Source organism: Phocoena sinus, chromosome 3, assembly GCF_008692025.1.
Source record: "Phocoena sinus isolate mPhoSin1 chromosome 3, mPhoSin1.pri, whole genome shotgun sequence".
NCBI lineage: Eukaryota > Metazoa > Chordata > Mammalia > Artiodactyla > Phocoenidae > Phocoena > Phocoena sinus.
Window position 1 is genome coordinate 72,022,494 of NC_045765.1, and position 144,179 is coordinate 72,166,672.

The 144,179-nt window shown below is 37.0% G+C and overlaps 1 protein-coding gene across 1 annotated transcript; it reads right to left on the bottom strand.

The window, feature by feature from the left end:
• Positions 1–56,619: 56,619 nt before the first annotated feature.
• FTMT (ferritin mitochondrial) lies at positions 56,620–57,463 on the bottom strand. Its single transcript, XM_032627526.1, has one exon. It carries the CDS (start codon positions 57,398–57,400, stop codon positions 56,672–56,674), a length of 729 nt encoding a protein of 242 aa, XP_032483417.1. The 5' UTR covers positions 57,401–57,463; the 3' UTR covers positions 56,620–56,671.
• Positions 57,464–144,179: the final 86,716 nt, after the last annotated feature.

The following is a 144,179-nucleotide window of genomic DNA, read 5'->3' on the forward strand; positions in this document are numbered from 1 at the left end:
GAAACATCTCGAATAAACAACCTAACCTTGCACCTCAAGCAATTAGAGAAAGAAGAACAAAAAAACCCCAAAGCTAGCAGAAGGAAAGAAATCATAAAAATCAGATCAGAAATAAATGAAAAAGAAATGAAGGAAACAATAGCAAAGATCAATAAAACTAAAAGCTGGTTCTTTGAGAAGATAAACAAAATAGATAAACCACTAGCCAGACTCATCAAGAAAAAAAGGGAGAAGACTCAAATCAATAGAATTAGAAATGAAAAAGGAGAAGTAACAACTGACACTGCAGAAATAAAAAAAATCATGAGAGATTATTACAAGCAACTCTATGCCAATAAAATGGACAATCTGGAAGAAATGGACAAATTCTTAGAAATGCACAACCTGCCAAGACTGAATCAGGAAGAAATAGAAAATATGAACAGACCAATCACAAGCACTGAAATTGAAACTGTGATTAAAAACCTTCCAACAAACAAAAGCCCAGGACCAGATGGCTTCACAGGTGAATTCTATCAAACGTTTAGAGAAGAGCTAACACCTATCCTTCTCAAACTCTTCCAAAATATAGCAGAGGGAGGAACACTCCCAAATTCCTTCTACGAAGCCACCATCACCTTGATACCAAAACCAGACAAGGATGTCACAAAGAAAGAAAACTACAGGCCAATATCACTGATGAACATAGATGCAAAAATCCTCAACAAAATACTAGCAAACAGAATCCAACAGCACATTAAAAGGATCATACACCATGATCAAGTGGGGTTTATTCCAGGAATGCAAGGATTCTTCAATATACGCAAATCTATCAATGTGATAAACCATATTAACAAATTGAAGGAGAAAAACCATATGATCATCTCAATAGATGCAGAGAAAGCTTTCGACAAAATTCAACACCCATTTATGATAAAAACCCTCCAGAAAGTAGGCATAGAGGGAACTTTCCTAAACATAATAAAAGCCATATATGACAAGCCCACAGCAAACATCATCCTCAATGGTGAAAAACTGAAAGCATTTCCACTAAGATCAGGAACAAGACAAGGTTGCCCACTCTCACCACTCTTATTCAACATAGTTTTGGAAGTTTTAGCCACAGCAATCAGAGAAGAAAAGGAAATAAAAGGAATCCAAATCGGAAAAGAAGAAGTAAAGCTGTCACTGTTTGCAGATGACATGATACTATACATAGAGAATCCTAAAGATGCTACCAGAAAACTACTAGAGCTAATCAATGAATTTGGTAAAGTAGCAGGATACAAAATTAATGCACAGAAATCTCTGGCATTCCTATATACTAATGATGAAAAATCTGAAAGTGAAATCAAGAAAACACTCCCATTTACCATTGCAACAAAAAGAATAAAATATCTAGGAATAAACCTACCTAAGGATACGAAAGACCTGTATGCAGAAAATTATAAGACACTGATGAAAGAAATTAACGATGATACAAATAGATGGAGAGATATACCATGTTCTTGGATGGGAAGAATCAACATTGTGAAAATGACTCTACTACCCAAAGCAATCTACAGATTCAATGCAATCCCTATCAAACTACCACTGGCATTTTTCACAGAACTAGAACAAAAAATTTCGCAGTTTGTATGGAAACACAAAAGACCCCGAATAGCCAAAGCAATCTTGAGAACGAAAAAAGGAGCTGGAGGAATAAGGCTCCCTGACTTCAGACTATATTACAAAGCAACAGTAATCAAGACAGTATGGTACTGGCACAAAAACAGAAAGATAGATCAGTGGAACAGGATAGAAAGCCCAGAGATAAACCCACGCACATATGGACACCTTATCTTTGATAAAGGAGGCAGGAATGTACAGTGGAGAAAGGACAGCCTCTTCAATAAATGGTGCTGGGAAAACTGGACAGGTACATGTAAAAGTATGAGATTAGATCACTCCCTAACACCATACACAAAAATAAGCTCAAAATGGATTAAAGACCTAAATGTAAGGCCAGAAACTATCAAACTCTTAGAAGAAAACATAGGAAGAACACTCTATGACATAAATCACAGCAAGATCCTTTCTGACCCACCTCCTAGAGTAATGGAAATAAAAACAAAAATAAACAAATGGGACCTAATGAAACTTCAAAGCTTTTGCACAGCAAAGGAAACCATAACCAAGACCAAAAGACAACCCTCAGAATGGGAGAAAACATTTGCAAATGAAGCAACTGACAAAGGATTAATCTCCAAAATTTACAAGCAGCTCATGCAGCTCAATAACAAAAAAACAAACAACCCCATCCAAAAATGGGCAGAAGACCTAAATAGACATTTCTCCAAAGAAGATATACAGAATGCCAACAAACACATGAAAGAATGCTCAACATCATTAATCATTAGAGAAATGCAAATCAAAACTACAATGAGATATCATCTCACACCAGTCAGAATGGCCATCATCAAAAAATCTAGAAACAATAAATGCTGGAGAGGGTGTGGAGAAAAGGGGACACTCTTGCACTGCTGGTGGGAATGTGAATTGGTTCAGCCACTGTGGAGAACAGTATGGAGGTTCCTTAAAAAACTACAGATAGAATTACCATATGACCCAGCAATCCCACTACTTGGCATATACCCTGAGAAAACCAAAATTCAAAAAGAGTCATGTACCAAAATGTTCATTGCAGCTCTATTTACAATAGCCAGGACATGGAAACAACCTAAGCGCCCATCATCGGATGAATGGATAAAGAAGATGTGGCACATATACACAATGGAATATTACTCAGCCTTAAAAAGAAATGAAATTGAGCTATTTGTAATGAGATGGATAGACCTAGAGTCTGTCATACAGAGTGAAGTAAGTCAGAAAGAAAAAGACAAATACCATATGCTAACACATATATATGGAATTTAAGGGAAAAAAATGTCATGAAGAACCTAGGGGTAAGATAGGAATAAAGACGCAGACCTACTGGAGAACGGACTTGAGGGTATGGGGAGGGGGAGGGGTGAGTTTTGATAGGGCGAGAGAGAGTCATGGACATATACACACTAACAAACGTAGTAAGGTAGATAGCTGGGGGGAAGCAGCCGCAAGGCACAGGGATATTAGCTCGGTGCTTTGTGACAGCCTGGAAGGGTGGGATGGGGAGAGCAGGAGGGAGGGAGACGCAAGAGGGAAGACATATGGGAACATATGTATATGTATAGCTGATTCACTTTGTTATAAAGCAGAAACTAACACACCATTGTAAAGCAATTATACCCCAATAAAGATGTTTAAAAAAAAAAAAAAAAAAGACAACCCTCAGAATGGGAGAAAACATTTGCAAATGAAGCAACTGACAAAGGATTAATCTCCAAAATTTACAAGCAGCTCATGCAGCTCAATAACAAAAAAACAAACAACCCCATCCAAAAAAAAAAAAAAAAAAAAATTCACATTCAAACTTTTCTGAATGTGTTCAAAGCATTGTTTTAGAGTTGGATCATTCTAATCAGGATTCAAACCAGGTAGGCAGGAATAAAGAGGTAGACATAGAGAATGGACTTGACATGGGGTGGGAGGGCGAAGCTGGGGCGAAGTGAGAGTAGCACTGACATATGTACACTACTGAATGTAAAATAGTTGGCTGGTGGGAAGCAGCAGCATAGCACAGGGAGATCAGCTCTGTGCTTTGAGATAACCTAGAGGGGTTGGGATAGGATGGGAGGGAGGCTCAAAAGGGAGGGGACATGGGCACATGTGTATGCATACGGCTGATTCTCTTTGTTGTGCAACAGAAACTAACACAGTACTGTGAAGCAATTGTACTCCAATAAAGATCTATTTAAAAAAAAAAAAAAAAAAAAAAAAAAAAAAAAAAAAAAGTCTTAATCTAAGCAATTGTGTGAGTAATATAAATAGATTGATATTGTATGAGTTATCCAGGTGTTGATTCCAGCTTTTTATAAAAGTACTTCTCAAAGTATGACCCCCAAATCAACAGCAACTTGAAGGACTTACTAAAAGCAAATTCCTGGGCTTCCCTGGTGGCACAGTGGTTGAGAGTCCGCCTGCCGATGCAGGGGACATGGGTTCGTGCCACGGTCGGGGAGGATCCCACATGCCGCGGAGCAGCTGGGCCCGTGAGCCATGGTCGCTGAGCCTGCGCGTTCGGAGCTTGTGCTCCGCAACGGGAGAGGCCACAGCAGTGAGAGGCCCGCGTACCGCAAAAAAAAAAAAAAAAAAAAAAAGCAAATTCCTGAATCCAACCCCACATCTACTGAATCAGAATCTCTCAGGGTAAAACCCAGAAAACTGTCCTGTAACCAGCTCTCTAGGAGAGTTTTAGCTATTTGAGATTAATCTCTTTAAGATTAAATTTTTTAGATTAACACTCTGCTGCTAATACACCAGACTGGCTTTACCTAATGTTCAAAGCTGCATAAAGATACACTCAACATGCTTTTTGTACAGAGAAAGGAGAGTATCTTACCTGAGATGTAAGATAGTTGTCTCTAAAGATAGACGAGTATTTCAACACCTGTGCAGATATCTGTACAACTGAGCTTATCAGAGTAAGACCTTTTCAGGCATTTCATTGATCCAATTTAAAATGGAAATTGTTTATCTAACCCCAAACTGTTTTGGTTGACTAAAGCCTCATTCTGTACCTTTTTTTTCAGATAAAGGAGAAAATGAATTAGGTAGTTGTACTAAAACTCAGTCATAATGAATCAAAGCTGGATGTGATATATGTCCAGATGTTCAAAAGGAAACAATTATCATTTGTCATTTCTCAGTCTCTATTAAAACAATGCCAGTTTAGAGTGGGGGAATATGATCGCACAAAACATATCTCTTTCTAATAACTAATCAAGGTTTCTTTTCACATATTGGTGCTTAATGAGTTGTCTACCAGTGCTTCAATATTTTTACATTCAAACAATATACCTGATGACAGGAAAGCACAACCATTCTCTCTGTTTTTCCTTTGAAATTTAAAAAAGAAACAAGAAAACAGTTTTCAAAGTAAATATTAGAATTTCTGATGGTAGTTTCCAGTGATGACAAACTAACAGCTATTAACCTGGGTGCTGGGTGCTGTGTGATATCAACAAGCTGCTCTGTAGACCACATACCTGGGTTCCCTCTCCGCTGTCTCATGTCCTGTGCTAGAATACCATTCTCCAGGACAAACTAATGTAATAAATTCATTCTATCTATAAATACTGTTAACTTGTTTATTCTATAACCACCTGGGTTGAACTGTCCTTGAAGCACTGGATGGTATGAAGCTGAGAAAGTCTTCTCTTCTGCATTGAGCTTAGCTTATACATGAGGATAAGAAGGTAGCTAGGAGGTGTGGTTAGGTGAACATGAATGCCTTGACCAGCAATTTACAGAATGTGCTAAAGTAATTTTCTGCATTTGGTTTAGCAACCCCTTCATTTGGTCTCTGGATTGGAAAAAAAAGTAAAAATAATTTAATAAAAGTAATTTAATTCAAGCACACAAGGAAGAAACTTCTAAACTGTAGATTTAAAACCCACCACATGCACAGACACAAACACATACACCTATGTCTACCTATATATTTACTTAAATTAGAGCCCTCGGTTCCTTTTGTAAAATATATTTTTTTATAAAAATTAAAATCTCATCTCTTAAAAAATGTGGCCATTCATATTACAAATTGACATTGAATATCTTTACTTGTATAACTGCTATGGAGAACTGTAGGAAGTCTTTGCCCTCGGAGGTTGTATGAAAAATTTATGCTTTAATCACTTTTGATTTCATAAAAAGTAATAAAGTTATATTTTGAAGTTTTAGGTATCTCATTGAGATTATTGACTAAATGATATATTACTGTTATGACAAATTTCAGATGATCCTCTTTAAGAAGAAAAGACAGTAAAACAACAAAAAATACTTAAAGTTTTTTCGTTAAAATAATATTTGAATTAAAAATATATTCCTGTGGATTTCTTTTTATTATTTTTTTCATGTACATTAATTTTTATATTAGAACATTATCCAAAACAGAAAAATATTTTTCCTGTTAAAATATATGTGAATTTATAATAAATGGCTGCCTTGAATACAAGATCTATTTTAACTGCTCATAATTGTTCAAAACCCCAGTGAAAAACAGTTATGTTGTAAACCATTTAGATATACTAAAACACCAAAGTGAGCATTATAAAATATTCACAGCAGAAATCTTTAACACCTTGTCTAAGATATGCTTAAATTTGCCAATGCAGTATTCAAAGAAAACAGATCGGTTACCTTACAACTGAAATTAGTATTCAGTTTGATTTTGTTTAGTAGCTTCCCATTAAAATATATATCTTGATATTATTTAAGTGAATATATTAGATATTTAATGATGAAATAAATATATTATATACCTAATAAATCAATGGAATTATTTAATAGAAAGGAATAAATATTATTCCCCCCTCTATTTTCATCTTCCCATAAGCCCATTATATAGTCAATATTTTCTCCAAATATATGAATGGAAAGAATCTTGCAGAATATCATAAAAATTTAATCATATCCATGGCAGGAACATTTACAGACAATTGCTATATGCTGTAATCACTTCTTTCAGTCCTGTTGCTTGAGGTATGTATGAGGTAACATTATTAATGTCCTTTGTCTTTTGGGAATTATGTGTAATTATTCTGTGCCTCATCGATCTATGACTGTGCTCAGCACTTTAATGAGAATTGCTCTTGCCTTGTCTGCACAATGCACTAAAAGAGAGTCAAATCCCCTTTCTGAACTTTAGGGACCCATTCCTTGCCATGTATTATTCATTTTAAGTAAGTTAATGTCATTGGGAGACAGAGTTTCTGCCTTGTATGATAAAAGATTTTAAGTGAGGTGCAGTTAATTACTTACTGCCCATGACCTGGTGTGCTTTGCCATATGGCCTTTTTTGGCATATGAGTGACAAGAAGTCATCAGGGCAAAGTCATAAGCAGAATTTTTATATTAAATCTTTGATGTATCAGTGCCCAGGGCAACAGCTAATTCCAGTTTTCTAGTTACAGAACCTGAGCGAATTTAGCATCTAGTGCTTCTTAACATGCTTATTTTAGTTCAACTTCTGTCTCTTAAATCAAACACAGAATTATCTCCCAAGTCCTTCAGTTGCGTGTGTTAGTGACCTTGAAAGGAAAGTTTTATTAGCAGAACTCCAGTCTCCTCCTGGGAAACATACCAAAAACTTTTAAACCACAGCTGTGGGTATAGTTTTGGAGTGAAGAAAATCCAAAATGTGCATAGTGGAAAGAAAATTATAACATTTCTTTTAGTTGTCTCAGAATATAGAAAAGAAGATAAAATGCTCTTTTACCTTTTATAATTAGGAAAGTGTGCTTTAAAATATTCCTTGATTGACAAATACTTGTTCTGGTACAAGTTTTGTCAATCAATATATATAATAATTATTGGAACTAAAGAATAGAGTGTGAGCAGTTCAGCTCTAGAATGTCTACATCAGAGAATCTTGGGGCCAGCAATCTTGCTGGGTGGGTGTGTTATGACTTGGCATCATATTGCACTTGCATAGTAGACCACCATTTTTACTTCATTGGTTGGTTCATTTAGGGGTAGTCTTGAGTCCTATTGCAAATTTGGTTTAAAGCTTCTCCTATACTAGGCCTTGGCACTGCTATGTCATATTGAAATATTAGATTTAGAAAGGGCTTCAAAATTATTTTAGAGTAACTCATTTTATAGTTGAGAAAATTGAGGGCTAGAAGTTGGAGTGATTCAGTCAAGATTACAGTTTAATTCTTTATGCTTTAATGACATTAAAAACTCCCTTTATTCTAAAATAAATTAACATGCATGCGTGATTCACTATTCCTAAATAAGTATAAAAAAGCACAATCAAACCACAATTTTTATTTTTTCTTATCAGACTATTGGCAATGCTTTCTCTACGCCTGGTATAAGAATGTAATTACCAAGGAAGCAACATAATGTGTTTTTTAAAGCAGAAATTTTATATAATTTAAGCACAAATGTGAGATAAATTTTAGTTTCATAATTTACATATTATATATTAGTGAAGTTGGTTTGCCATACAAAAGGGAATTTGTGCTTGGAAAAGACTTTCACTAGTATTACACTTGACTTATATGTTTATGATACTTAATGATAGCATTCTTTTAGTTAAATGAAAAAAGTACTTAACAGGGAACTCCACTCAATGCTCTGTGGTGACCTAAATGGGAAGGAAATCCAAAAAAGAGGGGATATGTGTATACGTATAGCTGACTCACTTTGCTGTACAGTAGAAACTAACACAACATTTTAAAGCAACTATACTCCAATAAAATTTTTTTAAAAAGGTACTTAACCATAATCTTATTTGCCTTATGCTGGAGTCATAATTTTATTAAAGAAAATGATACTTTGCATGTTGTCATTTTAGAAAGAGATGTTTGGTAAAAGGTAAGAAAAAAAGAAAGAAATTTAGTTAATTGCTAATTAAATAAAACTTGCCAGGAAATCAAGGCCAAGTCCAATTTAGTAGTGATTAAATAGCAATTATAATTTTAGAACTATTAAGACAACAGTGTGAACTGCTGTGGTTTCTATTCAGTCCCAAAGAGGCAGATGCACACTGTGTCGACAGAGGCAGTCACTTCACTGACTAATGCTCTGGAGTGGGAATCAGGAGAGCTGAATCTATGTTCAGCTTTATCAGTAACTTTGCAGAGCTCCTATTTTGCATCACAAACTTTTAATCTATGGCTGGTATTGCTATTCTTTCCTTTTTCTTAAAGAGAGATTTTGATGATCAAAGAATTCTTTAAGAGGGTGTTTGGTAAATTAGACAATGCTTTGCATGTTTTCAGTGCATTTCACTACTGAGAATATAGTCAAGGACTGAAAAATGTCTGTCATTAATAGATATTATGACACTACAGTAGTTGGCACAGTAGAGTAACTGTTACATGGATTAAAACTGTTGTTTTTTCAAGGACTAAAGACTTAATCCAATATCTCTAACAGAAGCTCTTCCTTCTTTTTCTCTTACTCCTTTACATGTTTTCCCTGTGCAAACCTTTCCTTCCTTATGCTCAACTGTCACTCAAAGCTCGATATCTCAAAAGTCTCTCTTCAGGTTAATCACTTTGCTAAGCTTCAAGCTCTATTTCTACATGCCAGTTGGATCTTTCCAAATGTATGTCTCATATGCACTTCAGACCCACCAAATCTCCAAACTGACTTTCTCGTTATCTTTCTCATTAAACACCCTTCTTTCATCCAGAAGCTCATTACTCATGCTAGGAAATTTAGAACTGTTTTGTATAAAGTTCCTAGCTCAGTGTTTTATACATAATATGCCTTAAATGGCTAGCAATGATAGCCGTGTAAGTACACTTACCATCTTTCAATGAATTTGGCTGCTACAATTATCTCATCTTTACCTTGAGTAGCCTTTATAATGCTGCCCAAGTTCTTTCTATATAATATGTCTATCCAAGTCTCTCTCAAACTTAAAAAAACCTCCAAGAGCTCAAACTGTCTGAAGTTTGGTGGCATTTGAGGTCCTTACTCATCTGAATCCCAACCTCTAAGTTTCTGGGTTCATTCTGCACCATGACAGGTCTACTCCCCACTCTTGGAGTACACCAGGCACCTTCATGTACCATGATCTTGTTTGTTCTGCTTTTCCCTTCCTGAATTGCCCTTTCTCCATTTTATTTAATAGCATAACTTCAGACCTAACCATTATATCTGCTTCAAAGTTTTTCCTGACTCCCACCCCTTGCTATACAGAGAGGTGATTACTTCCTGTTCTGGATATCCTTTATCATTTGTTAAGACAGCTAATTCTAATTGTTAACTTTTCTTGATTTTATCATGATTTTGATACTCCCACAAGTGTTTAACATGTATAAATTTATGTACACTTTATGGGAAGACACTATGATTATCCAAATTTTACAGATGAGAAACACAGGCAAGAGTGGTTAAGAAACTCTGCCTAAGTTCAGACAGCTAGTCACTGGTAGAGTCAGGCTTTGAAGCAGGATGTCTGGCTCCTGTGTCTATACATTTATCCACTTTTTATGCCTCCCAATAGTATTTAACACTAGATGGACTGTCATGTGCCCCAGTCATATCCTTGACATTAATGGAAGACCCCAGCCCTGTGTAATACATGCATTAGTTTGGCAGTAACAAGTACAATTAGGGGCAGTTAGGATGTGAGCCCTTAGGACTATGCAAGTGGTAGCTGATTGCAAATGATTTTCACTGTTAAAATTCTTTTGAAAGTATACTTATCCATAATACTGAATAATCAACTTATATTACTAAGGGAGTGATTATCCATTCTTGTGACTTGCTTCTTTGTCATTTACTGACTTCTCCTCTGGCTCATCATCCCACTTTTTTGCTATTTCTCTGCTCGTTAGTATGACCCATAGAAGAAGAAAAAGAAGATGAATTCTAGCCATTCATCCTTTTTGGCTACTAGAATAAGGGAAGGCTAAACCATTGGACAACATAATGCTTAGGGTTATAAGGTAAAATTTTGTGCATAAATACTTATTTTCCATTATTATCAATAACCAAAATTCATTTAAAATTTAAGAGCCATGTGTTGAATATTTACTATGTGCTGGGCTTTGTGGACTACATTAATTGCTAGTTTAAGAGCCAGGAAGGGTAAGAGTTTTCTTATATTTTCAACTTTTAATATAGAACCAATCTGAGAAATCTCACTAAATAACTTTTGGCAATCTGTATAAATTAACTTAGCAGTGTTCATAAATACACCTGTACAAAAATTCTGACTTTAGGAAACTTCATTCACTTCTCATTGGATGAATATATCCGAACTCCTTGTTTTGACATTTACAGCTTCCTCCTATCTTATATCTACATTGTGCTTCGATTGCAGGTCCCAAAATATTCCCCAAGAGAATTCTTCTCGCTACACTAAGGGGGTTCCCAAACACACCATATACCCATACTCCAGGAACCTTCATCATGTCTGGTGAACCTCCATCCCTCGTCTGTATTGTGAGTTTTCCTCTGCCTTTGAAACCCAACCAAACAGTAAGATCTCAAGGAAAACATCTCTGGGGAATTGCCTTGTTACTGGCTTGTCTCCCTACCATGAACTCCTGCAACACTTGTTATATCTATTGCTGACACTTATCCCTGATACATTCTATTTTATGTCCATTTCCGCCCATCCTGTCTCACTTGTTAGTTTTATTTATATAATAACAGTAAGATAAACTGTCATCTATTGGGCACTTTTTCAAAGTCAGACACTAGCACTTTAATTTTTAACAAACTTTATTTCATTTACTATTCACAAAAGTAGGAGGTAAGCATTACAAAAAACTAACAGAGTCTCTGAGAGTTTAAGACCCATGCCCTAAATTTCACAATGAGTGGTGGAACCACTGCTTTTTTTTCATGATTCCCTCTAAGACCAGAAATTTGTTTCATGTCTCATGTCTTTCTCAGAGAGTTATTGTGAAGCAGCAATAAGATAAACCTCATGCACAAAGGGGATGCTAATCATCTGTGGATAATCATACTACCTCTTAAAGTACAAATAAAAATTGCATGAGATCAGAAATAAATGAAAAAGAAATGAAGGAAATGGCAGCAAAGATCAATAAAACTAAAAGCTGATTCTTTTTTTTTTTTTTTAAAGCTGATTCTTTTAGAAGATAAACAAAATTGATAAACCATTAGCTAGACTCATTAAGAAAAAAAGGGAGAACTTTCAAATCAACAGAATTAGAAATAAAAAAGGAGAAGTAACTGACACTGCAGAAATACAAAGGATTCAGAGATTACTATGAGCAACTATATGCCAATAAAATGGACAACGTGGAAGAAATGGACAAATTCTTAGAAAAGTACAACCTTCCGAGACTGAACCAGGAAGAAATAGAAAACGAAACACAGACCAATCACAAGCACTTAAATTGAAACTGATTTAAGGTTTTTTAATTAAAAACCTTCCAACAAACAGAAGCTCAGGACCAGATGGCTTCACAGGGGAATTCCATCAAACATTTAGAGAAGAGCTAACATCTATCCTTCTCAAACTCTTCCAAAATATAGCAGAGGGAGGAACACTCCCAAACTCATTCTATGAGGCCACCATCACCCTGATACCAAAACCAGGCAAGGATGTCACAAAGAAAGAAAACTACAGGCCAATATCAATGATGAACATAGATGCAAAAATCCTCAACAAAATACTAGCAAACAGAATCCAACAGCATATTAAAAGGATCATACACCATGATCAAGTGGGGTTTATCCAAAGAATGCAAGGATTCTTCAATATACACAAATCAATCAATGCGATACACTATTTTAACAAATCGAAGGTTAAAAAGCATATGATCATCTCAATAGATGCAGAAAAAGCTTTCAACAAAATTCAACATCAATTTATGATGAAAAGTCTCCAGGGGCTTCGCTGGTGGCCCAGTGGTTGAGAGTCTGCCTGCTGATGCAGTAACACGGGTTCGCGCCCCGGTCCAGGAAGATCCCACATGCCGCGGAGCGGCTAGGCCTGTGAGCCATGGCTGCTGGGCCTGTGTGTCTGGAGCCTGTGCTCCATAACAGGAGAGGCCACAACAGTGAGAGGCCCGCGTACCACAAAAAAAAAAAAAAAAAAAAAGTCTCCAGAAAGTAGGCATAGAGGGAACCTACCTCAAAATAATAAAGGCCATATATGACAAACCCACAGCCAACATCATTCTCAATGGTGAAAAACTGAAACCATTTCCTCTAAGATCAAGAAAAAGACAAGGTTGCCCACTCTCACCACTATTATTCAATATAGTTTTGGAAGTTTTAGCCGCAGCAATCAGACAAGAAAAAGAAATAAAAGGAATCCAAATCAGAAAAGAAGAAGTAAAACTGTCACTGTTTGCAGATGACAAGATACTATACATAGAGAATCCTAAAGATGCTACCAGAAAACTACTAGGGCTAATCAATGAATTTGGTAAAGTAGCAGGATACAAAATTAGTTCACAGAAATCTCTTGCATTCCTATACACCAACGATGAAAAATCTGAAAGAGAAATTAAGGAAACACTCCCATTTACCATTGCAACAAAAAGAATGTAATACCTAGGGATAAACCTACCTAAGGAGACAAAAGACCTGTATGCAGAAAATTATAAGACACTGATGAAAGAAATTAGAGATGATAGAAACAGATGGAGAGATATACCATGTTCTTGGATTAGAAGAATCAACATTGTGAAAATGACTGTACTATCCAAAGAAATCTATAGATTCAATGCCATCCCTATCAAATTACCAATGGCATTTTTCACAGAACTACAATGAAAAATTTCACAATTTGTATGGAAACACAAAAGAACCCAAATAGCCAAAGCAATCTTGAGAAACAAAACAGAGCTGCAGGAATCAAGCTCTGTAACTTCAGACTATACTACAAAGCTACAGTAATCAAGACAGAATGGTACTGGCACAAAAACAGAAATATAGATCAATGGAACAGGATAGAAAGGCCAGACATCAACCCATGCACATAGGTCACCTTATCTTTGATAAAGGAGGCAAGAATATACAATGGAGAAAAGACAGCCTCTTCAATAAGTGGTGCTGGGAAAACTGGACAGCTACATGTAAAAGAATGAAATTAAAACACTCCCTAACACCCTATACAAAAATAAACTAAAATGAATAAAAGACCTAAATATAAGGCCAGGAACTATAAAACTCTTAGACGAAAACATAGGCAGAACACTCTATGACATAAATCACAGCAAGATCCGTTTTGACCCACCTGCTAGAGAAATAGAAATGAGAACAAAAATAAACAAATGGGACCTAATGAAACTTAAAAGCTTTTGCACAGCGAAGGAATCCATAAACAAGATGAAAAGATAACGTTCAGAATGGGAGAAAATATTTGCAACTGAAGCAACTGACAGAAGATTAATCTCCAAAATATGCAAGCAGAACATGCAGCTCAATATCAAAAAAACAAACAACCCAATCCAAAAATGGGCAGAAGACCTAAATAGACATTTCTCCAAAGAAGATATACAGATTGCCAACAAATACATGAAAGTATGCTCAACATCACTAATCATTAGAGAAATGTAAATCAGAACTAGAGTGAGGTGTCACCTCACACCAGTCAGAATGGCTGTCATCTACAAATAAATGCTGGAGAGGGTGTGGAGAAAAGAACACCCTCTTGCACTGTTGGTGGGAATGAAAGTTGATACAGCCACTATGGAGAACAGTATGGAGGTTTCTTAAAAAACTAAAAATGGAACTACCATATGACACAGCAATCCCACTACTGGGTACATACCCTGAGGAAACCATAATTCAAAAAGAGACATGTACCACAATGTTCATTGCAGCACTATTTACAATAGCCAGGACATGGAAGTAATATTTACAATGGCCAGGACATGGAAGTAATATTCCATTGTATATATGTGCCACATCTACTTTATCCATTTATCTGTTGTTGGACACTTAGTGTCCAACAACAGATAAATGGATAAAGTAGATGTGGCACATATATACAATGGAATATTACTCAGCCATAAAAAGAAATGAAATTGAGTTATTTGTAGTGACGTGGATGGATCTAGAGTCTGTCATACAGAGTGAAGTAAGTCAGAAAGCGAATAACAAATACTGTATTCTAATACATATATATGGATTCTACAAAAAAAAAAAAAAAAGGTTTTGATGAACCTAGTGGCCGGGCAGGAGTAAAGACGCAGACGTAGAGAATGGACTTGAGGACACGGGGTGGGGGGAAGGGGAAGCTGGTACGAAGTGAGAGAGTAGCATTGACATATATATATACTACCAACTGTAAAATAGATAGCTAGTGGGAAGCAGCCGCATAGCACAGGGAGATCAGCTGAGTGCTTTGTGACCACCTAGAGGGGTGGGATAGGGAGGGTGGGAGGGAGATGCAAGAGGGAGGAGATATGAGGATGTATGTTTATATATAGCCTATTCACTTTGTTATAAAGCAGAAACTAACACACCATTGTAAAGCAATTATACTCCAATAAAGATGTTAAAAAATAAATAAAAAGATTCCACAAAAAAACCCCAAGAAAAATACAAATTAACTCTGTGAGTACACTTCTGAGGAATTGTTTTTGAATAGTAATTATCTTAAGCTATATTTTATTTAAAGGAATTAAATTAGATAAATTTCAGATTGGTTTCAGGTCGTTCAGTGAGCTGAGGTCCACGTCATGTACTTATATCATAATTTATTCTTTTTCAAAACCATCGTCCTCACCTCCTTCAGGACACTCCTCCATATTCAGGAAAGATTTTGGCAGTCAAGACAAGATTTTCCTTTTCATTCTGTCCTCTGCCTTTGCTTGGGTCATTTGATATGTTTCACCTTCTCAAAACCATAGCCTTATGGTCATTTGACTTTAGTTTAAAAATCTTAGAAATCTGATCAAGTTCATCAATTCCCACTCAACATTTGAAACTTTTCATCACCTACAACTGCTTAACTTGAAAGATCTCATGTCTTTGATCTCAAACTTTCATTCTTTTATTTCTGCCACAGAACTTGTTCTTTTCCTTGGCCATCAGTTGCTTCACTGCCTTACTAATCTAGTCCTCCAGGCATTTCTAGATTTCACCTGTGTCTATTCAACATAGACTCTTCTAGCAACTGGATCATATTCTCTCACTCTTATAAACTTTTGGTGTTCCTGGTCTGTCAATATCCATACATATTATTTGTTTGTACCTGCATTCTAGACTTATTTTGTGGCCAAAAGTCACAAGATTTGATAAATTATCTCTAGCACAAACCCCATAATTTCCAAGTAAAAGTATTATAAAAGGAATAGAGACTTGAAAATGGATTTTTTTTTTGGAGAAGTGTGAGTTGTTCAGCTTGACAAGGTTGGTGGAGAATGAAAGAGAATATAACTGGAATGGTGAATTAGACCTAGGTCATAGAAGGGTCTGAAGTATCATGCTAAGGAGTTGAAATTCATCCCATAAGTAGTAGGGAGTAGTTGAAAAAAATCTAAGTGGATTAATAGTATTCCTAGAGCTGCATTTTTAGAAATAAGATGGTGGCAATAGTGTGGGTGATTACTGGCCTGTGAAGAATAATTGAAATCCATCAGACTAGTTTGGAGGCTATTGAGATTGTGCAATCATGAAGCTTTATGGCCTGAACTGGGCAGCTGGAATAGGAATGAAGAACTGTTTCTCCTTCACTGTGTTCTTCAGCAAATTAATATCTTGCATAATATTCATAATGGTATATAGCTCTATATGAGGGCTTCAGAAAAATCTCTGGGCTCTTTAACAATATGACTTGTCAGTTCATTTTTTTCATAGGAAACAAATGAATTTACCATACTATCTTTCCTGGGTAAAACCTGCTATGTATCTTTCCAGAGATGGAATTATTATACATACTGCAACAAGAGGATTTAACAAGCAATGTTTGTAAAATTTTTTGAGAAGTATTTTATTGTGCAGAAGTTATGCCAGCTTGCTATTTAATTTCTATTATAGAAGAGACATGGTCTTTCCTCTCAGTGTTCTAAATGAGGTAAGACCATTGAACCTACCTGAAACGATTTAAGAGGGCTATAATTGAATTGTCACCAAGATCATGCAATCTCTGTCAGGGTGTTAATAAAAATGTTTGGAAATACTTTCTACTTTTAAAGCAGCCACTGAACTTGAACATAGAGCCCGGCTAGGGGTTGTTGGCAGACCTCTCTGTGTTGCTCTTATGACCCCAGTGAGCTAGGCAAGTTAAGAGTCCTAGATAACTCTGGTTGAAAACTCACAACTTTAGAAGAAAGATGGCAGCATAAAGAATAGACAGAATGTTCCTTGGCATTGCCTTGGATAGGAAATAAATGTATAGTATAAGTTTTTTTGTGTCTCCTCTCTATCTTTTGTTACCCTGAACTTTCCAACTTACTGTAAAAGAAAAAAAATATTCTAAGGTCTGGGCTGGAAAGAAGGGAAATTTCTAATTTTGTCAGTACTGTCAGGTGCTACTTTTGTCATTGCTTATAGTCAAATGTTTTTTCCCTGATTTAAGATGATTTATTGTCTGCACTGGTAGAATAGAAGTGGCTAGAATATTTCAAATGGCAGCCTATTTTGAAAAAGAATAACAATAGATCAAAATTGTATTCTGACTACTCGGACTCAAGTTCCTTGCTACATGACCTTAGTTTTATATTTTTCCATACTTTTGAGGATTTTAGGAGGGTGCATAAGTAAATTTTTGTGTCCGTTATCCGTTATGGAGCAGAAAATCAATCATTAATCTTTAACAAAGTCCATGAAGCAGACATTTACTAAAATCAGCCTGCTCTAATTTGATGAAATTGATGCTTTATATAAAACTTTATTTATCTCTTATTGTACAATAGTTATCTTTTTCTCCCTTCTATTATGGTTTGTGTATACTTGCTATATTCTTCCCAGCCTTCTGCCATGCTAGTTGTTGGAAGGCATGGATTGAATCTCTCAAATTTGAATCCATGCAGCCTCTACACAGTATCACCACCTTTTTGTCATTTAATAGGATCAAAATAGTGTGAAATCTATCTCAATAGTGCAACTGTTATCCCAGGTAAAAAAGCATTTTTATTAATATGTTAAGTCACTTGGACTTATGTCAACACAGTCATGTAAATATTTACAGGGCATCTTTTAAATTTCATTTTATTCAACAACACTGCCTTGAGCACTTATATTTCAATTTTTTTGTTAGGAATTTGAAATACAAAGAGAAAGAAAATGAAGTCCTGGTTGTCTAGGAAAGGTAATACTTAATTAGAAATTGGAAATCCATTTAGTTTTTCTCAAGAAGAATCTTTGAGTTCTTCCTTGACTAGCTTCCTATCGCATGACATTAGGTACTTACTCTGTAGTGGACTTCAGGATGATAGAAATACAATAATTAATTCTTGCATAGTGGACTGGGAAAATAAGTTAGTCTCTCTGGGTAGGGACGTGTTATGAGTTCTGATAGTTTTCAGTATTTCAGAGCTTTTATTCCTTATCTCACACACACATACACACATAAATCCATACAAAAATGGCTTTATATATATGTATATATATATACACATTTATATATATGTATGCTTATACGTATATGCTTATATGTATCTATGTATATGTGTATATATGTAATATGTATATATGTATGTATATGTGTGTATATGTATGCTTTTGACCAAAGCTATTTCCGTTCTAGCATTATCATTGGAGTGGGAAGGAATATGAAAAGAAGAATGTATATTCTTCCTCCCAACAACAAATTCAACTAAAGGATGTATAAAATCCTAGGTACTACACAAGTCAAAATAAGATCTACTGGAAATAAAGGAAACATCCGTTCAAGTTTTTTTTTTTTTTTGTGGTACGCGGGCCACTGTTGTGGTCTCTCCCATTGCGAAGCATAGGCTCCGGACGCGCAGGCCCAGCGGGCATGGCTCACGGGCCCAGCCGCTCCACGGCATGGGGGATCTTCCTGGACCGGGGCACAAACCCGCGTCCCCTGCATCAGCAGGCGGACTCTCAACCACTGTGCCACCAGGGAAGCCCCCGTTGAAGTTTTTTATGATTTCAATTAATGAATGGGAATGAATATTTGTGGTTGAATTGTCCTCAAAGAAACATGAACTATAGTCATAGCTTAGCTCATTTTGGGTTTGGATGCTTCACATTTTTTATTTCAACAATTTTCTATGGGTCTCATGCATTTCTAAATGTCTTATGAAACAAGTCACTGTCTGCCTTATCTTAGACTATCTGTTTAAGGATGTTTGTATAGCAAACATCCTTGGAAAAGGAGAACAATGTCTTGCTCCAGAGCAAAGGGCAGTTTGGTTTACTGTTCACTATAATAAAGATAACATCTGCTTCTGGGGCAAAGTTCAAGCAGGTTTCCTGCCCATTACAAGATATTTGGGTTTCCTAATTCCAGAGTTCCTTTCCTGTAATGTACCCTGCTCTGTGTACAGGTATACGCAGCCCTCTTTGCAGTGACTCATGGAAATTTGGGCTCAGAGAACTGGAGCAAAAATAATGATATTCTAGCAGTAGCTAGTACTATGAGTAACAAACTGTGCTTTGTTTCTGACTCAGGAGCATAGTGTCTTGAAACTCTGCCCGTGAAACTATGGCAGGCTAACTTGTAAGCTTGCAAGTAGGGTAAAAATCTCAAACCCTTCACAGTTCTTAACAGATACAAGAGGTTGATTTCCTATTATATTTAGAATCAAATGACACTAAAAAGTGGACCATCCTTAACTATTTATCAGTGATGATACCAAAATGTTTCTTTTTTTCCAAAAGTCATACAGCCTTGTTACTGTTATTATTATAAATATAACAAAAGCAAGGATAATGACTTGAAAGCTGTAGGTAGAAATATTCCACCAAGAAATATTATAATAGGATAATTGCATGTTTTGTTGTTGTTGCTGTTTTTCTTTTAGTTAAAGTTTTAGGCTCTTAGCCTTCTACACAGAGATCTACTTTATTATTTTCACCTCTCCACAATGTTATTCCTTTTGAGATTCTTAGCACACAAAGCCTAGCATTACAGGAGGTAGGTAGAACTATAAATACAGACTATTTGCAGACCAAGCCTCATTCACAAACCTGTGGGGAATCAAGCAAATAGCTAGAGTGTACTAAATGCAAGGCTTAAAATTTCAGTCCTCTGTTTTGTCTTTTCCGTACTGGGGTGGATTTCCATCACCTATTTCACTGGCATCCTTACTGAAGTGAAACTTTGCCAAGTATTTCATTGTACATTAGGTGAGGATTAAAAGAAAAATACTGTACATTTTAAGTGTAGTGTGTGTGTTTGTGTGTGTGTGTGTGTGTGTGTGTGTGTGTGTTATGAACCCATAGAGGAAGCTTGCAATGATTTCCCCAGGTCTATTATCAACATCTCTCTTCATAAAGAGAGTTCTTGACAGATAAATGCGTGAAAAATACAATTATTTTGCTCTTTGTTTTCTCTGCATTGTCATTGACTATGGGCTGTTCACTGACACATTTTTAAAGTAAGCCTGTGAATCAGATAGTGGGCTAAAGCAATTTTTTGGTGTGTAATTTGGTTCTGTGCCAATATCAATTTTTCTTTAGACCAGTAACTTTTTGAGGGCAGAGCCTCTGCCTTATTTATCTTTGAATTTCTACCCTTGACTCCATTGGCTCTGGATCATAGCATGTGCTCAGTGAGTGTTTGTTTAAATTAATGGAAAAAATGTATTAAAAAATAATAAATTGGCATATTTTCAGCTGTATTATTGCCAAGAGAGAATTAAGAAAATGGTTTACTTCTGGCAGAATAATGCCTCTCATTTCAAATATCCAGTAATGTTTTGAAAATGTGGCTTCAATAATCTTCATCTGTTGTTTTTTATAATCGTTTAATTTTTCCTTATTATGTGTCAAATAATTATAGCAAAAACTAACTGAGAACTTACCAAGTGCCAAGTATTGCTCTAAGCTCTCTCCATATTACCTCATTTACTCATCAAAAAGCTAATAGAACTATTATTTTTATCTCTATTGTGCAAATGAGGAAACGGGTTATAGGGAGGATAGATAATTTGCCCAAGGGAACACAACTAGTTTTCAAGACAATATGGAGTCAAAGGAAAACTTGATTCTAGGTTGGTGTCTTAATCAATACTGCCTCTTAGAGAAAGGTGGATGTACAAGTGCATACATTAAAGATGATCCACATTTGCAGGAACTAGCTGGAAGAGGTTAAAAAGAAACTGAAATGTAAACTATTTTGAAACTTAATTTTCTGTTGTAGCAAACTAGAATTTGGCTTTAAAATCATTCTTGTTTCTTCACTCTTGGCAAATTTTACTTTCCAGAGAATCTGGCTGGAGCCAATTAAACCTGTATACTGGTAGGGAGAAAAAGCACACATTGTACTTAACCCGAGATGGAACTTTATAAAGATCATGCCAGGGCTTCACTGGTGACACAGTGGTTAAGAATCCACCTGCCAATGCAGGGGACATGGGTTCGAGTCCTGGTCCAGGAAGATCCCACATGCTGTGGAGCAACTAAGCCTGTGCACCACAACTGCGCTCTAGAGCCCGTGAGCCACAACTATTAAGCCCACGTGCCACAGCTACTGAAATCCGTGTGCCTAGAGCCCATGCTCTGCAACAAGAGAAGCCACCGCAATGAGAAGCCCACGCACCGCAATGAAGAGTAGCCCCCACTTGCCACAACTAGAGAAAGCCCAAGCACAGCAACGAAGACCCAATGCAGCCAAAAATAAATAAATAAAATAAATTTTAAAAAAATCATGCCACATAACAGGTGTACAATAAATGCTTTTATGGTAGACCGAGGATGGTATTTGATTCTAAATTGCTATGTCATTTTAAGCTAATTAGTTTAAACTGATGCCAGTTTACAGACTATCTCATTCTCATGACTGCTTTGTGGGAGCATATATCCAGATCTTAGGTTAGAATACAACATTGATTCTACAGTAAATTTTATGTGTCTTTTGTATGGTATCATAGTCAATAAGGTAACCGGCAAATATTTTCTGATGGTGATTCAATTTACTGACATTTTAGAGTAATTCTATATGTGTATAAATATACAGGCTAAAATACAAATAGGTCAAGAATCGTAAGTCCTAGAGCTTGGTGGGAATTTTATAATATTATGTAAGGAAATTATTTTGGGTCATCCAGAGGACAACTTATAACCTGAAACAAGATGTGACAGTTGGCAGTTCGCTTTTACCTTGGGTGGGTTTTTCAACATTGCTCATCTATTTTATACATAGTAGTTTGTGCCTCTTAATCCCATACCCCTATCTTGCCCTTCCTCCCTTCTCTCTCCCCACTGGTAACCACTATATTGTTTTCTATCTGTATGTTTCTGTTTTGCTATATACTTTATTTTTTAGATTCCACATATCACTGATTTATGTTGTCTTTGTCTGATTTATTTCACTGAGCATAATATCCTCTAGGTCCATCCACATTGTGGCAACTGGCAGAATTTCATTCATTTTTAAGGCTGAATAATATTCCATTGTGTGTATGTATATATATACACCACATCTTCTTTATCCATTTGTCTGTTGATGGACACATGGATTGCGTCCATATCTTGGCTATGGTAAATAGTGTTGCTATTGAACATTGTGGTACATATATCTTTTTGAATGAGTGTTTCTGGTTTTTTCTGGATTTATACCCAGAAGTGGAATTGTTGCATCATATGGTAGTTCTATTTTTAGTTTTTTGAGGAAACTCCATACTGTTTTCCATAGTGGCTGCAACAATTTATATTACCACCAACAGTGTGAAAGTGTTCCTTTTTCTCTACATCCTTGCCAACAGTTGTTACTGTAGACCTTTTTTTTTTTTTTTTTTTTAGGTTAGAAGTGGATTTATTTAGATACACATTCTATAGACAGAATACAGTCTGTCTCAAAAGGCAAGAATGAATGCCCTGGGAGAAACACACTCCACAGACAGAGTGTGGGCCATCTCAGAAGGAGACTGTCCCCAAAATATGGAGTAGTTAGTTTTTATAGGCTGGGTAATTTCATAGGCTAAGAAGGGGGAGGATTATTCCAACTATTTTGGGGAAGGGGAGGAGATTTCCAGGAATTGGGCCACTGCCCACTTTTTGACCTTTTATGTTTAGCCTCAGACTGTATCATGGCACCTGTGGGTATATCATTTAGATGCTAATGTATTACAGTGAGTGTATAATGAGGTTCCCTAGAAGTCTAATCTTTCAACATCTTGGATCTCGTTGGTTCTAACCAGTTTATGTCATATCCTCAAGGGCTATATCATTCTTTTAGAGGTTGTGCCCTGCCCCTTTCCCTCCTATTTCATTCCCCACTTAGAGATTTTACTCCCATATTCTTATGGGAAACAGAGGGGTGACTTTTTGACAATAGCATTCTGGCATATGTGAGGTGATATCTCACTGTGGTTTTGATTTGCATCTCTCTGATGATTAACAATGAACAATGTTGAGCATCTTTTCATGTGCCTGTTAGCCAACTGTATGTCTTCTTTGGAAAAATGTCTATTCAGGCCTCCCTGCATGTTTTCAGGGAGAATATTTTCTCCCATTCAGTAGGTTGTCTTTTCCTTTTGTTGATGGTTTCCTTTGATGTGCAAAAGCTTTTAAGTTTAATTAGGTCCTGTTTGTTTATATTTGCTTTCATTTATTTTGCCTTAAGAGACAGATCCAAAAAAATTGCTATTATTTTTGTCAGAGAGTGTTCTGCCTATATTCTCTCCTCAGAGTTTTATGGTTTCAGGTCTTACATTTAGGTCTTTAAACCATTTTGAGTTTATTTTTGTATGTGATGTGAGGAAAAGTTCTAGTATCATTTTTTTATGTGTAGCTTTCCAGTTTTCCCAGCACCACTTATTGAAGACACCATCTTTTCTCCATTGCATATTCTTACCTCTTTGTCATAGATTAATTGACCATAGGTGCATGGATTTATTTCTGGGCTCTCTATTTTGTTCCATTGATCTATGTATCTTTTTTGTGCCAGTACCATGCTGTTTTGATGAGTAAAGCTTTGTAATATAGTCTGAAGTCTGAGAGGGTGATTTCTCCAGTTTTGTTCTTTTCCCACAAGATAGCTTTGGAAATCAGTCTTTTGTGGTTCCATATGAATTTTAGGATTATTTGTTCTAGTTCTGTGAAAAATGTCATGGGTATTTTGGTTGGAATTGCATTAAATCTGTAGATTGCTCTGGGTAGTATGGTCAACTTAATAACTTTAGTTCTTTCAATCCAAGAGCATGGGTTATCTTTCCATTTATTTGAATCATCTTCAATTCCCTTCATCAATGTTTTATAGTTTTCAGAATATAGGTCTTTCACCTTCTTGGTTAAGTTTATTCCTAGGTATTTTATTACTTTTTATGTGATTTTAAACAGGAATTTTTAAACTTTCTTTTTCTGATAGTTCATTATTAATGTATAGAAAAACAACAGATTTCTGTATATTAATCTTATATCCTGCAACTTTGCTGAATTCATTTATTATTTCTAATAGTTTTTGGGTGAGGACTTTAGGGTTTTCTATGTAAAGTATTATGCCATCTGCAATGAGTGACAAGGTAAGTCTTACTTACCTCTTTCCTTAAAATTTGGATTCCTTTTATTTCTTTTTATTGTCTGATTGCTGTGGCTAGAACTTCCAATACTAGGCTAAATAGAAGAGGCAAGAGTGGACATCTTTGTCTTGTTCCTGATTTTAGAGGAAAGGCTTTCAGCTTTTTACCATGGAGAATTATGTTGGCTGTGGGTTTGTCATAAATGGCTTTTATTATGTTGAGATATTTCCCTCTATACCCACTATGATGACAGTTTATATTGTGAATTGATGTTGAATTTTGTCAAATTCTTTGTCTGCCTGTATTGAGATGATCATGTGATTTTTTATCCTTCCTTTTGCTAATGTTATGTATTACATTGATTGATTTGTAAATATTGAACCATCCTTGCATTCCTGGAATAAATCCAACTTCACTATGGTGTATGATTCTTTTTATATATGGTTGGATTCAATTTTCTAATATTTTGTTGAGAATTTTTGCATCTCTATGCAGCAAAGATATTGGCCTGTAATTTTCTTCTGTTGCAGTCTTTTTCTGATTTTGATATGAGGGTAATGCTGGTAATCTATCCTTGTAGAATGGATTTGGGAGTGTTCTGTCCCCTTCAATTTTTTAGAATAGGTATTAGCTCTTCTTTATATGTTTGGTAGAATTCCCCTGTGAAACCATCTGGTCCTGGACTATTATTAGCTGGGAGTTTTCTAAATTACTAATTCAATTTCACTGCTAACAATTGTGTACATCCTCCAGGAGTGGAGTCTCTGTCTCCCCCAGTCCTGTGGCGCTCCTACGATCAAGACCCACTTGCCTTCAAAGCCAAGTATTCTGGGGGCTCCTGCACCTGATGCCAGACCTCCAAGCTAGGGAGCTTGATGTGGGGCTCAGAACTCTCACTCTCATGCATGGGAGAACTTCTGCAATATAATTATTCTCCATTTTGTGAGTCACCCACAAAATGGGGGTATGGGGGTATGGGATTTGATTATGTCACAAGTGCAACCCTCCTACTGTCTTGTTGTGATTTCTTCTTTGTCTTTGGATGTAGAATATCTTTTTTGATAGGTTCCAGTATTTTTTATTGTTGGTTGTTCAGCAGTTAGTTGTGATTTTGGTGTTCTTGTGGGAGAAGGTGAACTCAGGGTCTTTTACTCCACCATCTTGTCTTCTCTCCCCATCATATTTCTGGAAGAAAGAGGAGCTGATTTGTTAGGATCCTTTGCTCTAGCTCTGAGGAATTTAAGGCTCAGTTGAAGGGGCCTGAATCATGGGAGGTGGGGCTCACAATGGTTTTAATAGAGAAAAATCTTAGAACACTTGAGTCATCAGATATCACAGGATAGTATAAGCATTCTGAAATAAGGTGACAAACGTGTACTGAAGCAGTTAAGTATTATATTTACATTTCATTGCAGTATAATAACTTCATGTTTCACAACTAAATTAATGTTGTTAATATGAATTTTATTGCTTTCATAAGTTTGTTTGTATACATTGTTAACTCATTTTGGTTATAGAATTAAAGCTCTAAGCATAAGGAATTTATGCTTAGTTTTGTGTTTATACATATTTAACCACCATCATAATAAAAATAATTTGTCAATACCAGAAAGCCTCAAAGATAATTTTTTTCCACTGAAAGGGATTAGTGCTCTTCTGAAGTCTGAGAAACACTGGATTTGAGGTATCAGAGGTTGAATGGAGGGAGAAGCAGCAGACCAATGGAAGGAGGTCAGTGTTGATAAATTTGGGGAAAACTCCAGACTTAGATGCTGAACTTATGCCACATCATTTTAACTTGTGCCAAGTACATAAGAAATAAAAATCAATGTTCCTTTTTATAACTAGCTCACAAAATTACAGAGACTGCTAACTGAGTTATTCTATGTTTTCCCTTTTGACAATATTAAAAAGTTTATAAACACACTCTTGCCTTGTGTAAACTGCAATGTGGAAAGAATGATTATTCAAGGAAGATAGCTTCAATTTTGATCACAATTGAAGACATCAGAATCAGAGATAAAATTGGGTATGTTTTCAGGTGACTTTGACAATTTATTGTGTCACACTTTACAAACAAATCACCCCTTGTGATTTAAGAGGTAGTATAATGGCCTCACAGGCTGAAGAACATGCTCCCTTTATCTGATATGCTCCCATTCTTTTCGGGTTTTGTTACGTTACTTCTCTGTTGTACTGATTTGCTTGAAGAATCGTTGAGACTTCACTGCTCTATATACCAAAGGAGCTGGAAAACCTTCCACTTCCAGCCATAATCCTTTGCCTCTTTTTTCTTTTATTATCTTCCCTTGGAGAGTGTTTTGGACTGGTGGTCAGTGAAGTGCAAGCGTAAAATTGATCATAAACTGGTCATGGTTTCAATGGTTGATGTGGAAGAGCCCAGTCCTTCCTACCGAACCCATCTCTCTCCATTGCCTGAGAGGGGAGATCCCTGGAATGACTGATTCCTCCAGCTCCAGAAGAGTTCTAGATTACACTCTTCCCTGGGCTGCAGGACAAAAGAATGTGGAAGAGTAATTAGGTATCAGATAGCATTTCTTAGCTTCCTGGGAGGAAGAGACTTCCTTTTAACCTGTGTACCATGGAGATGATGGGCCCCTCTCCAGCAACAGCCTGGACATCTACATTGCCATAAAGACAGCCAAGCCAGAATTTCTTAGGTTTAATCTAAGCTCTAATGAAGCAACACTGGTTTTGAAGACTGAAGAGAAAAAACCCTGAAAGAAAGAGAAGGGGATTTCTGAGGAGAGAGTTTTGGAGAGTGTTTGCAGTACATTGGGAAGTTTTTTGTCCTTTCTCCCTTTAGGAGGCAGTAAGATGATCACTTGTTTCATGTGTCTTCATGGAATTTGGGGCCATCTGAAGATTTATGTTGTATTGCATCTCTAAAAAGACCCAATAAAAATACAAGCAATAAATCAGACAAAAATTTTACTACATCATTAGGATGGCCCTCAGCTAATTAGGCTCACTCCTTCAAAAAAGTTAGATGACTCAGTTTACATTTTAGATACAACTTTTTGGAAAGAAACATTCTTTGGTACTTTGACATAATTATCACAAAGTCTTAATGAAAAGAAAACAGTTTATGAAGGAAGTTCTATCTGTCACTGTATAAGCTCTAATGTATTCATGCTTTGAGGTCCTGATGTTTGAAAAAGGAAATTCTCCAAATTGCTGTGATTTTGGAATCAAGTCTCTCACTCTTATAAATAAACTAGCAGCATTATTTGATAGAAAAATTTGAATCACTGTTTTATAATGTCAAACTCCAGTAAGACAAGTGAAAATATAGGCCTAGTTTCTTGTAGGCACAGTTGTCTTGTAAATGCCAACATATTTGATGGGTGTAACTTGTACTGAGTTTGTTAAAGCTATAGAAAGACTCCCTGAGAAACAGGAATTGAGACCTTAACCTTCTGAAAGTTCATAAGTTCATTGAAAATTTTTTGGACTCCTGATTATCTTTGTAAAAGAAACAGGGTCTGATTTCTTCCAAAGGCCAGTCTTCCAGGAGATGCACGAGTGTGCTTTGTATATTGACATGTTTCTCAGAACTTTAAATTGTTAACACCAGGTTTATCTGAAATTTTATGAAACAAATTATCTCTTGACTATTTTATTTGTTGTCTCTTGAACTTTATATGTATTATAAGGGAACAGGCTGTCCTAGTTACATTATGGGTAAATCTGGTTCTATAGGGATAAGAAATAAAGTTAAATGATGCAAAATTCACTCCCCTTAAAGATGCAAAAATCTCTCCTTTTAAACATATTTTTATATTATGTTTTAAATAGAAGTAACTTCTAAATAGAATGCTTTCAGGTATGTGCATTACAAGCTACCTATTATTCTGTATCCTTGAGGAAGAATTCTTTTCTAAGAAGATAATGCTGATGACTGTGGACATTAAAAACTGACATTTCAGGTATCAGAGAAGAAAAAATACTTTCAAGTCTTTGATCTGGAATAAAGAGCCATCTGAACAAAGCAGAGAATGATCCTTCATCAACCACAGAGAATCTAGACAACCCGAGGACCTTTTTTTTCTATTGTAACTGATGTTCTTGTTATGCATGTTTTCCAAATACAGACTAAAATACCATGTTGTTCTATTTCATCTCTGCACCAGAGAGGAGTACCTAAGGAATACGGAAATATATTTTCACAGCTAAGTTTTGAGACATCTACTTCCTTTCTCCTCTAATCTTCTCCATTTCCTTACCTTTCTCCTCAATTTGGGGAGATTTCTCCATCAGTTATAGAATTAACTTTGTGTGTAAAGGAGGGCAAATTGTGTCTCAGTTGCTAATGAAGTTTAATTTCCACTGAAGCAGTTTTCATAAGTACTTGAAACATTAAAGAGAGATCTCAATAATCCTGTCAGAGAGGGAGCTATAACTTTCATGAACTTGGCATTCATTCATTCAACAACTACTTCCTGTATGCCTGAGATGTACAGGGAACAGTGTACAGGTCCATATATTAATTAGAAATTGTCCCTGCCTTCTTGTAGGAGGAATAAATACTTAACTGAAATTAGAATTATGTAAAAGTATCATAAACCCATTTGAAGAGCCAAGAATACTTCCTAGAAAATAAATGGCATTTGAGCTGGATCTAAAACATAAAAAACAGTCTTACCATGGAAAACAGAAGAAAGGACAACCAAAGAAGAGAGAAGAATGTATTCAAATGCAGAATACATTTGAATGTATTCAAATTCAAATTAGTATTGGGAAATATCAAGAAGGGTGGTAGATTATATATTTAAACTTTTTTTTTCAGCTCAAGACAAATCTTATCACTGACGTTTTCCACTCTTAACCAACCATCTGTATCCTGTTATGGGCAGCTTCTCCCAGCCCTACCTAGTCACCCCAGCTGAAAGACCTGGTGCAGCTTTGCCCAGCCCTTGGTACATTCCTGACTAGAGTTGAAAGTTTTATTGACTTCTTTCGTCCCAACAACAGGGGAAGTCTGGAACCAATCCTGTTATCCTGAATCCAGGCTCAGCTGTACTAGGGTGAGCTCTTACAGTTAAGGGGGCCCTGAGCTACATACCACCTCTACCCACTTCTTTGGTCCCTTGTGCTGAACTTCTGCCCATGAGATCACTAATATACTGCCAGTCTCTTCCTCTAGCTAGGGGTCCTTCTCCCAACGTCCTTGTTCCTGGATGCCCTACTATTTTGAAGGGATTGATTGGTCCATACTGACAGTACGATTGCTTATGTAAAGTATAGTTCCTGCTATTTGTTCTCCTCCTAATGTGCATTTTTCCCTGCAGTGAATCTCCTTTGATGTCAAACCTTGACATAACCAAGACTGACGAAGCCTCATCACTTTGATACTGCTCTTGGAACACTGACTTTGTCCATCAGCATCTTTTCTCTCTACTTCGAGGTCAGTTCTGGACTCAGGCCTACTTCTCAGTGAAACACTTAGGCTATTTGGATAATAGTAACAGAAACTTATTTGAACTAATCTAAGAGTGAGACTGAGAAACATTTATTAGAAGAATATGGGAGTTTCTCACACATAGACAAAAAAGCTACAGGATTAAGTCTTTGGAAAGGTAATACTGAGACTAGAGGCAGCAGGAAATGATGGGCTATTTGTTCAGGATTCCATCACCATGGGGATGAAATCAGCTGCACATCTTTTCTCTTGTAATCCCGAGCTCAATTGCAGGGAGTTAAATTCCTTAGAGTAATTATGTATGTTTGAATGGTCTAGATTAATCTATATTTTCCCCTCCCCTTTGGGCCCCTTAATTGACATCCTACCAAGACCACAGTCAGTGGGAACAGAGTAAGCCTCTAAACAAAATGATGGTGCTGCGTACAAATGGAGTTGTAATGGAGATTGGGCGAATAATACCAATACTGTCAACTGTACTCAAGCCTTTCTTTTCGTATCTGGTCTAAGTTGTTTCCTCCTCACTGGGTGATACTATTTGGGTCCAGATGCATCAAGAATAAGCCCTTCCAATTTATGACAATATTGGAATCTCTAACATTACTTTTTTCTTTCTAAGGCCACTTGGAGGATTCTTTTAAAGTTTGGTCAGACTTGGGTTGCTTGCCTAATGAATCAGAATCCAAAATTCTCTAGTCAAGGGATCACGTTTACTTCTGTTAGATTTGAGAGGAATAAGAAGTTGTGATATCATATCTATCTGTAATTACAAAACTGCAACCAGGTTTTAAAACTCTTAGTTTCTGAAGTACAGTATCAAGATTTCCTAAGCCTCTAAATTTAGACTGGGTTAAAATTAATTACGACTAATTCTGATAATATCTACTGAAGCCTGAAATTGAAGAAAGTAATTTTAATACAAATTGCATTTGTGCTTGATGTAGTTTAATATATTTTGCAACTATTAACTATGTATTTAATAAGATTTGATGTTTCTTATTACTGACTTGAAAATCCAATACATATTTTCAAAAATTCTTTTTCTTAAACAATAATACTGTAACATTTTAAATATATGAAGTCCTTGTTAAAAAAAGTTATTTCTCATACTTGTCCTAAAGCAGTTCTCACTCTTCTCAATTTGATCAGCCATGAATTTATTTATTCTTTTATTTCATTCAAACAAAAGCTGAGTGGTTAACATATTAGGGCATGATGATATTTAAAGACATTTTCAGTTAAAATAGTCAGTGACTCTGTGACTCTTCAGTATGTTGCTGAGCTTTTTTTTTTTACTTTACATCTTTATTGGAGTATTGAGTATTGCCCCTCAACCACTTTCTATGTGTCAATGTGTGTATCCTGGCACCAGGAGAAGGAGTATCAGGTGGGTGAACAACTCAGCATAACCCATAACCAGGACTGGAGAAAAAGCAAATTAGGCTTGCTTTTTTTCTCTAACAATAGTCTTGTAATATTATCTCAGCTGTTGGATTGTGGTGTACATGAGAAATGGCAGAATTGTCAGATTATAAGAACCTCAATTAAAAAATAAACAGCAACAAGAAGACATTTTTAATTTATTTCTTTTATTGTAACAACTATTGATAGCAATAATCATCTGGTACTCTTTTTTTAATCCCATTTATTAATTTATTTATTTTAACATCTTTATTGGAGTATAATTGCTTTACAATGGTGTGTTAGTTTCTGCTTTATAACAAAGTGAATCAGCTATACATATACATATATCCCCATATCTCCTCCCTCTTGCATCTCCCTCCCACCCTCCCAATTCCACCCCTCTAGGTGGTCACAAAGCACTGAGCTGATCTCCCTGTGCTATGCAGCTGCTTCCCACTAGCTATCTATTTTTTTTTTTTTTTAAACATCTTTATTGGGGTATAATTGCTTTACAATGGTGTGTTAGTTTCTGCTTTATAACAAAGTGAATCAGCTATACATATACATATGTTCCCATATGTCTTCCCTCTTGCGTCTCCCTCCCTCCAACTCTCCCCATCCCACACTTCCAGGCTGTCACAAAGCACCGAGCTAATATCCCTGTGCCTTGCGGCTGCTTCCCCCCAGCTATCTACCTTACTACGTTTGTTAGTGTGTATATGTCCATGACTCTCTCTCGCCCTATCAAAACTCACCCCTCCCCCTCCCCATACCCTCAAGTCCGTTCTCCAGTAGGTCTGCGTCTTTATTCCTATCTTACCCCTAGGTTCTTCATGACATTTTTTTCCCTTAAATTCCATATATATGTGTTAGCATATGGTATTTGTCTTTTTCTTTCTGACTTACTTCACTCTGTATGACAGACTCTAGGTCTATCCATCTCATTACAAATAGCTCAATTTCATTTCTTTTTAAGGCTGAGTAATATTCCATTGTGTATATGTGCCACATCTTCTTTATCCATTCATCCGATGATGGGCGCTTAGGTTGTTTCCATGTCCTGGCTATTGTAAATAGAGCTGCAATGAACATTTTGGTACATGACTCTTTTTGAATTTTGGTTTTCTCAGGGTATATGCCAAGTAGTGGGATTGCTGGGTCATATGGTAATTCTATTTGTAGTTTTTTAAGGAACCTCCATACTGTTCTCCACAGTGGCTGAACCAATTCACATTCCCACCAGCAGTGCAAGAGTGTCCCCTTTTCTCCACACCCTCTCCAGCATTTATTGTTTCTAGATTTTTTGATGATGGCCATTCTGACTGGTGTGAGATGATATCTCATTGTAGTTTTGATTTGCATTTCTCTAATGATTAATGATGTTGAGCATTCTTTCATGTGTTTGTTGGCATTCTGTATATCTTCTTTGGAGAAATGTCTATTTAGGTCTTCTGCCCATTTTTGGATGGGGTTGTTTGTTTTTTTGTTATTGAGCTGCATGAGCTGCTTGTAAATTTTGGAGATTAATCCTTTGTCAGTTGCTTCATTTGCAAATGTTTTCTCCCATTCTGAGGGTTGTCTTTTGGTCTTGGTTATGGTTTCCTTTGCTGTGCAAAAGCTTTGAAGTTTCATTAGGTCCCATTTGTTTATTTTTGTTTTTATTTCCATTACTCTAGGAGGTGGGTCAGAAAGGATCTTGCTGTGATTTATGTCATAGAGTGTTCTTCCTATATTTTCTTCTAAGAGTTTGATAGTTTCTGGCCTTACATTTAGGTCTTTAATCCATTTTGAGCTTATTTTTGTGTATGGTGTTAGGGAGTGATCTAATCTCATACTTTTACATGTACCTGTCCAGTTTTCCCAGCACCATTTATTGAAGAGGCTGTCCTTTCTCCACTGTACATTCCTGCCTCCTTTATCAAAGATAAGGTGTCCATATGTGCGTGGGTTTATCTCTGGGCTTTCTATCCTGTTCCACTGATCTATCTTTCTGTTTTTGTGCCAGTACCATACTGTCTTGATTACTGTTGCTTTGTAATATAGTCTAAAGTCAGGGAGCCTTATTCCTCCAGCTCCTTTTTTCGTTCTCAAGATTGCTTTGGCTATTCGGGGTCTTTTGTGTTTCCATACAAATTGCGAAATTTTTTGTTCTAGTTCTGTGAAAAATGCCAGTGGTAGTTTGATAGGGATTGCATTGAATCTGTAGATTGCTTTGGGTAGTAGAGTCATTTTCACAATGTTGATTCTTCCCATCCAAGAACATGGTATATCTCTCCATCTATTTGTATCATCTTTAATTTCTTTCATCAGTGTCTTATAATTTTCTGCATACAGGTCTTTCGTATCCTTAGGTAGGTTTATTCCTAGATATTTTATTCTTTTTGTTGCAATGGTAAATGGGAGTGTTTTCTTGATTTCACTTTCAGATTTTTCATCATTAGTATATAGGAATGCCAGAGATTTCTGTGCATTAATTTTGTATCCTGCTACTTTACCAAATTCATTGATTAGCTCTAGTAGTTTTCTGGTAGCATCTTTAGGATTCTCTATGTATAGTATCATGTCATCTGCAAACAGTGACAGCTTTACTTCTTCTTTTCCCATTTGGATTCCTTTTATTTCCTTTTCTTCTCTGATTGCTGTGGCTAAAACTTCCAAAACTATGTTGAATAAGAGTGGTGAGAGTGGGCAACCTTGTCTTGTTCCTGATCTTAGTGGAAATGCTTTCAGTTTTTCACCATTGAGGATGATGTTTGCTGTGGGCTTGTCATATATGGCTTTTATTATGTTGAGGAAAGTTCCCTCTATGCCTACTTTCTGGAGGGTTTTTATCATAAATGGGTGTTGAATTTTGTCGAAAGCTTTCTCTGCATCTATTGAGATGATCATATGGTTTTTCTCCTTCAATTTGTTAATATGGTTTATCACATTGATAGATTTGCGTATATTGAAGAATCCTTGCATTCCTGGAATAAACCCCACTTGATCATGGTGTATGATCCTTTTAATGTGCTGTTGGATTCTGTTTGCTAGTATTTTGTTGAGGATTTTTGCATCTATGTTCATCAGTGATATTGGCCTGTAGTTTTCTTTCTTTGTGACATCCTTGTCTGGTTTTGGTATCAAGGTGATGGTGGCTTCGTAGAAGGAATTTGGGAGTGTTCCTCCCTCTGCTATATTTTGGAAGAGTTTGAGAAGGATAGGTGTTAGCTCTTCTCTAAACGTTTGATAGAATTCACCTGTGAAGCCATCTGGTCCTGGGCTTTTGTTTGTTGGAAGGTTTTTAATCACAGTTTCAATTTCAGTGCTTGTGATTGGTCTGTTCATATTTTCTATTTCTTCCTGATTCAGTCTTGGCAGGTTGTGCATTTCTAAGAATTTGTCCATTTCTTCCAGATTGTCCATTTTATTGGCATAGAGTTGCTTGTAGTAATCTCTCATGATTTTTTTTATTTCTGCAGTGTCAGTTGTTACTTCTCCTTTTTCATTTCTAATTCTATTGATTTGAGTCTTCTCCCTTTTTTCTTGATGAGTCTGGCTAGTGGTTTATCTATTTTGTTTATCTTCTCAAAGAACCAGCTTTTAGTTTTATTGATCTTTGCTATTGTTTCCTTCATTTCTTTTTCATTTATTTCTGATCTGATTTTTATGATTTCTTTCCTTCTGCTAGCTTTGGGGTTTTTTTGTTCTTCTTTCTCTAATTGCTTGAGGTGCAAGGTTAGGTTGTTTATTCGAGATGTTTCCTGCTTCTTAAGGTGGGCTTGTATTGCTATAAACTTCCCCCTTAGAACTGCTTTTGCTGCATCCCATAGGTTTTGGGTCGTTGTGTCTCCATTGTCATTTGTTTCTAGGTATTTTTTTATTTCCTCTTTGATTTCTTCAGTGATCACTTCATTATTAAGTAGTGTATTGTTTAGCCTCCATGTGTTTGTATTTTTTACAGATCTTTTCCTGTAATTGATATCTAGTCTCATGGCGTTGTGGTCGGAAAAGATACTTGATACAATTTCAGTTTTCTTAAATTTACCAAGGCTTGATTTGTGACCCAAGATATGATCTATCCTGGAGAATGTTCCATGAGCACTTGAGAAAAATGTGTATTCTGTTGTTTTTGGATGGAGTGTCCTATAAATATCAATTAAGTCCATCTTGTTTAATGTATCATTTAAAGCTTGTGTTTCCTTATTTATTTTCATTTTGGATGATCTGTCCATGGGTGAAAGTGGGGTGTTAAAGTCCCCTACTATGAATGTGTTACTGTTGATCTCCCCTTTTATGGTTGTTAGTATTTGCCTTATGTATTGAGGTGCTCCTATGTTGGGTGCATAAATATTTACAATTGTTATATCTTCTTCTTGGATCAATCCCTTGATCATTATGTAGTGTCCTTCTTTGTCCCTTTTAATAGTCCTTATTTTAAAGTCTATTTTGTCTGATATGAGAATTGCTACTCCAGCTTTCTTTTGGTTTCCATTTGCATGGAATATCTTTTTCCATCCCCTTACTTTCAGTCTGTATGTGTCTCTAGTTCTGAAGTGGGTCTCTTGTAGACAGCATATATAAGGGTCTTGTTTTTGTATCCATTCAGCCAATCTGTGTCTTTTGGTGGGAGCATTTAGTCCATTTACATTTAAGGTAATTATCGATATGTATGTTCCTATTTCCATTTTATATATTGTTTTGGGTTCGCTACTATAGGTCATTTCCTTCTCTTGTGTTTCGTGTCTAGAGAAGTTCCTTTAGCATTTGTTGTAAAGCTGGTTTGGTGGTGCTGAACTCTCTCAGCTTTTGCTTGTCTGTAAAGGTTTTAATTTCTCCATCAAATGTGAATGAGATCCTTGCTGGGTAGAGTAGTCTTGGTTGCAGGCTATTCTCCTTCATCACTTTCAGTATGTCCTGCCAATCCCTTCTGGCTTGTAGGGTTTCTGCTGAGAGATCAGCTGTTAACCTTATGGGGATTCCCTTGTGTGTTATTTGTTGTTTTTCCCTTGCTGCTTTTAATATGCTTTCTTTGTATTTAATTTTTGACAGTTTGATTAATATGTGTCTTGGTGTGTTTCTCCTTGTATTTATCCTGTATGGGACCCTCTGTGCTTCCTGGACTTGATTAACTATTTCCTTTCCCATATTAGGGAAGTTTTCAACTATAATCTCTTCAAATATTTTCTCAGTCCCTTTCTTTCTTTCTTCTTCTTCTGGAACCCCTATAATTCGAATGTTGGTGCGTTTCATGTTGTCCCAGAGGTCTCTGAGACTGTCCTCAGTTCTTTTCATTCTTTTTTCTTTATTCTGCTCTGCAGTAGTTATTTCCACTACTTTATCTTCCAGGTCACTTATCCGTTCTTCTGCCTCAGTTATTCTGCTATTGATCCTATCTAGAGTGATTTTAATTTCATTTATTGCATTGTTCATCGTTGCTTGTTTCATCTTTAGTTCTTGTAGGTCCTTGTTAACTGTTTCTTGCATTTTGTCCATTCTACTTCCAAGATTTCGGATCATCCTTACTATCATTATTCTGAATTCTTTTTCAGGTAGATTGCCTATTTCCTCTTCATTTGTTAGGTCTGGTGGGTTTTTATCTTGCTCCTTCATCTGCTGTGTGTTTTTCTGTCTTCTCATTTTGCTTATCTTACTGTGTTTGGGGTCTCCTTTTTGCAGGCTGCACTTTCGTAGTTCCCGTTGTTTTTGATGTCTGTCTCCAGTGGCTAAGGTTGTTTCAGTGGGTTGTGTAGGCTTCCTGGTGGAGGGGACTAGTGCCTGTGTTGTGCTGGATGAGGCTGGATCTTGTCTCTCTAGTGGGCAGGTTCACGTCTGGTGGTGTGTTTTGGGGTGTCTGTGGCCTTATTATGATTTTAGGCAGCCTCTCTGCTAATGGGTGGGGTTGTGTTCCTGTTTTGCTAGTTGTTTGGCATAGGTTGTCCAGCACTGTGGCTTGCTGGTCGTTGAGTGAAGCTGGGTGCTGGTGTTAAGATGGAGGTCTCTGGGATATTTCCACCGTTTAATATTATGTGGAGCTGGGAGGTCTCTTGTTGACCAGTGTCCTGAAGTTGGCTCTCCTACCTCAGAGGCAGAGCCCTGACTCCTGGCTGGAGCACCAAGAGCCTTTCATCCACACAGCTCAGAATAAAAGGGAGAAAAAGTAGGGAGAATTAGTAGAAGTATGAGTAAAGAAAGAAGGAAAGGAGGAAAGGAAGGAAGGAAGAAAGAAGCAAAGAAGGAAAGAAAGGAGGGAGGGAGGGAGGGAGGGAGGAAGGAAGGAAGGAGGGAAAGAAGGAAAAAAGACAGAAAGAAAGATGATACAGTAAAAATAAAATAAAGTATAATATAGTTATTGAATTAAAAAATATTTAGAAAAAAAAAAAAAGGGACGGATAGAACCTTAGGACAAATGTTGGAAGCAAAGCTATACAGAGAAAATCTTACACAGAAGCATACACATACACCTTCACAAAAAGAGGTAAAGGGGGAAAAATCATAAATCCTGCTCCCTGAGACCACCTCCTCAATTTGGGGTGATTCGTTGTCTAAAGGAGGGAAGGAAGGAAGGAAAGAAAGAAAGAACGAAGGTAAAGTATAATAAAGTTATTACAATTAAACTTAATTATTAAGAAAAAGAATTTTTAAAAAAAAGTCATGGACGGATAGAGCCCTAGGACAAATGGTGGAAGCAAGAGTATACTGACAAGATCTCACACAGAAGCATACACGTACACATTCACAAAAAAAGGAAAAGGGAAAAAAATCATAGATCTCGCTCCTAAATTCCACCTCTTCAATTTGGGATCATTCCTTGTCTATTCAGGTATTCCACAGATGCAGGGTATATCAAGTTGATTGTGGAGCTTTAATCCGCTGCTTCTGTGGCTGCTGGGAGAGATTTCCCTTTCTCTTCTTTGTTCTCACAGCTCACAGGAGCTCAGCTTTGGATTTGGCCCTGCCTCTGCGTGTAGGTCGCTGGAGGGCGTCTGTTTTTTCGCTCAGACAGGACGGGGTTAAAGGAGCCGCTGATTCGGGGCCTCCGGCTCACCCAGGCCGGGGGTTGGGGGATGGGGGAAGGAGGGGCACTGCGTGCGGGGCCGGCCTGCGGCGGCAGAGGCAGCGTGACGTTGCGGCAGAGGCCGGCGTGACGTTGCACCAGCCTGAGGCCCGCCGTGCGTTGTCCCGGGGAAGTTGTCCCTGGATCCCGGGAACCTGGCAGTGGCGGGCTGCACAGGCTCCGCGGAAGAGGGGTGTGGAGAGTGACCTGTGCTCGCACACAGGCCCCTTGGTGGCGGCAGCAGCAGCCTTAGCGTCTCCCGCCCGGCTCTTGGGTCCGCGGTTTTAGCCGCGGCTCGCGCCCGTCTCTGGGGTTTGCGCTTTCAGCCGCGGCTCGCGCCCGTCTCGGGGGCTCGCGCCCTCAGCCGCGGCTCGCGCCCGTCTCTGGGGTTCGCGCTTTTAGCCGCGGCTCGCGCCCGTCTCTGGAGTTCCTTTAAGCAGCGCTCTTAAACCCCTCTCCTCGCGCAGCAGGAAACAAAGAGGGAAGAAAAAGTCTCTTGCCTCTTCGGCCGGTGCAGGCTTTTCCCTGAACTCCCTCCCGGCTAGTCGTGGTGCACTAACCCCTTCAGGCTATGTTCAAGCCGCCAACCCCAGTCCTCTCCCTGAGCTCCGTCCAAAACCAAAACCCGAGCCTCAGCTCGCAGCCCCGCCCGCCCCGGCGGGTGAGCAGACAAGCCACTCGGGCTGGTGAGTGCCGGTCAGCACCGATCGTCTGTGCAGGAATCTCCCCGCTTTGCCCTCCGCACCCGTCGCTGTGCACTACTCCGCGGTCCCGAAACTCCCCCCTCTGCCTCCCGCAGTCTCCGCCCGCGGAGGGGCTTCCTAGTGTGTGGAAACTTTTCCTCCTTCACAGCTCCCTCCCACTGGTGCAGGTGCCGTCCTTATTCTTTTGTCTCTGTTTTTTCTTTTGCCCTACCCAGTTACGTGGGGAGTTACTTGCCTTTTGGGAGGTCTGAGGTCTTCTGCCAGCCTTCAGTAGGAGTTCTGTAGGAGTTGTTCCACGTGTGGATGTATTTCTGGTGTATCCGTGGGGAGGAAGGGGATCTCCGCGTCTTACTCTTCCGCCATCTTCAAGGTCCCCCTCGATAAATCTTAGCTATCTATTTTACGTTTGGTAGTATATATATGTCAATGTTACTCTCTCACTTCATCCCAGCTTACCCTTCCCCATCACCATGTCCTCAAGTCCATTCTCTACGTCTGTGTCTTTATTCCTGTCCTGCCCCTAAGTTCATCAGAACCTTTTTTTTTTTTTTTTAGATTCCATATATATGTGTTAGTGTATGGTACTTGTTTTTCTCTTTCTGACTTACGTCACTCTGTATGACAGACTCTAGGTCCATCCACCTCACTACAAATAACTCAATTTTGTTTCTTTTTATGGCTGAGTAATATTCCATTGTATATATGTGCCACATCTTCTTTATCCATTCATTGGTCAGTGGACACTTAGGTTGCTTCCACGACCTGGCTATTGTAAATAGTGTTGCAATGAACATTGTGATACATGTCTCTTTTTGAATTATGGTTTTCTCAGGGTATATGCCCAGTAGTGGGATCACTGGGTCATACGGTAGTTCTATTTTTAGCTTTTTAAGGAACCTCCAAACTGTTCTCCATAGTGGCTGTATCAATTTACATTCCCATCATCTGGTACTCTTGACTAGAACTTAGCTTTCTGTGTAACACATTTCAGAAATATTTCATGAAAATGAGAATAGATATTATATTGTCTTGGGTTAAAGACAGTGTAGATGTTTTAAGGAGGCAGAAGGTGAAAGACGATCCTGATATTAAATATAATAAGTTTTATGACTGTACTTCTTAGAAAGCAATGGAGCATTCTTAATCTGGGCTCAGCTCCATTGCTTTCAATGAAGAATTCTTACTATAAATGCACTGGATCAATCTGGATTCAGTTGCAAGCAAGAATGTAATATGCAAAATGTTTCTCTCAAATCTTTGCTGCCAGTGAATCAGCTCATAATAGAATGCACTATTGATTTCAATTAAAAAGTTGTTAAGTGCATAGTGTGAGTATATAAAAGCATAATTAAAAAGTAGTTTAACCAAGCAGCAAAAATGCTAATATTTGAAATTATTGAAATATGTATATTAGGAATTACCTTAAAATATGACTTACTGAAAAACATGATTCTTTTGCTATGAGGCATAGTATAGAGATACGTTAACACAGGAAGAAGGAAATCTAAAATTGTCGTGAAAGCAGTAGGTTCACGGGAAGTCCTTATGAAATCCACAAATCTATATTAAATATCTGTTATAACTCAACATTGTGCTAACATGCTAGGATAATGATTTTCAAAGGGTAGGGGTGGGGACATAACAGAATTTCTCATTGATTTTTCAAACACACCTATTTTGGAAAAGAATTTGGAACTATATTCCTGTATATTACCTTCAGTATTTTTGAGTGTGAATAATGTGATCCAGCTGTGACTGAGAAAAATATGAAATGAAATATAATCCAAATGAGTTCAAATATTATGCATGTAGCAAATCCTTCAGTCTGAATATGAAAAAATATGTTTATACTTCTATGAACATGAAAAAATCAGGTTTTCCCCCTCCAAGGTAAATGCTAAATTTATATTTAAGGACTATGGATTTGATGGAATCCTAGGTTTTTAGTTTGCTTGGAGTGTCTTGATTTGGTCCCAACTTATAAACGAGGAATCAAATCTAGTATAAGATGGCTTAGTACAGTCATTACTAACTATGATGGATAAGGAAGAATTAAGGGAAATGTTGAGAATTGAGCTGACCCTTAAAGGGAGTTCAGAAATTGATTTAGAAAAGAAAAAAAAGGTGATGGGCATGTTGACTTATTTCCTGAGACTTCTTTCTGTCCATTTATGAAATGCTTTTGTTTTAGTTAACTGCATTTTTAGTTCAATAAATCTATAGTCACATATGTGGCTGCAAACAGTGCATTATCAAATTTCCAAAATAACCAATTGGCTTTTTTGCTTTTTAAAGGATTGTATAGTAAGAGAGAGACTAAGAGTTATCTTTATGTTGCTCTGTTTCCTTCACCAAGATATCTAATCACTTCTGTGACTAAGCTATTTGAACAGTCAGCAGTTTGCTGAACCTTGACCCTATATAAACTGAAGCAGTTTCAAATCCATTACAGGGAAGGTAAGTCACCTTTGTAAGTCAAAGATTCTCATAAATTATTTTCATTATAGACTAATGGTCTGTGGAGATTCAAATCTTTCCAAGAGTTGAATGTACTGTTTTCTGTATACTGTGGTGCAGTAGGGAAATTACAAATTATTTTAAAGCTTCAGCCCTTTAGAGAAAATCAATTCAGACTCCATCAAAGTACCATTTAAGTCTTCTTCTGACTGGATATTTTGTGGGCATTAGTGAAGAACAGCATTATTTCTTCTACAACTATTGTGAATGATGGATATTTCATGCTCTGGTTTATTTTCAAGTTGGGAAGGAGGTCAAATTAAATAATATCCATTTATAATAATTATGAAAAACTATTATTTTTTGCCATATCCTACTTGACACACTGCAATCACTGTGATAAATGTATTACACACTTTAAAGTAGCACTCTTCAGAGCCCTTTCAGGAAACTTAGAAAACCAAGGGAGAGAAAGCTCAATAACTTACCCAAAGTAATCCATCTGGTAAGTGAAGAAGTCAGATTTCAAACCCAGACCTGAATTTTTAATCCTTTCTCCATTAAATGGGTGTAATTCCTTTCCCTAAGTCACATGGCTTGTGTTTTGGCCAAGATGGTTTATTGCAAGTAATAGACCCCGCTCAAAAAATCTTACGAAAAGAAAAAAAGAAAATGTGTTGGGAGGTTATAGGGATGATCAGCAAAATTTTAAAAAGTGCCGAAGAAACCAGTTGTTTCAGAGTTCAGGAACTGGAACCAGAAATAAAATCAGATCCATTTCTCTTTTCATTTCCTATATTATGGTAGACTCAGAAATCTGATACATACTGTTTTATATCTTTGCAAATATTGTTTGGTTAAGCTGCCATTATTCCTTTTGACAGCTTTGATAACTAAGACATAATAAGTGAATTGATTTGTCCAAGGTGGGTGGCTGATTAGTTCCAGAGGTAGTGCCCAGCCCTCCAGACACTGTACTGTGCTCTGCTAATTTATTTCTCTTTTATAAAGCCCTAATGTATCAGTATTCCTGTAAGTATTAAAGACTTTTTAATTTTAGAGAGACTAATGGAAATATTAATACATTTTAAAGAGAAAACCAATTTGATATTTTAGATTCTCATATAGCTCATACGTCCTTATCTATATTGACCATATGAAACCCAGGGCAATTAATCTATAACTTAAAAAAAAGTGTTTGGCACTAAATTATAGTATTAAATGAAAAGTTACCTTCACTAATATGGATTTCATTAATTATCTGGAAAATTTTTTCATTAAAATGCATTTCAAACAGATAGCTATTCTGAAATATAATATTTAGTTTGCAGCTGATGCATAGTGGGAAAAAAGCTCTTTTGATAAAAATTATTCAGTATTCTTTTCTTAACCTTCACCTTATGTAGACATGCTAATAAAATAAAGGTGAAACTATGGATTAGTTTCTATGATACTTAGAACACTTTTTACCTTTTGCTTTGTAAGTGATTTCACATAGACAGGTCTCCAAATTAGATGCCTTATCCACAAGGTGGTGTCCTAACATTAGCAACCAGTAGGTTGAGCTTACAAATAGTATTGACTTTACTTGACAAAAATGTTTTTCAAGTTGAAAGTGCCAAGTACCCATGCATAAAAATAATTACTCCTCAGCCTGTGGTTTTGTGCAAAATGTACTTGGGAAAATGTATTGTTCAACTCAATTTGATTAACTCTTGTCATAGATTTGTATTTATTTACATTAATGCTACACTGGAATATTCAGTTCATTAACTTCTAATTTAGCTAAAACAAAGAGGAAAACTGTTTTCCTTGCAAATCTTGACAAATTTTCAAGTGGCACAATAGTTGAGGTTTGGTAATGTACATTTTATTTTGTCATGAGAAATACACTTAAGAACTTAATATTTTTATCATGTTTTTTTAAATTTCCATAATGGTTTGCTTTTGAAATCATGGATGGTCACATTTAGTTAATCTTGCACTTGAGTGCATTTAAAATTTGAATATAGTAAGTTGTATGTTGTTTTCTGCTTTTAAAAACCAATATTTATTTCCAGGATCCTGAGAAATCCCTGGTTCTAATAATTTGTACTGGTTATCACTCACTTTTGAACACATATAGACGCTTTCTAATACCAATTCTTGGGGGAAAAGAGGTTGAATACCTACTGCTTTTAAGAGCAATCGAATTAAAAAAAAAAGAAATTGTCTCAGATAAAATTAAACAGACTGATAGCCTATAATTTCGTTATTTATTTATTTTTGGCTGCATTGGGTCTTCATTGCTGCACATGGGCTTTCTCTAGTTGCAGCAAGCAGGGGGCTACCCTTGGTTGCAGCATGTGGGCGTCTCTTTGCGGTGGCTTCTCTTGTTGTGGAGCGCAGGTTCTAGGCACGCGGGCTTCAGTAGTTGTGCCTCGCAGGCTCTAGAGTGCAGGCTCAGTAGTTGTGGGCTTAGTTGCTCCACGGCATGTGGGATCTTCCCGGACCAGGGATCGAACTCGCGTCCCCTGCACTGGCAGACGGATTTTTAACTATTGTGTAACCAGGGAAGTCCCTCTAACTTTGTTTTAACACTAAATTAAAAGAAAGCTAGACTTGCCCTAAATTGAAAGCAGTACTTTTGCTTTTAAAAAGATATTTTCATATGGGAAAAGAATCTAAAAAAGAGTGGATATATGTATATATATAACTGATTCACTTTGCTGTACAGCAGAAACTAACACAACATTGTAAATCAACTATACTCCAATAAAAATCAAAAATATAAAAAGATATTTTCCATGTTCTGTTAGTTGTTAAAAAGTTGTCAAAGTGTGTTTTGGGGACCTTTCTGTATCTTCACCCTGAAAAAGGAAGTTCATACAAAATAACTTGGCTTTGTTAGAGGGCAAGAAAGAAGTATATCAAAATGAGATATATATAACCAGTTCAAAAGTTATCATCTGCATTAATGTGAATTTTATAGAGTTTTGAAAATAAATCTGGCAATATATGTTTGAAAAAAGTATATACATACTCCTGAACCTTGTGCCACCATTAGAAATCTATCCTACAGAAATAGAGGTACCAGTCTATTAGGGTATATGTACAATAATATTTATTCCAGCATTGTTCATGGAAGCCAAAGTAAAATAATACTGTAAGAAGGTGAGTGCCCATCAAAAGATGAATAATTGAATATATTATATATCTATACCATGGAAAATCATTTAGCCGCTAAAAGAATGAACTAAAGCTATGGAGCTATACAAATTGCCTAGAGGAAATTATATAGGTATTGTTGAATGGTAAATTAAAGGAATTTATAATGAGATCTCATTTTTTAAAAAAACTAAAAATCATATACTTATTATACATATGTACATTTATATGCCCATATATGTTTGTATATGATTAAATATTCAAGGAAGGAAGCATGGAAGAATTCATATTAGCTTATTTACATGAGCTCCTTCTTGAGGGTTCTCATAGTTTCCCCAGAAAGCAGACTCAGATAGTGATTGGCATGCAGGAAGTTTATGGAGTGCTCTCAGGGTCAACCATTGAGGGAAATGAAGGAAAGTAGATTAAGCTGAGGGAGGGACTGGGCTGTGATACAATCACAGCAGCAGCTTAGCTGATCCCATGGAGATCTCTGGAGCTGAGATGTTCCTGCATAGTCATTCATAACTGGAACAAGGGAGTCATTTTGCTCTACATTCTCTATTTGCCTTCCTCCTCCTAACCCTCCACACTGACTAGTCATTGAATGTGGACTGCCCCCAGGAAGGATGTGTGATAGAGCTACAGCTCTGCTCAGCTGAAGGTACTCCTTAGAAAGGAGGATTCAGCTGTGAGCATCCACTGTCAACATTCCCAGCAATTGAAGGAATAACCGCTCTAGTCCTGAAAGGGGTAAGGAAATTTAGTTGGCACACCATAACATTCTCTAAAGGATAGGGTGAAGAATAACGTGGTTGAATGGGGAAGGAGAGAGGAAGAGGTAGCCATACAAGAGAAGAGAAAAATAGTTTTAATAAAAGCATGGAAACAAATGGTAAATGTGCATCAATACTGCAAGTGGTGTGGGAGTAGCAATGCTATGAAAAATTCATAATGTTTTACCTACAAAAACCTTCCAAAACCTTTCTTGACCCAATTTTTGGGGTTATTTTTGCTTTTCAATGTACCGTATTTTCTTTGACAACACTGAAGGGATAAAATGCTCAGTGAAGAAGGATTGAGAAGTAAGCTTAAAGATTTTATTTTCAGAAGGAATAAATGTCTGATGAAGGAAATTACATCATGATGTATACTTATTGCAGTATTTTGGCTATGGTAACTATGCTTACAAAGATGCTATGTTTGAAGAAAAAAATTGTCTTGGGAAAAGAGGTAAACATGTTGATAATTTACTGTTCCTTAATGTATCATAGTAAGGCTCTGAACTACTTTAGCTCGACTTTATATACAGCTTTGTAGTTTTCATTTATTGAATAGCTATCATATACCAGGCAGTTTATTAGGCCCTGGGGGACTAGAAACTACAGACTTAGTGATTCAGAGCCTTGTAGGAAAGGCAAACGAACAATCAGTCACAGAGTGATAAGGCTATGGTATAGACAGAGTGTATGGGAGCTCAAATGGCTACCCAAACCAGAAGGTTGCAGGCTGAGGATGTCAAAGCTTTCAGGAAGAGAATACTTCTGAATTGTGGGTGGATACTGGGACAGGTGAATAATAAGGAAGAAGATCTAAGGGTAAAAAGGGCACCATCAGGGAGCTGTAAGTAGTCCAGTATATTGCAGTTGAGACTGTAAGCTGTATGGATTGGGATGAGGGTCTAAGTCTTAAGAGACCATGTTGGAGAACAAAGCAGGAACAAGATCATAGTTAGGATCCTGACAGGAAACACAGGGCACAAATAAGATAATTTGAAGAGAGTATAATAAAGCATCTATGTATAAAGAAGTGGTTGGGGGGTAGGGCAAGGGTTGGACATTTCCACCCTAGGCCTAATACAGCAAGAGTTAGAAGGGCTTATTAGAGCCTGGAGACAGATGGCTAAGTAGAGGGAGCCGCCTTTCTCACAGGAGGAATGTTGCAAACCTGCAGTGACATTGAAAAGAGGGAGCTGGGAGAACAAATAACTTGATGGGACCACAGGGAAGGTGAGCCTATTGTTATGTCCTTGCAGGTTAGAATGGAGAAAGGTGAAGAAGAGCAGAATGCAGTTCTGGAGGGGCAAACAGAAGATCTCTTCCTTGCATAAGTGACAGTTGCAGAATTGGAGATTAAGTAGGAGGTAAGTAGATGAAAAAGGGAAGGAAGCAAATGGAGCAACATGGCAAGATTCTGTGGCAGGAGTGTGCATGGTGAATATAGAGACTAAAATAATGCCAGTACAGCTAGGGTATAGAGAGCAAAGACGTGGCACATGAAGTTATAAAGGCAGACTGTACAGGGCCAGTCATGCCAAGTTAAATACTTGTTATATGACCTTTAAACATTTTTTTGGCAAAACATTAACTACTCCCGTACTGTTGGTTATAAATGTAAAGGGAAATGAAAAAAAAATGGTAAAACCAATATTTATTTAATACTCTGAAATTTAAAACATTAGAAACACTGGGAATTAAAGTGTTTTATTTCTTTGAAAAAAGTGTCAACTGTAGTTTGATCAGTGTTTGCCTTTTTCTTCTTATAATGTAACAGCATATGGGAATATGGGACAAGAATCTTTTTTCATGTCTTAGTGAATTGTCATACTCCTTTAAAAATTTGGATTCATTTCCAAAATTCTATCTTTTGCACTTTGAATGTTGTGAGATATCTCCAAGAGTTCTTTAAATGAGAAACTTTTGGCGGGTGTCACGTCTCTGGGATATCTTAATCTTTTTCGTTGTAACTGCTCATTTAGGACAATGAGTTCTAATAATATCCAATTTCACTTCTAGTTGTATTGCTTTCCACTTCTTTCTTGCACTTTCATATTTTGACCAATTCTCTCTTCAGATTATTCAATATTATAAAATGTTACTGGGTTTGTCACTGAGAGACAAGGAGGCAACACAACTATGTGCTTTACTATCTGAAGGTAAAGTGAATGACAGATGCACAATGACCAATCACCAACAGGCTTTAAAAGAGTTGACATGATTGGTAACTGATCATGATGTGCAGCTGCTATTTATACAGTGATTTGTAGACTAAGGAGCTATCAGCAAGTCTGTCCTTCATGCAATTTATTCACAGTAAATGTACCACGGTAACTAAAATTTGAACCATTTTGTTGAGGGACTGTTGTTATTTAAACTATATTAACTGAAATTCATACATTTGAAACAAGGTGAAGCCAGGACTACCTATGTATTTAATCAATGGCTAAGCAGAGAGCAAGAGGAACAAACAATTTTGGGAAATGCATTAGGGTAGATATAAAGAGGGAAATATGTGTCCTCTTCCAGCTTTGTATTTGGATTACTTCTTAATTTAATGTGGGACACAGTATACAGAAATGCATCATATGTGCTATGCTTAGAAGTGAGTAAAATTAATAGAAGCTCCTATTTGCTACATTTAAATTTTATGATTTTTTAAAAGGTGATAATTTCAAGTGGTTAAAATTTCAAGAGACACAAAAGGCTATACAATGAAAAAAGTCTTACTAGCATCCCTATCCCAGCTACCAGGTTCTCTTCACTGAGGGCAACTGACATTATCCTTTCAGAGGTAGTCTTTGCATACACAAGCAAACATATTCACAAACACACTGACAAAATTTTCTCCCTTTTTAAAATACCCATTCTAAGCAGCTAATATTTATTGAGCATTTGCTATGTACCAGACAATGTGCTGACCTTTATATTCTTTATTTCATTTAATTCCCCAATAAACTTTGAGATAGGTTGTTACTATGGCAGAGGGAAATCCATCTCCAAAAGTTTAACTTCTTTTCCCAAAATCATGCATTTGGTATGTGGTGGAGCAGTTATTGTCATGTAAGTATTTTGAATTCTCAAGTGCAGGCTGTTAATTACCAGACTACACTATCTAGGATCTGTGTATAGGTCATGCAATACCATTTTATTAGTCTAACAGTCCTTTTACGGTACAGGAAATTCTTTTTGCTAATTCAGTCTATGAAAATATGGTGCTCAGGAGGTTTATGAAAGACTGAGGTTTGTCCAAAAGCATTAGCTATCTCTCTCAGGAGACTGGCCACCATCTGTACTGGGAAATTGGCCAGGTTGCTTGGAAGGAGCCCAACCCTGAGTGCATGTCTATGGTCTGTTCTCTGAGACTGTCAGGCAGTCCCTCTCCCTGTTGGGTATTGGCATTCCGTCTGACACTCAGCAAGCACGGGAGCATGCACACACACCACACACACACACAAATGTACACACACACAAACATATCATTTTGTTCATTTATTCATTCCAAAACAAATATACCTATTAAGTGTCTTAAACTTGCACATTAGAAATATGAAGTTTAGGAAAAGTAACAACCCATGCCAAAGCCTGTGCACCTTCTTGATTTCATAAACTGTGTGTTGCTTGGCAGTTTATGCTTAACAGTCTGTTGTGAGCAGAAATACTACCCTGGTCAGGTCTGGTTAGCAGTTGTGCATGTTATCTAGTTGTCTGCTTCCTGAATGTGTCTTTTGGAGCACTCTTGGAGTGTTTCATGCTCCCTTTTCTCCACCATGGACACCTCTCACCTTTCTTCGTTACAGTGGTGTTGCTGAATGTTTTCTCTGATGCTTTTATTTGAGAGTGGAAAGCTTGAAGGTGAAGTTCAAATTTTTAAAAAGTCAAGTGAGCTTTATTGGCTTCAGGAACTCTGGGTCAAATTTCAGTAAGAAATTCACACACACACACACACACACACACACACACACACACACACTCTGTTCTGAGATAGCTTGTCATGCAGACTAAGTGCTTCTCCAAGGAAGCTTTTAAATGAACTGCACAAAACCTGGTTAACAGTTGAATGTGAAAGATTATGATTTTCAATAGCTGCTAATGTTAGGTGGAATGTGCTGTATTTTCCTGCAAGTCTGAAGGCCTTGGATCTTGGCATCATTTGGTGTTTGCGCTCAAGAGCAGAACAATGTCTTATGATATTTAGGGGTTTGGAGTCATTTCTTCCTGTAAACTAGGTTTTTGTTTCAAAATCTAGTCTCCACTTGGCTCGACTCGACTGCTTTTTTGATTTGTAGTTTTATGAATATTAGACAAAGAGTAAAGATTATATCCCATCTGTAAAATAACTTATATTTACTATTTTGTAATAATATCTGATAAATGAAGTTAATTAAAATATTTCTAGATACAAGTAGCTGTATATCAGTAGATGACCTCATTTGCTACTTTTGATCTCGGGTGGCCTCAGCCTCCAGCAGCTTGAAGCAGGATTTCGGTTCCTGGCAGAGACTGAAGTTAGCCTGTGTCAGTGAGAGCACTGAATCCTAGCCACTAGACCACCAGTGCCAGTGGCCAGTGGTAAGGCCCTGGCCCTTCAGCTGTGTAGAAATGAACTTCCACATAGAGACAGAAAGCAGTGAAACAAGTAAAGCGTTTATTAGAAGGAAAAAGAGTACATGTGGATAGACACACGGGTGGCCTCAGAGAGAGAGTTTCGCCCTCGTGGTAGTTTGAATCACTTTTATGGGACATTTCTTCTGGATTTCCTTTGGCCAATCATCTTGCTTGGCCGGGTTCTGAGTCCGTATTTGGTATATCTGAGGGTCCTCCCATGTGTGAGCATGCATCTCTTAGCCAAGACGGATTCTAGCAAAGAGGCCTCTGGGTAGGTTGACATCACTTACTATGGGGTGGCGCCCCCTCCCTTTTTTTTTTTTTTTTTTTTTTTGCGGTACGCGGGCCTCTCACTGTTGCGGCCTCTCCCGTTGCTGAGCACAGGCTCCGGACGCGCAGGCTCAGCGGCCATGGCTCTCGCGCCCAGCCGCTCCGCAGCATGTGGGATCCTCCCAGACCGGGGCACGAACCCGCGTCCCCTGCATCGGCAGGCGGACTCTCAACCACTGCGCCACCAGGGAAGCCTGCCTCCTCCCTTTTTGACCTCCAAAGAGTGTTTCTACACATGTATAGTTGGGAAGGTCTCCTTGACTCTGAGAATGAGAAACATGTGGTCTCTTATCTGGGCAGGGCTTAGCTCCTCCTCCTCTTCATCTTGGAGTATCTGTCCACAGGGGACAAACTCCAGCTCTTCAGCCTGGGGCCTATCTATCTCCTGCCTCACTTTATTTGGAAGTTTGAGCTCAGCCAGTGTAAGTACCCTCAATTTGCCCTCTTCTCATCTTAAAGTTTATGTCACTTTCTTCCTCTTTTATGCATTCTGTTTTCAGAGGACATGTCCTTGCAGATCATACCTAGGTTCTTTACCTTGTGTTCCACTCTCCACTGGAACTTCATTCTATCACTTGCTTCTCAAGTCTTTCTTTTTTACTAGCTTCTTTTCTTGTCCCAAAAGCGATCACAGCCATCCTGTACCCTCTAGTATCTTCAATTACTTAAAAAAGAAAAAATCTTTTCAAATGAGAATTTTATATTCTCTGTTTACCTTAACCCCATGAATATGGTCTTCTGTCTCTACCACTCCTAAAGCCACTATTCTGAAATAACCAATGAGTTACGGAACTGCCAACTCTGATGGCCTTGTTTTTTTTAAAAAATTGAAGTATTGTTGATTTACGATGAAAGCAAACTAGTGGTTACCAGTGGGGAGAGGGGAAGGGGAAGGGCAAGATAGGGATATGGGATTAAGAGACACAAACTACCATGTATAAAACAAATAACCAACAGGGATTTATTTTACAGCACAGGGAAATATAGCCACTATTTTGTAATAACTTTAAATAGAGTATAATTTGATGGCCTTTCAATCCACAACCTCATTAAGCTCTGCAGCATTTGATGGAAAATCTTTCTCCTTCCCTGGCTTCCAAGGCAAGTGTTGTTTTTTTGGTCTTGCTATTTTTTGGTTCTTTTTCTGTATCCTGTCAAGGCTTCTTAATCTAATCGCCCCTAAGTATAGAGCTCCACTAATTTTCCAAGTGTCTATATTTGGACCCCTCTCTCCTGTCTCTCTTTTATCTCCTCGCTTTGTCAGTTCAGCATTTTCAGTTTTACTTATGATCTCTATATGAATAACTTCCAGACTCACTTCTCTGATACTTTCTAAAAGATGAAGACCAGCACTTCCAACTGGCTTCTGGATGTCTTCACTCATTCCCTCCCTCATTCATTCACTTACATTCACTGAGAACCTATAAAGATAAGTACTGCTATAGAGGTGTGGAGTTGGTAGTGAATAAAACAAAGTCCCTGTTCCACAGAACTTACATTCTAGTGAGAATAGAAAGTATAAGCAAATACAAAAATGTGGCAGGTGGTGGTAATTGCTGTGGAGAAAAGCTGAGTAAGAAGATGGAGAGTGATGGGAAATGTGGTGACTAATTTAGATTGGATAATCAGTAAAGACTCTCCATAAAATGCCATTTGAGCAGAAACCTGAAGGAAGTGTGAGTGCAAACCATGTTCACATCTGGGGGCAAAGTGTTATTTTCTAGCAGAGGGAATAGGCCTGAGGGGAAGAGGGAGAGAGAGGGAGAGATACCTCTTTGACCTCATTTTAAATATGTATCTTATAATCATACCACTTCTTACACTTTTACACACACACACAAAGAAAACACATCTATGTTACGCATAGAGTTGATATCAGGGTTTCAAATCACATAGGGCCTTGTGGGGCATGTTAAGGACATTGACTTTTGCCCCACATGAGAGGAAAAGCCATTGAAGGATTTTGAATGAAGAAGTAATAAGATCTGACTTACACTTACAAAGAAACCCTTTGGCAACTTTGTGGAGTAACGATTGCATGTGCTCAAGTGTGGAAGCATTTAGACCAGTCAGAAGTCTAACAGAAAATATAATAATGCAGGGAAAAAAAAGAGGAGAGTTTGTACCAAAGGGGCAAAGACGAAGATTGTTAGCACTGGTTAAGATTCAGGATTTTACTGAAGGTCTGGTATAAGGTATAAGAGAAAGAGAGTAGTCAAGAATGACAGGGCGTTAGAAACTGGTAGAATGGAATTTCCTTTTATTATGAAGCAAAAGAATTTGAACAGGTTGTAGAGGATGGTGAAATCAAGTGTATGGTTTTGAACATATTAAATATGAGATGTCTATTAAACATCTGAGGGGAAGTATCAATAAATATTTAGATATATAAATCTGGAGGCAAAATCAAGCAAACTATGTAAGCATGTTATTTGTCAATAGATATATAGTTAAACAAAAGTCACAGGACTGGATGAGATCTTTAGGAAACAAGTATAGATAAAGAAGAGAAGAGATCCAGATGTGAGGACTGATTCTGAATTGTTTAATGTTTAAAGTTCAGGAAGATGAGGGGGATTAAAAAGGGAGAGGGAGATAAAGAATAGTAAGCAAGGGTTTTAAGAAATAACAAGTCCCGCTAGCTGGTTGAGTAAGAGGAAGGCTGAGAAATGACCACTCGATTTATTATTATAGAAGTCACTTATGATCTTGACAGAAAAATAACAAGGTTGGTGTGGTGAACAGTGAACACAGCCTTACTTAGGAGGGACCAAGAGAGAACAGAAAAATTGGAGACAGGAAGCAGAAATAACTTTTTCAAGAACTTTTGTTGTAAAAGAGAGAGTGGTAACTTAGTGTTTGCTGAAGGGAATGTAGGTCCAAAGGTGACATTTAAAAAAAAAAAAAATTAGAAGAAATAACACAATTTTTGTTTCTCATGGGAACCAACTAATAGAAAGAGCAGAATCGATGATGCAAGTGAGAGGATAATTGTGGGTGTGATGTCCTTTTGCCCTTGAGCGTGTGGGAGGGTTGGGATTCAGGCACAGTGGGAGATTGGTTGGTTTTAGAGAGCAAAATAGATGCTTCAGCCATTGTAGCAGGACAAAGTGCTTTGTATGTGAATACAGATGCAAATATGTGATCAAGTCAATGAGGAGAAAGTGTGAAGTTCTCCTGTGATTACTTCTAAATTTTCAGTGAAATAAGAGGATTATCAATTGACAGTGGGGAGGGGGAGGAGATCTAGAGATCTGAGATGAGAATGTCAAATAATTATCTAGGATAATAGCTATTGAATGTTTTTGACAGCAACATAGAATAAGAAATATCACTATCCAGGATGTAAATACATGAACACACACACACATACACACACACACACACACACACACATACACACACAAACTAAGAATTCAGGAGACAATATTCTTACTTCACTTACTTTCACTTCAATTCTATTTTGTTAACAAAAGGTGAATAATAGGGGCTTCCCTGGTGGCGCAGTGGTTGGGAGTCCGCCTGCCGATGCGGGGGACACGGGTTTGGGCCCCGGTCTGGGAGGATCCCGCATGCCGCGGAGCGGCTGGGCCCGTGAGCCACAATTGCTGAGCCTGCGCGTCTGGAGCCTGTGCTCCACAACAATAGAGGCCGCGATAGTGAGAGCCCCGCGCACCGCGATGAAGAGTGGCCCCCGCTTGCCACAACTAGAGAAAGTCCACACACAGAAACGAAGACCCAACACAGCCATAAATAAATAAATAAAAATTAAAAAAAAAAAAAAGAGGGCTTCCCTGGTGGCGCAGTGGTTGGGAGTCCGCCTGCCGATGCAGGGGACACGGGTTCGTGCCCCGGTCTGGGAAGATCCCACGTGCCGCGGAGCGGCTGGGCCTGTGAGCCATGGCCGCTGAGCCTGCGCGTCCGGAGCCTGTGCTCCGCAACGGGAGAGGCCACAACAGTGAGAGGCCCGTGTAACGCAAAAAAAAAAAAAAAAAAAAAAGAATAATGATGACATACATGAAGAAGGAGATATGGTGAGAGGACATATCCTACAAGATATCAAGCCTTTAAAAAAAAAAAAAAAAAAAAAGGTGAATAATAACTCACTAAATAATTTCATGACCCACTAATAGGTTGCAATATGCAGTTTGAAAGACACTCAACTAGAAGAGTTGAAGAGGAGATTTTCTGCAGAAATGTAATAGCATCCCTGTGCAGCAAATAAACTAGCTTAAGTATAGAATGTATAGTGAGATTGATCAGCATAATCAAAAGCAAATCATTAGGCACTGCCCCACCCCAATTATTCCTCCTATTGTGATTCCTATTATTTTTCAAGTCCTCTATTCTCTGGTAACACAGATTTGAGCTCTATTAATTTTCTTCTTTTACCCCATTTCTGAATTCTCTTCATTGAATCATTTGCAAAATTAAAAAGATTCTACCTCTAAGCTCTCACCAACATTTCCTTGTTTCTATATCCATTGGTTTCACCATGGTTCAGGACCTTTTTGCTTTCTTTTTGTTTATATTTTTATTTTACTTATTATGATAATAATTGGTACCCATGATAAGAGATTTATTTTAAAAAGAACAAGTAGCTTAAGAAAATAAATATCAAACACAATATCACTAAGAGATTATCTAGCTACATTTGTTGGTATATATACTTCCATTTTATATGCATATATTTTATATAATTTTCCCTGGAATTCTATATATATGCAATTATATAATGTAACCCTGTCTCGTAATAAGCTTATTTGTAAGATAACACATTGTGAATTTCTGTCCACATCATTATGTTTAATAAAATCATATTTAATAGCTGCAGAGAGCTCCCATGCATGCCATTTTAATTTAAGCCATTTTGTTGAGTTTGTGCAGTCGTGTGTGTGTGTATCTCTCAGATCTGGTACTGCAGGGTGTACAATTTCCCAAGGACCCCAGCTGCCGTGCTCTAAAATCCATTCATCTCTTAGTTTGTTGCAAGGCTGCACTTCCCGTGGGTCACTCCCAGTCAATAACTGAATGCTGGAAATGTACTTAAGCAGGCCCATTTGGACACTTACGATTCCTCTGACGAGCAATTTTGGCTGGAGGTCTCCCAGACAGCCTTGCAGAAATTTCTGGAGAACTGCGAACCACTTTCCTTTCTTCCTTCCCTCAGAATCAGATTCACACGGAGTCTGAAGGCTCTCCCTGCTTCTCCCAGCTCTTTTCCCATTTTCTCTCAATGTCCTTTCTTTTTTTCCCCTAATAAATTTCTTGTACACTTAATCCCATCTTGGCATCTGTTTCTCAGAGGACCCAAACTAACACCAACATTGAGGTTGTTTTCAGACTTTTATTCTGTACAACTACACTTCTGATTGCTCAACACCCAAGCATAGCATTCTTCTGTTGGAAGCCCTTCGAAGCATTGCCACTGCTCACCAAATTGAACCTAACCCTTCCTTCTCACCTCCATAGTTGTGCTCTAGCCCATCTTTCCAAACACCACCCAGCACTCTTAGTCTAGCCGAAGGCCCACTGGCCAAATATTCTCCTATTCACTTTATTGCACCTCCTCCCCTCCTCCCCAAGAAAACATCTGCCCAGCTGATGCCTCCTTCATTCTGGATCCCTTCTTGAATTTTCCATCCCAGTATTCTTTCCACTCCATTTTAAAGGCCACAGGAAGGTGTTTTCTGCAGTGTATTCACTTTTTTTGGTATATTAAAATGGAGTCTGTATAGTCTTTTATCAGACATATCTGTATAGTTATATTATCATTGTTAAAACACACGCACAAAAAGCTAGCTGAGATTGGGTTTGTTTGGGAAACACTGAGCTAAACAAAATATGATCCAAGATTTTTTGTTTGGTTTTTAATTTTAAGACTTCCCAGAGCCCTTAGAATGCTAACATACATTGTGACTTTCCAAGACCAACACTGATACCTTTTGTAGCTTCTCTTGAATTTATTTGATCACAAAATCCTTCAAAAACAGATCACAGATTTGAGAAATCTGGAACTGGAAATAGTTGCCAGTATATTGGGCACATTTTCAAGAGTCTGTAGTAAGATAATCTTTCAAAAACAGATCACAAATTTGTTATAGAATTTTGTATGTATGATTTTTACAGTATTATATATTCTTCATCTTGTTATAGTTCTTTGCATATTTATCTTACACATTTTCCCACTTTAACATAAGGTCTTGAAAATAACAGGCATTTGTTGAGTTAAATATCATGGAATTTTAGTGAAGGGTCATGGTCTGGAACGATGTTTGGTAACCAGAGAAATTTAGTTTGCATCTATTTCAGTAGCTTTTTTTTGCAGTCTTTTTTATACCATCTCATCCTGGGCTGGGAAAATTATCTTGATGCTGGGCAAAAAGCCATTGTTAACATGGGGCTACATACATATTCTCTACAAATCACTTTATTGGGACATTGTACCAGAAGAATGTAAAAGGAAAGGAGGAACAATTGGTATAAAACTATGGTTTGAACCACAGATCTCTGAACACTGTCCGTAAAATAAGCCGAGGAAGCAGCTGCCTCTGGGCCCTGGCACGCCCTGGGCGGTGGAGAAGGCAGCCTATGGGTTAGTTCTGATTGTTTTCATTTCCAAGGGTATGTCTGTCAAAAAGGTACTCAGCCAGGCCAGAATCCGGGGCTCCCATCTTAACCAAGTTGTGCACGTGGTCACCTAGTTGTTTGATAGACTTCACCTGCTCATTCAGATAGTGGGTTTCCAGGAAATCGCACAAATGGGGGTCACCTTTGTCTGAGGCCAGAGTGTGCAATTCCAGCAACGACTGGTTCACATTCTTTTCCAAGAGCAGAGCGCACTCCATGGCATTCAGCCCGCTTTTCCAGTCGTCCTGGTCCGGTTTCTTGATGTCCTGTAGGCAGATCTGTCCTCCCCGCTGGTTCTGCAGCCTCATCAGCTTCTCCGCGTGCTCGGTCTCCTCCCGGGACAGTCGAAGGAAATATCTGGCGAAGTTGTGCAAGGCCACGTCATCTCGGGAGAAGTAATAGGCCATAGACAAGTACACGTAGGACGCACAGAGCTCCAGGTTGATCTGGCGGTTGATGGCGGCCTCGGAGTCCGGGTGGAAGTTCTGGCGCACCCTGGAGGGGGCGCCGGCTGGCCCTGCTGGTCCCCGCGAGGAGGCGGCTGCGGCCAGCAGGCGGCCGGGGGCGGCGGGCGGGGAGCCCCAGGGCCGCCTGGGGACCCAGCGCGGCGGGAGCGCGAAGCCGTGGCGCGCCCTGCGCAGGGACACCAACGAAGTGCTGATGTGCTTGGAGAGGAACAAGAAACAGGGCAGCATGGCCCCTTCTCTTTAGAAGTGGGGAAACTGAGGCCAGGCCGGCTCAGCGCGCCGGGGCGTAAGATCTGAATCAGAATGCAGCTTTAGGTGACGGCGACTGCGTCACACGCCCCTTTCAGAGGCACCGAATTCCAGGCGGAGGGAGGCTGGGGGCGCGCGCCAGTCGCGGTTGGGAAAAGGCAGATGACAGTTACAAACATTGCACCTGTCGTCGCCGAAAGTCTTCTGCTCTTGGGCGTTTGTAATTTACTGTTTCACATAAGTTAAAAGTACTGTCAAAAGCTAGACGCTGCAAAAGAAAGGATAGAGCCAAGCCACACTTGCCCGCCCTCTCTGACCTTTTTCTGTCCAAGGACCAAGGGATGGGAGAGGCAAGGCAGTGAAATAGGGAAAAACAAAAGTCACCAGCAATTCATCTGAGAGTAAATAAAGGTCTACACCCAAAGAGGATGTTTATAAATTGACTTTCGGGTTACTTTAACAAATTTAAGTATGGAAATAGTTGCCAGTATATTGGGCAGATTTTCAAGAGTCTGTAGTAAGATAATGCTTTCTTTTAAAAGGACATATTTTTAGATACAAAATTTATCTTCATTGTAAAAAATCAGATATATAAAACGTAGGAAGAATATATAAACTAGCTCTAAACTTGTTACTTTGATGTAGATACATATCTATGATGTAGATACATATTTTTAAAAGGACAATTAAAAAAATTTAAAATAGCCTTTGGTTTTAAAAGAATATATATAACTGTTGTAGTGTATTGAGAAAATGATAATTAACTCACAGAAGAAAATTCAAAACATTCCTAATCCTTCCTCTACCCAGAGAGAACCATTGTTAAAATGTTGATGTTAATTCTCACAGATTAAAATAACATGAAAAAATAGATGTCACAGATGCACCAAAGTCAATATACACACTTTTAACAGCTTATAGAGGTATAATTGACATAAAATAAACTGTAGATACTTAAAGTGTACAACTTGCTAGAGTTTGACATATATATATAATATATATATATATATACACATCTTGAAATCATCACCAAAATTGAGATAATGAACATATTCATCACCTCTCAAAGTCTCCTCATGCCCCTTTGTATTTTGTAATACCTCTTTTCTGCCTCTCTCTGCTTTACCTCATCCCAGGCGTCCACTGATCTGCTTTTCTTCACTGAATAGATTAGTTTGCATTTTCTAGGATGTCATGTAAATGGAATCAGTATGTATACCTTTTTGCCTGATTTCTTTCATTCAGCATAATTAGAGATCCATTCAAAATTGTAGTGTGTATCAATAGTTTTCATTGCTGAGTAGTATCCCATTGCTGAGGACATACCACCGTTTGTTTATCCTTTTACCCACTGATGAACATTTTGATTGTTTACAGTTTTGGGCTATTAAAATAATGCTGTTATGGACGTTCCTGTACAAGTCTTTGTGTGGTTATATGCTCTCTTTACTCTTGGGTAAATACTTTGTGTGGAAAGGCTGGATCATATATGACACATGAATGTTTAACTTTTTAAGGAATTTCAAATTGTTTTTCAAAGTGGTTGTACCATTTTACATTCCAGCCAGCAGTGTGTGAGAGTTCAAGTTCCTTCACATCCTTGCTAACACTTGCTGTTGTCATTTTAAAAATTTTTATTTTATTGTATTTATTTTTAAATTTTTGTTGGAGTGTAGTTGATTTACAACGTTGTGTTAGTTTCAGTTGTCATTTAATTTTAAAGTTTAAATTTTAGCCATTCTAGTAGGTGTATTTTTAATTTGCATTTCCATAATAATTAATGATGCTGAGTATATTTTCACATACTTCTTTGCCAACCGTATGTCTTAGGTGAAGTGTATGTTCAAACCTTTTCCTCATTTATTTATTGGGTCATTTTTTTCTTATGGTTGTTTAATTTCTTATGATTAATATCTGGGTCTTTGATATTAATACTGCTTTTGTTCAGGTCTTTATATTATCTGTATGTTACCTTCTCTATATTACTTTCTTATATTTCTGTGCACAAGTCAAATTACCTTTCTAGGTCAGTTTCCTCAGTTGTAAATTTAGGATCCTACTTACCACTAGTGAGTGGCTGAAAAGATTAAATAAGAGAATGTATGCAGAGGACTTATCACAGTGCTTGACACAGAATAAGCACTCAAAATATTCTTTCATAGTTTTTATTGGATAATTTGGATTTCATTATTCAAAATCAATATATTATTGAGCAAGCAATGATGTTTATTATTACATTTGGCAAGACTTCCATATCTTATAAAGAATGCTGACGTGTATTATATTGTTGCTATCATGTATAGGTAGTGAGGTAGAAATTCTTTTATTATATGAACATATCAAACTTGTAGCTTTGTAGTAAGCTCCCTGGTTTCAAATGAGCTTCGTAAAGTGTACCATACATAAAGATGGATACCTCAGATCTAGTTGCCCTCAAACTCTGCTAGTAGAATGTGATTGATATTCACCGAGTGATTTCTCACTAATTTTTGCTTCTCTAGACCCATTTCTGCTTTTATTTTCCTCAAACTTTTTCTACTCCTAAAATGTAGTGCCCTAAAGAGAGGTTATGAAAATGATTCTTTAGAGTAGTTTTAAATGCCAACTGCTGCTACTAGTGTTTTAGGAGAAATGATGCTCTTCATATAAATGCTTATCCCCAAGGTAATAAAAAGCATAGATATAAAACAAATACATGAGATGTAATGCAAAACAGTGCCATAAAATAAAATGCACATTTAAATATCCCATGTTAACTTGTCAAAAATGTTTCTTTTTCCCATTACAAAGTTTGTCATATATTTTGTTAGACTTTGAAAATGTGAGGATCTGGTAGGTGTTATTTGTATCTTATGGGCATTTTGATTTCTAGTATTCACAGTAAAACTAATGTCGTTCTACTAAAAATACGAACCTAGACCTTCGCCTACCACTCTTCACAGATCATTTCTTCCTCAGTTTTAATGGCTTCTTCTATTCCTTGTAAGTCTTATATAACCTCATTCAGAGTTCATCACTAGTTTTTGTTGTTGGCAAAGACTTTGTTTATATTGAGAGTATACCATATCATAATTATAATCATTATTGTAGTTATAATTCCTTATATATAACTGTGTGTATGTGTCCTTAAGGGCAGAACTATCGTCTTATTCATTTTAGAATCCCCAGGCCTAGCACAATGCTTGACTATTTTTAAGAAGCACAAATAAATCCTTTCAGGTGCCAAAATAGAAGTGGATAGAAATTCTTATTTCATATAACATACCAGCTGGGCCTAATGCACTTTTATAAAGTATATTAATAGATGGCTTCACTTCAAATTATTTGAGTCTGTCCAGAAAACCTCTGTACTTTGATTTCAGTCTCCAAATGAATAAAAGTATCCACTCATTTCTTCTTTATAGATATATTGGTTAAATTATTTATTTTATATGCTAAAATGCTTTGCCAGTTGGAAATTAAAAACTCTATGAATGTGGATTGACTGTCATGTTTTAATTTACGTAATATATGGATCAAATTTTATCATATTATTTTCTTTAAAGCATTTGGTTATAAATACTAAATATATATATTTTTTAAAAATTTATTTATTTTTATTTTTGGCTGCATTGTGTCTTCATTGCTGCGTGTGGGCTTTCTCCAGTTGCGAAGAGCAGGGGCTACTCTTGGTTGTGGTGCGTGGGCTTCTCATTGCGGTGGCTTCTCTTGTTGCGGAGCACGGGCTCTAGGTGCGTGGGCCTCAGTAGCCATGGCTTGCGGGCTCTAGAGCGCAGGCTCAGCAGTTGTGGCACACGGGCCTAGTTGCTCTGTGGCATGTGGAATCTTCCCAGACCAGGGCTCAAACCCGTGTCCCCTGCATTGGCAGGCAGACTCTCAACCACTGCGCCACCAAGGAAGCCCAATACTAAATATTTTTTTAAAATTACCTACCTTGGAAAATATTTAAACAACACCCTACATTTTTGCATAAAATAGATGGGAATAGAATCATAATGAGGGAAAGAAAAGATGAAAAGTAACTCCACCCTCATTTGTTTTTACAATGAAGGTATTTTTTTCTCCTTTTCTCATTTCTTTTTATTCTCACTTTTACATTCAAACAAGGTTAGTCACATAAGCAACTCTTCATTTTCACTACTGATCCTGGCCCTTTCTAAAATTGCTTTGCTATGAGACACCTGTAATGTGACAAAGCCAGAGCGGAGAGAAGTCCATTGATCCCTAAGGATTATGTACTTGCTGTTAGTAGAGTATTTGAGGGTTTTGAATAGGGAACAATAGAGGAATTTGTCTGAAAAAAGAAAAGGTATCCTATATGTATTGCTATTCTGTGTATTATCACTAGGAAATCTCTCAAAATTCCAAAGGGAGTGGTTGGACTCAGCTGTGGAGCCCTTTCTGGCCTCACCCTGGGATCCAGTCAAAACTGGGAAACCTTCTGGGTCATCTGATAAATGAGCCAGAACTAAACTCTCAAGTGCAGTTCATGCTGCCTCTGAAACTGGAAGAGGTCTAGCAAACTGTTTTATTCATTCATTTTATTCATCTAGGGTCAGAGGTGCAAGGTGAGGTAGCTCTTACTTTACCTTGCATGAAGTGTCTGGCAAGCCTCAAACTTTTAGACTCCTAAAACTACACCAGTATTCCAGCCACTGGTTGGAATACTTCCACCTTCTTACCTGAGTATCCAGAGTCCTTCTTTGCTCACCAGATCTGATTAGCTTAGTGTCATCATTCTAACATGATATCCTGTGGAATGTTCAGATGAGCCAGCTGTCTTTGGACTTACTGTGACAGAGAGCAGGCAATTTAGCATATCTCTGGAGCAAAGAATGGGAACACACACTGCTGCCTGTCCTAGGTGAATGTGAACTACCTCAGATGCTCCTTCCTGATGGATATTGAAAATAATATATACACTAAGCTCAAAAGTCACATACCATGAACTAGAGGCTTAGTCGGTCTGTTTTAGTAAAGATACCATACCTAGAACAACAACTTCAGTTGGGGCTACTGCTTGGGTAAGTACACTATGCTCCATTTTGATTCATTTGGTTTTTGCAGAGACTAGTTTGGTGACTTAAATGGTGGTATAGTAGGGACCATTACTCTTGCCTCATTTAAGTCTTTGGGGATGGCCCTGATCTCTGCCATTCTACCCAGGGTGTGGTGCTCATCGGTTTTAAGAACTGTGATGGATGGGGGCTTCTGGATGGGGGCTTCTTCTCAGCCTTTCTGTCAGTTCTTATTCCATGAGTCAAGGAATCAATGTGAAGATCCTGGGACCTTCTAAGTTTGTCCATTCCAATTATGCATTCAGGAACTGAGATGATAACAGCTGGATATGTCCATGGATACATTGGACCCAAAGTGAGATAATCCTGGGCCAGAACTTTTGCCGTATGAATTCCGTATGCCCTTACTGTAAATAGTGGAGCCATGATGGTGCTTTGGGTTGCTGGATAGCAGCATGAGTCAGATTCTGTATCCAAGAGCTCTTAGTATTTTTTCTTCAGTGTATGATTACCCAAGCGAATGTCCATAGGACCCTTTGGGAAAGAAAGAGGGAATTTAAAGTGTATACACTTGCCATGAATTTGAAGAGTCCTTCAAGAAGACACAACTATTCCTTCAATTGATGGGTCACAGTGTGAGAACTGGTTCTTGTCTGGAAAATGGACAACTGATTATAACTTTCCATCAGGGCAGCTGACGTCATTCATTCTGGACTTCTTTTTATTATATCATCCATATCAAATTGACTCTTCATTCATCTTGTCCCTGGTAAGACCATGGTCAAGAGGCATTACACATATGTCCCTGAAGGTCAATGTCCCCACTTGCCATTTGATCTTGGTGCTATTATAATAAGTAAGTTAACTTTGTTTCTGGTGGTTTTGTGCTGTTTTCTGGGTTTGTTATTCTGGAATCCTTTCATATCCATTGATACTAGGGAACCCAGTACTTTATCTGCAACAGCACCTTTTCTAGTCAGTCCTGGCCTATGCTGCTGAGCTTCTGATTAATGTTGGTGACTGCCTCACCATCACATTCTTTTTTTGTCTTCTGTAAACAGTGAATGACACCAGCTGGTGGAGTCTTGGATCTTATATAACAGATTCAATCCAGCATGCTCACTTTCTGAGCCTTTCCTCGTTTAGAATTCTGCATTCTCCATTCTGCATAGGTGGTTCTGCTCTTTCCACCTCATTTAACGTGGACTACCAGTATTTTCAAACTCCAAAGAGCCATCCCAGTAGTGTATTAATACTGGTTCTAAGGTCTATTGTCAGGAAATTAAATCCTGAGTGTCCCCACATCAATAAAACTCTACCTTACTCAATCTTATATTCCAACCTCCACTATCCTATGGTCCAACACCCCCAGAATCCATTCCTAAGCCACGCTCTCCCTGTTCATGCCAGTATTTAATAACCAAGTTTTGTCACTCCTTCTAAGTATAATCCCTCTATTCCTTAGCAGGGCCAGCATTTTCCTAGTTAGGCCATGCTGAGATAAGAGCTTAATTATTGATGTAAAGGTGAAAGAGTTGAATAGTATTCCCTTAAAATTCATGTCCACCCAGAATCTGTGAATGTGACCTTATTTGGACATAGGGTTTTTGCAGATATAATCAAGTTAAAATGAGATCATGCTGGATTTCGGTGTGCTTTATTTCAGTGACTGGTGTCCTTAAAAGAAAAGGGCAATTTAAAATTAACACATAGACACACAAGGGAGAAAGCCATGCAAAGTCAGAGGAGGAGATTAGAGTGAAAGATTCATTGGCTAAAGAATGCCAAGGATTACTGGAGACTGCCACAAGCTGTAAGAGATATGGAAGGATTGTTCTTTAGCATCTTCAGAGACAGAGAGTATGGCCCTGCCAATATGTTTTGAACTCCTAGAATCCAGAACTATGACAGAGTTAAGTCTCAGTCCTTCTCTATCAGGGCCCTGATTTTGGTGAAGGCTGCAAATTCAGGCTTCATTGAAATTCTCCCAATTTTATAATCAAGTCCTGTGTCTTGTCTATAGCTCAGGCTACTCTCAGACTCTAGGATAGGGATTTGCAAACTTTTTCTATAAAGGGCCGATATACTCCAGTCATTATGAACTTCTTTTTAGACCCTGGAATTTACCCTTTGTTCCTTTCCCGCAGGCTTCTGCGTGCTGTGTCCACTACCTGGAACACTGTTCTACCCAGAAGTAATCAGAGAGGGTTTGTGGGCAGAGGGTTAACAAAATCTACTCCACTTCTGCATGAGATTATGACTGCTGGTTAGTCTAGTTCTGTTAAGATGTGGACTGTATGTCTAGGCAATCTTGCTTGTGGAAAAATTACCCCTGATTGGCAAATTAACATTGAGCTTTCCTGAGTGTGGTGACTCTTGTTCCTGGGAATGCCCTTAGTGGACTTGCTACAAGAGATATTGGCTCCTCTGGGACATGAGGCTTTTTAGTCAGGTTATCTTCCATACTCATTTTATGGGGATCTTGAGAGGAAGCTTGGTATTTTCTTCCAGGAAGCTGTGGTTCTTATCCTATGTCCTCCTGGGTGGCATGGCACTAGTCTTGTAAGTACAAATGTTTAGTTGAACCCAAGAAGGCCCCTTGGCGGTTGTTATAGGGAATTAAAAAATTTACATGGATTTATCTTCTGACAAGCCCCTTGCTGCTATTGCTTTCCCATAGCTATGCAACTATGTCTACCACTCCTCCTTTTGCATCTGTGTCTTCTGGCTCATTTCCACTGTCTTTTTTTTTTTTTTTTTTTTTAAATCACATTTTAATGGTTCTTAGAAGCCTTCAGGGAGTCCCCAACTCTTTCTACCTACCCTGTTGTGAGAGTGAATTATAATTATCTATTTAGGGTTTTCTTTTTACCCCACTAAATTGAAAAATTCTGATTGTTAGGGGAATGTCCATCTTTTTCACTCCTATGTAGCTAGTGTTTAGGATGCACTCAATAATACTGTTAATAAAATGAATTAGGGACTAAAATTTCCTCAAGTCTCCAAACTCTCCTGGTTCCAAATAATACTTAAGGAACAAAGTTGAGGGGAGTTATAATTTGTTTAATAGTTTAGTTGTAGTTCATTTAATAGCTTATTTTTTGTCAAGCTACACTACTAGTAGAGGCCAGTGAATAATTACTAATTTTGAGTCTTATATTCTTAAACGTTGAATAAAGAGTCATGTTCAATTCAACTGACATGATTGGATTCAGTTCCAAATAAATATACGTGTTGACCAACTGATGCGGGAATAGTAAGAAGCACATGATATGGTTAGAGTAAAAGAGACTTGGATTTTAGGGCCTCTGTGGATTCAAGATAAAGTGGCAGAGCCACATTCAGTCATTGAAGGTCAACTGTATTAGCATCTCAAACCAAGTGCAGGAGGATTGTGACTGCTTTGTAAAGAAGGTCAGATTTGACTATGATCTTACAAGAGGATGGGAAATCTATGCAGAAAAAACATCATGGGAAGCTCCCAAAGGTGAGAGGATAGAATTTCATTTGGAGCAGAAAGAATGTAGACAAAACTTCTGTGGTGTTTGGTTGCAATATGGACAGTGTGTATATTGTACCTTAGGAGAGAATTGATTTAAATTGGATCAAAGTTTTGAATCTTCTACCTCTAAAAAATTTAATGATTGACTCATATCCTTTCTTACTGTAGTATGGTGCAGTTTGAAATCTTATGAAATAATAAAGTCCGTAAAACATACATGTGCTGACCTTTATATATGCTTGGAGTAACTATTTTAAGTGCTAGAACCCTGGGATGCCACTTCCACCAAAGATGTGGTTTGCCATTGTTACTTAAGTTATATCACACAGGTTTCTTACAGTTAATGGCTTAGACACCGATGATGATTTATGACAGTAAGTGTATTCTTTTTAAGTTCTTGTGCTCTCTCAATATTAGCTCAGGAATATGTTTGAAAGTATTATTTTCTTTATGAAAGGAACTGGACACCACGTATTTTGTGTCATAAAAATTTTTTGATAATGATTATTTACTTCTGCTATTCTGAATAATTTTATAACTTAAAACAGGATATAGTGATACAGCATTTACGCATAAGCTCTAAACCTTCTCCAATGATTATAATGAGAAAAGTGGTAGTCACTGATTAGCTGTATGTGGTAAGCCCTATGCAAATTATTCTAAGTACTTTCTCTCTCTGTATCTTCACAAAAACACTGTAGTAGGAATCAGTACGTCCATTTTGACTGTTCACAAATTACAGAGAATATATGCACATTTATCCGCATTTTTATACAATCTGAAGGAATTTAGGAAAAAAAGTTTCTAATAATTCCATTTTCAATCAAAATAGAAGGAATATTTTAAAAGTTGAATAGTACGGCAATGCTATCTGTTTTTTTTGTTCGTTTGTTTGTTTGTTTTGCGGTATGCGGACCTCTCACTGTTGTGGCCTCTCCTGTCGCGGAGCACAGGCTCCGGACGCGCAGGCTCAGCGGCCATGGCTCACGGGCCCAGCCGCTCCGCAGCATGTGGGATCTTCCCGGACCATGGCACGAACCCGTGTTGCCTGTATCGGCAGGCGGACTCTCAGCCACTGCGCCACCAGGGAAGCCCCAATGCTACCTTTATTGACATGATTTATAGTAGAGAATTTTAGAATCAGAAAGGACCACAGAATTTGTCTATTTCATTTATCTTATTTTATGAATGAAGAAGCTGCGTGCTACAGAGTACTGGCGCAGAGTGACAAATCTGGATAGCAACAGGCTTGCCTTAAGACAATATTCTTTCAAGTATACTGCACTCACCTAATACATGCTGTATTTTCTCAATAATGCTGTAAAATCATGAGATGTTAGTGCTCACTCAGTGACAGTGGAGTGTGGCTTTCCTTTCTATCAAACAGAATAAAGCATTGCTTTTCAGTAAAGAGTTGTCTATCACCAGAACCTCCTAACCTGAAGATTTAGATGGCTGTGGAGAATCTATTTCTGTAGGGAAAAGTGAAATGGCCATTCAATTGTATCTGTTCAGATTGTTTACAAAGGTCAGTGTAGTCAACCACTAATACCATTTAGTAACCACCATATTTTAGAGTGTTATATGAATCCTGTGAGAATCTACAAATAAATCCTGGTCTCAAGAATCTCACAAGACTTTTGATTTAGCAATCCTATTTTGAGAAATTTATTATATGGAAAAAATGTGGTACATAGTGAGTACATAAAGACATATGTTAACTTAATTGCAGGGTTACACATAAAACTAAAACTAAAACTGTCTTTCAGTGGAGCACTGAGAAGTCATAGGAGAGTCATACAATGGAACATCATACAGCCCTTTAATAGAATAAAGTAGTTCTCTTTGTGTTAATATGGAGAGGTATTCATAAGATATTTTCAATGGAATGATCAATATATATTTGTGTGTGTGTGTGTGTGTATACAATTCTATCTTTGGAGGAAAAAAAGTGCATATGTAAGTGTAAAATATTAGTAGAAAATTAAGATAGAATAGGTATGAGAAAGATTAAGAACAACTGTGCTTGCTGGAAGGGGGAATGAGAAGTTGTGGTAATCTAGAATATAGATGCTAGATGATTGCCCTAGAATCTAGTGCTATTGTATGATCATAGGTATTGCAGTGGCTTTGATTTTAATCACATTTTTAAAATGTTATTCATATTTTGTCAGCATATATTACCAGAGATATTTTCTATTACTCTTATTATAATTTGTCCACCTAAATATGACTTATAGTTAAGAGAGTACAGGTTTTACTAACATCATTTTTTTCTGGGTTGAAAATAATATCAATACAAATTTCAGTTCAATAACCTTTACAATAATTTCTTGTTGCCTTTGAACATGAATACATTTCTGTCCAAAAATCTGAAATCTATTTTAATAAATGAGTTTTGTGGTTCATTTAATTATAAGCCTAAAGCTAAGTTGTGTATTTATCTTCATGATATAGAAAAATGGTGTTATCAAACTTCTCACTCACTGAATTGATGACATGCAGTCATGCATGCCTACTGGAAAAACACTAACTAAAATAAATGAAATGTGGAGATATTTTAGAATAGTGTATGCAGGACACTTTTGAGACCGCCCCTTTTCACCCAGTAATTGTTTCCATAACTGTAGAGATTAGTCATTTTTACCCAGCTGATTAAAAGAAAAAATCTCACTTTCTCTATTTTACTCTGCATAAAGTAGGATTTTATTGCTTTGCATTTAGTAAGTACTCATAATGTACATGGCATTCATAGCTTAGGTCTCTGTTTATTTGTAATCCAGCCCAGAAACTAGATGGCTGGGACAAGCATGCTATAAAGGTACTCTACCTTTCTTTGTTTCTCTAGCAGATGAAAGAGGTCCCTGGTATAAAATCAATCACAAAGCTTGCTGGAATTTCATTGCTGTGGAATTCATAGCTATTCACATTTTTTGACTTTTGGATTCTCCTGACTATGCTCCCTGATCTCCGGATTGACCTCAAAATCTCCTAGACTTTAATCTTCTCAGCTTAATTGTTTGGATTGCAGGGGTGGCATTAAGTTGGAATGTTTTCTGGGGGTCTGTGTTGCTCCTCAATACATTCTAAGTCCCACCACCTGGAAGACGACTGCCATGTATGATTGATTGTGCAGTATATGTTCTGTGGACAAGAGGGTATAACTGAGGGGTCTATAGGTGGCCAAAATCCTGCATGGGTGTCCTGCTTAGCTTGTGTCCCTTGAAGAAAAGGGTGCTTATTGTACAACAGCATTGTTCATGTGTCAATCTGAGCCAACTGGGGTTCCCATTTGGGCATTAAAAAATGAGGGGTTCCCATGTTTTAATTTGTACAAAGGCACTGTATGGCTTAGCAGGAGTCCTGACTTGGAAGAATTTTAATTTTGATCCACCTTTTAATGGTATTGAAATTGAGATAGTGATTATGTACTTCAAACTTAGGTCCAAAGGTCCAAATTTTAGAAGTTCAAATTTAGTTCTCATTTATGTATTGTTCAAGGACAGGGACCTTATCTTCCTTGTCTCTGAATTCCCAGAGTCTTGGATATTGACTAGCACATTCAACAATAAATAGTTGATAAGTAAATGGGTAAATGAATAGATGATTGATTTACTCAGATGGCTCCAAATATTACATGTATGGATGGATATTTATGTGATGGGGAGTGGTACCCTTATAGGATAGTACCCTGGATTTCTGTGAGTGACTGGTAAATGATTTGCTTTATTTCCTGAAGTGTAAAGGAAAGGTTACAAGAGTTTACTCTAGAAGTTCCACTGGTTGCTACAATTTTGCAAAGACATGAGTCCATATATACTTGGTCTATATACCAAGACACAAGTCCAGAGGTAGCTGAAGATCTGTGATGGGGTTAGCAAATGGAAAGCCACAGGCCTTCTAGAGCTGAATGAATCCTAGATGAAGCATATAGTTTCCTGTGGGACCCTAAAGATTTGACATCACTAAGAGCCAGCCCTTTAAGATCCCAGCATGTTGCCTAGTGTTATGCACTGAATTGTTTTCCCTGCAAGTCAACATGGTGAAGTCTTAACCCCCAATGTGACTGTATTTGGAGATAGGTTCTTCATGAGATAATTAGGTTAAATGAGATCATAAGGATGGGACCCTAATCTGATAGGGTTGGTGTTCTTATAGGAAGAGGAAGAGACACCAGGAACGTGTTGCACAGAGGAAAAGCCATGTGAGGACACAGGGAGAAGATGGTCATCCATAAGCCAAGGACAGAGTTCTCACCAGAAACCAACCCTGCTGGCACTTTAATCTTAGATTTTTAGCCTCCAGAACTACAAGAAAATAAACTTCTGTTGTTTAAACCACCCAGTCTGTGGTATTTTGTTAGGACAGCCCTAGCAGACTACTACAGCTAGTAATCCTTTGTTACTAATAAGATTTAACTTACTTTCACAAAAAAATCTGTAGAGACTGCTCAGGAGCAGATAATACTACTTACAACGGTTTGTCTTATGATAGTTTGACTTTACGATGGCGTGAGCTCTATAAGCATTGAGTAAAAACTGTACTTTGAATTTTGATCTTTTCCTGGACTAGCGATATGCTGTACAATACTCTCTTGTGATCCTGGGCAGTGGCAGTGAGGCGCAGCTCCTAGTCAGCTCTGCTACAGAGACATATACAGTCATTCTGTAATCCATATAGCCATTCTATTTTTCACTTTTAGGACAATATTCAATAAATTGCATGAGGTATTCAATCAACACTTTATCATAAAATAGGCTTTGTGTTAGATGATTTTGCCGACTGTAGGCTAACGTAATTGTTCTGTACACATTTAAGTATGCTAGTCTAAGCTATGATGTTCCGTAGGTTAGGTGTATTAAATGAATTTTCAACTTACAGTACTTTCAACTACGATGGGTTTTTCAGGACTTAACCCCATAGTAAGTAAAGGAAGATTTGTAATTTAAATATAGACTCATCAGACCATGTAGGACCATCATAGAAATATGAAAGCAGAGTATATTAAAGCTTTGTCGATACAGGCTTTTTCCAGAGATTAATTATAGTAAGAAATGGAGGAAAGTTAGTAAAGGAGGGGAAAACTACTGAAACTATCTGTTCTCCCCAGTTAAAATCAGGTAAGTGGTATGTTACATCAAGGAAGAGTAATGGCTGAGTCGAATTGTTAGGGCAAGACACACAAAAGGGCAGTGTAGAGGCAAAATATAGTAGGCAGTTCAACAAAATGTTCACTGTGACACTCTTTGGGTAATATATGTTCCTATATGTGAAAGTTGTTATTTTGGGGAAAGCTGGTAAATAACTGCTAACTCACATAAGATACTCTTTCTCAAAGCACTAATCTTCTCATTGCCAGGGTAAGCTAATCGCTTATGTGTTTATAAAGGTCTTGAATGAAACTTTGTTTTCACATTAAGGAATCATCACCAGAGAAAAGGATAGCCATACAGTTTCACATTTAAAGCTGATGAATTCAAATAACAGTTAAAAGTGCTATTTTTCTCTTGGGAATTAAAAATGTATGTTATTTTTTGGTAATCAGATTTTTTTTTGTCCTATGTAGTGAACTTGAATTTTTAAGTGACATTTACTTCTTAGCACTCATTATTTCCTTTTAAAATTGTTTAACTTGTAAATCTTAGCAGTTTGATGCACATAAATTCATACATGGGTCGTTTATGCTTCGGTAAAAGTGCATTTCAGAATCATTTTAGATGAAAAGCAGTTTCATTATTCTTCACAGTATGTGTAAGCCTGAATATACAATGTATGTGTGTGTATATATATATAAATATAAATATTACATATATACATTTATGAACAATTCTTATGTCAACTTGTATTATCATTTATGAATAACCTCTAAACAAATCTAATTATATAATGAAAGCAGTTAGGAAAATAAAGTTGCCTCTATGTATTTAAAATTATCTAATTCTTAGCATTCTCAGCATGTGCCTTACAGGGTTGCTAGAAAATTTTAAAATGGCATTCTTGAAAGTGATAAATCATTTCAACAGAGGGTATTCTGAAAGCCTTGAGAAGACTATTGTGTTATGAGGTGTGATTTTTGCAGATATGCATGATCATTAGAGCCTGTTTTTTTGTCACATGCAACAGTTTCAATTTAGGGCCAACCACAGGCAAGAGACAGGTCAGGGAGACAGATGTTCTGAAATGAGCATGATATCCTCTGAAATACCAATGGGTCAGAGGATTGGTCTGACCCCTTCTAACTTAAAAAAATAAATAAGTAGTAGGGATCCAATGTGATTCTGATGGTCTGATACTATTACTTGGCTCAAGAAAGAGAGCTAAAAATGTAATAGCCTGATACAGAATGTATAGAAAAATATCCCTTAGAAAACTGTGAAGGGTCAGAGGTGGTGACTCATTATTACTATTTAAATTTAATCCTTGATGATGCTTATATAAAGAATAATATGAATGACTTGGAGCAAGACTTGAATAACATTTTTTACTTTGAGAAATAATGAATTAAATGACAGCTATATGAGTGGCAGATATGGATATTATACATATTTCTGATTGATACTCATTTTTTATTTTTAAAAATTAGAGGTAATGATATATGTGGACTGAATCAAGTTTTCCAAGTCTTTTACATTTTTGTCTGTTTCCTTCTACAATTTAACCCCTTTCTACTGAATCAAAAGAATATTCTTGCCAAACTGAAAGAGAAATTATTCTCATCAGATTTGAGTTATGGTTTAAACTTAAGTTTACTAATACTTTACCAGAGGATTTCATAATCTCATTTCCAAACAATATAATGACATCTAACAATGATTTGATAAGTAGAAATTACTTGTGAAGGCGATTATAAATAGTACAAAAAGTTCAAATTATTTTCTTACAGTGCTAAAACTGGCCCACATTGGAAGATATAACTTACTCTATATAAAAGAATAAATTATATTTAAATGTGCTTATTGGAGCTTTTAGTCCAGGAGGTGCAAATAACTGAATTAGTCATACTGATATAGGATATTTTAATCGATTATCACAAATGAGCAATGGCTGCTGATTGAGCAAAATTGAGACTTAGAGTACATATTTCCAAGAGAGTTTCAACACAATATATGTGAAAGGCAGCCTTTACCTTCATACCAGATATCCACATTTTTGTGTAATTCCCTTCCCTTGAATGTGCGCTGGACTTACTGACTTGTTAATGAACAGAATATGGTAAGCAATACGGGATGACACTTCCAAGCTTGGGTGAAAAAAGACTGACTTTTAGTTTGGATGTTTTTTCTTGCTCTTTCCACTTAGAAATAAAGTAGAAATAAATTGCCATGTTGTGAGGCAGACCTGTGGGGAGGGACAAGTGAGTGAGCTTGGATGCAGGTGTTCTGAGGCCTGCCAGCAGCCACCGGATGCACCTTGGAAGGAAATCCTCCCCGAATCCAGTCTTGTGATAAGAGCTTGACCCTAGGCAGCAGTTTGACTGCAATTTCAAAAAAGACTCTGAACCAGAGGCGCCATGCTATGCCGCACCTGGATTCCTGATCCGCAGAAACTGTAAGATAAATGTTTATTGTTTTCAATCACTAATTTTGTTATATAGCAATAGATAACCAGTACACCATGTTTATCAATTCATTAACTAATATTAACTTATTAAGCCATCTGTCACCTTCTTATTTTAATTGATATACTTTTCAAATGTTTTCTTGCTAAAGACAACATGAGTTGGATATTGCAGACATTCTACATAGCATTTGAATTGATTAATATTACATGTTACTGGAGAAATTATGTTTATAAGGGAAAGTCTTATATTTGTTAAAGTATATTTGATTCCTAAATTTTAGGCACGCTTATATCCAGGGAGGGAAAAGGTGAAAAATTTAGAAGTGGAAATTATAAAATGGTGAGATTAAATCCATTTGCTTTAAAAGACTATTTGTCTTTTGATCTGTCAGATCACCTTTGGGTATCTCTTTATCTAAAACTAATTTTCTGTGGCTATTTAGAGCATAGAGTTGAATATGTTGTTTACATCCAGAACATGATTTTTCTGGCCCTCCCTCATAACTTGCTTCAGTGGATCTATGCCTATAGTTTCTCAGGATAGATAAATAAATAAATAGAAATATATTTCCAAGTATGTTCTACTAAGGGCTTAGGTTACAGATAAATGAGTATTTTACATGAGAACATACTGTCTTCTAACAAATTACAGAGTACATAAAACATTCATAATATTTCTGAATGTATATCAGTATAATAAATGATGACAAATTGATTATGATATTTTCCACAAATGATCGCAAAACACTTTTTCAGAGTAAAATTCCTATTTCTGATGCAGTCTGTAAATAGGGCAATGGCCGTTATCTTTATGAAAAATACACCTGAATTTTAAACTTCTATTAATAAAACAAAGAGAGGTAGCATAGAGTGAGAAGGATACAGTGACACGTGCATATGCTTGACACCTGTCAACTTCCAGGGAGAATCTCAGCCTTAGATCATAATGATAGTTTAGCTGGGTCCAACAGTCACCCTACCCCTAACAAACCATTACTCTGTTTTTCCCATGGCTGCCAAGTACCCTCTGGTTAGGTCTCCATTTCTAAAAGTGAAACAGACGCTTAATGTCCTTGAAATGGAAGTCAGAATATAAATCAAGGAATTTAGACAAAACCTTTGACCATGGAGAATGCAGGCCATTTTGGAATAAAGGGTAGACAAAGCAAATGTGCTTGGCTTTCTGGTTAAAGTTCACCCTGAATTATCATTATGTAGTCTGGTCTGGTAGCCAGTATTCTAGGAGCTGTCCATGGTTGTCTGAAAACTGGCTCAGCTGCTGCTTCTGGTCGGTACCTGTCATAAAGTGACCTGAGCTACAAAGTATACATTAAAAAATCTGTCACTTGGTTTCCTTTCCTTTCTTTGTTTGTATTGTGTTGTGTATTGGGCAAAATCTCATACCCACAGTCCAGTATAATCATAGGCTTTTAGTTTGCAACAAAGCACTGAAACGTCAGGCTTGATGAGAAAGGAAAGGATCATGCAGAGTGTGAGCACTTCCACTCTTTAGGGAAAACATACTCCTAACCAGGATAATCAGGTTTCGCCGTGACACCTGTTGTCAGGAGCATGAAGAATCTGAAATGAATTCTTCATCTTCTCTCCTGGCGCGCTAAGTGAGCTGTCAGAGAAATCTGTCTCGAAGAAACAGCTAAATAAGTGATTAAATTTCTTGATATAACATGAAACAAAATGTAATAGTCACAATACTCTGTACTGAGTCATTGCTTTCTCCCAGAGCTATTAGCAGCCTTCTGCTCTATCAACCAGTGATGTGACAAAGAACAGTGAGGTACTTGAAGCCATAGATATGGGAGAGGTAGTATGGCAGAGCTTTGACACTTGCTGCTTCTACAGCATTGCCTAAAACCTGTCACAATTGGTCATTTTACCAAGACACAGACTTGAACTGTGTGCACGGTTTGTTAGAATGAGGTGGGGAATGTGTGGGCTAGCTTTCTTGGGAGCGTTGTCTAGTGTTAATATCTGCAGTTCAACAAAGTTACACTGCTCCTTACTAGAATTCCGTGTTGCTTTGAAGTGCTCAAGTATTTGATAATTTGGGGAAGCACCAAGTTATTCAGATTAATTTCATATCAGAGTCCTACTGGCAAGTAGAATTAAGGCTGCCAGAGATCCTCTGAGACCAATAGAACCATCTTCTGGGATTGGGCATATAACTTATATAAAATTCTAGGAAGACATTAGGCCTTTACAATTGGCTTAGAACATTTTTCCAGTTAGAGAACTGTACATAAACGGTCCAAAGACAAAGCTGTTTTCTTTATTAAAGATCTGTAAGGAGTAAGCTTTCATAACTCTCTGGATACCCTATTATTTGAGTGCTGCTATCCAGAGTGAAGAAAGTGGCCAGAGAGTTTTTGATGGTCATAGTTTTAAGTTTATAGAAAATGTAAAATTTTATGGTCTTGTTTTGTACTTCAGGGTCTACTTAGACAAGCACATTTTCTGGCACTGACAGGGTCCTTGAAAATCATGGTATATTTTTGTTCTGTTTTCTGAAGCTATTCAGTGGAAACAATTTCCCTCTCAAAAAATTTCAAAACATATTCTTCAAGTTAACTTTTGGTGTTTTCCTAGGAGGTAATAACAGTGGCAATTTGCAGAAACTATACTGTACCTGTTAAAGAGGTAATGTTTTCAGCAGATGCTTTGTAAATCAAAGATAAGCAAAAGACCATTTGGGGAATCTTGTCATTGCACTGTTGGATGATAACCCGAGAAAATATTGACATCCTTAATAGAAACCTACAGTCTATATTTATTTTTTATTTTAGATATGTAGAATTCAAATACAGTAATTAACAATAAAAAGAGAAAGAAAATAGTTAAATTATGCTTAGCAGTGATAACAAGACTTTGAGGAATATGTGTGATAATGGCAGATCCCAAATGGAGAAAATAGGACTCTATATCTTGGCCAACAGTTGTTAATGTTAAAATTACTATCTTGTTCCTAAAAGGGCAAAGTATTAAAAAAGGTCAGTAATTTACTGTCAAGTTCTCAAGTTTGTTGGCTAGGAAATTTCTGTGAATACTGATGGTAAAATATTGTGTTACACATTTTTTCTCCACCAAACCCTGGTAACTATTTCTCCCTGGGACAAAAAAAAATGTCTATGTTAAAATGGGAAAAATCAAGACAACTGTAATGGCTATTGCTCTGTAGTAAGGAGCACTGAACACAATTGTAATATCTCTTAATGGTCATAAGTGATGAATCTTAAATGGTATCCTAACTCAGCCATTCTTTGAAAGTTCAAAAGGAACTTTATGGGAACTGTCCCATTCCCAGAATGCACAGGATATATCTATTTACTTATCTCAGTGGCGTCTACACACCGAATTCATCCCTGGTACTGCAAGACATCCACTTCCTGAAGCTCATGGGCCACTGAAAGCAAAGGACAAGACTTGTTCTGTTATTTCCCATTAATGGTCCTTTGAGAGGTATATCATCTCTGTCCCTGTGGATCTTCTTTCTCTGTGACAACTCAGTTATGGTAAGTACACATAGCCTCAGCCAAGAGCAGAAACGTAAATCAAATTGACGTAAGTCCAATTCAAAATCATAAATCAGTCCGACAGAAGTTGAATTTAGAAATGTATGAGCTATTCAAGATTAACCTTGATCCTTTGAAGCTGTTTAAATAGAAAGATTTGGGCATAGTAAATCATTTTGGGAAGATCTTAGGAAAGGTTGAGATATATGCCAAAAACTCACCTGGGCTTCTAGAAAACGTAGCCATCATTAAAATAACTCCTCTATAGCATTTTTCTTTCTAAAATTGATCATGGAAGCAATTACAGTGACTTACTCTTAAATTTGACCTCATTCAAGTATATATTTAGTATGTTAGATATCTTTAATGAAAAATTCTATTGTTCACCTTATTTAAAAAATTTCTGTTCACCTTATAATGTATCCTTAATTTGCAGATGTCTTATTTTTTCATGTCATATTTTTACCTTCATATATAATTATAGTCCAGGCAGAGAAAATAACCTTTCAAACTGAAGGTTTTACTATTTCAAATCTTCCTACACTCCTTGAATAAATCACTCTGTGCCAGCAGAATCTCTCCATTGACTAAAGCCATGTTCTCGTACTATTTCGAGATATAATTTTAGACTGCAAGTAAAATACAGTTCTGAGAACTCTGTCCTCCTATAAATGATTACATGTTGTGTCAATATTGATTTTTTGGCTCTTTAAATCATTTTCTAGAAGCCCATGATGTATCTGAGTTTAGTAGAATTTTGTTCCTCTGTTATATGTTTATTCTTTGGAGAATTACTGGTACATGGCTGCACTTAAATTTTTAGTCTCACTCTTTATTACCAAACTGGGGAAATCCAGTTTTTCTCCCTTAAATGCTGTATACCTTAATGTACATATAGAGCACAGTAGCAGAATTCTCTGGAAATTTTTTTGTTGTACTTCTTCAGAATTATAGAAGATATGAAAATGGAGAAAGAGGGAGTTCTTGCAGGAAAATATTTATATACATTTTAAGAAGGTGGAGGTCTTCTCATTCTGACTGCTGACTTTTGTCTTCACTTGTAAATCCATTTCCCAGGGGCTGATTATGTCCTGTCTGGATGAAGATGATCATGCCAATCCCCATTTGTTCTTCTTCTCCTTCTGCTTTTACTGCTCCTTCTTCTTCTCTTCTCCTTCCCCCTTCTCCTCCCCTTCTTTTTCTTCCTCTTCTTTCTTTTCAAGGTGAAAGCCATGTCAGTGAAGAAGAATGTAATGGTAAAAAGAAGAAGACAGGGGCAAATGTTAGGAGACTCAGACCCCTGGTGGCTGTGAAACTTTGGACAAGTGATTTAACTCCTCTCAGGTCCAGTTTTCTCATGTAAGATGGTAATGGAAATATTGAGTGCTAAAACTTTGTGAATCTATGAATTTATTTTGAGAGCTAGAGAGCACCAGCTATCACCATATCTCTCCCCTTTTGGCCATGGTGTTCTCCAGAATTTGCTTGTATCCTCATCTCCATGTCCTATCTCTCTCAGCTCAATGAGCCACTCAATCAGGCACTGTCGCAGACAATGTTTGTGCCCCTCTTCCATCCTCTCAGCCCACCCTGAAATTCACCTTCAGGGAGAAATGTCAATGGCTTCCTTGGTCTCTGCTTGAGGCATTCTCTGGTCCTGGGAGTATACTGTACTCACAGATGAGCCAGACTAGCAGTACTGGGGAGTTATCTGCCCTGGAGCAATCCCAAACCAATGAAGGATGGGAGTTGGTGAGACTACCTCAGCGTTCTTACCCAACAGGAGGCAACTCTGAGGGAGTTTTCCATTCCATCTCTCAGAGGGTCCCCAGTAGGAATAAGTTCCAGTTACCCACAGAGCAACCTTTATTAGCTATCGTCCTTTCCCTGTCTTACATTCACATGAGCTTCCTGCAATACCTTCCAAAATGAACTCCTTGAACCCAAATCCTTATCTCAGGTTTTGTGTTTGGGGAAAATACTTGTTTTGTCTGCTGTCTGCTCCTTCTGCTTCTGAGACTGCACTGCTGGTTTGCAGTTTTAAGTCATCACATTCCCATGGGTCAGTCAGAACCCACTTTCTTTCCCCCTAAGTATGTTAGCATTGGCTGTGTGTTACTCACATAGTCAGTATCTGTTCAAGAGTCAGTACTGCAGCCCATGCTCTTCTCTCTGCTGCGAATGCCCTGCCCTTCTTCTGCCTTTTCTCCGTGTCTCTGTGCAACCTGTTCTTCTCCCTCCCACAAACCAAGAAACAGTTTACTTAACTAATTCTTGATCATCCTTCCAGTTTCATCTTAAACATTCCTTCCTCAGGGAAGTCTTCCTATACACACTTCAAAGAGGATGAAGTGTGTAGGAAGACTCCCCACCCCCAGGGGCTCCCATTACCTCCTTTGCTTCTATTATGGGATGAACTACATTTGTAATTACTTATTGACTATTCTTCTTCCTAATGGCATTATAAGCTGCCTTTTGCTTTTGTCCACCCCTGTAATTTCAGGATTTAGCACATTCCCCAGCCTCTAACAGACACTAAGTATATATTTATTAAAGAATAAATAACTGGACTTGTGGAATCACAAAGCAAACCCTCATTTTTTAGATGAGAAGATCAGTGCCCCAAAGATATAAAATTAAGAAGGACAATGGAACAGAATTCAGAAACCCTATCTCCCAGTCCAGGGATTATATTAGCATATACAGGAGTCTCCTCCCATCTTCAAGGGATAAGTTCCAACACTCCCAGTGGATGCCTGAAACTGCAGATAGTACCAAATCCTATATATACTATGTTTTTCCTATACATAGTTTAATTTATAAATTAGGCAGAGTAAAAGAATATCTGAATTGACAGCAACACTAGTCTTGCATTTGGGAGCCATTATTAAGTAAAATAAGAGTTGCTTGAACACATGTGCTCTGATAACCCAGATGGCTTCTAAGTGACCAATGGGCAGATATGCTAGACAAAAGGATGATTCACATCTGGGCAGGACAAAGTGGGACAGTGTGAGATGTCATCATGCTATTCAGAATGGCTGGTTACTTAAAACACACGTTATTTATTTCTGGAATTTTCCATGTAATATTTTTGGACCATGGTTGACTACAGCTAACTGAAACGTTAGAAAATGTAACAGTGGATTAAGGGGGACTATTGTATACTATGGCAATACGTCTTCTTTTCCATTCCAAGATCCCTAACAGACATCTTCAGCATTTTGTCAGCGAAATCTCATGAGATGATGGAGCAAGCACAGGGGCTTGGAGCCTTGGCTCGCTGCAGTCTCCCTGGCTGGTTCTCCCTGCTCCCTGACTCCCTGGCCACCTGGGCCCCACTCATCTCCTTCTCCCCACCCCCACCCTGTGATCTCTGCCATCCTCCATCCCTGACCGGGGCCTGGGTGTGGGTGCAGGAAGGTCGGGGTGGGTGCCTGGAACTTGCAACGTCTTGGGGCCTGGAATGATATTAACCATCCCTACCCCAGACTAGCAGTCCCTGCTCTGTGATCCATCGACTGGAGACTGCGTCTGGCCTCTTGTCCACCCTTAATCCAGGTATGAGTGCCTCCCAGCACAGAAGTTTAAAGATCCTTCGGGGTCGCCTGTGTGTCATGGTGGGCTTGCCCATGCACCAGAGAGACACGAGGCTGACTTCTCCAAATCCGCCTCCTCCATGGAACAGCTCTGGGATCTGCTGCAGGCCAGCACTTATGCCCTGCATCACTGGACAGCCCCACACCTGTGTCACCCGTTAGGATCTACACTCGCCCCACAGTCCTTGTGCCCCAGAACACTCCCTAGGCTGGCTTTACCCTGGGGTGGGCCAGGGTCCTCTCTTTTTTCTTCCAGGTTTTCTGAGTCTGGCTTGCATCTCTCTCTTCTATCAGCCTGTGGTACCCTCTGGGAACGAGCCATATAATATGAGTTGTGTAATTTTGGTGATTCCGCATGTAAGTTCAATGTTTTGATATTTGCATTTGAACTAGCATCGCATAATACAAACAGTAAAAATCATGCTCATCATTTAAAATGTTAATTTTTCTTTACTGAAAGTGGCATGAATAGCAAATAAAAAAACAAAGGGTTAAAGGTGCTGTGAATGAAAGAAAGCTTTCCATGTGCATTAAGAGCACTTTTTTCCTGCTTTCTGAGCAAGGGTCCACACATTTTCATTTGGCACTGGGGCCCACAAATTACGTAGCCATCCCTGCCATTGCCTCGCAATCCTGTCCATGCCCAATGAGGCTTCAGACTTCACCAGGTAGTACATATTTATCATCTGGTTGGTTTCCACAGAGCACCCACAAGTTGAATTAGTTGCCTTCTGTAACAAAATAGTTCAGGTAAAAAATGAAGTGCTGGTTGTTCTTTGCTGTAAAACAAATTACCCTAAAGCTTAATGACTTAAAACAACAACAATTATTTGATTTCTTATGACTCTGAGGGCTTACTAAGTTCGATGCGACTCTTCTCACTCGGGGTCTACATGTGTTGCAGTCAGACAGTGCCTGGCCAAGTCTTCCTCACTCACATTTCTGGAGATCAGGCTGGATGTTGGCTGGGATGTCAGCTGAGACTGTGGTCTAGAACAATTACATATGGCTTCTGTATATGGCCTGAATTCCTCAGAGCATGGTGGTTGAGATGCTGGAGAGAAAGAGAGAAGCAAAAACACTATTGTCTTTTCTGAGCTGACCCAGCCTGGGAGGTTATACAGCATCACTTCCACCTTATTCTATTTATTAGGGGTATTGACAGGAAGAGGCTCTTGATTATATGAGTAGAGGCTCGTATAATAATGTATGGGTCCTAGGACTCAGCAGCTGGGCTTGGAAGACCTCTCAGAGAGCAAAACACTTACCACACAGCTGGTGCTCAACAAATGGCAGTTACTTCCGTCTTCAGAACTCATTTTCTAATGTAATATAGACCAGAACGTCTTCACCTTTGGCTCTTCAAAGAGCACTATTTCGAACATTTGGCTTCAAGTTCTGGCTCTATCCAACATCTAGCTGTTAGCTTTTACTCAAGTCACTCAAGCTTTTCGAGCAGCTGTTTTCTACCCAAGTTTTTTGTGTGAATTAATAATAAAATGTGTGCAAAGTCACTTTGTAAACCATTTTGGATGTCTGAGCGTGAGTTAGTAAGAATTACAGTTCCATTGACAAACTTGGTGGCAATTCTAATTAGTTCTGTAGATTTGAGTTTTGTTTTTATGATGAACCATTGACATTTTGTATGGAAAAATTGCCCCCTGCCCTTTCCTCTCGTTTTCTTCCCCCCTCCACTTATTTGGTTGATTGTTTCTTAGAACAGACTACTGATGATACCCCGTTCTCTTATCATTTACTCTATAACTTTTTAAATCATATTACCTCTACCTTACCACTGTAAGCTCTTTAATATTTGTGGTTTGGGGAGTGTGGGAAGAGAAGGAAAAGGAAAGCAGCAAGAGAGATAATGATTTTATCCTTAAAAAACAGCTGAAGAAGGAATCCCAAACTAACTTAACCTTGATACCACCTGCCAATGTGAATCTTTTTCTGATTGACATTGACCCCTGTAGCCCTCATCATCCATCATAAAATTGGCCCTTACCTTGTTCTGAGTTTTCTTATACATATCTTATCCTCCCACCCATCAGAGAAGAAACATAAGCTTTGCAGGCTTTTGCTGCCTCTCCTGTACATGCTAACATGTTCTGGAATAACTTACATGGCTCTGGAGCTCAATAAATTCTCCTGATACATTGCTTCTTATTTACAGTTTCATTATCATATGTCCCATAGTCTCCCACTGTTCCTCATTAGGTGACTTAAATCCTCTTACGACAAACTCTGAAACCTTTGTTGTTAGCATAGTGGACAATTGTGTCTTCTCTTTTTCTTGTTCACTAACTCCTTCTCCTTGGTATATTAACAAAGTCATTTAAGGAGCTGATATTTCCAGCTTGAAAGTAAAGATAATAGAATGTACTGTAAGGTTTAATAACAATGCTTACAAAGCACTTACTATATGTCTGAGGCATTATATACCAACATCATCTTATCTTACTGGATAAAATAGAGATACTTTTGTGGGCCATTGGAAAAAACTGGCTACAATATTGTTTCTTAGAGTATGAAATTTATGTTTTCTCTCTAGGGCATTTAACCTGCACTTTCATTGCAAAGTAGATTGTGTCCTCTGTGAAAACAGGAGCTATACTAGATTCTAATTCCCAAAGTGGTTAATACTTTGCTATTCCCTATACAGATGCTCAATTACTTTTAAAAATGGTAATGTAGACAGTACCTTGGCAATAGTTTAAGATTGTGAATTCTAAATTCCCTTTGTCTTCCCCCTACCCCTGCCTTTACTCTGCTTTTAATTTACAAGTGTGTCTCTGAATGGAAGTTAAATTGGGAAAATCAGTTCTTCCATTTTACATATAAATTATTTTTATTTTATGCAAGCTCCTCCTTAGATGAATTTTGTGGCTTTGTAAATCTTTATGTATTTGAAATGAAATTCAATACTAACCTCTTCTTCAACCTTCAGTTTTTGGCTTTTTTTCTTTGGTGACTTTTCCCTGTGTACTATGTGATATTTCTTGTTCTCTTCACTAAAGCAACAGTTATGAAAAGAAAGGAAAAAAAATATGTTTAGCATAAGTTATGTGGTAAAACATATTAGAAAAAGTCTTATGTGGTAAAACACATTAGAAAAAGTCCTGCCCAAGTGTTTGAAAACATTTCCCTGGTATAACAGTTCCATTTTATTGTTTTTAGAAAATAAGACTGAGCTTGCCTTTTTGTATTTTTATTTTTGTAATACAGGCATACCTCAGAGATATTGTAGGTTCAGTTCTAGACCACCGCAATAAAGCGAGTCACATGCATTTTTTGGTTTCCCAGTGCATATAGAAGTTATGTTTACACCATACTGTAGTCTGTTAAGTATGTAAATAGCATTATTTCTAAAAGAACAATGTACATATCTTAATTTAAAAATACTTTATTGCCAAAATACTAAGCATTATCTGAGCCTTCAGTGAATCTTAATATTTCTGACACATAACATCAAAAATCACTGATCACAGATCATTATAACAGATATGATAGCAATAAAAAAGTTTGAAATATTGCAAGAATTACCAAATGTGGCACAGAGACACAAAGTGAGCAAATACTGTTGGAAAAATGGCACCGATAGACTTGCTCAATGCAGGGTTGTCCCAAATCTTTAATTTGTAAAATATGCAAAATCCGCAATGTGCAGTAAAGCCAAGTGCAGTAAAATGTGGTATGCTTGTATTGGAACCAGGTCCTAAAATAACCCAAGAATTGTCATTTCCTTTCAAGGTAGAACAATGTCATTCTTTTAGAAGTCTGAAAGTAAAGCCCTTGAGGAGCACAAAATTGCTCTAAGCCAGAGTTCTCCCAATTTAGCACGCAACAGACACACTCGCAGAGTTGATTAAAACACAGATTACTGGGCCCACTTCCAGAGTTTCTGACTCAGCAGTTCAGGGATAGGGCCTGAGAATTTTCATCTCTAACAAGCACCCAGGTGATGCTGATGCTGCCATCCAGAGACTACACTTTAAGGCCTACGGCCACAGGCTTGTGCTGAGAATCACTTCTAAGGTGAATTTTGTGGCACTATAAACTTCTAGGCTCTGTTAACAAAAATAATCAATAAATAATCTATAATAAGAATAGAAGAGTTTTATTTGAGCCAAACTAAGGACTAGCCTGGAAACCATCTTCCCAGATTACTCTGAGAAGATGCTTCTGAGAAGCAGAGTTTTCAGCACAGTTTTACATCTTGTCAGAACAAAGAACATTACAGAAGTCGGGATTACATTTCTTCAATGTTTTGAAAAAAGAACAGACCAGCATGTATGCAGTGAGTCAGTATGGTCTTGGCAGCTGGGAAAGGAGTGTTTATCATCAGAGGAGTACCAGCATTGGCATCCCAGGAAGAGGGGCATTTAATCTTTATTTTTAACATGGACATTTTTTACTTCTGGTCCATGTGCCCTTTTCTTAAATAACTAAAGCAGATGTACAATGTACGTATGATGGGCCACAAACAGGCTATTTTAGCTAGCATAAAATTCAGCTTAACTCATGTATAAGCTAGAAATGACTTCCCTATATCTCAATATCTGAATGAGTTATTAATTAATTTTAATGAGTTATTAATTTTTTACCTGCAGAATTTGTTTTATGTGTGTACATAGTTAAAAAAATGAACTCCCATCTGAATAATAGTTCCTACTTAGCTTTGTACTTTTTAATATTGCCTTTAGTATCCTACAGCATCTAAAATTACTTTCAATATATTCAGTAATTTATTCCAAGAATACTCACTGAGTGCCTACTGGGTGTCAGTCTACTGGGAGAGATACATTATCACGCAGCACAGATAGGGAGTTTACACGTATATGCCTATCATAATGCATCAGCTATGGCTATATAGATTCTAACAGCCATTTGAAAGCAGAGCAGGCTGAACATGAGCGTTATGATTAAAATATGCCCTTCATACTTCTTGTCATTAGAGTTCATTCATAATATAAACTACTATGACAAAACTGCATTGGAATATTTGAGGCAATAAAAATTTTAAGGAATTTTGTCCAATTCTGAAAACTGATTAACAGATGGAGTATGAAATTAAAAACAGGAAGTTGGCTGGCTTTTTTAATTAAAAATTTGTTAATTTTTAAAATTTAAGGCATACGTGGGCTGGGTTTTGTTTCTTCTCAGAACAGTACATGTGGAGTAGCTAATCATTCCCAGCCACTTACTGTCTACGTTTAGATACACGATACTTACATAACGTTTTCTCTGTGCTTAGGACTTCATATGTATTAGCATTTAAACAGTTGTAGGCCTTTTGTATATGTTAATTCTCTATAATGGTCTACGAGGTGGGTACTATTGATTTATATACATATTTTATAGATTAGGAAATAGGCCCAGAGAGGTCAAAAAACTTGTCCAAGCTGCACAGCAGGTAAGTAATGGAGCCAGGATCAGATTTCCCCAGTCTGGCTCCAGAGCTGACTCTCTTCACCATTAAGCTCTACTGACCTATGTGATGTCTCTGGTATTTGTCATGTATTATGTTTTAGCTTGTAGTTTGCTTTCTAATAAGTAAATATGTTTGTCCTCCAATTAATAGTAAGGTCTTTGAGGTCAATTTCTAGGTCTAACACCTCTTATATCCTATAAAGTGTCAAGCACAATACAGTACATGTAATAGGCATTTCATGAATACTTTTCAATAGACTGATTGGTGAAACTACTAATTGCTTAATATTAGAAAATACGGACCTCTATTTCTCAATATAGATAGATAGATAAATAAAGTTAGGAATGTGCATATTTTCTTTCTTGAAATATATATATAAATCTTCCATACATACCTCTAGCAAAGAATATAGTTACGTGAATTCAACTGCTATGGAAGACATTGTTATTAGCATAATGGTCAGACAGTCATCAAAATTTGAAATGGAATTGGAAAGATATTTTAAAGCTAGATGGAAAATCAGATTTCATCTCATCCAATCTCCCTTATTTTACTTAATAAGCAGCAGAGGAAAAGAACTGTCAAGTTACATACTCTAGGTCACCTGTATATTTATTGGTTACTAGGTCTTTTGTTGGTTTGAAAATTGGGCCCCATGTACAGAGGGCAAGGAGAGACCAAAGAAAGGCAGACCACTTCAGATTGATAGGTGGCAGTTCTAATAAGTAAGATAATTTATGTACGATTCTTGTCTTCACCCACCTGCCAGAATCTACAAAGTTTATATAGAGGCCTTAACTGGGTTCAGTTACATATACCATCCAGATGGTCTCAACAACATATTGTTCTTTCAAGGCTGCATCCTTGAGAACGACTCCCACTGTGGAAACAGTGAGCATAGTGTACTTTCCAAAGACAGGAGGGGTCGAGGAGCCTCCACTTGCCCGGGTTCAGCTTTTGTGTCTATAGGCAGTCACATCTTCTGAATGACCTCCTCCAACATTTTTCAACTCTAACTCTACGTTTTTTTCCCCCAATATAATTTATTCTCTTGGTTTTTAAGATAGTATTTCTCGGGCTAGTGTCAATATATGTTTTTAAAAAAGTTTCAACTTTCCCCCCCAAATGTTTTCCTTTTAACAAACAAACAAAAATATCTAATCTTCAGCAATCTAGATTTCCAGACTTCTCAATAGGAGATATAGAAAACTTTCACGTTATTCTTTCAAGATTACACCTAGGTGTCTATATCGAAGTAGATTAGTCCTGTGCATTTTTTTGTCTTTGCTGTGGAACAAACTAGTGTAACAAATACAGGTAGTTTCTGCAAGGCCATCCTTGAGCTGTGCTGCACTCAGCTGGGCTTACTAATTCCTCAGTTGTTAATTGTAAGGTCATTTGGGCCTGGCTGATTCTGGATAACTTTATTCACATGTTTGATTCTTGACTCTCAGATGGGTTATAAATACGACTAGGTCACATGTCTCTTATCAACCAATAGGCTAATCTAAGTGTATTCACGTGGTGACAGTGGCAGAAGTCCTTGGTGCAGGTTGCAAGTAAGTAAGTTCAAACATGCAAGAGCTTTTCTACCCTCTGCTTGTGTCATGTGTGAGTCTCATTTACATGGCAAATTACATGACTAACCTAGATACAAGAGGTGGGAAAATAGATTCTGCCTTTATATGATAGGAAGGATTATGGTGAGCAATTTAATAACCCACTACAGTCTGTCCTTTGATAGCAATTAATTCACTTTCCTCTCACTTTCAAAATACCCACATCTCCTCTTGACTCCCCAAAAGCCTCATTGAGTTCCAGCTTTAGATGGAAGTCTAGAATCTCATGATTTAAAAAGGCCTGAATATGGGCTTCCCTGGTGGTGCAGTGGTTGAGAGTCCGCCTGCCGATGTAGGGGACACGGGTTCGTGCCCTGGTCAGGGAAGATCTCACATGCCGCGGAGCGGCTGGGCCCGTGAGCCCTGGCCACTGAGCCTGTGCGTCCGGAGCTTGTGCTCTGCAGCGGGAGAAGCCACAACAGTGAGAGGCCTGCGTACGGCAAAAAAAAAAAAAAAAGGTCTGAATATGGTTCTTGGATGTGTTCCTTTTGCTCTCATGAGCTAAAGTTCATAAACTGTGAACTAAAATTACAAGTTATTTGTCCCTCACATACAATGGTGAGACAAGGATAGATAAGGTAATTATAATTGACTTCTCCGCTCAAAAAAAATGAAGAGCAGGAGGCAGATAACAGACACTGATTCATGCAATTCTGAAACCCCACAGGCCAAATGCTGTCGGGTCTTCTGACTCTGGAGCCAGGAATGTTTTTCTGACTAGGGCTTAGCTCTGCTCCATAGAAGTCACTTGCCAGTGCAAAATTTCTAAGTTTGAGTGTGGTTTCTTGGTCCATAGTTCTCCATGAATCTTGACTCCATCATTTGGGCTCTTGCTTCTATCTTCTTAAATGTTCTTGCTTTTCCCACAAAAATTGCCTTGTTTGCAACTGAGTAGCTTTCTGAGCTTGCTTCCTCCCATAGAGAGTTGAGATACAGAGGATTTTTTGTTGTTGAAATTTTAAGTCTCAGTTTCTTTTCAGCTAAACTAGTGGCACTTTTACTGATAAAACTCCCATAAATTTTTGGTGGGTTTTCAGATGCTAGTCCACTCTAATCAATAAAATCCAAAATCTCAATTGTTTTTGAAACTGCCTCTCTCTGTAGAGTTAATAAATGCCTTTTTGGGGATTAAGCTTTTGTGTGACCACACATTATTTTTAGAGGCCTTGTGTGTACCTCGGAGAGGCCATTCAACACCCCTTGAATCTTTCAGGATTTTAACAAAGGGTTTTACAGACACATCCTTGATTTGATGCTTGTTTTCATTTTCTTTTGAAAATATTTTGCTGGTTGGACATACTGGAAATGAAAATCAATTTTGTTTTCCAGACCTAGTCCTACAGCTTCATTCTCCCTTTAAATTCTGCCTGAGAACAGAATGGTTCCTTTTTATCTTATCTCTCTCTTGCCACACTTTATCCTTGAAGTTGAAAGAAGCCAACTGGCACTTTGAACATTTTGCTTGGGAGCTATCTTGTCAATGCCAACGAGTGTATCGGTAAGTTTTCTGCCTTCTGTGTCACTACAGGTGACAGTTTTGCCAATTGTTCTTTCACTTCAGCTTTTGCAGCAGTTTCCTCACTGCTTTTCCAGCTTTAATTTACCACCCAGTCCTAAATCCAGTGCCACATATTTCAGGTTAGTCAACAACAGCACACCTCTTATAGGTACCTATTTATATATCAGCTAATTTGTTTGTGTAAAAAAACCTCAAACCTCAGAACTTAGTGGCTTGAAAATACAGCCATTTTTTAGCTGATGATTCTGCGGGTCCACAATATGCACCGGGTTCAGTGGTGTCTCTTTTGATCTGAAGTGGCCTTGGCTCATCTCTATTGGACTAGCTCATGCATCTGCTGTTAATTGGCAGGTTGACTGGGGGCTGGCTGATCTAGGATGGCCTTACAAATTTTTCTGGTGCGTGGCTAGCTGATATCTGGACAGATAGGGTAGCTGAGTCATGTGTTTCTCCTCATCTAGCAGGCTGACCAAGGCTTATTCATACGATGATGATAACAAGAACTCCCCAAAGTGGCAAGTGGCTAAGCCTCAACGTGCAAATGATTTTCAAATCTCTGTTTGTGCCACAATTTGCTAATAACTTATTGGCAAAAGCAATTCACATAGCTCATCCATATTCATGGATTAAGGAAATAGAATCTGTCTCTTCATTGGAGAAATGAAGAATTGTTATCTTGTCAATCTACTACATCCTGAAAATATTCTCTATGACTACAGTCCATTGTCTACTGTCTAATATTTTCAGTACCCAAGGAATTCACAAGGGAAGAAACGGGACCTGCCTCATATCTACATTTTTGAGGATGCATTTGATAGAATAAACTTCAATTCTATTTATTGTATATATAAAAATAATCTGAATATAAAATAACAAAACCAGTATTCACCTGACCTTTTAAGCCTTATTATGCTATTGATAGTCAATATATACATTTCCTTGGTTACTACTGAGTTGCTCTCTTTGATTACTAATCTAAATATCTACATAAAACAATACAGACAAAACATATGCATGATAAATATTGTAGAAAATACTACTACTCCATAGGAGGTCAACTTTTCATAAATATTTATGTGTAAATTTTAGTGTTTATAGTATATAATGGTATGCTGGCTCATGCAATATCTGCTTTATCCCCTTCAGGTATGTTTTCCTAAATTATTGTGGCTTAAAACCTAAAACTAAAATTTCCAAACTCCTTGCAGCTTATGTTCTTCATGTTATCTGAGGTCTACCAGGCAGACTGACTGTTGAGATTTGGAAGCCAGAGATAAGTTACATTATACATAGCTGAATGCAGGGAGAGAGCATCTTGTGGGGGAGAATTTTGATTTTTCTGGGATAGCTAAACATGTCTTCAATAACAAAAATGAAAATCTGGTTTTGATCAGTCTGAGTATCAACAGGAGACAAATGACCCACTGTCTATTTACAAAGGGACTAATTGTAAAGGTCTGAGTGGTACGTAAGAGATTTCAATGAATACAGCAAGAACCCTTGTCTAACAGCAGTGGAGATGTACCTCGACCCTATCCCAAGGAAATGAGAAAGGTGGTAAGGTTACTGGAATCCAGAGGGAGAGAGAGTTGTGTAAGGCAAGTTGCCGTGAGGACCACAGCCATCCTGAGGCAACCTAACACAACAGGGAGGAACCTAAATGAATAAATGCCAAAAACTCACTCTTTCTTCTTTCCAGTCTTCTCCCAATATCCCCCTGGTCTACCCAAGGAGAAGCTACAGGGGTCATTAGCCTGTTAGTGGAGTCTGGAAGATCAGCTTCTTGGAGAAGAAGGCAGAGTGGAGAAGGGTAAGCAGATCTGGAAGAGCAGATATCTGGCACAGGTGCCTTATAGCTGTCAAATACTTGATCCATAGTGTAATAGGTGGCAGACAGAAGCCACAGTGGAGTTTTCACTAGAGAAGTACTGAAGTTCCGTTCTGACTGCAATTTTCCTAGCTGTCTAGCAACCAAATTTGGTTCTTTGTCTGAGATAGAAATTCTTTAAGCTACCTAATGCCCTTAATAAATCCTTTCCTGCTTAGAAGGTATTCTGTTGTTGGGAACAAAAAACCCTAACTATATAGTGGTAATAAGGATGAATGGATGAAAGAAATAAATGAAAATAATCGATGACCTTACTTAAAATTGGAAAATCAAATTAAAGGTAAAATCAAATTAAAATATAAGATAAAGTATAACATAATGTAAAATTATGTTAACTTAAAAGACAAAGTATTAACATTAATATGGAGATAAAATATTATTTGAAATGACCAATGTGTTTAAATAAATCTTAGAAAATGTATGGGAAAAATGCCCTCTTATAAAATTTCAAAGACTTGTGGAATCCTTGAAGGGTATCTGTGAACTCGAAGTTAACATTGTTTTGAAGAACCACGAACAAATGAGATAATTAGACATATGAAGGTTTGTGTTTATCACATATTCAGTGTTAATATCGCTTGCTATAGCAACCTTAAAGTTATTCCAAAGGGGTGCTCTGTTCATCCAATATGAGCTGGCGTATTTTGTGGCACTTAGTCTAAGGAGAAAGTACCTTGATCTACAGGTTTATCAGCCTATATAAAAAGAGTTTGCTAACAAAAGCTGAGATGCCTCTGAAGTTGCTAAAGAGCAGAACTTATCATTTTATTCTGAATTTATGACAATTTGAGAAGTGTATGACTTTGCATCAGAAACTATAATTTGCTTTTAAGTTTTTGAGCTCAGCAATTCACATATTTCCTGAAGTCTATTTGAAGCAAGACAGCAAAAGCTGGTATAATTTATATATAAAATTGGGAAACTATATTGAGTATGAACCATTAAGTTTATATTAAATTATGTTGTACATTTTAAAACTGTGAGCAGTAGAAAGAAAATATATGTGGTAAGGAAGATACATACATAATGGCATATTATGAGTACATTTGAACATTTGTCTGTCACTTATAAATCGGCCTTCAGCAACATGTCTTTAATAACAAAAATGCAAAATATCTGCTATTTTAAGTAATCTTGCAGCAAGTAAATAACAGGGTATGGGGTACATATAACTGTTTTTCCCCTTCCCCCTACATGATCCACCATCTGGACTCTCAAGTAGTTTTTAGGTGGTTGAATAGGTTTTTGTTCTGCAGTCTTTTTCTCCTTTTTAAAATTGTTGTTTTGTTGAGAATCAAGACAAATGAAGATGAAGTGAACTAAAAAACAAAAAGCAGTAAAACTGTGCATCAAAAAAGGATGTTTTCCAGATTATAAACTAAAAAGAGAAATTACAGAAACATGGGGGATATGTGAGGAATATAATTATTTGATAGTTAGGTGATAATAGTGCCTCCCACTTTGTTAACTAAATACATTAGTTATTTTTTAAATTTAAAATATAATCATTAATGTACCAGTACAGCCATTATGAGTTGTCATGTTTAGCTTTTAAAAAATAATTTTTTTATCATAAGCCTCTGAATTGGCCAATCTGTTCATTTATTATTCTCTATGCAGTAGGACTGATCTTCCCACATTATAACTCAGTCTTTTTGGGAATTAAACAAGTTTTCATTAGCTAATTACTTCTTTTATATGTCGTTTTAAAAGTGTAAGTTAGATTCACGTTATAAGAGAGGAAGGAAAATGAGAGGGCAAGTTAGTTGGACTTTGAAACTAATTTGTTAATTAAGTTCTTCTTCACCATCAATATGCACTTGAGAGACTGAATATACAAGTAGACAATGTATAAAAACAGAACTCTGATCCACAATCTGTAGCAATCAGTTAGACAGCCAAACAACAACCCTTGTAGCAATCAACAGCCAACCAACCAACCAGTTCTTGATCAATAACTGACAGCTTCCCTAATTTTTGCCCCTGCTTCCAACTTAGGACCAACTGGAGAGAGCCAAATATGCACCCCTAATCAATCACAGAGTATTCCCCACTTCTAGTTAGTCCACTTATAACTTCCCCATGCCAATAGTCTCCAATTAGGGCATACTGAAACCTTCCCTTTTTTTCCACTATAAAGCTATTTCTCTCTTCTTCCTGTCTTTGGGTGGCTGCCAAACGTAAGAGATGGTGGTTGGGCTGACTTCCTTTCTATACCAAACAATATTGCTTGCTGTCATTCGCGTGATCTTTAATTATTTTTGTGCTTATTAAGGGCTTCCTCTCTTAGCACTCTGAGAATACATCTTTATTGACTCACATCATTATAGAGAGAAATAGTGTGTTTGCTTACCTGCCTTCCCCACGAGTGTGTGATACCCTAGAAGGAAGGGCGCCTCACGATATCTGAAAATGTCTGTTACATAATAGGTTCTCGGAAATACTTATCCATTTATTTGTTGAATGGATGGATTCTATTCTTAGTACTGTGTTAGTAGCAGGACACCAAGTGGTAGAATACAAGGACTCTAGTCTCAAAACACTTAAAATTTCTCATTATTTTTCTAGGTAAAACTTGCCTCTGCAACTTTAATAATGCCCAAAGATAATTGGATTATTTCTGAAAACAAGATAGCATCTTTTTGGATTCAAGGACTGCTATTTAGATATAGTATTTTTACTAGTTTCATAAAATTTCACAACTCATTAGACCATTTTAGTCTTGCTCAGTTTTAGGTCAACACCCTGTTTAGTAGTTTCATTTAGGTTCACTCTTAATGGAAATTTATTCCTGCCAGCCCTTTAAAGTTCCAATGTTCTGAAATTACAGGTTTAGAACCATATTTATTCTGTTTTCTTCTCCTTTGTAAGGTAGTCTTATGCTAGAATTTATTCATAAATGACTACTTTAGGTGAAAGAAGTTGATCAACATTTACAGGAAATATATTATTCCTCAAATTCTTCTTCTGTATTCTTTCTTTAAGGATATTTTACTCCAATTCTATTCTATTCTATTCTTCTATTCTATTCTATTCTACTCTATTCTATTCTATGCATAGCAATAAACAATAGAAGAGCAAAGCAAACATTTTCTTTGGCTGTGTTCATTCTTCTCTTCTGCCTAAAAGTCTTTTCTCTCAGTTCCTTGTCTATTAAAAATAGTTTGTCCTTTTTATTTTTCTTCCTCCACCTCCTTTACTTCCTGTTATTCTTCAAATATATATATATATATATATATATGTATTTTAACATCTTTTTTTAACATCTTTATTAGAGTATAATTGCTTTACAATAGTGTGTTAGTTTCTGCTTTATAACAAAGTGAATCAATTATACATATACATATGTCCCCATATCTCTTCTCTCTAGCATCTCCTTCCCTCCCACCCTCCCTATCCCATCCCTCTAGGTGGACACAAAGCACCGAGCTGATCTCCCTGTGCTGTGTGGCTGCTTCCCACTAGCTAGCTATTTTACGTTTGGTAGTGTATATATGTCCATGCCACTCTCTCACTTGGTCCCAGCTTCCCCTTCCCCCTCCCCGTGTCTTCAATTCCATTCTCTACGTCTGTGTCTTTACTCCTGTCCTGCCTTAAGTTCTTCAGAGCCATTTTTTAAAAATTTAAAAAATTTCTTAGATTCCATATATATGTGTTAGCATATGGTATTTGAGCACTTACTCTTTGAGGCATTGGCAATACAGGGATGAACAAGACAGATCCGATCCTTGCCCTTATGAAACATATCAGAATGGAAGAAGATTCACAGTAAGTTGACAAATAAAAAAGACAGCTAAAAATTGTGAAAATTTTTAATTAAATAAACACAGTGATTCAATAGACAGGGACTGAGAATCAATTGTAACAGTTCTTCAGAGAAGGCTATCAGAAAGCCTTTTGGAGGAGCAAATATTTAAGATAAAAATACTTTGTCCCTTTAATTTTTCTTATTCATCAGTTTCAAATAATACATTTCAAAATACAAGTTTCATAGATTACTTTAAATTTTCTAAAATTCACATGTTATGACTTCACTGTTTGCTGTAGGATGTGGGCCATAGAGGGAAGAGCTACACATTTTCTTATTGAGAGAGTTATTATATGGTCATTATTTAACCAATGAAATTTTTTGTTTTTTTATGGATAGTTATAGAACATTGCCTGCCACAGTAGACTGGATACCTTAGTTTTCTCAACGTAAGAAAAGCAAATCAGTAAATCTATATTAGAAGTTGGCAAACTTTTCCTGTAGTGGGCCATATAAGCGAATAATTTAGACTTTGCAGAACATATGGTCTGCTACAACTATCCAACTCTGCCGTTGTATGATGAAAGCAGCTATAGACAATATATAAATGAATAAGCATGACTGTACTCCAGTAAACATTTCATTACAAAAACAGGTGGCAGGTCAGATTTAGCCCCCAGGCTCTAGTTTGGCAGCCCCTGACCTATCTGACAGTGGTGAATGAGGTAATGCACTTAAGATACTAAGCACAGTGGCTCTTACATTGTAAGCCTTCAGTAAATATGTTACGACATTTAGTAAAATTATGATTAGCATCATTATAGATCTTACAAAGACTAAGGGGTCAAATGCTGGGCAAAATTCTTAGCTTGAACAATCATCTACTTTTGTCCTCTCTCTCTAGTTTTTCTCTCATTAAAATTCAATTATATTTGGGGTTCCTTTGAATATAATTCATATAGCCAAATGAACAATAGATATGTGTTGACGAATTAATGGGTAGTCACGATTCACTGTTAACCTAAATATGTTTTTATTTTAAGTTTTTCTAGTTATTTTTTATGGCAAATCAACTTGTAGTACCTTTAAATAATAAGGATAATAAATGCCCTCTTGTCTTATGCATGATACTCCAAAGGGCAATGAGCTATAATCACTATCCCTGAAAACAGTAAAATTTGCAGTCTACTTGGCAATCTCTATCCTCTCTGTTCTCCGAGTCCCTTTTTTCTTTACCTGTATCAGTTCTTAAAATATATATTGTCCCTGGACACTCTTACATTTTCATTTTCTTCATGTATGCTGCTGTACTTAACCTCGTAGCACAAGGTGCAGTATAGAAAGAGACAATTTAAAAACTGCTGCTGCTGCAGGTTGTCTGAAAGTTCCTTTGAAGTTAGGAGAAAAGATTTTAAAACTTTTGCCGTTAAGAACAAAAGAATGTTTAATTAGATTAAGCATGAATATTCCTATTTGTATTAATAAATGTATACTATTTCTATTTTGTGTGACTGTATTATGTATTATGAAATGCAGCCGAGTACATTAACACAGAGCAAGTGAAAAATGTAAAATATTTATGGAATTGTTTGAAGGTCTTTTTCCAGCATGAGATTAAGCAATAGGCCAAATAGAAAAGGGCTAAAGTTAGGGAATATATAAAATGCTATCCTTTTCTATTATTGTAAATACTGGCAGAAAATAAATTACATATAACTTATACTTGGTATGGTTTACAATAATGTAAAATTAATTACACAAATTCAGTCTACTAAAAATGCTATGGTTAGTAACATGCCTCAAATATATATACCTAGGAAGTCTGAAAGAGAGAAAATTCACAAGTATACAGAAAGCACATAAACTTGGAATGGTGGGGAAAATCTTTAGGCTGTAAAAGAGAAGACTTGTCAATTGGGGGAGGACAGGATTCCTGCTATGAAATTAATTAAAAAACCTGATATGTTGAAGGAGTATCAAAGTTTTAGACTGTAAAATTCTCAGTGGCACAACTAGGAGGAATGAGTTTTTGCAGGAAGACAGAATTCATGAGGTAAATCCATGGTTCTGAACCTGTTTTGAGTCACTGAGTTGATGGAAGCTGTACTTGTCAACAATATGCAAATAGTTACTTAGGGTTTCAGGCTCACAGATCAACTACTTTGGGGAAGGGATGTCCATAGATCCCAGATTAAGGACCCCTAGAGTCCTTTCTGAGAAATAGAACTGTTGAAAATTTTGTTTAATTAATTAATTGTGTACTTTCTCTTTCATTGGTCTTCTTTATTGCTCTTTGATCAGAAGATGTATTTAGATAAATCAAAAAAGGTAATATCTACTACCCATGAGGTTCATTTTATCTTTTCCTTAAAGCATTTAAGACTAGGATAGATGAATACCTTCATCTAGGTAAAAGTGCCCACATAGAAATGAATCAATAATCAGTAAGAATTCTAACCAAGAACCATTTGAAATTTTTATGTGTATTGAGTGTGTTATGTATCTATAGCAGTGGAGACAACAGCATTCTAGCATGAGTATTGTGTTCATTTGCATATCTTATCAATTATTTAATTTTAAATATAGAGTTCATAAAATCTCCCTGTTTAGAGATTTCTCTGGAAATTCTAACATTTGGCTTGCTGGAGAATTTAGGAAACTGATATTGGTCTGAGAATGATTTTTTTATTGGAGGGAAATGGATTCAAAACACCCATTTAATAAAGAGGCAATACAATTTGCTCAGATACAAAATTACTAAAGCCGAACTTTCGAAAGCCTGAATTTTTAAATGATAAAATTGAATATAGATGCATGATCTAGCATTTTGATGAGTCTACAAGTTTTCATAAAGGTACCTCACACAGAGAAGTAATTACTACCAGTTTCTCAAGCATTTTCTGAGAGACTCTATGGTATAGTTCAGTAAAAATGTGGTCCTTAGACCAGGAGCATCATTATTACTTGTAAGGTTGTCTCAAACGCAAATTTATGGCTATCACCTCAACCTTCTCCCTCAGAACCTCTCATGATGGGAACTGGAAACTATTTTTTTTTTTTTTTTTTTTTTTTTTTGCGGTACGCGGGCCTCTCACCGTTGTGGCCTCTCCCGTTGCGGAGTACAGGCTCCGGACGCGCAGGCTCAACGGCCGTGGCTCACGGGCCCAACCGCTCCGCGGCATGTGGGATCTTCCCGGACCGGGGCACGAGCCCGTGTCCCCTGCATTGGCAGGCGGACTCTCAACCACTGCGCCACCAGGGAAGCCCTGGAAACTATTTTAACAAGCTTTCCAGGAGATTTTTTTGTATGCTAAGGTTTGAGAACCACTGGTATAGTTGAAATTATATGGGCTTTGGGGTCAGATAAACACTCATTTTAATCCTGAGTTTTCTATTAACTAATTTTATAAGCGATCAAATCTGTCTGTGCTTATTTCCTATAAATCAGGGATAATAAAATTTTTTAGGGCCACTAGAGGGTTTGTGAAAACGTATGAAAAGTAATAGAATGCTCCCAGAAAATAATAGGGTTCGTAGTAAATTGCAGTTTTTTCATATTGGAGTCATGATATATGCTATTACTTGACTATTTACCTGGAACCAAGGCAACTGCTTTACATGTATTGACTAACTTGATCCTCATAGCAACCTTATGTGATATGATTTTACAGAGGAAGAAACTGAGGTATAGAATAGTGAATTTTCAGCTCAATGAACAACTGAAAACTAAATGAAGGTTAATGTACAACTCAGTGATAGTTACTTGCATGGAATTTGTAATTTTTAATTAAAGGTACTATGTTTGGTAATGGTACTTTGCTTCTTTTTTGAATTTTAAAGATCCCAAAAAAATTATTTTTCATAAAGTGCTGACCCCAAATTAATATTACGTGCTTACATCTCACTGTGTCATCTACACATTTGTTTTCTTCAGTGGTTTACTGATGCCTAGTTTGATTTCCTATAGTTTTTCCATCAGTTTTAAACCATTGTCAATGATGTTGTCAGTTAAATAATAACAGAAATCTGATTGGTAGCTACACTTAATCACTTTTAATATTTATGAGTTGGATGGAACTTCTTTAGTGCATTCTCTGTTTTGTAGTATGTGGATTGAACCTAGGGTGAATTATGTATTTTAGACTTAACCATCATTTTCAATTTCAATATACTCCAACTAGAAAGCTCCTAGACTGTTGGGCTCTTCACTGTCACACTAAAAGGATAATTTATTTTCTTGGAAAGCTGTCTTGAAATCATGGCCTTTTGATGGAAAAAATGCTGAGTTAAGTTCAAGGCAAATAAATACGTAAAACATTTCTTCAGGATCGGGTCATGTAGTTTTCAAATGAAATGCTCACATGATATTGCTGTGAGTTGAAAATCAGTGCCCCCCTGGCCTGACACAGTTCTGATGGCACTCTGAGCACTTTTAATCAGCACTGCTTTCCTGACGGTGAATAGTGAGAACTCAACGATTAGGAATTACTTTTTTCTTGATTCCTAATTTTTTCCCACTTCTTGGTTGCAATTATTGCTAGCTCTATGGGGTATAAACTTGTATTAGTCTCAAATTTTTCTGCGATACAAATAGAAAGATTTAATTATTTCTCTTGTTTTGAGCCTGTGGGAAACTAAAAAGATTTCTAAGAGATCATTTGAAGTTAACTAAGAACTGGATCAACAAATACATTTTGTGTATTCTCTTGAATGTAGGAACAGTAAAAATGAAAGCACATTTCTAGAGGAAACCACTTCATAATTTAGTGCTCTCAGTTAGCAAATTAGTTTTCTTCTATTCTTGTTTGAAACAGAAAACAGCAAACTACCCCATTGTCATAGTCAAAATTAACATCCTTGCTGCTGACTTAATACTTAATAAAAACTCATTAATTCTTACTGAATGTATGATTTTATTTCCTTTATATAATCCTCTAGAATAATCTGTTTTCATATGCAATTTTGATTTTCCTTTTATAGGAGTTATTTGTTCTTAATTATTTATCTGAAGACATTCATTACTTTTACCTGTAAATTAAATCTATTTTTATTGTCAGGTTTTATTTTTTTATATTTGAAATGGTTTTCCTTTTTAATTTTCAGCCTTTTCAAAAACAATGATTATGATGGTATTTACAGGTACTATTTTTTAACTATGATAATGGTTAGCTACATACTGATCTTTTTCTACTCTTATTTTTATTTCCATCATTGTCCTTTGGAGTAGGAATATTTTGTATAGAAATTTTGGACAACAGAATCTTTTAGTGGAAATAGCAGGTGAATGTTTGCAAATGAACACTTGAAATCAGAAAGAGGAGAGGAAAAGAGGAGGGAAGAAGAATGAATAGAAAGTCATAGCACACAACCTGTGAGTGAGAGGGATCACATGATCACACTCTCCAGTGGCAAAATTGTGGCCTTATGTTAATCTAATCAAAGAAACTATTTCCCTCTGGTACTACCTGTGTCCATTTCAGGTTATGAAAACTTACAGAATATGAGTCAACAGTGCTGAGAGCTCTTTACATGTCACATTTCTAGGCATGTTCTCATTCCATGTAAAGAATAATCTTGAAACTGCAGCTAAGATTTTTATCTGATACAAAAATGACAAAAAATGTTTATCCAAAGCACTCATACAGATAGGTTCTTCTATCATAGTATTGACAGTTTGGCTCTTTAAATGAATGTGTAAAAGTTCTGTTGACTTAATTACAATAAGTTAATAAAATTGATATTGGTTTATTTGAGAGAATTAACATTAGGTCTATTTCTTCAACTTCTGTTTTTCATCTTTAGTTTGAAAACTCCATAAGAGTGACTCTGTAATCTTTTATTTATCTATAGGTCAGAATTTTGCTATTTATATACTTAAAGAATATATGACTCTCTAATGGGAGTACAAGATGTGAGATTTTAATCTATTATCACGCCCATCTGTTAAGTAGATAAATGTGAAATGATTGAATATGTCGGGAAATATTGAAAGTAGTTTAGTCTCTACATTCTTTAAACCGTGTGCACTTTTCCCTACATCATTGTAAAAGAACACCTTTCAAGTGTTCATCGTTATCTTTAGACTCAGTAAGTCCAGATGAAATTAAAATCTGTTATTTTTCTATCATTGAACTCAAATAAAACTTTTAACAGCAGTTATTTAACTGCTTATTTAAACTGCTTATTTAAAGCAGTTATTAGGCAAATGTTTCTTTTCCAGACAAATAATCCTATACCTATTGCTATTCCTTGTACACCTTTGTGACATTTTGAAGTTAAAGTTAGCTTTGTTTAACTAGTCCTAGGAAATCTGACTTCGGATTATTATAAAGGATACAACTCAGGGACAGCCAGATGGGAGAGATGCACAGGGCAAGGCATTTGGGAAGGGGGGTGCACAACCCTTCCAACACCTCCTTGTGTTCACCAACTTGGAAGCTCTCAAAACCCCATTCTTTAGGGGTTTTGATGGAGGTTTTATTACATAGGCATGAGCGATTAAATCACGCACCGTTAGTGATAGCTAAACATCCAGTCTCTCTCCCCTCTCAGAGATAAAGGGGTGGGGATGAAAGTTTCAAGCCTCTAATCGTGCCTGGCCTTTCTGGTGACAAGTCCCCATCCTGAAGCTACCTTGCGGCCCACCAAGAATTGCCTCATTAAAACAAAAGATGCTCCTGTCACTCAGGAATTTACAAAGAACTTAAGAGCTCTGTGTCAGGAACTAGGGACAAAGACCAAATATCTATTTCCCATCGTACACCTTCCATAATCAAAAAGTGTGCAGAGGAAGGCCACTGATTGTCTCATGCATGCTAAAACTTCCATAATGCACAGGACTTTTCTGTTTTATTCAGTTACAAAAGTGACAACAAAATAACTCTAGTTTTTATTCTAGCTAAGTCCTTTCATCCATTTTCAATTCCACATTTACAATAGGATGGAAACAAGTTCCCTGTTTTTTGTATCAATATCTCTCACAGCTCTTAACACATTGCCTTGTATAGAACATATTCCCAAAATGTGTTGAATACACTCTGTTTAAAATAAGCACCAGAATAGCTTATAGAGGTTCTAATAACTTTTCTGTTAGTAAACATTAAAAACAACCATAACAACCCTAAACACTTGAAAAAATTGAATGTCACTTATGTACCAAGAACTATGCTAGGCTCTTTATATGCATTCTCTAATTCATCAATATTTTGAGATATGTCTTACTTTCCCCCACTCTATACATTAAGCTCAAACAGCTTAATTGACTTTCACATAGCTGTACAGTTGAGGTCAAATATAAGACTATTTGTAACATGCTACTCCTCATGCCAGAAACTTTAAAAAATGTTCTATGTATAAAATGAGTTTTTTACAAAATGAAACAGAGTTGGGAAAGTTACAGCAATATTTTTACTGCCCTACATTCTAATTCCTCAAAAACTTCAACTTGTCCCCCGTCCCACCCATGGATTACTGCTTTGTAGTTCTACATCTGGCTTATTTTTATCAATTACAATATTGATGTTGAGGAGGAAAAGTGAAAGTATATCTGTGTCATATGGTATCACATTGGAAACCTGACATCAGTTAACTGAGTATTTTGCCTTAAAATTTAAGGACATTTTCTCCACATGTACCGCTTTATATTTGAATACAAAATGACAAAACATAGAGGTGAATATATAACAGTACAATTCTAGTTCTGTTTCTAGAGTCTTGACTTTCTCCTTAGAGCAATCGGTGCCTTTTTTTTTTTTTTTTTTTTGGAACAAGAACTACACTTTATGCTTTTAGTTTTATAAGAAAAACCATTAAATAATCATTGCAACATATTTTATTTCTATCTTATATCTAGATGAGAAAATTTTTTTGTTGTTCAGTAGTGCCAGAGTTTTAACACCAGACATTCTATTGATTGAAGACGATAGCTATTTGGATAAGAGGTACAGGCAAACTGTCCTTAATAAGTGTGGTACGATGATATTGACAGAGTTTCAGTCTGCAGTCTGACTTGCCTAGTCTATGCATACAAATAGAGAAAAATCACATAGTCTGACAGATTCCAATGTTTTATACAGAATTCTTTTCTGAGTTTTATTTTGCATGAATATGATTGGAATTAAGTAACTCTTTCTATCCAACTGAGAAACTGATATTCAGAACTAATCTGATGTCAAATTTGGCTCCCAGTTTTAATCCTATGCTTAATTAAAGCATCTCATGCATTTCTTGTCTCTCATTGTCTTTTTTATAATTCTATATAGAAATAATATTCACAAATCTATGATTTAATCGTAAAACTAAAAGATAATTTGAGTGGCATCAGTTTAACAAAAATACAGAAATTTTGTGGAGTTAAAGTGGATAAAAAACGTTTCATTATTCAATTTACTCAGCCATACTTTGGACAGGAATTCAACTCCTCCAGCTTTCCAGTTGCTCTGTGGAAAACTTCATCATCTGGTGTACAACCTCGGAATATGTGTTCCCTCAAATTTACTTCTCTTTTTTGGAAAAGGATTATGATTCCCATATATTTTTTAAAAAATTTTATTTTATATTGGAGTATAGTTGACTAACAATGTTGTATAAGTTTCAGGTGTACCTCAAAATGATTCAGTTATACATATCCATGTATCTATTCTTTTTAAACTTATTTTCCCATTTAGGTTGTTACAGAATATTGAGCAGAGTTTCCTGTGTTGTACAGTAGGTCCTTGTTGGTTATCTATTTTAAATATAGCAGTGTGTACATGTTCATCCCAAACTCCCAATTTATCCCTCCTCCCACCTTTCCCTTTTGATAACCATAAATTTGTTTTCTAAGTCTGTGAGTCTGTCTGTTTTGTAAATAATTTCATTTGTATCATTTTTTTTAGATTCCACATATAAGTGATATCACATGATACTTGTCTTCGTATGATTTACTTCACTTAGTATGTTAATCTCCAGGTCCATCCATGTTGCTGCAAATGGCATTATTTCATTCTTTTTAATGGCTGAATAATATTTTATTGTATATATGTACCACATCTTCTTTATACATTCATCTGTCGATGGACATTTAGGCTGCTTCAATGTCTTGGTTATTTTGTAAACAGTACTGCACTGTGAACACTGCGGTGCATGTATCTTTTCAAATTATGGTTTTCTCCGGATATATGCCTAGGAGTGGGATTCTGGATGATATGGTAGCTCTATTTTTAGTTTCTTGAGGAACCTCCATAGTATTCTCCATAGTGGTTGTACTGATTTACACTCCCACCAACAGTGTAAGAGGGTTCCCTTTTCTCCACATCCTCTCTGGCATTTATTGTTTGTAGACTGTTTGATGATGGCCTTTCTGACTTGTGTGAGGTATCTTGTGAGATATCTCATTGTAGTTTTGATTTGCATTTCTCTAATAGTGATCTTGAGCATCTTTTCTTGTGCATCTTGGCCATCTGTATGTCTTCTTTGGAGAAATGTCTATTTAGATCTTCTGCCCATCTTTTGATTGGGTTGTTTGCTTTTTTGATATTGAGCTGCATGAGCTGTTTGTAAATTTTGGAGATGAATCCCTTGTCTGTCACATTGTTTGCAAATATTTTCTTCCATTCTGTGGGTTTCTATGTAACTTGTTGTGTCTCCTGTGTGAAATAGAGATTCCTACTCCATGGACATTGAGCTTTGGCCAATGGAATGTGATCAGAACTTACATACACCACATCCAAGCAGAAATCTTCAATGGTCATTGTGTCTGTTTCCACCAGTTCTCTTGTGCTTTGCCCCCTTCTTTGAGAATTTCTGTCCCAGGTAGATGTCTCACCTTCAGCCTGGATCCTTGAATGAAAGAACATGTAGAGCAGAGACCCACAGCTGCCAACATAAAACATCAGTGAAATGTAAAACTTTATTATTATAAGCCATTGAGATTTATAGCTTGTTTATTACCATAACACAGTTAACTAATACAAAATGGTTGTATGTAACTCCAGGAAATTATGAATGGATTGGGTTTATTTCAGTAATAAAGACAAGAAAATGGTAAATTCCTTTTAGGGTTTGGAGTAAAGAAGTGAGATTAATCTCATTTTAGAGCTTCTCCACTTTAAACATGGATTCAAGAGTTATAAGTCCAACCTTCAATTATGAATATATAGAATAATAGTGTATCATTTAGAATTCATTATGTTGTGATATGAACAATGAATAGTTGCTATTTCAAGGGTAATTGTTTTTCGGTCCCAAAGGCAAACATTTTCAAGTCTAATTCCAATCAAACCCAAGAAGCTGTCAAAGCCTTTTGTTGAAACAAAATGGAATTTTACTCTATTGAATACTTTAAAAATACATAGAAACTTAGCTGTAGTTTGTAAATCTTTTCTTATGCTTCACTGTAATAGTATTTTTTTTTTCTAAACTTGCTTTGCATGTAATGATTATCTGGTCTAGTACACCAAAATTAATTTAACAAATCCAAACAGTTAATGGAGGTTTAAAACCGTTGTGGTGGGCTTCCCTGGTGGCGCAGTGGTTGAAAATCTGCCTGCTAATTCAGGGGACACGGTTTCGAGCCCTGGTCTGGGAAGATCCCACATGCCGCGGAGCAACTAGGCCCGTGAGCCACAACTACTGAGCCTGCACGTCTGGAGCCTGTGCTCCACAATAAGAGAGGCCGCGATAGTGAAGAGGCCCCTGTACCGCGACGAAGAGTGGTCCCCGCTTGCAGCAACTGGAGAAAGCCCTTGCACAGAAACGAAGACCCAACACAGCCAAAAATAAATATAAAAATAAATAAATAAAAGATTACTATTAATTAAAAGAAAAAACCAGACATCTCAAGTTAATGAATTTAGAAAAAAAAACCAAAACATTGTGGAACTATAAATATTTATATTTTGCAATCATTGGAGTTCCCATTCTTTTCATAGCTATAAAATAACTTATTTTACATAGTTAAAAAATACACTATACAAAGAGTAGAATATGAAAAGTAAAATATTACCTCTATTTAATCCTATAATCTTACTTCTTAGAGGTAATAATAATTAAACATTTCTATTTTTAGTTCAAGCTTTTATTCTGCCTGCCTGTAATTCTAAACATCATTCTTGAACCTTTATTTCTTTCTTGATTTATCAACTTTAGACTTTATCCGTTTACTTGTGATATGGTAAAGCTCTAATTTAGATCATTACCAGTTTTTCTCAAACTTTAACATACATACACATCACCTGGTGATCTAATAAAAATATGGATTATAATTAAGAACATACAGCCTTTTAATCATACTTCTTATTATTTGGTCAGGTTGGGATGGACTGTTCTCTAAACCTGACAAAAATGGGTCATTCTACAACTTCTTGTCAGCTCTCCTCTGAGTTAGTCTTTATTTTGTTTTCAGAATCAAAGCTACTAATATTTTAAGTGTAGAATGTTAGATTCAAAATCTACTGCTTTTGGAATTTTAAAGACATTGCTCTAGTTTCCAGTAATGCTGATAGGAAATTAGATGAAAATCTTATTTTTATACCTTTGAAGTAAACTTATTTTTTAGATGCTTTTAAAACTTTACATTTATTTGCAGAGGTCTAAATTTTATTATGATGAAGCTATGTTTGGGTTATTTCAAATTCATTATGCTATGCCTTTAAAGATTCCTTAAAATCTGAAGACTCGGCTTTCGGTTATTGCTTCTTAGATATCCCTTATTCCCCCTTTGCCATCCTTTACTGTACAGTCCAGCATCTGAAGGGTCTGTAAGTCCAATTCTGTTTTCTTTGTTTTTTGACAGTGTGTTGTTTTCTCCTGTGAGTGTCTCATAATTTTTTTATTGATTTGAGACATAATTGATTTTAGACATAATGTCATAATATAGGAGAGACTAGGTGAAATCATATTAATGCCTATAAATGGGCAGGTCTCTTCTCCTGCTCTGCCCTTACAGTAAAATGTTGAGTCCATATTGTCAAGAGTTGAGGCGAGTCTGGAATTTTTTTTGCTATGTTTACCCTCAGTGCACAACCAGATTCAATTGCTCTAGTGTTTCCTTGTGTTTCCTCTGGGGGCTGGTTTGCTGGAAGTTTTTTCTCAACGTTCCTTGCACGGTCAGCTTTCTTTCTTTCCTATGCCACAGTGCAAGTCTCTCTCCATACTTTTCCTCTCCTTCAGTAGTAAATAGTTGTTGCACATTCTTGGTGTTTTCTATCCTGGTGGTGCAGGTGGGGGACAAGGGGTGTTGTCTCTTGTCCTGGTCCAGCCTGAGTCTTAAGTATGCTCTGTGTCCTTGGGTGAGGGATGTGCTGTGATTCTGCTCCCAGGCCCTATGACAGCCAATTTCTACCTTTTATATTTTGCAGATTTTGGGCTGGAGCAGTTTTTATGCCTTTCCCCATACGTAGGAGACCTCTATTGGTGTGGGATTTGGAATATTTCTTAACCCTCTGTCAGGGATAGGATTTACTCTTTTACCTTCCTGCAGCCACAGTGAGTCTTCTCCTGTGCCCTGGGTGGCAGGGCTTCCTTTTATCCTTAAGGTACTTAAGGATGTTGTTTCATAGAGAGGGGTCTCATTAGAACTTCAGGCTTCACTCCTATAGACCTGTACCACCAGCAAAGGCTCTCCTTGGTCTCCCACTTTGCCCTCAATCTTTTTCATGAGCACCTGGTGGAGGTCATTGGAAAGGAGCCTGTGAACAGAAACAAAATCCCCTTGTATATACAGCTTCCCAGGGTTCAACACTCCCTTGCTTGTCCACATTCAGGCTTTAAGCAATTGTGATGGTTAATTGGATGGGTCAACTTGGCTCGGCCACAGTGCCCGGATATGTGGTCAAACATTATTCTAAATGTTTCTGTGAGGGTGTTTTCGGATGAGATTCACATTAAACTAGGTGAATGTGTGTAAAGCCGTTGCCTCCAAAATATGGGTTGGCCTCAGCCAATCAGCTGAAGACCTGAATAAAACAGAAGTCTGACCTTTTCGAAGCAAGACGGAATTTTGCCAGCAGATGACCTTTGTACTTGATTGAACAGCAGCAACAGCTCTTTCCTGGGTTTCCAGCTTGCTGGCCCATCCTGTAGTTTTTAGATTTGCTAGCCTCCATAACTGCATGAGCCAATTCCTTAAAATATCTGTCCATCTCTCTTTCCTATTAGTTCTGTTTCTCTGGAGAATGCTGACTAATACAGCAATTGAAAATAAATTTGCCTGAATTTTTATAGTCTTATACTTTTATGATACCTGGATTTCTTCTTTCCACGTTCTGCCACAGGTGAGCCGTAGCTCACGTCTCATCTCTCTGAGAAGGGACCTATCTTCCCCTGGATTTCAGGCTACGTCATTACATTGCAAACTCAGATTAAGAAAAATTGATTATTTTTAGCTTCTTGTTTTTATTGTGGGCACAATATTCCTTCCTAGACATAAAAAGAACTTTCAGTAATAATTTTCTTTAATCTCCCTTAGCATAAAACTAGAGTTTTTATTTTAATTATCTTCTGCTCCTTACAATGTTGATATTTGGCCCAGGGTTCTATTTTTAAATTTGAACACGGAATGTTTCTTTTCCATGTTGCTGTTTTTATCCAGCAGTGTGATGATCCTCATTTGACCACTCATGTTTATGGATAAAAGTCTATGATGATTAGCATAGATAAATATTAGTCAAAGCCCATGTGTCTATATAACTTAAAGCCTCTACCCTGAGTAGAATGCCTGGATGTGAGGGTTTTTTTAAGTGTATAGATTTTGTCACCCAGAAGGCTACCTTTTCATTCCAAAATTGGGGAACATCCAGGCAGTCCCTGAACCATGACAGCCACTCATGTAAGGATTCTCTGTGCTGGTGGGGAAATAAATGAACATGTTTTATTCCGAGGTAGAGATACTTCCCTTCCCACTGCATCCCCAGTTGCATTCTCACAGGTCCATTGCAGAGGTATAGAGTCATTGCAGGCTCGCATCTGTCCCTCTGCATTCTTAACACTCACGTCATGATCGACCATTAGAATAATCTTTCTCTTTATAAAGTAGATCCAGGAGCAGATCCAGGTATTTTATCAGTAGCCCTATAATTAATACATGGTGCTTCCCTATACTCCATCCCTATTTTCTACACCTGTGACTCCATGCTTGAAACCTTTTCAAGTCTTCACTAGGCTAAACAACTCCCATCTCTACATTAGTCTTTTCTTTTTGTTAATGATTTGGTTTGTAATTTTCTCTGGTCTGATTTGTCTGCATTTGCACTCTCAAGTGTATTCTGTCTGCCACAAATTTTTTCCTTCACCAATGGCATATTTTCTATTTTTAGAGTATATTTTATTATTTATGGTATATCTTCACTATTATCCCACTGTAATTTTTGGAGTCATTAAAGAAAAATGCTTACAATAAATCCATTATCTTGAATTAGAAGTTGCCTTGTAGACTCTTAGCAAAGGATAAATAACGGTATTTTTGGTGAGTGTGATTCAGTCCTGCTTAAATAATAATTTGATCATCCATCCTACTATCCATTTATTGGTTATTCAGTCAATAAATATTGAGAGCTCTTTATATATAAGGCACTGTTTTAGGTTTTTTATATATATAGTGGAGAACAAGACAGAAGTTAGCTTATGTTCTATTAGGAAAGTAATTAATTATTAATGATTTAATTACAATTGTAAATAGATTCTACAAGAAGAAGCTACTTTGTAATGGCAGTATGTAATAAGAAACCTAACCTAATCTGGCAGTGAGGGGAGATTTCTTCCATAAAGTAAAATTTGAGTTCCACTCTAAAGAAGTATGTGTAGAAATTTCTAAGGAAGGAAAGGTTCAGGAAAAAGTATCTTATGCTGAGAAAACAGCATCAAATGAAATCCCTATTATCCTTGGGATTCAGTGAAGTCTACATCCTTCTTCTTGGAAAAAACAAGCCCATGATTTCCATTTTTTCTTATATGTATAACTGTACTCAAATTAATGTCAGGGAGTCAAGAGATGAGTTTCTAAAACCTATACTGGTACTGATGAAGCTCTTTATTTTGGGTAAGTTACTTCATTTTTTGGAGATTTGATGCCCTATTAAATGGTTTAAATTATTATACTTGCTACAAGAATTTTGGAGAGCAGATATAATAAGAGATAATAATAATAATCAGGAGACATAGAAATGTTCGTATGTTTGTCTTAAACATTACTACTGTTATGTAACTCCACAGAAATAATTCAAAAATAGTATAAAGCTAAGCATGCCAAATATTCATTGAAATATTGTACATAATAGCAAAAATATAGAAATAGGCTTAATTTAATAACATAAAGGTAAACTATGTTATATCAAATTAATGGAAAATTATTCAGCTAATAAAACGAATGGTTATCTAGAAGCATGGGAAACTATATTCTAAAAGTTAAAGCAGCAGATTATGTGTGTATGGATTTGAATTTGCAAAAGTAAAAATATTTCTGTTGATGCTGTGGTTTATAGAATTGTTTTCTTCTTCTCAAAAGAGTCTTTGATATGAATATAATAGTTTAGAAGGAAAAATGACAGCATAGCTATAAAAAATCTGCCCCTTCTGACTTGTCTTCTGAGGCTTAATAAAATATGTCAAGATCTCTGAGCTAGACATGGCAATTTTTAGATATTCATAGATAACATACTTCTCATGCCCCAAATACAGAAGACGATACAAAGTGAGAGATGGTTACAGATCTCTCTCTGCATGTGTCAAATTCAATCACCTGAAAATCATTCCTTTGGGCCTTGAGCCTATTTGTCTTTATAGATTTCTACTGAAATATAAATGGTCCTGGGAAGAGTAACTCCTTAAGGCATTATTAACTAACATCTTTGCTGATCCCAGTTGGCTAAGCCCATAATTCTGTGACAAAAAAGTTATAAGAAACTTCAGGTTGAAAATGGAAAGAAGACCAAGTTGATGAGGAGCTGAGAATAGGAACTACACTGAACCTAGTAGAATGCCCAACCGATGTTATCCCAATGAACAGTTTTGCCTTAGGATCAGTCTCATATTTGTGCTTGCTTTTGAAAAAACATATTAGTACCCATCTGTCAATCTATTATACATCAATCATCTACTTTCTTTTCAACCATGCACCCCAGAAGGTACAGCAAGGCATTATATTTTAAAAGAAGTCTAAATGGGAAATTAGGATCAGGAAAAATACCTGTTAGTAGACAATCCAAACCCTATTTTAAAAAGCCACAATCGGGCTTCTCTGGTGGTGCAGTGGTTGAGAGTCCGCCTGCCGATGCAGGGGATAAGGGGGCTGGGCCCGTGAGCCATGGCCCCTGAGCCTGCGCGTCCGGAGCCTGTGCTCCGCAACGGGAGACGCCACAACAGTGAGAGGCCCGCGTACCGCAAAAAAAAAAAAAAAAAAAGCCACAATTATGCTAACAAGATGGATTAGCAAAGATGTCACAGTTGGGCCTTAAATTTGGCTTTAAGTTTTCAGCAAGGCAAAAAAATAAATGGAGACATGGTTTATTATATATTTCTGATCATAAAACCAGCAGAAAGGAAGCATGCTCGTTTGACTAGAATCAAAGCATCAGATTTAACTGAACAGTGAAATTATTTTGCTCATGAGAGGGAAAACCCATTTTAATTTGTTTCTCAGTCTACTTTTCTTTTCATATAAGTTCATAACAAAGTGCACTGCCCCAAATTCTGCATGTTGGGAGAATTATCCCTTGGCACTGAGCTGCAAGCCACCCCCTGAGTGAGGACATTACAACTGCTACCCATTTTTGGCTGCCATCCACATACTAGTCTGTCCCATCTCTGAACCAAGCTCAGACTTTTCTTCCTTGGTCAACCAGTTGTGAGAGATGCCTCATATGGCCACAGGTGTGGGCTGAGGGAGAGCTACTGCTGCAGCAGTGATACCATGAAGTGTGGGATACAAGCTCACACAGTGCGCTTGTGTCCTCTGGTTCTGCTTGTGCTAGTCCCATCTTAAGACAGATTTTTGTTGGCCCATTTTTTCATATGACTTGATGGGTCTGAAAATGCCAAACTCATAATGGGCAGATTTGGCAGCAAGATCACTTAGCACCCCATGGGCGGGCTCTCTATCATAGTAGCGTGCCAGGAACTGTTCTTCAAAAGGTGCATAACTTCAGCTACAGATAGCATAGCCCTGTTGGAGACCTCTGGCTGTTTCCATTGTGATTTCCTTGGAGATTTCCCTAAGTTCCTTGTGAACCTTGTCCCACCACCAAAATCTTTAATACCATAAGTGTCTTCCAGTTGATTTGCTCAAGTAGTTGAGCTGCTTACATCGCAGCTTGGGTGCTCAGCAGGGCCTTTCCTGCTCTGGCTCCCATGGCAAGCTGCTTGGTTCTCATTGTTTACAAACAGAGCTTTCAGAAACTCTCTTCTTGGCAGAGCAGATCTGACTTGATGGAAGGTTTAACTTTCTTTGGAGTTAGGTTACTCCAACTATTAAGTCTTGGGCCTGGGCCTCAACTTCCTCTGCCCTCTGCAAGAGATTAGTGACTCTTTGTGAGCTACCAAGGAGGCCTTCTGGCTTTCACACTTAACTATTAACCGGTGACTAATCACTCCAGGTTTTCTTTATCTTTACTCAGAACATCAGTTGTTAGTAATAACCACCCAACTTCAATGTCTTATTTTTTTTAACATCTTTATTGGAGTATAACTGCTTTACAATGGTGTGTTAGTTTCTGCTGTATAACAAAGTGAATCAGCTAGACATATACATATATCCCCATATCTCCTCCCTCTTGCGGCTTCCTCCCACCCTCCCTATCCCACCCTCCTTATCCCAACAGTAGTTACTATTACTCCCGTATTTCTCAGATGTTTGACACAATGTACCAATTAATGTATTTTCCTCCACTGGAATAACATTTCAATTTATGGCTCTGGAGAATTTTAACAATTGGACTGCCACTTGTGCCAGAGACTATCGTGCTCCATCTGTGACTAGCAATGGAGGTCCTTATTGCCAGTGGGTAGCAAGTGATCCAGTTTCAAAACACCATATTAGCTCTCTTTCTTGGACCACTCTCAGTATCAACTGTTGCAGGTGTGTTCCCTGGGAAGCACCCTCTGAGATGCAGTTTTAACATACTCTCTCTCACCCTGTCCAAGATGGTCTTAGGTTTCCTCTATCATTGTTGAATTCCCATCTTTCTGATTGGAAATTCACAAGTTTTGCTGTGAATTCATTTACCACAGAGAACTCCCAGACTACTGAGCTAAAATCTCAGGAAAATCTTTAAAGCATTATAATGAAAACTATTTAATCAATCAAAATAATAGATTTTGTCAGTGCGTGGTTGACACATGTATACTTCCTCATGCACAAAAAGCTAGAAACATTTACTTGAGTGTGACTGCCAAATTCATGGTGATTAGAAGCATAAATACAAGCTTCCATCATAAGGATTTCAGAAAGCTGTTAAAATTCATAGAAACTTTCCTATTATTATACCCATGAGTCCCTACGATAGACTCTGTCCAAATACAGACAGTGTGGTCAAGTGTTGGGTTCTATTTATAGTTTAGAATGTTGTGTTCCTTAGGAAAATGACTGAATAATTGGGTGGGTTCCTTTGGTTCCTAATTATGTAGTAGGGAGCATAATTTATATGCTTACTTATTTCCCAAGAGTAATGTAAACATGCATTATGATAATACCCATAAAGTATTTGGAGCTTTTTAATGATAAATAGAAAGTATCGCTAGTAAGAACTTTATTTTTTTAACTTCGTTCCACAGGTCTAAGCTAATAGTGATTTAAAATATTTTAGTAAAAAATTTTAAAAAATATATTCTTGCTAGGCTCTATTAGCTCTTTGCTGATTAACCCCACTTCTTGCTTCAAGAACTCACCTCTTAAAACACACTAAAATGTTAGAAGTCAAAATCTTCTTGAAACTGCAAAATGATTTGGGTAGCAAATCAGTTAAAATAGGTTATTTTATCAAAAGTTGAAAAAAAATGTGGTTTATAGATATTTTCTGCAGTGCCAAGGCTGGCAAATTTAGAGAAAATCCAGCATGAATACTGAAAATATAAAAATGGTTAAACCAGAACAGAAATATTGGTGTCAAAATAATAATTTGATGGGGGCAAGTTGGCCTTGGGTAACACCAGACTCTTTTTTATGTCACCATGTCTTCCATTAGTGGCTCGTTGGTATACTTGCCGTAGAATTGTGCTCCTGTGGTGTTCCCCACCACCACCACGTGATAGCTTTTTTGTCTCTCTGGGGATATTTGGAGTTTAACAAGGCATACAGTTAATCTAGAGAATGGAGTGAAATACTGGGTGACAGAGAGCAGGTGGGATATTTTGTGAGGGTATTGGACTTGATGGATCTTTTTCTGTCAAGATCCATGAAGGGTCTGAGATTTTACTCTACTTTCCAGCTAATAAGTTATCTTGCCATAGTTTCACAGATGATGGCAGAAAACATGAGACTCCTAGGTCAGGGACAAGTAAACAGTAATACGGGATGGATGAGCAAAGATTAAAGGGAGGCTTGTGAGTGACAAAGGAGAAATGTTCAGCTCAGGTGTAGAGGGGGTGGGAGAGGAAAGAGTGGAGAAAGAAATGGCTCCGTGCAGAGAGGGCAGCCCGTGAAAACTCATGGAAGCACCAGAGGACCTTGGAATGTTCAGCTTCTACAGTCTCAGGAGTTTTTTTGTACTTATTTGTATATGTATTATTCAAATGAATGCAATGCACAGTACACTGATCTGAAAGACAGAAGCTAAATGAGAAATGTGGAATCTCATTCAATAATCACCTCCCTCTCAGGTGCAATGCTTAAGAGACAATGCAGGCATCTCCTGGGTTCTCAAACTTCGGTTGTATTAAAATCACTTGGGGGACGTGGTAAAAATAAAGAGGTCCAGGTCCTTCCATGAGCCTTGGCCTCTCATCTTTATCAGCTTTCAGGTGATTCTGACACACACCAGAGTTTGATAATCTCTGTCCTGGAAGATGGCTAAAAATAGTTTAGGCTTAAGTAGTCCCAGGCCAACTCATGCACTGTTACAACACCTGGGGGCAGGCCCAGTCCTCCCACCACAGGGAGGAGCCTTCAAAAGGTCTTTAAGAGGAAGCAGAGTCTTCAGGTACGCAGAGCAGAGGTTTGGTGATCCAAAGAAGTTACTGGTCAGGAGGGCTCAATTTTAATCCTCTGGCCAAAAGACTGTGTATCTTTGGACCAGTTCTCTACCCTTGGTGTCGCTGTCTGCATTACTACGGAGTTAAAAATTACACATTGTTCCTACGGATGCTGCAAGAAGAATGAGGTTAGTCTCTCAAATTACTATGGAAAATAAGTTACTTTCGGCCCTAGGGCCCTGGCTTCTCAACCTTGAAGGACCACAGGTCAAGAGCAGGCCCTCGGGGGGACCCGGGGGCAGGGGTGAGCTGGGGGGTTTGGAGAAGTGCACGGGTCCTGGAATTGGACTACTTCCCCCCTCTCCTGGGCTTTCTCTCCTGCACTTCCTGCTGGGTATCGGGGGCGGCCCAAGGCACCACAGCCGTGCCCAGCAGGCCAGCATGGGGCGGCCCTGTGGTCCAGGTTGGCAGCACGGTGTGGCCCTGTGGTCCAGGCTGGCCGTGGGGGTCAGAGCTGCTCGCGAGCCAGGAACACACGCGGCCTAAGCTAGGGAGCCTTGGCCTGCAGTCAGCCCCTCGCAGGGTCTACCCGGGCCCAGGTGCTGAAGCTGCGGTGCGGGTAGCGAGCATGGCTGGGGCCTGGGGCGGGAGGGGCGCGGACCGCCAAGAAAGAAGCTGGCAGCAGGCAGGCAAGTGACGTACTCTCTCCTGAATTTTGAGATTTGTCTTGCTAGGCACTGTAACCTGTCAGAAGCAAGGCTTTAAAAGGCAGCTCTTGGCAGAAAACAGAGCTGAGCCCTTGATGTTGTAATGCAGTTGGCTCCCTGTCCTGACTTGGTGCAGGGTGCTGGCTGACCAGCAATGCGCACTTTCCGCTGCTTCATCTAAGACTATTTGTTAACTGTCCCGTGACTGCAGCTTGGAGGTTAGTTTTATTTTTTAAAGGGTAATGTAACACTTCAATAGCTATCCTATTATACAGAAACATACTTGAGGGCCCAAAATAATAATGGTAACCATACGAAATCAAATTTTATTTTCTTCAGAGACCTCTTCTTTTGTATTACACAAAACTATAAATGTTAATAACAAAATCATAATCTACTGGAAGTTATGTTTAGCATCCTGTACTTTAGCATCCTGTACTTGACCCCCTACTGTCCTTTAATTTTCCTGGGAGACATAATCCACATTTATGGCTCAGTGTACACCCTCCCAAATGCTCATGGCTCCCAACTACTTAATTCACCTGTTTTGTAAAAAAATAAATAAATAAATTTATTTATTTTTGGCTGCGTTGGGTCTTCGTTGCTGCCCATGGGCTTTTTCTAGTTGCGGTGAGCGGGGGCTACTCTTCGTTGCGGTGCACGGGCTCCTCACTGCGGAGGCTTCTCTTTGTTGTGGAGCACGGGCTCTAGGTGCACGGGCTTCAGTGGTTGTGACACACAGTCGCAGTTGCTCCACAGCATGTGGGACCTTCCCAAACCAGGGAATGAAACTGTGTCCCCTGCATTGGCAGGTGGATTCTTAACCACTGCACCACCAGGAAAGTCCCATTAATTCACCTTCTTAACTGCTTTTTCAAAATATCTGTTTAGTTATACCACAGGCACTTAGCATTCTAAATATCGCAAACTGGATTCATCTATTCATTACAAAACCTTCTTCTCTATCTATATTTTTTATTGATTTAATCTGTTGCTGTTATCAGCCTGTTACCTAATATTCTCATCCATGTACATCTTGCCTCCTAAATGTTTTCTTGAATTTATAGTATCTCAACTTCACTGCTTTGGCAGGTTCTCATTTTTTTACCTATATCTCTATGTTGAGAAGTTTAAACATGGAAAACATCAAGGAATTAGTGTGATAAAACTCAGAGGAGATGGAGTCTGAGGAGAAGCGGGCAGGGGAGTCAGCTGCAGGAAGAGAAGAAGCAGAGAAGAGACAGGACCTGGTGTTGTTTTGAGGCCTTAGCTTGGACTTTTCAGACATATAGGACTTTGTTTCACGATGCTACTGACATTCTAGCCTGCCACAGGAATGTAGAGTGTGACGGTGTCACCATCTTCAGAGATAGGCAGGATATTATATTGGAGTGTGACATCTAAGAGTTTCTACTCTATGGTCTTAGCTTTTCAATGTATGAGGGCAGGGAACATCAACAGAAGGTGGGCATGGAATAAGAAGAGGTAGCCACAGGGATGCTTGTGTAGCATACGTAAGGGCAAGGGATGCATTGTGTCACATATATACAAGATGGATATTGCGGGACGGACATGTGAGACAGGGTGGCAGTCACGGCTACAACCAAGTGAGGGCAAATACATCCTTAAACAATATGTGGATTAACTAAGTTACTCTGCACATGTTTAGGAACTGACTGCTGTGTGCCAATTGCCCACCTAGGGCCTGCGGAGACAGCTGTGAAGAAGAGTGGGTCACAGCCCTTATGGAGCTTAAGTTGGGATGGAGGTGTCTGACAATAAACTAGTATTCTCTCCCCAGAATATAATTTCAAGCAGTCGTGAGTGCTATCTAAAAAGTAGGCAGAGAATGATGGAGAGAGGGGCTATTTTGTATTGGGTGTTGAGAGAAGGCCTCATTGATGAGGTCATGTCTGAGCAAAGACCTGAATGAAATAAGGAACCAAACCGTGCAATGACCTATGTGAAGTAGGTTCCGTATAGAACGATTAGCAAGTTCAAAGTTTCTACCCTGGTTCTGTTGACCAGGTCAGGATGCTGTTTGAGAGAGTGAAAGAAATAGCAGGTGTGAGACACCTGGATTTTCTCCTGCCTTTCTGAGAAGAGGTAACACAGAGGATTAGGACAATGCAGAGAGTAACTGTGCTGCTGATGCACTTGATTACTCTGTCTCAGATTCCTTACGCATTTTCATGTTGCTTCATATGAAATGCCAAACACACACTTCCTTACCTACATGGCTAAAGAGACATCTGCGGGAAGACTTACCAAGGCCTTCCCCTGTGCTCCTATACCTCAGTGAGCATTGCTTTTTCATAAATATTCTCCCACCACAGTGCAATGGTCTAATGACTTGTATGTCCTCTCTGCCCTCCCCCACTCCTAATATTACCAACACTGTGACCTCCTTAAGGGGATGGGGTGCTCCCTATTAACGTTTAGTATTATTTTCATTTTGAGTATAGGTACACACAATAGGATGAGAGTATATGTGTCTGTGTCATTAGTAGAAATAACAATTTTTTTCATACCATATTCCAGTTGTTACAGATACTATAAAACATCGTTTATTCTTGTCACTACTTGGATAAATAAATGATGTTATGGTAGGTACTAAACTTACCTCCATAGTTTTTTAATTATAAAAATAAATAACTTACTGTATTATAAATTTAATTTTTGTATTTTGATAAGTATATTTCAAAATAATTGGTTTCCTTGTTATCCTGTGTATTTTACTTTATACATTGAGAAAAATTATTCTGAAATGGGGGTCCATAGGATTCATCATTCCACCAAAGGTGTCTATGGCACAAAATATGTAAGTATTTCTGTTTTAAAACTCAGTTGATTTATATTAAAATTATTTAGGTAAACCAGAGACAATATTGTCTTCTCACAGCATTAGGTGATCTCATTAATTCCCCTGGCCTGGTGGTAATTACCAACACATTCTGGTGACTCTTAGTACAAGGTCAGACCACTTTTTTGAGCTAGAACTTAAGGTATATTTTTGCTTATTTGACACTTCGCTTGATGTCTCAAAGTCATCTCAAACTCAGCATAGCCAAGACTAAGCCTCTTATCTTCCCCTCCTAAGTCTGTTCCTGCCTAGTCTTACCCATTGAGAAATATTCAGCTTGTTGCTCAAGCTGGTAATCTGATAGTCATCGTTGATTCCTCCTTTTCTATTACCCCAACATCAAACCCATGTGAAGATCCTGTCAGTTCTACCCTCAACTTGAATGTGCTCACTTACCTCCATCTCCACTGTTCACACCCTAATCCAAGCCACCATCATGCTTTTTGTCTAGATTATTGCCATAGCTTCCTTATGGGTCTCCCTAGTTCCACTTATGCTCTTATAATCCATTCTTCACAAAGCAGACAGAGTTAAGACACATTTATGGATCTTGCCATTCCTTTCTGCAAACGCTTCAGTGACTTTTCATTGCATTTAGAATAAAATCTAAATCCCTTTAGTGCCTTTGAGTAATTCATCTCCTTCCTGACTATCCACTCTCCTTTTGTAGCATTCCCCTCCTCAATCACTGTATTTTCATTCATCCTAGATTGTTTTCATTCTAATTCACAGTGCTGGATATCTTTCCCTTGCCCCCGTTTTCCCCCTCTCCTTTCTCTAACTTGTTCCGTGCCCTAGTAGACTGGCTTTTATAGACTACATCAGTGGTTTCCTTGCCTTCTGGCTGCCTGGGTTGACTAATAGTGCCTTAGTGGGGAATCTGAAGAAGAGGTTATTTCTCCCATGGCCTTCTCCCTGTGCAGTCACCTCTGGCTGGCTCTATCCTTTAGGGGGTCACAGCCTCTCAAGGTAGCCTGATACGCATGCCTCCCTCCTCCTGGGTTCTGGTAACCACAGCCCTCTCTTATCCTTTTGGCTTAAGGTAGTAATGGTTCTTCCAACTATGATACCCATGATGCTGCATTTCCTGCTGATAAATTTGTAGATAGTTCCTTCGTTGGTTTCTCCTCTAATTAGCCTAGCTTGAGTGTGTCTCCTCGTCCTCCTGGGACTTTGGCTCTCTATTATTTTTCCTATTTCAAGGCATTCCCATGTCTTGTTCTTTTGCCTGGAATGTGCCTATCCACATTCTTCACATGGCTGGCATCTATTCCTTCTTTAATTATTAGTTGAAATGTCTTCTTCTGAGGTGTACTCCTTAACCAACTAGATACAGTGGGACCACTACCATAGTCTCAATGGTAGCACACTGTTTTCATTACAGCATTTATATTTACATTTGTTTCTTTGATTTATTTATGTCTCTCTTCCAAGGGACTGTTAATTTCCTGAGGCCATAGAACTTGTCTGTCTTGCTCTTGTAAACATCCCCAGAGACTAGAAAAGTACTTGGCATATAATAAGGATAATGATAATGTCTAAAGCATGCTGAAAATTTACTGTGCCAAGAGTTGTCCTAAATGCTTTATGTATATTAACTCCTTTAATCCTCACAATAACTCCATGGGGTGTGTGTGTGTGACTGTTATTATTTTTCCCGTTTAATTTATGAGGACTCAGATACACATGAAGTTAAAGTACTTTGTCCAAGGTCATATGCTAGTAAGTGATTTAAGTGGAAGCCTAATATATAAAGATACATTGTGCTTGCCTGAGCCTGTATTTTGTTGTATTATCTAAGGAACAGTCTGCTCTAAATGTGAAGACAAACCTTGTAAATAACTTAGGGTACACTTTGAATGTTAACTAATTCTTTATATCTCAAAGGTAACAAATGGCTTATGCAATGCCTGACTCTCATTTTATGACTTTGAATTATTTTACAGTGATCAGTAAACTGTATTATATTACATTTTTTCCAAAAAAGACTTTACTCTAAATAAAACTATGACCCAAAACACAATCATAAAACCTAAAATCCTACTCTATTCCTCTTAGATTTCCCTTTTTACAAATATGTGGATTAAAGGGCCCATGAATCCTTTTCATATTGATCTACATAAACTGTTGGGCAAAAAGTTAAATCGTCTTCATTGAAAGAATTTGCCATCAATTAGTTTTCATCAACTTGCAGAGAATAATTCCATTTCCACATGTGTAGACCAAAGACCTCTCATTTTGTGTGATGATTAAAAGAGTAGAACTACTCTATTTCACGATCTCTTACAACATCTAAGGAATAGAGTATGTAGGTTTGTCATTGTATATTCACCTGTTGTAGATTTATCTCTTTCATGAATAAGTAGAACAGTAGTTACCAAAATGTGTTCTGAACAACAGTAATATCATAGGATGAATGCTTACTGCCATGGTTTCCTGATCAGATAGATATGAAACTCTGCAGAGTCTGTTGCTTTTTAAATTCACTAAATGCTTGAGCATGTCAACTGCCTGAGAAGTCCTATAGTGAAAAAAAAAATCTGTTAATCTAGTGTTTTTAAACTTAGTAGAGCAAGATCCATTTTTCTTTAGGATATCTAACAAACGTATCACAGAAAAGTTCCATAGAACACACCTGGAAGTACTGCTGTAGGCTTTTAAAAATCAGTGTTTACATATTGGCATGAGTAAAGTATTGTCTTATGAGAACAGAGTTGACCTTGACATAAGCAATGAAAAGGCCTGAGAAATTTTCTCTGCTATTGTAGGAGAAATACATTATTTACCTACAACTTTGATCACTCTTACTGTTTGTATCTTCCTTATAGTAGCTGTGAACTCTGGTTCCTATGAAACATGACAGTTGCCCATAATCAATTTTATGTGTGTAATAGAAGTATCCTCCTATGTAAAATGTGAAAGCAGATTGATTACGGGTAGTAAAGATGACAGTTCCATTTCTATGTATTATAAGCTAAGAAATTGTGTTCTAAATTGCTAACAAAAGTAATTTGTCAACAAAATACTTTGGTTTTCTTCATTTATTATTTGGAATAATTTTGAGAGAAAGGAAAACAGAAGAGAGAGCTGTCTCTATGAGTCTTTGAACACTTTCAGAGAAAAACATCATACCAATTACTGAATTGAGAATTAAAGTGTTTTAAAAGGTAGGACTTAAATGCAGCATCAGAAGAATGATCGTTTCTTTCCATGTAACTGGATGGTGATAATTTTTAAAGCTCCCCTTTCTGGTCAATTACTTTTGCCCTTGTGCTTGGCTTCTGTACATCTTTGTCCTACGTTCTTCTAAACTCTTTCTCTATTGACTAGATTGTCTAAATGACTATTGCAGTGTCTTCACATTGGCTCTTCATTTTTTCCCCTGCTCCCAGGATAAATACCTGCCCAAACTGTATTATATGAAGGCTATGTGAAGAACAACCTTTCTTATTATAAACACCCAAACTGAGGTGTGTCCTTTGAGCTCTCTTTATTTCTATCTTGTTTAGTCCTCAGTAGCTGCACCTGTGCCTGATGACTCATATTCAGACAACATGAATTGAGAGGTGGTTATGTTTCTGTATGTGTTTTCTGTTGATAAGACTGAGCTTCTGCATGACGTTTGCCACCTATGAAAAGCCTGCTTATATTAAAAAGGTGATTTGGGTTTGGGTGATTAAATGAATATTGTAGCTTCTTGATCTAAACAAAGGTAAATTGGGGACATTCAGTTATTGGAATAACAGTGGAAGCCTTCTCTTGTGAGCCACGTGACTTGTCCATTTAACTTTAAATTATTATGGCTGCCATGAAGCAGTTTCAATTCTTGGGTAGGAGAGCACATGCCCTACTGAGTAACAAAATCATTACCAGGGGAAGCTGCTTGACATGATTTTGATGGGTGAAATCTTTAAAAAATTTTTTATTTTATTGAAGTATAGTTGATTTACAATATTATATTGGTTTTAGGTGTACAACATAGTGATTTAATATTTTTATAAATTATATCATTTAAAGTTATTATAAAACATTAGCTATACTCCCTGTGCTGTACAATATATTCTTGTAGCTAATCTATTTTATACTTGGTAGTTTGTACCTCTTAATCCTCTACGCCTACTTTGCCCCTGCCCTGTTCCCTCTCCCCACTGGTAACCACTAGTTCGTTTTCTATATCTGTGAGTCTGTTTCTGTTTTCTTATATTAATTCATTTTATTTTTTAGATTCTACACATAAGTGTTAACATATAGTATCTGTCTTTATCTGACTTATTTCAATAAACATAATACTCTCCAGGTCCATGTGTGTTGTTGCAAATGGCAGAATTTTCTTTTTTATGGCTGAGTAATATTCCATTTTATATCTATATATATATATCTCACATCTTCTTTATCCACTCATCTTTTGATGGACACTTAGGCTGATTCCATATCTTGGCTATTGTAAATAACGCAGCTATTAACATTGGGGTGCATGTATCTTTTCAAATTAGCATTTTCATTTTCTTTGGATGTGTGCCAAGAAATGAAATTACTGAATCGTATGGTAGTTCTTTTTTATATTTTTTATATTGGTTATATTTTCTCATTGAAATACTTAAAATGTTATCTGCTGACAGGGAAGAGGTTTGGGGAGATAAAATGGATAGGAGAAGGTAGTCAATGGTCCACTCAGAGAGAGGCAGTATGGACTGGCTGAGAAAGATGGGGGGATGGCAGGGCAGTTTTAAAAGTCTACTTAAGCGTCATGGTCATTAATTTAAAGTCAGAATGGTTAGGTGGCTTTGTTCTATCCATAAGGGCAAGTTCAAAGTCATCAGAGAGTTGGCGTTAATCTTAATTGGAGTTTTTCCACGTGAGTTTGAATATATAAAAGAGGGATGGAGGTGTTGAGGGTGAATGAGAAAGTGAAGAGAATAATGAACCATGGGAAACCTACTTAGGTAAAAAGAGAATCTGTATTTCCCCAGTGTGTTTAATATAATTTTATGAACTCTAATTTCTTTCCTTTGTGTGTTGTGCCCTATAAAATCAAGAGTAGATACTAGTCTTACTAGCAAACAGCTAGTGCCTAAAGTCAGCTCAACATCCTCCTGTCCAGTAGACCCAGGATTCTCTTATGTGTTGACAAGGTCACCCAGGAAATAGGGATCCCCTTATTCAACAGAGTATAAGAATTATGAAGATGTTTCATGACACTAGGTTATTTTAGGAACTATGAGGTGTAATATTTTTAGACTGAAAATTACATTTTGAATTTTTTTTTTTAAATCTTGACTCCTGAAGGCAACTTGAGCATGCTGAAGAAATTATCAGCTCAAGGAGATCAGTCCACTGAGCTGGTTCTTAGATGTGTCACATCTAAGCAGGGTGTTATTTCCTGGAGCTTGATTTTCTTTTGATGAACCAAGGAATGTTTGTACTAGGTAGAACTCAGGGCTGACAGCTCTCACATCTGTGAAGCAGTAGGAAGAAATAAGAACAGCAGGTTTTTAGGTGAGAGGATGTTTGAAGATGAGGGGCTGAAGTTGCAGTTCACTGCAGCACACAGCTGGATCTGTGACACCACACGCAGGCTCTGTGTTCCAGTCTAGTGTTCAGATGTGGGAGGCTCTGTGTGTGCCTGTGCTCAAACGTGACACTGCAAAGATCTGCATGTGGAACTTCTGCATGTCATAACAAATTGGTATAGTTTGTAACACAAATCGATTAAGTACATTTTGATTCTTTAAAGGATCAACAGCTGTGCTCTTTTATAACTATACAAAAACAATTATGTTTTGTTTCTATTTATTTGAAGAAAGCTGGTAACAAGCCATTCTTCTCTTTCTATTAGCTAGTGGCTTGGGAATAGGTTGGGGGAGCAACCACTAAGTGTTTGGTTATAAAGGAGGAAATGTCTATTCCTAATGACACTTCTTTTTGACAGGGGATTTTTATAAACTTATTAGTGCCAAGTGAAGTGTCCTAAATTGATCTAGAATTAAAAATAGATACCTGTTATATCTAGTTTAACATGTTTTTATATTGGAATCATTTATTCAGCCCTGAGAGCAACCATAAAATTATCCTCAATAAAGCCACATGTTGTACCCATTGTGATATTTAACCAACAAAGATGCTCTTGGAGAATCATTCTCATAATATAGAAAAATAATTTCTTTATGAGTTTCTCCAGTGGAAATGTTCTCAATCTGTGGCCTCTAGTGGTATAGGAACCCCTGAAATTTTATATATAATTTTGTGTATGTGCATATTTTCGGGAGAGGAAAACTTAAGCTTTTATCAGATTCTCAAAGAAGTCCCTGATCTCTTTAAAAATATTAATAAGTATTATAGCCGTAAAACTAAGAAATTATTAATATTTCTTTGGGGACTGGTTGAATCTACATATAAGAAGTAGTATGTTAAGAGAAAACTGCCACACTACCTAGGACATAATAGATGTTCAATAAATGTTAGCTAAATTTCCACTGACGGGACTAAGGCAAAAGTTGCTAAAGATCATTTTGAAACACAGGCTATATCAATACATTGGGAAATAAGAAAGAAATGGAGTTTGGAATAGATAAAGGAAGATTGAAAGCAATGACATATTTTAAATTAAAAATATATCAAGTAGAAAGAGAACAATGACTTCTTCCCAATCATTTTAAAATCCTGCTTCCAATTCTGAAACTTGATATTTAATAAATGTATTATTTGTGTATCAGTGGGTTTATATTTTTCCAAATTAAGATTTAAAGTTGTGATTAGAGACAAGTTGAAAAGAAAGATGCTAGATTAATACCTGGCTGATTTTCATGAAAAAAGTTTTGGACATATAGTGGAGAAAAGACAGATTTTCAATAAATAGTGCTGGATGGATTACATATTTATGTGGAAAAAATATCTTTACTCCTATATCATACCATACACAAAAATCAGTTTCAGATGGCTAGCAATCTAAATGCAGAGCACAAACCACTGAAGACTTTTTTCTTTTTTTGTAAAGTACACAGGAAAATATCTTCGTGATCCTTTCTAGGCAAGAATTTCTTAAACTGGACACAAAAAAGTACCCATGGTATAAGAATTTATAAATTGATCTATAGTAAAATTAAAGAACTTCTGTTTATCAAAAGACAGTATTAAGGGATTGAAAAGGCAACACTCAGAGTGGGAAAAGATATTTTAATACATTTATCTATAGAGTACTTATAGCCATAATTTTTAAAGAACTATTGCAAATTAAAGAAATGAAGGATGACCCAGTAGAAAAATTGGCAAAATACTTGAACAACAAAAATATGAAGAGTATCCCAACTCAGTTATCAAGGAAATGCTAATTAAATCACAATGCCATACCACTGCACACCTGTCAGAATGACTAAAATTAAAAAAAAGAAAAAGACAGAAAATACCAAGTGTTGATAAGCATGTGAAGCAACTGGAACACTCAAATACTTGAGAGTGAAAATTGTTATAACCAACTTGTAAAACTGCGGTTATTCACTAATTTTGAACATATATACACTATGACCTAGCAGTTCTATTCCTTGACAAACATCCAACAGAAATGCATACTTATTTTCACCAAAAGATATATAAGAATGTTCAGCAAAGCACAATTTGTGATTATCTCAAACCTAAAGCTATTCAACTCTTCATCAATGGGATAATGGATAAATAAATGATGGCATGTTCACCCAGTGGGATACTATTTATGGAATGATAATGAATGATCTATAACACAACAATATGGAAGAATCTCATAAACATGATGTTAAATGAAAGAAATCAGACCCAAAATACATACCATATTATTATATTTATATAAAGTATGAATACAACAGAATAATCTATTGTGATAGAGGTCAGAATAGTGGTGAGCTTAGAGGTAATGATTGGAAGCAGGGCATGAGGGTATCTTCTGGGTGCTGGTCATCGTCTCTTTCTTGATCTGGGCATTGGTAGCATGAATGCATGCAATTTGTGAAAGCTCATAGTACACTATGTATACTTTTAAAATATGTATACTAAAATATATTTTTAAAATATGTATATAAAATATGTATATTTTTAAAAATATGTATACATATTTTATATGTATATAAAAAGTAACAAATCAATTAAAAATTACCAGGAAATAAAACTAATACTTAAAAAATCTGTTAATTTAAAAATGTAAATGCTTTGCAGGTTTCCAGTACTTTTTACTAGTGAAGAAGACTGCAGCTTTGGGCAAAGTATAAACGTGCTTTATTTTGACCTTCTTTTGCACAGTGGAATAAGAGGCCACAATATGTCACAAGGGAAGTTTCCCAGGAAAGACTTCTAAAATGATGTGTGCTTCTGCAAACATATTATTTGCTGAAATAAACACTTAAACTGCTCTGAGAATTTGGAGAAACTGTTCATTAAACTTCAAGAGAATGACAAAAGAATTCTCTGAACAGAAAATAAATAGCCTGCTATGTAGCTTTTCTCTCTCATATAACTTGGAGATTAATGAGATTAGATTGGTGAAAATTGTCCTGTTCTCCCCAACCCAAAGCAAATATAAACAAACTAATTGAAAAGCATCTCATATCTGGTGTGTTCCAACGACTTTTTTTTTTTTCTAGGAAGAAAGTAACTTTAGATTCCTTTCAAAATGTATAGTATATTGAACACCCTTAGAAAAACTACTTGGTGATAGGGTAAGTGGGAATACTTATCCAGAGATGAATTACAGGTTTATTACTGTAACAATTTGAGACTATCAGCTTCTAAGAAATGAGCAATCTATGTGATTCTTGAGCCCTTTCTTAGAAAAAGATTTCTCCATGCACTTTCCCGTCCGTATACTTTCGTTTGTGTGGTTCTTTCTGCTTGCTGTGTTTATGACTATTTAGAGACAACTATTTTATATGAACTCTCTTTGGAAAACCTGACTGAATAGCTTGCTTTGGATTTGCCTGCAAGTTAATTGATGAGGTTTAGGACACTAGTAAAGGAAAATAATGACTATAATCAATATAAATATTCAAACAGATAAAAGGAACCGATTCATGAGAAGGCTAAATTATGTTATATATCCTGTTAGTTAACATAAAATACTGCAGTTGTGCATTCTAAGGCTTAGGGGTGGGAAATGAAAGATAAAAGCAAATCTGAGAGTTAAGAGGTCAGTAGGTAAGGGTCTATGGGAGTAGCATTTGGAGATTTTCTTTAAGAAACTTGGGAAATTCTTCAAAATTTGTGTAGTGTGAATTATTACATATAACATTAAACTACTGATTTTCTGAAAGTTTTCTCTGAAAAGCTAGGAAATGTTCCCTGTAGCCTCTTTGAACATTACTGAATGATAAACCACTGAAAATAATAAGAAACGGCTGCGGTTTTGGACAAAACCAGAGATGGAACAAGGAGGGAGCAGAAGTAAAGAGATAAGCCTGGGGGGAGAAATATGAGTGGGGACCAAGAAGCCCTGCCGTAGCAGCTCCTTGGACTTCCCTTCAGCTCCTTGAGTAGAACCCTGTTCCAAGGGAACTGGGAGGTCAAGCAAGGGAGAAGTCTTCATCACTGGCTGTCCAATAAATTATTCTCAGGGAATCTATCTGTGTTAGCTTCCTGAGGCTCCTGTCACAAATTACCAGAAACTAGGTGGCTTAAAACAGCAAGAATTTATTCTCCTACAATTCTGGAGGCCAGAAGCCTGATGCTCTAAGGGAGAGAAGTTCTTTTGCTTCTTCTATTTTCTAGTGACCCCAGTTTTTGGCTTCTTCCATCTTCCTTGGCTTGTGGCCACATCACTCCAGTCTCTGCCTTTGCGGTTACATTGTCTTTTCCTTTTTTCTGTGTATTTTCCTCTGTGTCTCTTCTCTCTGTATGGTTGTATTTAAAGCCTACCTGCATAATCCAGGATAAACTCCCCCTCTCAACAACCTTAACTGAATCATACCTGCAAAGGCCCTTTTTCCAAGGTAACATCCACAAGGTCCAAGGATGTTACAGACATATATTTGGGGCCATTATTTAGCCCATTACACTATCAAATATTTTTTAAAAATAGTTTCAAATTTAGAAGCCAAATGAAAACAGCCTGATTTCTTCTGACTTGCATTATAACCAACTCTAGTCTTGTTTAGACACCTTTTCACAGTATGCAAAAGTTTGAAATAGTCAACCACAAGTTTACAGACTTGGACAGAGACTAGAAGGTAAAGTCCAATTTGCCCATTTTGTAGATGAGAAAACCACTGGCCAAATACTTCGTCAGTGATAAAGATAACAAGGTTATCTGAATAAAAGGAACTCAGAACCTTGAACTATTGTTCTTTCTACTTCATCAAAGTGAATGATCAAGATATTACATACTAATTGGTTTAATTAATTCATTCCTGAAAACCACTCAGTAAAGTTTCTTTCTTTTTTTAATTTGTCAAAAAAAACTAACAATTGTGGTATTTTATGATTAATTTAAGATAATTTGATAATAATAACCTTAATAGTTAAGGACAAAAGTGCAAGTTACATATGTGCAATAATAAATGAAATTATAAGTGAATTTATAGGACTGTCTCTAAAAAAAATTAAAATAGAAAATATACTAAGCAAACCTTTCAAAGGTACTTTATATTTGTCACTTGTCATTTTGAGTTTTCTTATCCATTCAGGCATTTGCAGTATAACTTCAAAAGATGCCATTACTTTGAAGAAGTTCTTAGGTAGTTTTTGTTTTTGTCCTTTGTAAGGTTGATTATTAGCCCACTAGGAATACTAATACTAATTGCTTTATAAGAATGGCATTGCTCAGAGAAACAATTTCTGAAGAGAGCATACATTTTCATAATATTAAATTATGCCATCTATTTTCAGAATTGTAGGAATGTATGACTCCACATAAAAGCACATGTTGGCTGTATTTTCTCATCATGAAGAACTTCTCTTGAAATCAGAGATAAAAGTGGAAGTCAAAGTGAATCTTGTCTATCCGTGAGAGGATTCTGGTGTCCACAAGATAAAAACAGGGAATCCAGTTAGAAAAATGTATGTGTATAGCTGATTCACTTTGTTATAAAGCAGAAACACACAATTGTAAAGCGATTATACTCCAATAAAGATGTTAAAAAAAAAAAAAGAAAATATATGTGCCAGTGAGAGAAGGAAGAAGGAGTGACAGAGGGATTGAGAGAGAAAGAGAGAGGGACTGCAACATTATAAATTTAGAATCTCAAGGAAAGTGTTGTTTAAGGCACTTTGATAAACCCATACTCAGCCTATGTATATTTTAATGTTTATTTTAAAAGTGTTATTTGTAAGATACTTTTATAAATAAGTCTAATTTGACTGAGTAAAAGATAATGTGAGAAATTTTGTTGTAGATTTGGAAGTATCCTGTGCCTTCCCGCTCCATCTTCAACAAACACTGTGAACTTTGAGATGAAGGGAGTAGATTGGTTTTTGAGAGTTAAACTTTTAATCAACACCATGAGTATTAGGACTACACCTGAAAAAAAATTACATATATCTCCCAAGCTGCAAGACCTGATATAATCTGTCTGAAGTAGCATTTTACAGATAGACTGTGTCAGTCTGAAGTGGTTTTGGAGATGAATCAGCTAAATATACATAGAAAAAAGGGTTACAGAGACAAATGTTTTTAGCCCTCACATTAGCATTGTCCAAGAAAAAGACTTGGCCCACAAACTTTAATATTTACATTTTGTTGTTTAGTGAGTTCACAAATTTACTTCTACTGAGAGAGGCAGAGAAAATAGAGCCTCTTAAAAATTTTAATTAACTGGTTGGATTTTCCTCATGAGACTCTTTATCTTGCTGAATGTGGTCATTCCTTGGTATCCTCAGGGTATTCGCTCCAGAACCCACTTCGGATACAAAAATCCAAGGATGCTCAAGTCCCTTATATAAAATGGGGTAGTATTTGCATATAACCTATGCACATTCTCCTGTATACTTTAAATCATCTCTAGATTATGTATAGTACCTAATGCCATGTAAATGCTATGCAAATAGTTTTAAATACAATGTAAATGCTATGTAAATAGTTGCTGGAATGCAGCAAATTCGAGTCTTGCTTTTGGAACTTTCTGGAATTATTTTTTCTGAATATTTTCAACCTGCAGTTGGTTGAATCCTTGGATGTGGAACCTGCAGACATGGAGGGCCAGCTATAGTATGTATATGGGGTCAGCAACTAAAGATTTGATTCCAAAATAGCAATTCAATGTAATATAATAATGAAAGAAACGTTTAGGTAAATGCTCCATCTTAGAGTTTATTCTCTTCCCCATTTCTTTTCAAGTTGGCGCTTGGTCATATGGAGGAGGAAATGACATGTGTCCTCTTGGTGATAAAGGTGAGGAAAGGGTCCTCAGGTTTATATGGCATCTGCTGGAATCTTGCTGATCTCTGTTGGATATAGCCAGTCTGGTTTACTACCTGTCTAATGACAACTAGTGTTTTTCTGTGTTGTGTCAAGGCATTTCCCAGGTTTTTCCCAGCTGACCTTGGTTACCCATGGCACCACCAACTCCCTAATGGAGTGATACGTTCATCTCGTAGTTTTTGCCTTGGCATCTCCCTCTGTTTTGCTACAGGAGACTGCCTGGGGCAGGTTCATCAACTCTCAACTCAGCTATCTTCCATGACCCTTGGGGCATGTGGGAACCTCTGGGCTTCTGTACACCATGCCACATGGGAACTAAAGAAGGCTTGGTCTTTACCTCATTATTCAGTTTATTTCAATATGGCTGCTTTTAGGTTGGCTTGGGTGTAGTCTATAAGACAGTTAACTTCTAGAATCACAGATGTTCCCCTTTCTGGGATTTTGACCTTGAGACGGGATATCAGGCATGTGTTCTGTCACTACAGAATCCTTACTATCTTCTGCTTTTGATTTGGCTAGCATCTCCCTGAAACAGCTTCAATATCAAGGCCACTAAGCTTGTATCCTAATTACAAAATGGCAGATAAATGAATTTAGAACATTCTCTTCCTGTAATAAAACCAGACTTTCGAATGTATTGTCTTATAGCAGAGGGCAATGGATTACCTTTTATCTCTTTGTATTCTTACTGTGACAAACTGTTAACTGTCTTTCCATCCCCATTTGGGTAGACATAAAGCTTAGGCTGACTTGAGGGTTGTCCCATGAATAGAGATGCAAAAGAGAAAAGCATAATTTAAAAAGTTTGAACAATATTCCCCACCTTACAATGTTTGAGAGTATCCCCACTGAGATAACTGAATTGGGATATTAGAGGGTTAGGAGTGACTGGTGATAGTTATCATGAGTTTCAGAGACAAGTGAGGGAGAAGAGGAATACCTGTCATTAATTTTCCATCCTTGATATAGTTTACATATAAAATCACTATAAATTTCATTTCTTCTGATAATCTTAAACCGTTTCATATATCAGCTCTGAGAAATATTTTTTAAAGCTGAAAGCATTCCTAGACATGCAATCGGGTTGGGTTTTCACAGTATGTTTAATCCTGTTGATGTGGGAGTTGAGGTGACAAGAAGGCATTTTTATGTCATTGTTTTCTTTTTCTTCTTCTTTTAACCATTAACTCCTTGATGTTATTTGATATCATAAATAAATAAAAATAAAGTGTAGGTCCTCAGCTCTCAGTTAAATTTTTGCCTCATTCCTGACTTGGGAAGCAGATTTATTTGCATGGATTCCAAAAGTGAGAAGGATGTAGAACCATGATCTCTAGCCTTTGGTAAATTCTCCTCATGTTTTATAACTTCCAATTATCAAGTAACCAAGTTTAAGTATGACCTCTCCAAGACCATCTCAGACCACTCTCTCCTTTTCTCGCTCCCTTCCTTCAGCCCTGTTGGCCTCATTTGTGTTCTTTGGGACTTTTACAATTCAATCTTTTCTGCCTGAAATGTGGCTATCCTGGGTTTTAGTATGATTTGTTCAAATCAAATGTCATCTCTTCACACAGTTCTCCTCTGACTTCTCTAACCAAACTGTGCTGCCTTCCCCACCAGACTCCTTTCATCAATCACACTTTCAGTTGTGGTTTTATTTCTACATAACACTTATCACTATTGCTTGCTGGCACTGCCATAATGAAGTACCACAGACTGGGGGATTTAACAACAGAATTTTATTTTCTCAATTTTGGAGGCTAATAAATTTGAGATTATTTCTTCTGAGGACCCTTTACGTGGCTGGTAGATAGCCATCTTCTTTGTCTTTACATAGTCTTCCCTCTGTGTTTATCTGTGTTCCAATTTCCTCTTTTTATAAGGACACCAGTAAGACTGTATTAGGGTCCACCCTAATGACCACATTTTAACTAAATTACTTCTTAAAGTCCTTATCTCTGAGAGCAGTAACATTCTGAGGTACTTGGTATTAGGACTCCAACATATGAATTTTTGAGAGTAGGGACACAATTCAGCTATCTATAATAACTAAAATCTATCTATAATAATATGGTCCTCTTCTTTATGTACTTTTTTTCCTTTCGTCCCTACTGGAAAGGAAGCACCATGAGGTCAGGGCTTTATCTGTCTTTCTCCATAGTCTACCACCACCACCTAAACTAGTGCCCAACTCAGAGTACTGGCTCAGTGATCCTTATTTATTTATTTATTTTGCGGTACGCGGGCCTCTCACTGTTGTGGCCTCTCCCATTGAGGAGCACAGGCTCCAGATGCGCAGGCTCAGCAGCCATGGCTCACGGGCCCAGCCGCTCCGCGGCATGTGGGATCTTCCCGGGCCGGGGCACGAGCCCGTGTCCCCTGCATCGGCAGGCGGGACTCTCAACCACTGCGCCACCAGGGAAGCCCAGTGGTCCTTATTTTTAATCTAAATTACTAAATTAAACAGAAATAAGATATATAATTATTCTTAAATTCTAAGACTTCCTCATTACTGGCATTACTAAAATTCTCCAGCTGCATCCTTTGCTTTGTGAATATAAAGAAACATAATACAGGAAAATGATGGAAAGCTTAGAAATTTCTTGTTCTAAGCTCATAACCTGAGATAAGTGGATGATGCTCAAGCAGTAGCTACCTTTCCTCTCTGTTGGCACCCTTTCTGTGTGATTTGATACTATTATGTATTTCTAGAGGCCAGATAGCTGGTAAAACTTTATTTCTGGGTGTCTGTAAGGATATCTCTGCAAGAGATTAGCATGTGAATCAGTAGACTGAGTAAAAGAGACTGCCTTCACCAATGCAGGTGGACATCATCCAACCCACTGAGGGCCTGAATAGAACAAAAAAGTGAATTCGTCCTCTCTGAGCTGAGACATCCATCTTCTCCCAATCTTGGATGTAAGTGTTCCTGTTTCTTGGGATTTTGGACTCATAGCAGGACTTATAACAGAGGCCCTATGATTCTCAGCTCTTCTGATTCAGACTGAATCACACCACTGGCTTTCTTGATTCTCCAGCTTACTCTTACACATATCTGTATATATCTATGTCTATATATCTTTATATATCCTATTGGTTCTGTTTCTCTGGGGAATCTTGATTAATACACCATCTCTGGTTCTTTCTAGGATTATTTACTCCTCCCTATAAAAGAAAAGAACTTTCTGCTTAACTTTTGAGAGCCTTGCAGATCTTTGGTCAGAGCTTTCTCCCGATTACAATTGTCTTCCTCCCCTCATTGCAATAATACTTTAAAGTCTCTCCTTAGCTAAGTCTGAATATTTTTTTTATAAATGTATCATTGAACATTTATTTGTATATTACTTGAAGACAAGAAAATACAATACACGGATTTGGCTTCCTATAATCTGTCTTGATCTTTGTATGAGCTAAAAATTAGAAAATAAAGGCTGCCCCGAGGACAGGTTTGCTTCATCCTATTTTTTGATAAGCTTAAATTTTAGCAGCTGTTGCTGGCCACTGTAGAGAATACATTTGCATTTAGAACACATACTACTACTTTTTCTTGTGATTTTTCCAAATAAATATTATATGCTGAAAATATTTACAACTGAGAACTTAGATGGATTAAGGAAAATAGATTAGCTGGTTGCTGATTACTGATTGAACGGTCTTGTTTCAGGGATTAAAATTTGCTAAAAAAATTTTTTTGTTAGAAGGTTGCTAATAAGTTAGAAAAAAATGTGAACTCTGAAAAACTTTGTATATATTAGCTTAAGTATAATAATTTTGATCTTTATGACATTTTGAGGTTGACAAACTTTTTCTCTAAAGAGACAATAAGTTGAGAGGTCCTGAAGACACCATCTGATTTAATGATTCACATGAACTACCAACAGAACTCAGAAAAGCTATTTACTCACAGTTATAGTTTATTACAGTGAAATAATACATAGTAATATTGGCAGAAGTGAACTGTGCATGGGGCAGAGCAGAGTCCAGGAGAAACCAGGCCCAAGATTCCAGTTTTCCCTCTGTTAGTGGAATTGTATGGATAGTGCTTAATTTCTACAACAGCAATGTCTGATGATATGTGCCAAGTCTTGATAACCAGTGAAGCTCTCCCAAGCCTTGATATTCAGAGTTTTTTATTGTGGCTGGTCTCCAGGTGCTGTAGAGGTTGCAAACTGATAATTTGTGACCTAAGGACCATATCATAAATCATATTGTTAGCATTATCTACCTGATATGGCCCAAGGCCCCAGATAGACAAAGATACTTTTAGCAGGCAGGATATTCCAAGGGTGTAGATGTTACTTCCCAGGAGCCAGTCAAGGGCCAGGTGTTTCTTTGAAAGCTACAGGGTTTGAAAAGCACAGACCTGCTGAGTCAACCCTCTTTCTGTAAAGGACCAGGTGGTAAATATTTTTGGCTTTGTTGGCTGTATGGTCTCAGTCACAGCTACTTAATTCTGCCTGTTGATGCGGAAGCAACCATAGTAACACATAAATGAATGAGCACGATTATGTTCCCGTAAAGTTTTATGTACAAAAACAGAGAAAAGACAAGATTTGACTCATGGGCCATAGTTTGCATACTTCCTAGCCTGAAGTATGCAAAATTGAATGCTGGGAGTTTGGGGATTGAATTCCATTGAGTGGATAGCCTTGTTTTAATCTTCATTTCTTTGCATGGAGACTGAAATTAAAACTTTGTGAGGAATTGCTTCTCACATGATGAAGAACTGGTAAGCCTTGAAATACATTTATTCTTTCTTAATAAATTTGAAGCTATATGTCTGTTACATAAATACTTAATGGCAGTCCTCATTCTTATACAAATTTATGTTTTTCTCTTTATGATATTAATCTGAAGTGAAGCTAAAAAATTATAGCATACTTCGATGAAAAGTCAGATCACTTGTAGTGGAGGAGAATGGTGGAGTATTTAATTAATTTGGTAATACTGATAATTATGTCTCATGGTCCTCATGGCCTGTTTACTTCTTTGAGGAATCCTTATTTTAATTTTCTTTCATGAGTTAATTAGTTTTTAGGTTCAGTGTAACACATGAAATTTTGACCACAGAAACGTTCTTTGCTATTATGTGAGGTTTTCAGATCATAAGCCACCATAGAAAAACACCTAACCTCACCTCACCTTGGTTTTGTTTTCTAAGTAGAACTATGAAATAGCAGTCTGAAACTACTCAATTGTTTCTCTAGCACAGAAGATGCGATTCTACCGATGAGAATCTGTGTGTGATAAGAATAGCTTGATAAAAAGAGCTTGAAACTCTGGCCTTGGGGAAGATAGTGACTTTGGGCACATTTTATTCTTCTCTGAGCCTCAGTTTTCTCTTCTGTGACACAGATTATATTGTCCTCATAGGTTTGTGAAAGAATTTAATTGAAGATAATTTAAGGTGCTTGGTACATAATAAAAACTTAGTTATTATTATAACTGAGATTTGCTGAGTACTTGCTATGTACTAGGTACAGTGCTAAAATACCTTGCATGCATTTTTTTCATTTAATCCTCACAACCTAATGAGGCAGGTTCTATTGTTACTCTCATTTTACAGATCAGGAAGCAAGATTAGGCAGATTAGGAATTGAGCCAAATCAAACAAACTATTAGTGATAGAGCTGTTAGCTGAGCATTTAGTTGTCACTGCCTCAGTCTCCGGTTCATGCTCCTAACTAGTATGCCAGATACTAAAATGCTGTCCTGATCATGGGGTCACGACCACAGTGTTTTGTTCTGTCTTGTCTTTTTTCCCTGAAGTCTTTTAAAACTCATGAAAATTCACATAAATTTAAAATTTCTGGATACTCTTGAATACTCTGAACGTTGCATGCAACAATCAGCTGGAGCTGAGGAATAAACAGTTCCGTTTAAGGGAGGTGAGTGCTCTCCAGTTATTTGCCAATCCTTATTGCCTTCTGTTGGCCACTCTAATCATTCTCTTACCTACTACTTGTAAGGGCATTTCAGGAGCTTTTCTCTATTAATGCCTCTCATTTCTTTCCATCAGAAAAGTTAAATGATCTAGCTTAGAATAAGTTATAAAACCTCAAAGTAGGAAGAGTTCTCCAGTCATCTTGTTTGGTGACCTCTAAATTTTTGACTGCACGTCTCTATCAAAAGTGTTTTTAATTCGAACTTACAATGCATTTATATTTCATACATTCACTACCATCAATTCATTAAATGCCAGTAAAATATGTCTTTTCTTTTTAACTATATTTTACATAAAATTTTTTCTAATATTTTCTTTCTATGCTCACATGATTGTGTTGTACACTTCTGGAGAAGTATGCCTCCTGCTTTGGAGCTCGCTAGTTGGTCTAATCCTAGAAGCTAGTGTCTTATCTAAAACTATGTCTACAGTTATTGATCTCTAATCCAGTTTCCTTGGTTTTGCTCAGGGATTCCCTATAGAATAGTAAAATTTTGTTTTCAGAATCAAAGCTGTGCTATAGGATAGAAATGTTCCAGCTAACGCTGATTTTTAAAATTTTTTGATAGAATAAGCCTTATGCTTGTTTTGACAGGAATATCAAAAAATCAGATGATATATTATTGTTTATTATTATCAACTTGTCTTAAAGCTATGGCTAAATTTTAAAGCGATTGTTCTAAGACAAATTTTTTTTGCAAATCTCAGTAACTTCTTAATTTTAGGATACTATTAACTATTTCAGCACAGTTTGAGAGGATGAGAAAAGAAATAGTGTTCTTGACAACTTTCTTAACTGTTACTTTGAAAAAGCTTGGAGGATAATTTGTTTTATTATATTTGGCCCACTTAATGCTCTCAACGGTTCTATGAAGCAGATGATACTGTTATCCCTTTATCATTATTTAGTACATAGACCACAGCTGCCTTTCTGGAAGGATTCAGTCAGTGGGCCTGTATCAGTCTCCTAGGATAACAATAGGGTTTTTCTTTTAGCCTGCCCCAGATGATCGGTGGTGATGGCTGCCTAGACTACTCTCTGGAGAAAAATTCTGAAGCCTCATCTAGAAATGATGCCATTATAGGTTTTCCTATCACACATGGGCATGTGGGGAATGACAGGGAGGTATACCATACTTCACAGAAGTGTATTTGGGAAATACATTGTATAGTCTATTTTCATATAATTAAAAAGCTCTCATTTTCTCATTTTTTCTGAATGATGTTTAATTCTTGAGTTACCTTTTGATATCTAAGTTAAATAGAATTAAACATCAATCCTATCTCAATATTAAGGTTTACACATAATGAGATCTTAAGTTTTTCATAAACCTTAAAAACTCCATGTCTTCCTCTAAAAAAAATGAAGCTAATAATTTTACCTGTCTCATAATGTTTTTTTTTTTTTTTTTTTTGCGGTATGCGGGCCTGTCTCTGTTGTGGCCTCTCCCGTTGCGGAGCACAGGCTCCAGACGCGCAGGCTCAGCGGCCATGGCTCACGGGCCCAGCCGCTCCGCGGCATGCGGGATCTTCCCGGACCGGGACACGAACTCATGTCCCCTGCATCGGCAGGCGGACTCTCAACCACTGCGCCACCAGGGAAGCCCTCTCATAATGTTTTTATGGTGATAAATTTAAAAATATATAAAGCACTTTACCCTGTGCTTGGTTAATAGTGAGTCCTCAATAAACGTTAGCTATAATAATTTTATTCTATCAATGCTTTGAAGTTTTAAAAATTATAAGGAGTCTTTACTACTAAATAGGTCTGTGGATTTTTTTTTTCCTCTGAGGCCATGCCTCCCAAAAGTAAGCAATTTCACATAGAGAAATGCTAGGAAATAGAAACTTGACTTTGTGAAAAATAAATTGGAAAATGTCTGTGAGATGAGCTTTATTGTAAGTGTTTTGGAGAAGTGAAATAAAAGTTGAGAAATTCCAAAGTTTAGGTTTGGTAGATTCAAGGACCTGAATGAGTTTTGTAATTTTTAAAAAATTAAAGCCACTGCCAGATGAAAGATATATCTGTGTGCTTAGGCCAAGTATATACCAAGCAGCTGGACACTAAGATGGGTAATCTACCATTTTCTCATAGTCAATTTAAAGAGGGGAGGCAGAGATCCCTGAGCCTTTGGCAGAGAAATTGACGTTCCAAATTGAAGTAGATGCATAAGGCTTCCTGAGTTGATACAGAATATCTGACCCGATATAAATTGACCTTAGAGTTTGATTGCTTTGCATTCTTCAATAGATGCCAAAGGTTAGTGCTCTGCCAAAGAAAAATGTCTCCATCCAAACATTTTTTTAAATATCTGAAATTAAGTTCTGCAGAGAATTGATGACCAGATAAATATGTATTTCCTCTAAAAGGTAATAGTAGGAAATGTGGTTGAATACATTTTGTCATTCACTTAATGAAACTTTATGAAACCATGAAAATAATGATTATTTAGACTATGTATTAGCATGAAAAATTACAATATTAAAATGTTAAATGGAAAGAACAGAGCAAAACATTGAAATGAAATTGGAACATAGTCACATAAAATATGTGCACAAACAAATATTAGAAGGTGATCTACAAATATTAGCAATGGTTTAGTGTTAAAGTGGAGGGATATGTAATAGTTTCCCCCCCAAACTTTAAAAACATTCCAAGTCAGTGATGCTGTTATTTGGTTTTACATAAAAATTATAAGATAAATGGAAATGACTATGATGGATGATCCACAAACTTTTTGTTGCAAGTATATGTTATATAATGAGTATGGCTCTTAAAACTTTTTCCTAGTATAACAACATTATATTCACCTTTATTCCCAAGTTTTCATGTACCAGCACCTAAAAGAGATGCTTTGGGTTTTAACATGACTAAAGCCCCAATTAGAATGGAAAGCTATGGAGACACACGTTATCAAAGGAGAATCTGCACTGAATTTTGAGGGTTGTCTTTTATAAAATTCCCAAGGTATTTGATAACATATTAAACACACTTATTTCGTGAGCTGTTACAAAAAAAAAAAAACAGGTCTTGCAGTTAAATAGTATGTTTTTATACTGCTGTGGATGCCCCATCTACAGACGTTGTGAGGTCTGAAGAGAGTGAGATAAAAAGAAAGTGGGATAGAAGAGAGTTGAATAATTACAAAGTAGGGACTATTTTGTAAATTATACATTTAGACCAGCAGAGAAGAATACAGCCATTCTGGTACTCCTGATAAAGGAGGAGGAGAATTTTTAATCCACAGGAAATGTCTCTCCAAATCCATTTGATTCTGAATGGCTTAATATCCCCATTCTTGTACCAATCACTGTGGCTAAGAAAATGGAGATATGATTATCTTAAACAATGGAAAACTGTCCATTGGAGCAGGGAGCTGGATTAGGTGTATTCTCTGGTGCTATTCAAAGTTCTGTTGGTAGAAGAAAGGGGAGATGGATGCAAAGAAGACAACTCACCAAAGTTTGTTACAAATGGCATAATGACCCTAACTATTTTGGTTCAAACTAAAAATTCTTTCACTGTTTAAAAATAATGATGACTATTATAAAACATTGTTTTTAAATGGCTACTCTTTTATTCATAGAGACAAGAAAGTATGAAAATGGCTTTGTTGGATAAACTTAATAATTTTTACTGCTTTTAATTAAAAAAAAAAACTTGGGGCTATAGGCAATGCAGACATTACTAAAGTGGGATATTCTTAATTTGTTCCTAAAGTGGATTTATCCACTAAATGCTCCCTATATGTACACTTATTTTTTAAAATTTCACTTATATATTTTTATCTCAATTTATTTTGATACAACTTTTTTTAGCTAATTAGTTAATTATCTCCCATTTCAATGTAAGCTCCACAAAGGCAGAAGCTTTTTATTCTCCTCTATAGCCCCACCTCTAGCCTAGTGGTAGCTCATAGTAGCTTTGTAATAATATTGAATGGTGACTGAGTGGAATAGATTTTGATAAGACATGTAATGATATTGTTTTAGATTGAACTTAGATGACATTTTTCATTGCTAAAGCTACCATGAATAAAAACAAAATCTCCACATGTGACCCATTTTACTCTCCCAGAGTTAAAAAAATTTTTGAAGTTAGGTTTTTAGAAAAAATTCTGAATTACTTTAGTCTCTGTTAAATTACCAGTCTAGCAGTTTTCTAGTGAATTACTATGACAGCACAACATACAATTGAAAATCAACTAAAAGGGTCATTCGTAATTATATATATATAAATTATTTTCTGTCAGAGGAAATACTTGAAGCTGCTTTTCTATCTCTGTCCTCAACTTCCTTTATTTATAGATCAATTTTGATTGTTTTACATATTTATACTATTTTTTCTTTATAAGAACTTATCGAGTTAGCCGAGGAAGTAGGTAGTTTTCAGAAATCCCAGTTTGGTGGTCAGCATTTTTTTCATATTCTAAAATTAGAAAATAGATTGATTCACTAGGAGAATGTGATTACGTGTCACATATAAATCAATGGCAAAGCTTAAAATAGATGCTAGACTCTTTACTTGGGATTCACTTTCTTCTATATATGTATTGTTGAACTGTCACTGATATTAGATTTGGTTATAGTGGACTTTATACGACCTGTGTTTTGTAAAATTCATTTATTAAATGGATTTTATATGAATTTAATATTGTAAATTTATTTAAGGAGTTTATCTCTTAAGGAAATCTGTGATAAATTTATTTAAAATAATACCTTACAATATAAGTACTATAGCCTTATATCAGTTATTTTGTAAAGGGTACAGAAGTATGGAAAGAACATGAGATTTGAAGTTGAAAGGCTTTGTGTTAACTATTATTCCATTGTTCCATCGTTTCCAGTTATTTTACTTTGGATCAACCATTTGCCTTCTAGTTTCCTCATCTAAAAAAAAATAATGATCACTATTTTAGGTTGTGCTTGTGAAGATTAAATAATGTTTATAAGGTACCTGGCATGTATACGGGCTCAACTGTAAAATTTCCCTTTTACTTGGAAAAATTTTTGATTTTAACTAATATATCTTCTTATTACGTTCTTTTGCTATACTAAAAATAAAATAATGCAAGAAGATTGTGAGACCACCAAGTTGCAAGAGAAAGAGAAAAAAATGTAGTACAGAAGAAACAGACTGGGGTGGTGAGGAAAGCCCTCTTTCCTTTCCCTAGCACCTTTCTGCAATACTAGATTATTTCAGTGATTCATGACACTAGCCTTTTAAATGGTAAGATCGTTCAAGATTTTGAGGTCCGAAATCTCTTTTTTTTGTTTGTGGAAAGTGTATGTGTGTTTTACACTTTTTAATTATTTTTTTATTCAGTATACTTTATTTAGTACCTAGTATGTGCCAGGCACTGCACTAAACATTGAAGATGCCAAACAAAATAAAACAAAAACAAAAAACCCTGTACCATCCCTGATTTTTAGGGACTCACAGTCTATTGTTCTGGAAAGAGTACTCTTCCAACAGCAAATGGAGGGCTGTTTGCTCACTTGGCCTTTGTAGTTTTGTGTCCCTAATTGAACTATCAGGCACTCCTGCTTCATGCTATTAGTTTCTGATGCCCACTTTCTGAGACAAACATTTAAATATTTATACCTCAACTCAGACCAAAGGGCAATATAGCTAGATAGATCAAGATATATATATATAAAATGACTGATGTAATCAAATACACGTTTGCCAAGAGAAGTAAATTCATAAAATGACTGAGCATAAACTTTGAGTACTAAAAGCTGGAAACTGGAGAATATTTATGGGGAAATGTGAACTTAGTAATAAAAAATCTCATTTCTATTTACTCAATTTGTGTTTGAAGTTGAAAGATACAGCACTTTTCCCTTCCCTTCCCGCCTTTTTTCCCCTGTTCCTAAAAAACAAAAAAACCTAATCCCTCATTGTTGCTATAAGAAAACATATTTTGGGCATCAAAGCATATCTAATTTAATTCAAATTTTTACTTTTCAGTCTTAGTACTAGTACTGGGTGCTATTCCTCCAGGAGAATGAGAGAATAGTTATAACAAATAGTATTCTCTATGTGTATTTATGATTTTTTAAGGGCCCTAAATAGTCATGGGTATTAATTTCTACTGCATGTGGTATTATTACATAGATAACTTAGGCAAACATTTTTAAAGAGAATTTATAAACCAGTATTTAGAAGTTCAGAGAAATTACTTTTTGAGCATCATTTGAGTCCCAAACATTAGAAATGCATGTGCAAATATGGTGAAGATAGATAGAAGTAAACTATTATCTTCAGAGAGGATTTTAGAGAATTACTATTTCAATTTAAAATGTGTGTACTTTCCCATTATACGGTCCAGGTGGCTTTGAATATGGCTAATCTCTTTCAATTCAGACCCGTCCATACCTGAGGGCTGACTAATTATAGAAATTCTTTGATGTAGTAGTTAATGAAGAACCCCCAGAACTATGTTACATAGATAAGTGGTTTACATTATCAACAACTTTCAAAATTCTTTTTGAGAAGAGACAAGGCAAGGGACACTATAGAACTCCTTTGTCCTTCTAGACTACCATATTTGACTGTGAGTTTTCATGGGGATGTTCATGAATGTGTTCTACATGACCAGCATTGCAATTGTATTAAAAATGCTTCTCACAGCTTTATATAAATTTCGTTTTGAATACAAAGATCTGTGACTTCTCTTGGATTACTTGTCATTGCTCATTTTGAGGGTCTTCATATGAAGCTGCCACTTCATATCAGTGTAAAATTGAGTCACCCTTGTTAGTGTGGCTGTATTGCAGTTTTGATTTCACTCCCAGCATTTTCTTCTCAGTGTCAGGTTCTGTCCTGGAAGGGAGCCATTTCTGGTCAGTTTTGAGATTTCTTGTAGGCAGTCTGCTTCAGGTCCTTCCATTTTACAGTGATTCTTTTGCATTGACCCACTAGTGGAGTGGGTAAAATCCCTGGCAGTTGAGATACAGCTCTCAAATTGGCTGCCTCTTATTGCACTGAAAATCTGATGGCTGTTTTCAGTCAGACTCCTAGTTGTTTCTCTTTCCTTTCTCTCCTATCAGTGCTGACATTAGGCAGGTCTTGTGGATGCAGGTGGTTTGTCTGTGTGCTCTTTAATGCTGGGATGTGTCACCTGATTTATTGTAAATATTTTTTGTGAGTTTTAAATTTTGTATTTTGTTACTCTGACCATTTTGTGTAGAGATTCAGAGAGTGAAAGACTATGTCATCATTACCTCCATCTTCCTTTTTTTCTGCTCTCCTTTTGAAAGAGAATTAAAATATAATGATAGAGTAAATTCTCATGACTCATTATTTTCTCCTTATACTAAACACTACCCTGAAATTGTATGTAATTTTCACTTT

Coding starts and splice junctions, on each gene's coding strand:
- FTMT (XM_032627526.1), bottom strand. CDS start 57,400: ATGCTGCCCTGTTTCTTGTTCCTCTCCAAGCACATCAGCACTTCGTTG.